A 144,179-nucleotide genomic window follows, 5' to 3' on the forward strand; every position below is an offset into this window, starting at 1 on the left:
TGCTCCCAAAAAAGTATGGGGTCTAAGATCCCCTGAGACCTTGGACGACCACACCCCTGTTAAGGACTAGATGCTCATCTAGCCAACGCTCATTTTCAAGAACTGGGAGTGTTCTTTTCAGATCTACAGATCGCTTCAGCTTACCCAGGTCTCCACTAGTTCCCAGAGTTGACAAGGAAAAGTACACAACTAGTGATGGCACCAAAGGTTGTAATTACCAGTCTCAGAATACAAACTTGGCCTTGTAGGATTCAGTTACATTGTGAAGCAAGCCTAATTTCTTTTCAAAAGTTCTTGTCTAGCTTTGATCTTAATCCAAGCAAGTGAGCCTCCTTCTTTCCCTAGTGCTTGACGACTGCTCTTGCAGGAACATAATTCTCCACAGCTCCTGAATCCATATACTACAAATGCAGGTTCTTGAAAAACTATATTTCCCAGGCTCCCTGGTGCCTGGGATGGTGCCGTGGCTGAGTTCTAAGCCCCAGAAGAGAGGGGAGGGGAGACCTCACACACAGTCCTGCCATCACCAGGTAAATTTGGGGGAAGATTGCAGAGACCAACAGCCCAGATTTTAACGGGCACACCTTGCAACTCAGAGCTTTCCTATACACACATGAGAAATATATATATTTTCAAGCCAAGGAGGGAAAGGAGTGGATGAAATGACTAGAGCTTTTAGCAGATGCCAGAGTACATCAATTGGTAATCCCACAGTATTTGTGAATAATAAACCAACTTCTAGCCCTTAGACTTCATTGGCCTTGTCTTAGAGCTAACAGCATGCTTTCAGTGGGTTTCCTGAAAGAGCAGTCATTCTGCTCTTTAACATAGAGACTGACACGTACCGGGGCAGTGGCTGAACCTGACCCAAAGGGTCTGGAACAAGCGTACTGGGGAACATTATACCTATCAACAGAAGGGGCAGACACCAAATAGCAAAGCTTTTCTTCCAGGCATAATAAGATGTTTCTAAATCAAGTTAGCAAGTCATATCTTTAAAGAGACTTCACAATAGCTGAAGAAGAGCTTTAAAAAGCAGCGCTGGGCCAGAATCTCTGCTGTGAACTTTCTCGAGGAACGTCAAGGTATCTTGGAGTGATGAAAGTGGGGGTCAAGACAGCAAGACATCTCTGCAATGGGATGAAAATCATGAACTTTTCAGAGGGAAAGTGGCTTTTCTTAACAAAACCTCTTTTGCCTTGGTGACTGACAACACAGCTCAGTGGTCACATCCTCTTCCCACACAGCATCTCCCTGAACAGCACTACAGTGTGTCTGTAGCATTGTTCCAGGTGCATTGCTGGTGCAAAAACATGGCAACCAAGAGGAATGTCATGTTTTCTCCCACAACAATGCATCCTGAATTATACTGCTCCACAATGTAACACCATTCAGGAGGCATTATGGTGAGGATGTCAAGTGGCTGTTAAGAAGAGTTTCAGCACTGCAGCAAATAAGTTTGGTTTAAAAGGGAAATGCCTCTGGTACTGGTGCCGTTTTTCTGGTAAGCTGACCACCCATCAGAACATTTTGTTATTTCCCCCCCTACCTACTCCTTATGAACATTTCAAGGAAACCTCCCCCTTCCTACTTTCATGGCCTGCAAACTGGCCTACAGAAGTGGGAGGACATTTTCGGCACAGCATGGGAGGGATATTGGTGAAAGCAACACGAAAAGGGGACCACTCACCAACATCAATCATGTGGAGGGGAAGGGGTGCAAGCAGGCATGGGAGACATCTGCCCCTAGGATGCCCCAACAGCTGTCTGAGTTTCCCATGTTCTGCTAGCAGGCCTACTGCCTGTTAGGGATGGAAAGTTCTGTCAGTTTCAGTTCTCAGAGTTTCTCATTTTTCTAATCTTAAATTCAGTTATCCACATTTCTGTAGCAATTTGCCATTTTTTTAAAAAAAAAATCCTTATGAAAATTCTCCCGCACTTTAGTGCAGATTTCTCCTAATGAATACATTTTTATAGGTAGTTTTGACTAACGTAAGCAATGTCTCATCATTTAATGAATTTTGGAATGTTATTTTCACTCATATATTCATTTTTATACACACCTTCCCCTAACATAAACATTTTTGTAAACATTGTTTGGTTGGCGAACTCTATTGCAAAATTCTAGTAAGTGAGAATTTTGAAGGATGGGTGATTGTCAGTTCTCATACTGTTTCAGAAAGTGTGAATTTGATAGATTCGGCTTCAAATGCAAACTGAATCTAATTTCTTGCCAACCCCTACTTGTTGCATTGCTTTCTGTCTTTAAAAAATCCATTGGCGTGAAAGTGTTAAATGGAGCTTTACTTAGAAATGTGGATTGCTTAGTGCCCAGTGAACAAGAGCTACTGAACTAGCACTGCTTTTTCAGAAGATGGCGTCATCTACCAAATGAGCGTAAACTCACCTTGGACAGGGAGTGAATTCATTCTTACCTTAGGCATTGCCAAGTTAGCAAAACAGACTTAGCAGCCAGGCTAGAGATGTTTGTATTGTATGTTGCTAAAGAGGACCAACAGCAGCAGGAGATATAACTCTCCAAGCATGAATCCTTTCCCATCAATAATGGAATCACAATATATCACCTTTCTCAGCGTGCTATATATAACTGGATAACTCACTGCCAGCTATATTATATGGAATCTTTGTAAATTTTGTAAATGAATTAGCTTAATTTGCCTAGAACTGTATATATGTGGGTTAATTATCACTCTCCTTATTTATTATTTGATTTATATCCCATCTTTCCTCCCAATGGGAGCCCAGGGCGGCACACACACCCTGGTAATACTGACACACGTGAGTTTATAATCGGGATGGGGGAGAAATTCGATTGTTTGCATTTAAAGTTGAATTTGTCAAATTTGGATTTTCTGAAAAGATATGAGAACCGAAATCCAGCCGTTCAAAATTCGGACTCATCCAACTTTTGCAATGCAGTTCTCCAACCAAACAATGTTGATAAAGATGCATATATTAGGGGAAACTGTGCTTAAAAATTAATATATTGGTGGAGATAACATACAAAATGCATTATATTAAGAGAAATTTCTTGCAAAAATGGGTACGTTAGTCACAACTGCATACAAAAATGTGTTTATTAGGAGAAAATTGCACTAAAAGTCTGGAGAATTTTCATGAGAAATTTTTAAAAAACACCAATTTCTGCAGAAATGTGAAGAACTGGATTTAAGACTGGAAAAATGAGACACGGCGAGAACAGAAACGGACAGATCCTTCTATCCCAAGTTGACGGTGCAGTTTATAAAGATGTATTAACAATATGACTATGGTGAAGCAACGTAGATATAGCCAAAGGACCAGCTCAAAGGTTGGTTGTGCTAATCCTCAAATCAATGTATTTCTTAGTCAAACCAACAGATTCTGCTCAAGAGCTCTTAGGGCAGCTTCCAAGCTTGCCCTTCCTTTCCCAACAAGCTGGGGCTGGATTCAGAGAGATGATGGAGTATGAGCTCCCCTCAGCAACGCTTCTAGAGGCATCCCACACTTGCTACAAACTGCTCCCTTACGTCAGAAGCACTGCAACTGCAAAAAAGGAAGGCTAACTGTGCTGTGCTCCTGTGAGGGGTAATATTCCAGCAATTAAGTTCAATAATTTGAGGAACGGCCATAGCTCAGTGGCAGAGCATCTGCTTTGCATGCAGAAGGTCCCAGATTCAATCCCCAGCATCTCCAGATAAGACTGGAAAATACTCCTGCCTGAAAGCTTGGGTAGCAGCTGTGAGTCTGTGTAAACAAAACTGAGCTAGATGGAGTAATGCTCAGACTTAGCATAACGCTCCTTCCTAGGTTCCTAAAAATAATCTGAAATAATCTTGTTCAGCACACATGTTTTGTTAAATGAAAATCAAATATCACTTTTTAACAACATATTCCAATGCTCTATGTTATTTTTATGAGCCTGTGCAATCTGTGGCTAAGATACATATTATTTTGTATGTTTGTGCTTGTGCACGTGTACTATGTTCAACATTTTCTAAAAATTAGGAAAGTAAGGTTGTTCAAACCTATCCTAGTGCTTTGAATGGTTTTGTGAACTGCATTCATATCTCATGTCATGTATGAGCCACCATGCATTATACCTTGCTCACACTGAAGCATTATTTTGATTGGCTGCACATCCATGTATATTTATTTAGTATATTTGTACGCCGCTTTTCATCAACAGGTGACCTCAAAGTGGCTTCCATAGCAAGAACAAAACACTACAATAAAAAACAATTCAGAACATAATAAAAAACTACAACAGTATCAATATATAACACCACAAAATTTAACAAAACAGGTTGAAATCTCAAATCAGTCTAGTCTGCAAGAGAGAGAGAGAGAGAGAGAGAACAAAGTAGGCAGATAAGCAACACCACACATGCCCCAATATTTGAAAATGATTGCTATGTATTAGTTGACATATGGTGTAACTTTGGTGCTTTGATGAAAAAGTGCACAATTCCTCTATAAGCCACTGTGCGTCGTACCATGCTTAATCAGCTGTGCCTGCTCACACCAGTATCACATTCCTCCACAGATGAACATCATAATTATATATCGGTTCACAAATGGTGTTAAGTCTGGTGCTTTTATTTAAAAACGCCTAATTGTGAAAATTTGAGCAGCAGCACTGCACTGAGGCTTGAAAGTTGAGGCTCAATCATTAACAGAAGTCAGTACAAGGAAAGCTGCCACATCCCATCCTTCTCTCTTCCCTGGGTCCACCAAAGAATGAATCTGCCAACAATGAATGCTTCTTGAAAGGGGAAGGGGGAACAAGTGATAGAGACCAATATTTGCAGCCCCTACCTGTGTTAGTCTCCTTTTTTATCTTCATCAAGCAGTTTCTCCCTTCTCCAAAAAAATTTCATTTTCAAAGCAGTCCAGTTATCTTTCCCCTCTTCCTTTATTTTGCCAAAGTCAACCCAAGTAAAAAGAGAAATAAGCAGAAGCCCAAATAAGTTGGACAGCTGTTTATTGTCATCAGGACAGCATGTCAAAAAGATGTAACATATGAAACCCTCATAGTAGATCAGCTGTCAATAAATCCTTCAGCCCAAACAAATTCTCAGCTCCCGTTAGGAATTAATCATAATGTCAACTCTCCTGTTAGCAACCTCCCCAGAAGGATTTAACCCTTTCCTGCAGAAGCCCCTGTTCTGTTTTTATTCCCAAGCTCCTGGAAAGCATATAGCATTCCCCCTCCCCCCAAAAAAGCCAGTTTGGGGAAAGGCTAAGGGCCTTTAAAAGAGTACGTAGACAGCTCTTCCACTCTCCTGCTGACAGGACGAAGGAGCCCTAATATGTTGCATGGCTTGCTGTCTCTTGGGCTAGCAGCCTTTGAATTGCTGCTGCTTTAAAAAAAAACAATCCTAACTAGCTAGCCTGCTGCAGTTGCAGTTCTACAATGCCAAACGTCACCGAGCAGCATAAATAGGAGGCATGAGTGAATGCAAGGACTGGGAGGGCACACATTTCAAACATACTTGGTTTGGTTAGGTTTCTCTCTCACACTCTCTTTCCTTCACATAACCATTCCAGATGCTCTGAGCCCTGGGCTTTGTGCTGTTTCTTTGTATCTATGAAGAGCCTTTCAAGACATTTTTATCAAGCCTTCCAATATTTATTTACTTTTTTACTCCCCTGCAAAGAAGAAACTTCATAAACAGGCATTTCACAGAAGTCAGGTTTGGATCTGACATTTCAATTTTTATCTGATATGTGTGTGTGTGTGTGTTGTGTGTGTGTGTAATTCCTTGAAATGTGTGCAATTTATCTAGTTGATCACCTGAGATGAAAGATGCAGCTGAAGTACAGAAGGGATAGTTTCTATTTCTAGTGCTTAAAAAGGCAATATTATATATTGTCAGCTGATATAAAAATGTAAAGCTAACTTGTATGTATGTGCTTGTGTGCACCTATGCCTCTTTTTACATGCTGATGCTCTTACACTGCAAACTATGTCTTGTTTTCTTGTTCTGCATAGCAGCTCAGGAGGATCTGTGCTCTCATTTTTAGGGTCTTTTTAGCATCTTTCCAACCTGAGCAAATACCAAGCAATCCTTCAGAAGCAGATTAGTCTTGGGACTACCTCTAGACTAGGGCTGCTATCCTATTGAACCCAGGCCAAATTCAATGTGATGTTAAATGTGTCTCTGCATTTAATGTGGAGGGTGATTGTTGTTTTAAAATGCAAAGAGCATCAGCTGGGGATAGGGGTGCTGACATTTAGCAGGTTCACAGCAGGCATGGATGGGGTGTTTGGTTCTGATGGGAGATTTCACCACCACCACCAAAGCAAATCCCAGCTTCAGAAGGATTTTGCTCAGGACCGTAGCAGGGGAGGAAACATTCCCCCTCCATGCTTGAGGTGATCCTGATAATTACCAGCACCACCTCCTCCCCAGCCGACCCTATTTGCATCTTTAAAAACCTGAAAGTGGAATGTAAAGACTGGGCCCTCAGTAGGACTACGTAAGAGATAAACTGCATAGGACTGGGCAGCGGTGAATTCCAGGAGAACTGTACCAGAGCAAGCAAGTGGACTGCACGGACTGCCTGGACCTTTTTGTATTGATCTAATTGCCCTGAAGTGCATCACAAACCTTTGGTGAAGACTGCAGTGACTGTTTTCAGGATAGGGGAACTTTCAAAATATAAATGTGTTGCCCCTGAGAGAGACAAACAAGACAGTTTTCTCTCTCTCTCTCACACACACACACACATACACACCCCAAATCCTGTAAGAAGCACGCATCAGTATAAAATGCAATCCTCTGCTGGGTCTAGCTAGACAAAGACCTCCCGCTGTGTTGTATTGCTTTGTATCCTAAGGAATTGTACTGGGCACTGGGCAATAGCTGGATGCTCAAGGGATGCTGATGACACTTGCTATACCCAGTGTTTCCAGCACAGAGATTTTGCCTTTGGCAAAAGCCTGGAGAGTTTGTTACAATTTGTTCCTCAGAAATATTAATGAAAGACTTGAAGGGCTCTGGTATGTGGTCTCAAGATCAGTAGTCAGAGGAGCAGATTAGTACTGGAGGACTGGCAGACCTTCATGCATGATTTTATACTTTTGTGAATTGCTTTCAGGTTTTTTCAGGAAAAGCTGCTAAGAACTATAAAAACAAACATTGGACAGTGCAGGCCAAAACTAACTACATCCCCACATTTAACTGGACCGAACTATGAACTTGGGTTGAAGTTTCCACTATTTTAAAATGCTTTATTTCTCCAAGCAACCCTGTCCTATTATGTACACTAGGGATGGGGAACTCTGTGGCCCTCCAGATGTTGTTGGACATACACCTCCCTTCAATCCCATCCAACATAACCAACGGTCAAGGATGATGAGACTCCAACAAACATCTGGAAGCCACAGGTTCCCATCCCTGATATACAAGATCATATAGAAAAACATTATTTGCACTGGTGGTACAGTCTCTCTGTGGCAAATTGATGCAATCACAGTGACTCCCAAAACACCCCTGCAGTTATAGAAACAGCTATAGAGGGAGTCTTAGTGTCATTAATAAACAATTATGTTTCTCTATAGAATTCTGTACATAGGCAGAGGATCAGACAAAGAAACAAGCTGCTTATTTTGACTCTCTGAACTGTCAGTTCCAGCAATCCACTACCTTCACTGGGTCAACAGGTGTAAGAAAAATGGGCTGTGACTAGGGAGGGAAGAATCTGTCAGTTTTGGTTCTCTCAGTTTCTCATTTTTCCAAACTTAAATTCAGTTCTCCAGGTTTGTACAGCAATTTGCGATATTTTTTTTAAACCTCATGAAAATTCTTCTGCATTTCAGTGCAAATTTCTCGTAATAAACACATTTTGATTTGCAGTTTTTGCTAATGCTAATGTACACATTTTGCAAGCAACTTCTAATATAATGCGTTTTGTATGTGATTTTCATTAATATATTCATTTTATACACATTTCCCTCTAATATATGCATTTTTTTGTAAACATTGGATGGACAACTGCATCGCAAAATTTGGATAAGTGCAACTTTTTGAGGGTGGCTGTGTTTCAGTTCTCATTGTTTCAGAAGGTGCAAATTTGATAAATTCAGCTTTAAATGGGAACTGAATTGAATTTCTCCATCATCCCTAGGTATGACTACTGCGCAATGATCTTGGGACTTTTCAGAGGCTAGGCAATAGTATTGAAGGCTGTATGTTATTGCCCATAGTACAAAACCTAACCATTTTCTATGTCCTGGGACAGACTCCCAATGAAAAGATATTGCAAGTCTTTTTTAACCGCATTACAGTCTACACTTCCCTAGTTATTATTAATGCCTACAACTTCATCAACAGTGTGCAGTATTTAGTTTGATAAAAGCAATGCTTTTCATAGTTGAATTTAAAATTTTAATTTTACAATGGATTACATTTTGCAGGGGTCACCAAGACGGTGCTTGCACAGGCACCACTGGTTGTATTTCCTATGGCGCCCGTGAAGGTCTCTTTAAATACTCCCTCCAAAATCCACAATGCACAAGAGACTGTTTGCTCTTCCTGCTCATTTCTTGTTTGCACTAACTTAGCTTCTCCATCATTGACCACACACCCTTAAACACACCCACATTTCATTGGATGTCAGCACTGGGTACCCTACCTTCCATTTGTTCTTTACAGAAGAGAGATGCAAAGAACTGATGTAGGTGCATCCCCCCATCAGTGGGGCAGCTGATGGGAGGCATTCCTCCATCATTTTGTGGTCCCATTTCTTATTCTGCTCTTTTTAGATGTGACAGACATTATGCCACGCCCCAACAGCAGCCATTTGATGTCATGCCATGCGCCCACAGCATCCATTTTGTTGTTATGCCATGCCTGACAGCATCCATTTTATAAGTGGGGACCATCACACTTGCTCAGAATTCTAAATCTATCCTCTAGTCCAAAACATTTGGCGACCCCTGTTGTAAGGGATGAACATGGGAATAGCTCTACTAGATGAGACCAATGGTCTATCTAGTCTAGTGTCCTGTGCTAAACCAGATGCCCACATGCAAGACACAACAGGAATAGCTGTCTCCCGTTGTTGCTTCTGGTAGACTTGTTGTCTGTCTGATCCTGGAGGTTCTATGTGGTCGTCACGAACAGTAGCCACTGGCAGGCTTTTCCTCCTTGCATTTGCTTAATCCCCTTTTAAAACCATCACCACATCTTGTGGCAGCAAATTCCACAAATGAACTTCAAACAGTATGTAACCAGTTTGTCAAATTCATTGCCACAAGATGTGGTGATGGACTCTTGCAGAGAAGAAGGCTTCAAGAGGGGAGTAAATAAAAAAAATAATCAAGGATTAGTTACAAGAACTGGCCAAGAAAACCTGAGTTCCACACCTCTGCCAGTGCACTCGGTAAACAGCCAGAGCATCAGAACCTCTTGATTAGGTCCCAACCAAAGCCCCCAATTAAAAAAAAAAAATCAATGTGCATACATTTTGTAAAGTGTCTGCCCAAAAGGAACTGTTCAGCCTGAGCATGCTATGCAATTAAGCACCACTGCGTAGTAGCATGCCCACATCACATCATACTCTATTAAGAAGCCTGGAAGTCAGCATGGGATCACTGAAAACTGAGGCTGAGTCATACAAACATGTCTAGCTGCACAGGAATATTGTTAATTTGTTACTGAATAATATTCATTGTTTATCAACAGCCATTGCGGGTTGTTTTAGTAGAATATATTCCTTGGCTATAAAACAGGGATGGCTAGCCTTTTTTTGGCCACAGAGCCACATTCATCCTTGGCCAACCCTCTGGGGGCTCTGTGCGAGCAATGGGTATGGCCACCTCACAGTCTTGCATGAGTACACACATACATATGAGACACAGGCCAGACACATATGCAGGCGCACGCCCTCCCCCTCGGCTGATAAGATTAATTGAGGAGGGAGTTATCACTCCTCTTCCCACTCATCAAATGATTGGCCTGATGACTAGGGAGGGGTGCTTTACATCCCCACCATGGTACTGGAGTAAAAAGGAAAAAAATTAAGTAGACATGACATTGGGCTGGGTGAAGTTCAAACCTCTCCGCACAGCCCAGAGCTCTGATGGCAATGCAAATTATCCTCTATCTCCTCATCAGACAAATCATTTGTAGAATGGGGAGGGGTCAATAGCCCCCCTCCTCTCAGCTGATGGAAATGCAAATGTCTCCTCCCTGCTGTTCAGGTGAGCAGTGCGCACCATGTCTACTAGGTTTTTTTTCCTCCTTTTGGCCACCACCGCCACCAAAATTGGTGGGGACTTGGGGGACTAGAAGCATTTGCTTGAAGGAGCCAGGTCAGGTCTCCCAGACAGAGTTTAGCCACCGCTGCTATAAGGCACCTCTAACACACTGGACAATGCTCATTCCTGCCATCTGCTAGTGGCAAAATATATTTGAAAATGATTGCTATGTATTAGTTGACATATGGTGTAACTTTGGTGCTTTGATGAAAAAGTGCACAATTCCTCTATAAGCCACTGTGCGTCGTACCATGCTTAATCAGCTGTGCCTGCTCACACCAGTATCACATTCCTCCACAGATGAACATCATAATTATATATCGGTTCACAAATGGTGTTAAGTCTGGTGCTTTTATTTAAAAACGCCTAATTGTGAAAATTTGAGCAGCAGCACTGCACTGAGGCTTGAAAGTTGAGGCTCAATCATTAACAGAAGTCAGTACAAGGAAAGCTGCCACATCCCATCCTTCTCTCTTCCCTGGGTCCACCAAAGAATGAATCTGCCAACAATGAATGCTTCTTGAAAGGGGAAGGGGGAACAAGTGATAGAGACCAATATTTGCAGCCCCTACCTGTGTTAGTCTCCTTTTTTATCTTCATCAAGCAGTTTCTCCCTTCTCCAAAAAAATTTCATTTTCAAAGCAGTCCAGTTATCTTTCCCCTCTTCCTTTATTTTGCCAAAGTCAACCCAAGTAAAAAGAGAAATTAGCAGAAGCTACCAAAATTGGTGGGGACTTGGGGGACTAGAAACATTTGCTTGAAAGAGCCGGGTCAGGTCTCCAAGACAAAGTTTAGCCACCTTTACTATAAGGCACCTCTGACACACTGGACAATGCTCATTCCTGCCATCTGCTAGTGGCACAATGTGATGGTATCTAATAAGCAACTCAGCAGCAAAGCTCCTGTCCTATGAATGGACAAAGCGCGACTAGCTGAACAGACTCAAAATTACTAAGGGTCAAATGTCCATCTGGCTAGCAGGCTGCCCACCAGTTCACCAACCTACCACTGATCCACACACATAATCTAGGCTGCAATCTAAACTAGCACCTTTGCTGCCCTCCCCTTCTGTGATTCTACCTAATCTTGTTTCTTATGTCCTTTCTCTAGAATGAACAGTGGGTGCAACCATCAGGGAGCCACTTCTGCTCCAGCACAAGCCATGACAGCTAAGAACTGAACCCGTCCCTTTCCTTCTCCTCACTGCAGTGCCTGGCATCCCCAGCCGGGATGAACTCACTTTGGTCTGCTCAAGGTATGTTGAGTTAGAGCATTTACAAGGATGGAGGACACTGTCTCCTCAACAGTGAGGGTGGCCACAGATAGGGGCAGCCTACTCAGAATCAGCCGCAACATTTCCTACAATACTACCTGGGATGGGGCCAGCACCACAGCCAGCTCTTTAGAGGACTTCATAGCCACCTGCACAATCGGGACCATCCTCTCTATTATGTGCATTGTTGGGGTGACAGGCAATGTCTATACCTTGGTTGTGATGTGCCACTATCTGAGATACTCAGCTTCTATGTACATCTACATCATCAACCTTGCCTTAGCAGACCTCCTCTACCTTCTCACCATCCCTTTCATTGTCGGGACATATTTCATCAGGGGGTGGTACTTTGGGGATGCTGGGTGCCGGATCCTCTTCAGCTTGGATTTCCTCACCATGCACACAAGTATTTTCACCTTGATGGTGATGAGCACAGAGAGATACTTTGCAGTGCTGAAGCCTTTGGATACTGTGAAAAGGTCGAAGAGCTACCGGAAAGCTATTGCCATCGTCATCTGGGTTGTGTCTCTGCTTCTCACCCTCCCGATGCTGATCATGATCCAGCTGGTACGAGAGGACAAGAACATCTGCCTTCCTACCTGGAGCAAATTGTCCTACAAGATCTACATCACCGTCCTCTTCTGTACCAGCATTGTGGGCCCTGGGGTTGTGATTGGGTACCTTTATATTAGGCTGGCAAAAACTTACTGGGTGTCCCAAACGACGTCTTTGAAAGAGACCAAAAGGCTCCCCAACCAAAAGGTGCTGTATTTAATCTTCACTATTGTGCTGGTCTTCTGGGCCTGCTTCTTGCCTTTCTGGATATGGCACCTCCTCTCCCAATATTACGATCCTTTCCCAGTGTCTCAGAAGGCTACCAGAAACATCAACTACCTGACCACATGCCTGACTTACAGCAACAGCTGCATCAACCCTTTCCTCTACACTCTGCTGACCAAAAACTACAAAGAGTACTTGAGGAACAGGCAGCGATCCTTTAACAGCAGCAGCAGCTACTTCCAGAGGAGAAGCAGGTTTCAGAGAATCTCTGGCAGATCGTTGTCCACAAGCAGTCAGCACTACACGGAGACCTTTGTGCTCCCTCCCATTCCTGGGGGAAACAGCAGCCCCTGAAGGAAAAAGCACGGCTGTCCTCAAGGCAGCTTTGACTGAGAGGCTGCTGTGTTTTGGGATGGCAAAAGCTGAGAAGCAAGAAGGCACAAAAGATCGAATGAGCGTCATAAAGTAGAGGCATCCTTAGGTAGAGTATCATCTCCTAGAGGCCCCTAGCCGCTGCTTTTTTGCCTTAGATGAACTTTGAGTGAGCTCTTTCCATCACACAAACAAGTAATACATCCCAACTATCCCGTGGCATGTCAACTTAAGTTATTGAACCTATGTTTGTCAACAGTGTTTTATTACTATGATTTTGAGCTATATCACCCATGCAGTTGCTTGGGAGAATAAGCTAAATCAATAAAGAACTGAGACTTGAGTGTGTGATAATTTGTGTGTTGTTGGATTTGAGAACAGATGAAGCTTTTGCAGAAACTGAGTTGGAGGGAAATGGTAGGATTTTTACTGCATTCACTGAGGGCAGTTTCAGGTTTGGGGACTGGTACTCTCATTTAACTTTGGCTAGCTGCCCTGCCACTATCTTACCCAGACACCCAAGCAGGTTCTACAACTGAGTAAGGTTCCAGGGCACATGAGGCTGCCATCTTGCTGGAGCTAAACAGGTCTGAGTCTGGTCAGTGCCTGGATGGGTGATTGCCTAGGAACCACATGCATGCCACTGTCACCTTGGATTCTACGATGGAAGAAAGGCAAGATATAAATGCAAGTCAATAAATGAAATAAAAATTAGCCAGGAGTTCAGCTGGCTGGCCCAATTTCATGCACACTTCCGTATTAAATCAATCAGTCTTTTTCAATGTACCACACCTCTCTCCTATCATATCAACTATAATATGGCATGATGGCATTATTAGCATGACTTCAAACAGCCCAAGGTCAAGCCAAGGCATGCTAGACAAAACTAGCTTTGTATTGGAGTGGGGGATAATGCAGGCTGATTAAAAATTAATATAGCATTCTGGTCTGCTTGATACAGATGTTAAATAGTTTAAATTGGTCACAACAACAGATTATTTAAAAGTTACACCAGAGCATTCTCTGTGTACCTCACGCTCAGCTGGACAGAAGCTATAAGCACTAAGTATTCATGCAAACATGATTAATCAGTCACATAAAGACTCATTCTTATGAAGATGAAAATCCTTGGAAACAGAGTCATGTTGAGTACGCAGGGGCATGCACAGAAAAACATTAACTTCTTTCAGATCGTGCTTTTGCACTTCATATATGTGGCTGATTTGCCTTACGCTGATTCAGGCAACACAGCTTCCGATGTCTTCCATTGACTAAAAATGAAGAAATATTTGTCAGAACAGGATAAAATATGCAGGCATCATCGTCCTCTCTGCCAGTTTTCAGACACACGTGCAGAGATTTTTCTGCCCGAGCCTTTATAGTTTGCCGTTTGCTCCTGTCCTCCATGTTTTTTGTGTGGACAACTTGTATGAATGTGTATCACTCCCAAGGTAAGTTACTTGCAAAATTTCAGAAGATGTGGCACAAGCATTAGAGTGTTATGTTAAATGAAAAACAGTTTGAGAGATGCACTGTTCTTTTTTCTGCTCAGTTGCTACCCAAAAAGTCCTTCATCAATGGAGTGGAAGAATGTCAATTTATTGAGAAAATATATGAAAGTGTAAGTGTTCTGCAAGGCATGCACTAAAGAATATAGTGCAAGGAAGCCTTTCAGGTTTGGGGTGCTTTTAAAAGGGATTCCCTTTGACCCAATCTGCGGTGTTCTTCATTGTACAATTGTGTTTTACACACATGCATGGTAAGAATATTGCTTAGTACAAACAATAAAATCTTACCGACTTGTAAAAGCTGTAAAAACAGCACCAAGAACCTAATTTTTCAGAGCACAGAGAAGGGAGGGGCTCTTTTTTTCTGTTTGTTTCAGACCTGAGAACTCTAGCTCATCACTGTGACTGTGTCTCAAGCACACTAACCAAACCTCCTTGGAATTCCCTGTTCTTTCAGGTGCCAGGTGCGTATGTGCTTGTTCTCTCCACTCTTCATTTCGAGCAAAGATGCCTCATCATTACATTCCTGACACACTGCATTAAGGTGACTTTACATTAAGGCAGGGAAAGCCAATATGATGTCCTCCAGATTTTGTGGACTACAGCTTCTATCATCCCCTGCCAGCATGGCCAATAGCCAGTGATTATGGGAGTTGCAGTTCAAACCATGTTGGATACCCCTGCATTACGGAGTGGGAGAAGAGGCAGCATGGGGATATCAGTTCTCCCCCCTCACCTACTCCCACCCAGCTATGCTATCTGAGTGCCTGTCCCAACCCTGCCCTTCCTGCAGCCAGGAAGAAAGTGGTGGGAGAACTTGGCTCAGGTTGTGGGAACTCAATGGAAGTCCACTTACCTGGTGATTGGGGAGTTGGAGTCAGCTGCCACAGGTGGCAGTGATAGTAAGGATACCCGGCAGGCATTTCCCAGTTAGATGTGCTTCTCATGATCTTCTTGGAAGCCCTGAGTGATGCTGCTGCTGCCACTGAAAAAACACTGGAACAGCTTCTGATAAGTTAAGCTTCTTCTACATCTCTCCAAAAATCATTGTGACTGGGGGGAGAGAGAGAGAGAGAGAGAGAGAGAGAGCTGGTAAAGCCATTTCAGGGCTGGAAGCTACAGCTGTCAGTCACAAAACTACGCTGCCTCTTCTCCCTCCCCCCCAATATCTGACATTTTTCTTTTAAGGGCTAGCTTTTGGCGTGTGTGTGTGTGTGTGTGTGTGTGTGTGTGTGTGTGTGAGAGAGAGAGAGAGAGAGAGAGAGAGAGAGAGAGTATATCTAAACTGTCTTTGTTCCTCCAAATATTTGAAGCTGGTCCAAAGTGTAGAAGCACCTTTCTTTTGCTTCAGACTGCTTCAGTGAAAGCCTACTTCAGACAAGGTCCTAATCTCTCCAATGTGGGCTGCTTCTGAATTCACCTGGAACAAATACACAGCTCTAGTTGCAATCCAACATAGGGGTAGGAGCTAATTGCAAAATCTTTGAATGAAGTTATTAATATGCAGAATCTACATAAAGGAGGCAGAAAGAGAGGTGAGTGTTGAGGAATAATTTTAAAACCATTAGCCAGTTTCACCACAGCTAGTAACCTACAGGGGTAGTGCTGGTTTTTGTGGAAAAGGAAGGCAAGTAATAACAAACACATGTATATATGCATTCAAGAGCAAGGGATAGCAGATGCTGGAAAAGTCATACTTGGATCCTGACCAGAATCTAAAGTCTAGCTAATATACACTATGGGGATATTCATATTTCTACTAGACACCCAAGTTTAACTGAATGACAGATCATTCTTCTTCCTTAGCACTATCCAGTGAACCAAACCTATATGTTGCATTTATCACCATGCAGATGTCTGGAGCGTCTTCTGTAATGGCTACTGATACATCACAAGTGTACCCGCAATAAAAACTCAGGTGTTGTTAGTAAATAGTTTAGCATCCAGTATATGTCAGTCCTCAAGGCCACAAACCAGAGCTTGGAAAAGTTACTTTTTTGAACTACAACTCCCATCAGCCCAATCCAGTGGCCATGCTGGTTGGGGCTGATGGGAGTTGTAGTTCAAAAAAATAACTTTTCCAAGCTCTGCCACAAACCCATAAGACCACACAACGTAAGCTGAGAGGTCAGAAGGTCACTGTGCAGCTCAGGGAAGGGAACCTGTGACCCTCCAGATGTTGTTAGACTCCAGCACCCATCACTCCTGACCATTAACCACGCTGGCTAGGGCTTCTGGGTGTTGGAGTCCAACAGCATCTCGAAGGCCAATCCCTAGTATAGACCGACAAAATTGATAGATATCTCTGACTACTCTGATCCACTGAGGCCTAGAACAGGGATGGGGAACCAGGGTATGGGGGCAACTTTGGCCCTCCAGACCTCTCTATCTGGCCCTTCTCAGGCAACACCCTCTCCCTACCAACACCCCCTCTCCCAGGCCATGTCCCTCACCAGCCCTACTTTGCATTCTCCTTTGGTTTTTTTCATGGCTGGAATGTATCCTTGAACTCTCATGCTACTTCTTCCTTGCTGGAATGGAGGATAAAAATGTTATGGACATATATATATATATATGCAGAGTGGTTCAGCAGCCTGAGACGTGTGTGTGCCAGTGTGTGTATTCCACCTACCCTGTGGGATTCCCTACCGTTAAATATTAGACAGGCGCCATCCGTGCTATCTTTTTGGCACATATTGAAGACCTTCCTCTTTCAACAAGCCTTTTAAGTTGAAACCTTATCCCAGTCTGCATCTGTGTTGGAATTGCTTTTTAATGTTTGTAAACCTTTTTTAAAAAAACAACAACAGTGTTTTTAACCTTTTTCTTTTTTAAGATGTCTTCAAAGCTTTTTTAAAAAACGTTTTTAAAGATGTTTTGTTTTAATGTATTTTAAAGTCTGTTTTTAAGATGTTTTAAAGTATTTTTAGTGCTTTTGTTTGCTGCCCTGGGCTCCTGCTGGGAGGAACGGAGGGAAATAAATCAAATAATAAATTAATAAAATAAATAATATTTACCTGAGTAGCAGGCTTTTACCCTGCATTTAGATTTAGAGACTTAAGACTTAATAAAGTAAGAAAAGCTACTTTATTTATAGAAATACATAGTAGAAAGGAAAGACATACCTAGTTCTAACTAACTAAGTTGGAGGCGCAATTGCCCAAACTTGGGTATTGCCCTCATGGCTCAGGAGAGAGAACAAAGACAACAATGTCTCCTCTCTCCTCGAACAGTCAAAGACGACAAAGGAAGGAGGGGCAGGTCAGCTTCCCTGAGCATATCAGTTTACAACGGAAAGAAGTTAGGTAGAGAACAGCACAGGTAAAGGTAGGCAAGCCTAGCCAACTGGAGGATCATAACACTATCTTCCCTTTGGAATGCAAACAAAAGAACCAAAACAGGAGTTGCTCTTGCCCCACTTCCAACAAAAAAGTGATCTATTTATGTCTGTAGAAAATAGCCTACTGTACAACGATAACATTCCCAGAGCTTGGAAGATTACTTTTAAAAAGTGAATGAAATCTTTATTGTTCAGAGCCATAGGCCGCCACAATTAAATACATTTAAAAGGAAAATACAAAAAACATTTTAAAATACAGATCATATTACAGTAAAACGCAGTTCAACAACATAGAGTAGAAGAATATAAATACATTTCAAATAAAATTCCTCTCCTGAGCAGTAGATACCCTGACCAACCTCAGGTCTTAGTGTATAGATGCTACGGTCAGGATAGCACTGGGGCACCCACCAGGTGATTTTGGTATCTAAGTCTTACTTTTCCTGCAGCTAGAGCAAATTTTGCCACCTGAGTGGTTATAAATATGTCATTGCCTGCTAGCAGAACGCATAGCTGCTCCAGGGGAGGTCTATTTGACAAGGGGCGAAGGATGCAGGAAAGAAATTTCAACCTTGGAGACTTATATAAGGGGCAGCTTAGTAAGTAATGTATAATATCCTCAACTTCACCAGTACTTTAAAAAAGTAATAAATTACAGTTACAATTACATGGCCCAAAAAGTGGTAATTACCTTTACAATTACAATTGCTCTTAAAGTAACTGATTACTTTACTTTTTCTCAAAAGTAATCACTACAATTACATTTCAGTTACTTTTTAAAAAAATGCCTACAAACTGCTGGCCTTGGGTGCTGCACATCTAAGTAGCCTAAAACAGCATTAAAAATAAACACACACATACAGAGGTAGTAGAATAATTCTTTTTATTCATAAGATAACAATGGTGGTCTCTCCGCTGGTAAGGGAGGTGGGGAGGGAGGCAGAGGCCACTACTCAGATCTTTGCATGTCAAACCAAGTGCAACCCCCCCCCCCATCCAGCAAGCATAATTTCTCTCACTTAACCACATCCTGGACCCTGCCCTGCCACCAACTAAGGGACACTCACCCAAGCAAACATTTTCCCCTGAGATGCAAAAAAGTTAAAATACTGCAAATGCAGCACAGTAGCCAGAGAGGGTGATGGAAGCCACTTTGTGTGCCAAGTGCAAACACAGTATTCACACACACACGTTGTCATCTTTCACCTCCACAGTTCTTTATCTCCATTCTGCTACTGCCTCCTGCTCCTCCTTCATGCCCTCCGACTCCTTTCTCCCTCCACTCCATTCTTCTCCACCACTGTCCATTTTTTCAAACAATTGTTTTCTCCACTTCACCCCCGTCTCACTCTCCACCTCCTCCCTCGTCGCCTCCTACCCACCCACAGAGCAAGAGGGAAGAGCAATGCTACACAGAAGCCCAGTTTGAGGCACACGATTTTCATCCACAAATCAGAGGAGCAGAAGACTTCCCCTGCTCCCCCCCAAGTAATGCCCAAAGGAAATGGTAGAAACATTACAATTACTTCACAAAAGCAATAAAATTACTCCTATTGCAATCAAAATGTAAAGGAATTACCCACACGCTCCTCAAAAAGTAATGAATTGCAAGTAATTCGTTAATTGTAACTAAATACTTCCAAGCTCTGACATTCACATTGCTGTCCCCTTATATGCAGCCCCGGAAGAGTGCCCAGAATTGGAATTTAGGTCTAGAACAGGGATGGGGAACCTGAGGCCTGGGGGCAAATTTCAGCCTTAGGCTGAAAATGGTTTTCTCACTATAAATCCCTTTAAATAATTGAAAAGACGAACTGCAGCCACAGTCTGTGAACTGTTCACTACAGTCTCTGGAGCCTGACAAAGGAACTGCCTGCTTAGCAGAGATGAATAGCTTTGATAAAGGCATCTGCAAAATAATTATTGTCCCTTATCAGTTGGTTCTTCCTAATGAATTTTATTTATTTTCACACAGCTAAGATTGTGCCCTTACTTTCTCATGGTTTTCTCCCAGAATACAAAAAGCAGGAATGTCAGCACATCACCATTGCTTTTCATTTCTTTGGGGAAAGAAGGCTCCTCTATTGTAGTCACACTGTGTGCACCCATCTGTGTGGGTGTATGTATGGGATTGCAATCCTATACACACTTCCTTAAAATCAATGGGGCTTCCTTCTTAGAATATGCTGCTGTATAGAATTTCACTATTACTCATCATTGTAACATCAGTGATGTTACTCATCATTTCCCTCTTGATGTCCTCTCTATGCACATTGATTCCATAAAGGAAGCCACAGACCTGAACTCACAGGATCTGAACAGGGAGGTTCACGACAGATGCTCTTGGAGGTTGCTGATTCATAGGGTCGCCAAAAGATGTAATCGACTTAAAGGCACATAACAACAACAGGTCATGCATTGATACCAGGGTGGTACCATTAGTAAAAAAAAGGAAGTCTGGAGGGAGGTGACATGACATCAGTGGTGGCCCTTTGGCTATGGAATGCTCTGTGATGCCTATCTTGCACGTTAACATCTCTTTGATGCCAGGTTAAGAAGACCTTCCTCTTTGGAGGACTATGATGGTAGTATGTAGTATACCATAGTCCATATACTAGAGATATTTTGCTGTGGCTGATGTGATTCTTGAGGCAGTTGTTTTGCTAGTGGGTTGATGATAGCTATAGATTACATGCAGCTAAATTTTACTCAGAGAAGACCCACTGAAATTAATGGACCCGAGTTAGTTATGCCCATTAATTTCATTGGGTCTACTTTGAGTATGACTAATGCTGGATACTACCCATCATTTTCAAGGCTGTCTTCTTATTCTGCTTATAAATTTGTAAGTCACCTTTGTCATCAGGTAACTAATAAATCAAATAAATAATAACAATACAAAAAAACAGATTAAATACAGAAGCAAACAGAGGCAACTAAAAACAGCTAAACAGAGGAGAAGGCTTTAAACAGTCACTCATAAAAAATGGAAAAGCCCAAGTAAACAGGTACATCTTCCAACTAGTGCCGAAATGAGAATGACGTAGGTGCCGGACGTTCCTGCAAAGCTTGACCAAAGCCAGAGAATAGCTTCATCTTTGCTCTTCACTTCATTCAGGGATTCTGCCGCCAAGCTTTCAAAGTGTTTTGCATTATCTGGGCAACCATAGAAGTTCCTCATGAATTCTCTCATTGCAGGAAGGACCTCCAATGGTGCTAATGGGAGAAAGAACAGAACAGAAGGGGCAGTGATGAAAGAATCATGGATGGGTGAGGAGGAAAAAAAATAATCTGCCCACAGCTACAAAACATCTTATGTCTGCTTTCTTCCTTCAAGCGCAGCTATGTCTGCAGCTATCACATAAGAAGAGCAACAGATTTATGCTGGTTCCTTTTGCACGTATGCTCTTAAACAGGGATAGCTGTAGTTTCAGCAATGAAGTACTTCAGTGCTGCATTGTCCACTCCACATCATCAAGCTCTGTTTGCAGCAGAGAATGGCACAAGGGAAAGGACAGCTTAACCCTGCCGCTCTGGACATCTTAAAGGGAAAAGAGGCTGAGGCAGTGGGATTATAGGGGAAAAGCAACAGGTGGGGCGGGGCAGCGCAACGGTTAAGCACCCATTTCTCACCATTATTGTCTCTCTGCTGCAATCTTGCCCTTTCCCCATTATTTTGGAAATGTTTCATCCTCTGTGAGAAGTAAACCAAGTCAGCTGGGTAGATGGTACTTAAGTGGAGTACTTTAATGCTGAAGTTACTGGTGGAATAAGCTACCACAGTTTGAGAACATAGGTGCACCCAGTATCTACACAAGCACCCCAAGTCATATTTATCTTTATTTCAATTTGTCCCTCCTTGAAAGCTTCTTGCTCCCATTTTGGTGAAAGGTCGCATGAAAATGGTGCAGATGTACCAACAGTGACAAATTCAAGAGAAGTCAACAATGACTAAGCTGAGATGCAAATCCAGGATTTCAAGCTCCAAGTCTTACCGTCCTTAGTACAGGTGTGGCTCACCTTTCTCAGTCTGAGGGACAGACTGAATCAACTTGTAGGCACATAACAACAACAAACTATGCACATGCGTACTGCAAAAGATATAAAAAATGAGTAAGATTACTGTGGATAATGAACGGGTGGCATATAGCACAGCATATTTCAAGGTCCCCAAATGCAGCAAGTTTTCAGTAAAAACACTACATCTGAGAAACATCACCTCCCCATCAAAGGAACTCCTTATAATATTGGTTTCAGTGTACACCTCTTTTCTCTGTGATCAGGCATTGATTTTCACATCCCTGCACATAGTTCTCGGGAAGAATTTCAGGGAACAGAAGTATAGATCCAGTTAAAAATATTAAGAATGAACGACCACTTCTTAGCAATTTTTTTAAGTAAATGAGAACAGAGATTTAAAAGTATTTTCAGTGAATATGTAAAGATGATGGTTGCTTGTTAACAGCATGACACAGGTTCCTCAGTACCTATTTAACAGTGCAAACTCATCCCAGCACCATTCCAACCTGCCAAAATATAATTTGCTATTCAGTATTGCACTAAAAAGCAAGAGGCATGGCAGTTCAAGGAAGTCATGCAGTCTTGTCTGTGTAAAAGTGAATCAAACATATAACAGTATTAAATCTTACCTTAACTTGGACCTTGAATCAAAATATTTGTCCATTGGAACCTACAACCCAATGAAGGGGAACTCTTGATTTAATAAAATCCCTATGAATAATAAACCATTATTTGAATTTCAACCACTAGCATGTGTTCAGAACTTTGTTTAAAATATCAGATAATTACAACAGACATAATCAGCCATTGGTCTTGAACACAAACTCTGTTAAGCTTCAGTTGAGGGAAGAAACCAATTGAGTGTAGAAACACACTCGCTGTTCTGCCTCTTCCAGTGCATCTCCACCTCTCTCTTCTGAAAATGGAGGCACATGACACTAGTTAAACCATACCTCTTTTTACTGTAAAACCTGGTAGGATCAGTTTGAGTCCATTTTTTAAAAAAAAAGAAATCAGCTTCAAAGAGATTTCACAATTGACCAGCAGATCAACCCATTCCCCTTCCAAGTGTGGCTAATGGAAAAACTTTGGGATAGGTGACTAGTATGTTCACAGCCTGAAAATATGTACACTGGGTATACATTGTCCGTCACTCTCCCTTCCACACTCCATCAACTCCAGGTGCATAAAATACAAATACACATAAGTCACATGTTCAAATTTTATCAATGGGAAATTGATGGTTGCTTAAATGTGCTGGATATTATGGGTGTAGGGCAATGGGGCCCCAAACATTTTTGAGCCCAGGGGCACATTTGGAAATGTAAGAAACTGCCATGGGCATAACAAAATACCAATTTCACAGACTGACAATGCTCAGAACCTCCTCCTCTAACAGGCCAAACAGCAATCCCCTTCAATTAATATTAAAAGACCAAAAAAGCAGATACCCACCCACCTCCCACAAACAAAAAAACAGACAACCTCCTAACCAAATAACCAAATGTAAAAGCCAAAAAACTTCAAATTAAAAATAAAGTTTAAAATTGAGAGGTGCAGGGGGCCTTGTCAGGACTATAGGGGGTGTCTGAGGGTACCATGGTATCCACAGACATCATGCTAGAGACCCCTGGTAAATTCAGTATGTGAACATTATAGCCCCACATAGATGACTGGTGGCCTCAGACACAGGACTGGTGTGCTGGACTGGTAGAGGCACTACCAATGTCTTCTGTGCATATTGGAGTGAGGGATCATCTGATCTGCCCCTATGTAATAAATGTGACCTGGAATTGTTCAGTTGCATCACTGGTTTCAGTTCAAAGAAAGTAACAATCCAGCCCCAATGAATGGATCATCTAGAATTTCTAGGCTAATTTCTAACCAAACAAGCTATCCATTTCCATCCTATCCAAGCTAGATTTTCATTTTTTTCTGAAGTGCAAACCTTAGCTTGGATTTACTAGGGCCGAACCCCACATTTTAGGGCTGGAATACTGCAATAATAAGGAACCCCCTCTTAACCTGAAGAGAACATCTTTCCCACAAGATTAAATAGCCACAATGAGAACCCACACACTTGGAATTAACAGAAGTAGCAGATATTCTAGGCACAGAATATGCCGTTCCAGGCAGTTTTGGGAGTTCATCCGTATCATTTAGAAATTGAGCACTGCACAGCACAATTTCATTCTATGCATAAAAATGACCAAAAGAGTAGAAGATATCTAGCTTGATCACATGGCTTCCAGAACTTTGCTAAAGCAGTCTCAGGCTCAACTAAGGATGGATGAATCTGTCAATTTCGGTTCTCTCTATTTTTCATTTTTCCAATCTTAAATTCAGTTTGCCTCACTTTTGCAGCAATTTGCCATCTCATGAAACTTCCTCTGCATATTTATTATCATCATCATAAAAAAATCCTATCCCACCCTTCCTCCCCAAAGGAGCCCAGTGCAAATATCTAATTAACTCATTTTTGTATGAGGATTTGGCTATTATTATACATTTTTCAAGCAATTTCCCCTAATATAATGCATTTTTGTATATTATTTTCAATAAAAAAGTAAATTAGAGGGTGGGGCCACAAGAAAACAGAAACAAAAACATCCCAGAGGAACGCCTACTTGTGTGAATGGAAAACAATGGATTTGAAGCTACCATTGAGCATGAAGTGTGTATGCTGCAAATCTATTACGATGGTAAAAGCAGTGTATTTGCTAGGCAGAAATGTGGTGCCAGCCTTGCAGGGTAGTCTGGTAGTGTCCCATCCCCCTCTCTCTCTTTCTCTGCTTGCCATTACCTGCGTATCTGTCACCTAGGGCTAGGAATGTGGGACTCAGTGGTCTGCTCAGGAATAGGGAAAGAGATGGATTCAAGTCTCCTGCTTGACAGCTTCAGCCTCTCCTCTTCTCCCAGGCGCTTGAACAACTAATAGTGTATCCTGAACGGTCTGAGCAACATGGGGCCCCCCACCAACCTTTGAGTATGTCCAGAAACTAGTACAGCCCAGCAATCCAAGTAAGCAGTTTATTCAAAATAGAGAAATTAAGCAGTATATAAAATAGGGAAAGGGAACAATTGGGTGCCTGTCAACTTCAGGAGTTCTTAATTCATCTTCCTTCCTTGTTGTTAGGAGTAAAGCACCAACACTTGTAACAAGTAACCTGAACCAGTGGGGGGCAATAGACAGAACAGAAACCTATTCTTCCATCTCTGATTCTTTCTTTAAAATATCCACTTGTTGATTTTTGTTGTTGTTATGTGCCTTCAAGTCAACTACGACTTAAGGCGACTCTATGAATCAGCGACCTCCAACAGCATCTGTCATGAACCACCCTGTTCAGATCTTGTAAGTTCAGGTCTGTGGCTTCCTTTATGGAATCAATCCATCTCTTGTTTGGTCTTCCTCTTTTTCTACCCTCTTCTGTTTTCCCCAGCATTATTGTATTTTCTAGTGAATCATGTTGTTTTTCTCAGGCTTTACTTCCTCCTCTTTCTTTCTAGGTAGTTAGTTATAAAAATGCATATATTAGGGGAAAGTGTGCATAAAAATGAATATATGAGTGAAAATAACATGCAAAAAGGCACGATGTGATGAGAAATGGCTTGCAAAAATGTGTACCTTTGTCAAAACTGCCTACAAAAATGTGTTTATTTGGAGAAATTTGCATTAAAATAGGGAGAATTTTCATGAGGATTTTTTTAAAAAAATTCACAGATCACTCTACAAGAAATGTAGAGAAACTGAATTTAACGTTAGAAAAGTAAGAAACTGAGAGAACTTAAATTCACAGATCTTTCCATCTCTAATGGCCACTTCATATATGTCTGTATTCAGAATGGCTTTATTTCCCAGTAGTAATAAACCTTAAGTTCCTTTATTCTTTCAGCCACCACTCATAGCAGACTATTAATATCTGCATTCTGCTGCTGTATATACCAAACTCCAATACTTCCTTCCTAGGATGACTGACTGTAAAATAATAGCAGGATCATTATTTCTAAAGGGTGGAGTTCACAGGCCCACAGACCAGCACAGAAACATAAACATTATACAACAGCAGCCATGTGTGTTTGCTTCAGGGGCAATGACCTTTTCTGTCCAGGCTCCACTACCATAGCTGTTTTCTAGAAGTTACTAGAAAAATTGGAGGGCACTATTTAAATACTATTCTAGTTCCAGTGAGAACTACCATTGCCACTAAATTGCTTATATGAATGGTGGTTGTGTGACTTTCACAGGAAAAAGTATTGAATAGTGACCATGTCATCTCTGTGGTATTATAAAAGTTGTGTTTGTGTGTGTGTGTGCGTGTGCATGTGACACTTCTTTTGGCATTTTAAAGAGTGGGTTTGCTTTAAATTTGTTAGTACCACTCAGATGAGTACTTCTGTGCTATGCTGCACAAGCACTCATGTAATCTTTTAAACAGGAGCAATCTCAGCTACCTCCACCTGTGCAGCAATGAACTAAGATAAGAGTTCAGACTCCCCCCCCCTTTTATGTGAAGCAGGATTTTTAACTAAGACAAACTAGCCTTTGTGGAGCAGAAGTCCACTCTCCCCACACTCAGCTCCAGATTTGAAGTGTTATCACACAATGAGTTGTATTCAACTAAGTCCTACTCAGACTAGACACATTGAAATTAATGAACATGTTAGTCATGTTCATTAACTTGAATAGGTTTACTCTGAGTAGGATTAGCACTGAATGCCACTACTGAAAGCCACTCATTGCTCCTAAAAATAACCATTTGCATTTGCACACAGCCAGAGAAATATGATGACATATTGGGAAATGATGCACAAGAAGCATCAATGGAATATGGGTAAAACTGCTGCTTTGTTCAGATCCTGTGGATTAGATAAGGACCTTGCTCATGAACATAAGTCTTGGCCGGCTGGCAAGGTTCAGGAACCATCACAAAGGTCACTATGGATTTGCTGAAGAATATTATATTTAGCAAATCCCTGTCCTCTTTCTGTCATCTCCATGGCATGCTAGAGATTGCCTCAAAGGCCTGAATAGTTTTGATTCTATTCTTTAACTCCATGAATTTGGAAGAGCCTCTTGTGTTGTGGCTTGTGACAATATGAGATGGATGGTGCGTGTGCTCCACTCCTTACATGCTAGAGGCAAAGGGGCCTGCAATTATCTTTGGCATCTCTCTCAGGTGCTGAAGTAATATTTATAAGCTCACTCTTTCAAGCTAAAGAAAAATACACATAGGGTCAGTTATATGACAATTACTTCCTTATGCTGAAGTGACGGAGAGAACGCAGAACAAGATTTCACTAGATATGCCCAGTTCTTGGCAAGTTCTTTCTCTCTGCAGTTATTTTTTTCTGCTTACATTTATCTAATGCATTGGGGTGGGGGTGCTATGCAGATCCTTTACAGTGCAGAAGACAACGGATTGCTGATGATTTAGGAATGCTGGAGAAGGATGCCTGTTGGAGCATAGCCAGATGCAAGGGTACAGACTGCCTTCACATGCTAACTTTTTTTGGCTAGAGTTTCTTATTACTGTTTCCAGACCTGGCAGCAATTCCAAATAACCTCAAAATTGCTGCAAATGGCAGTGACGTATCCTCACTGTCATGCATCTAAAATACGTAGTATTGATCATCATGTCATTTTTGTGCCTGGAGCTGAGGGATTCCACACCAGCATTGGCACCTTTAGAAGTGGAAGTGCTGGCATGGAAATTCTCCACACTTGGTGCCTGAGTGTCACCGCAAAGTACCGCCACAGCAAGGGTACATGGCCACATGGCAGCTGTTTCCAGCAGTTGCTGCGTGATGGAGTGATGTGCATTCTGGCTTGAATGTACCAGTGGCAATTAATTGCATGGAGCAAACTTATACTTCTCAATGGACTCTCTCCTGGTAGAGCAGGATTGGGGGACTTTTTTCAGCCCAAGGGCTGCATTCCCTTCTAGGTAACCTTCTGAGGACACATGCCAGTGGTGGGCAGAGAAAAAAAAAGGTAACTTTTAGCTTTGTACAGTAACCTTGTTTCAAAAGATCCTCGCACATCCATCTCTATCCTCCATCCAGGCAAGTGAAAAGCATCATTAGAGTTCAAGGTTACATTCTCGCCGGGGATACGGTCTAGCCAGGCAAAACACTCCAGGAAAGGGCAAAGCAGGGCTGGTGAGGAGCATGGCCTAGGGAGAAGGGGCACGGCTAGGGTGTGGCCTGAGAAGAGTCCCAAGAGTCAGACAGAAAGGCCCGGAGAGCCGCATTCAGCCCCTGGGCCTGAGATCCCCCATTCCTGCCGTAGAATAACTGCACCCCATTCAGCTGACAACTCTAGCACAGATGTCAAAATGTTCCTGTATAGGATAACGCAAAACAAGCAACAACCTTCAGTCCCCAAAGCTTAGGCTGCTTCCAGGTAGGGGGCCATGCACTGTGTCTCTTCTGCAGCTTTTGTGAGGAATCCCATTTAATGTCAAAACGGTGTTTGTCTGGCTAAAGAATAGAGAAGGCAGCACCTGCACAGAACAACCTAAAAGCAAGATCCATTTTGTGGAATGTAGTCTTTTCTTTGTTCAACAGCTGCAGTCATGCATGCTGCACCTTATTGATTAATTTTATTTGCAAAACTGTCTGTACCACCAACATTAAAACAAATGTCATGGTGGTGGGAACAGCATAAAATCAATTATAAAATTACATTGATAAAACAAGTACTCCCCCCCCCAGCTCTGTGTAGCCGAATGTGTTGGGATTACACATCCATAGCCCTAGCACTACACAAAAGCAAACAGTGAAAAATAAAGATAAAAAACAACAGAGTGAAGCTGACAAGTGGACTCTGAATTAATCTGCTCTTGAAATGCTGACTGAGCAAGAGCAAGTTTTGTCTCATGTGTATACTATCTATAATAGCCTGAATTTCTGATCTGGATCTGATCCAAAAGCTTCTCAAATCTACTTGCTCAAACCCATTTATCTCTGAATTTGGAAGGCATTTGAAAATTCTTTATTCACTGCACTTGTTGAGCTGGGCATTGCAACATTTCTGCAAGACTGCCTTTGAAACATAGTTTTTCTGTTTTTAAATTAGAAGGAAGCAGTGACCATAGAAATCCATTATAGATAGGTGGAGATTTTGGGAAGCTGAATTATGATGACCAAATGCTTTTTGCTCTTTTATAGACTCAGAACCTTTTTGCAAAGAAAGTTCTTCAGTTCTTTACTGCTTTTGAAATAGATGCCGTGAGGTCCTTATTAGATCGTTCTGAGACATTGCCATATTTGCCATTGGCTTATTGAGAGAGCTGAGCCTATATGAGATGGAAAGCAGGAGTAAGTAGTTAAACCCTAAAAGCAAATCCCAATATCATGGAGTCAGTTTCCCTTTATAGGAATATCAGTAGACTTATTCACATGTTACATAAACACAGGTACAACCTGTCGCTACATACGTTCAAGCGTTTTGTGAAAGGATATATACTTGTTGATGAGTACAGCTCAACTAATGTGTGAAGAGGTCCTTAAACTGTACACTCATTGAATGTTACATGTGAATATGTAGGAATGTATAGGTCAACTATTTGTGTACATAGATTATACACTCATTCAGTTTAATAGGGCTGTATAACTAGTTTATCTGAATCATCAATCACGGACCAAATCAGGCTGATTTATGCCAAAATTGGATCAGGTTGAGGCAGTTACAAATAACTACAGAGTGGACCACGTGGACTGGAATCAATTTGCAGCAATTTGTGCCAATCCAGACCTCAATACAGTCTCCGAAAAAGTGAGACAGTCTCCAAAGTGTTGCAATTATTAATTACAACACCATATAAGGAGAATGCCAGGGCAGGAGGGGAACTTGACTTTGCTCATTGAGAGCTTCCAATGCAGGGCTAGAATCTCACCTAACAATCATGGTGCTTGGTGGAGGGATAGTGAAATCTTAAAATGCAGCAAGAAAGAGTTTGGTGGCATTTGTTCAGCTTCTGTTTTGTTTCCTTCACAGTACTATAGCCATGTTTGTTTTCCATTATTTCCCATTCAATCCCAATTCCATTGTTATACAACAGCAAAAACAAAAATTGTCTGTTGCGTCTGTCTTAGTCTTAGCTACTGAGGCAGTGTCACTTTCCTCATCCCCCCCCTTCTGGTCCTAGTTTTTTAGGTTAGCTTTGCATTTTATATATAGCTGTGTTGTCTTCTGTGATTGTCTTTAGTAGTGCTTTGTCTTGTGTGTGTCTGTGTGACTCCGTATATCTTGTGAGTACATTGTACACAGTCCAGTACATTGTATACAGTTGGTACACAAACTGCACACATGCACATCAGTTCAGTGCAGCCTTTTTTTAAAAAAAAAAACTTTTTGAAATAAGCAAACTTCTAAAGGTGGCTAGCAAAAACAAAAACACAAAACAAAACAAAAACAAACCACCCTTGAGCTCCTGTCCAAAATTTGAGAATGTTAATTCCTTCTTGAGGGGCTACCATGTCTTCAAATTTCATGCACTTAAGTTTTTAAAAAAGTTATTGCTGTTTTACTTTTAAAACATTTACAATTTTAAAGGTGGCTAGCACCAACATCCCTGGAGCTACCTTTCTAAAAATTGGCAGGATTAATCCACTGTGTAAGGGCTGCCATGCCTCCCAATTTCATACAACTATGTGAAAAAATAAGAAAGTTATTGCCATTTTGATTTCTCAATGCACACCAATGGGATTTCCAAAGATCTGGTTTTTTCAGATCATGATCCAAACCCAGGGGTCAGGACAGGCCCAGATCATCCCAGTCAGGGCAGATACAAATTGCCTTCAAATTGGATTGGGTGTGTGTGCATAGCTCTGGAATGTAACATGTGAATTATGGGTTATATATTTCCAGAGGGATAGCTGTGTTGATCTGTTGCAGCAAAATCAAAAAGAGCCTTTGACTCCCAAAGACTAATAGGTTTTATTATGGCATATTTTTCATTATAAGCATATGAAGCTGCCCTGTAGCAAGTCAGACAATGGTCCTAGTGTTGCTTACTCTAGCCTACAGTCTCCAGGGTCTTTTGCATTACATGCTAAGTGATGGTGGGAAATGAATGTGGGACCTTCTGCATACAAGGCATCTGCTCTTCCCACTGAGCTATAGCACTTCCCCAAATGTTATATGACTCAGAGGTACCAAACTTGCTACTGCTTTTACAGGACGTTATTTGAAAGAGTTGAAATTTAGGGGTGCCCCTGAATGTCTTCATTACTGAGGCTGTGTACACATCATACATTTAAAGCACATTTAATGTGCATGGCTTGTCCCAAAGAATCCTAGGAACTGTAGTTTACGCATCACAGAGCAATAATCCCCAACACCCTTAATAAACTACATAATTCTTTGGGAGAAGTCATGTGCTTTAAATGTATAGTGTGTATGCACAGCCTCAGTTTCTCTACAGAAGCAGCCATTCCAACTTGCCTGCCTTGTCCCACATTCAGAAAGAAACCAAGGGCAACAACTTTCACTTTTTTCCCCAGCTGAGATTTTTCTGAGTTCTTGGGTGGATTCGATATCATAAGTTCGTCCTTTTTCCCCCCTGCATGTATTGTTATGGCTGACCATCAACCACCTCTTTGTTAGACAGACTGTGAATTAATAGCCTTGAATGGTCCACTGAAGGGAGCCAATGGAAAGGAGCCTTCTGCCCTATAAAATACCTACTGAAAATGTAGGCTTCTGTTGACCCAGCACAACAATCACTCACCAGTTAGCAGTTAGTTGTTACTCATCAGACTTCAAAACTTGCTCCAGCAGCTTTGCCAATATCTCTGCCACACACACTGACATGACTATAGTTGCCCTGGATGGTGTACATCAAAACAACAGTATGGAAGCTGGTGCCCACTGGGACTCATAGTGCAGAGAATAGGGCAGCCAATGATAGGTGCAGCCAGATCAAATGGTAGGTGGAGCCAACTAATTCTAGTTTTGTTCCCAACTTTCTCCGTTGCAATGATACCAAGAACTCTTAAGTACTACAGTACAAGTCTTTAACAGTGAATTTAAGAATCATCTCTTACCTTGTTTTAGTAGGTTTGAGTGCTGTCATATCTAATTAGCTGTTGGGAAAAACAAAACAAAAAACAAAAAACTCTGTGGCTCCACCACCCCTTCCAGACATCCCTGTCTTCCACTTAGGTCCCTATTCCTAGGCTTGTGTTCAGATCACACTGCTGCACATCCCATCCTAAATACTGTACAAAAAGACAGATGCCTCCAGAATCATGGGATTTGGACTGATAGAATCCCCTAAACTCTGCTTAGGGGGGACGGAGGCTCAGAGCCATAGCAGCCAGAAAGTAGCAAAGGATGGCATGGTGGTGCTGCGCTGCTCACCTGACCTCTGAGCAGCTGAGCTGCTGCAGCAAACTGGGACGGAGGGGGATTGCAACAGCAAGCACCATTGGCATGGTGCAAACTGTTAGAATAATCAACAGCCTTCAGTTATGACCCACTGTACCAAGAGAGAAAAACAACCACTAAAGGGTTAATATAAGTAGGCCCAGAAAGCTACATGGTATTCCTGAGTTGTGAGTTTAGTTTCTCTTTCACCTTTCCTCCTTGCTTTTGCTGTAAGCAGTAATGCCTGCTGTTGTTAAGCAAAAGATCCTATTTAAACTTTGCAAACGTGTTTTGTCTTCCTTGTTGTGTGACAAGGGCCATGTACACACTGGGTGTTAATGTGCATCCAGTGCAGAATGCAGGCACATTTTGGGGGGGGGGGTGCTATATACACGATGTCATCCCCATGTTGTCCCTGTCCCACAGTATTCATTGATCCAAATTGCTTTTGGCTGGAACTGCTATAATCTGTTTTACGCCAAGAATGCATTTCTCAAGCGCTTGCTGCTTGAATGTGTACACAGAGAGTGCTTCCTCAGGTGACCTCCTTCTGGGCTGGACCTTCTGACATTGCAGGACTGTGCCACTCCCCCTCATATCCGTGCCCATTCACTGGAGAGTTAAGTTTTCCCTTCCTTTTCTGGTAAAGCTGGGTGTTGCTGCTTTTGCAATGGAGGACAATGGTATGTGGGTAAATGGGAAGGGTAGAGGCATTTCATGGAAAACACAAGAAATCTTTTCTTTATATTTTCAGGGAGGAAAAGATTCAGGAACAGCTTAGAAGCAACCACTGCAACTATGGTATGTTTGAGCATATCGTTCGAGAGATGGAAAAGCAGGGGACCAACTGTATATCTGTTTGGGCACTACATTGTTTCTGGCAGTTTCAGGGGGTGAGAAAACACTACTTGAGGGGAGGGGAGTAGATAAGACCAATTTGCTCTAGTTGGTAAACCAGCACAGCATGGATAGCAGCTGACATGTTAACAAACATTATGGAGGGAAGGTGTGTACAATTGCAAAGCACTAGGGGAAAACCACCCATGTGCGTTTCAAAGGCTGTGTGTGTACATGCCCCAAATCTGCGTTGCAACACTGTGCCCCTCCCCGTCTCCATCCTGGACAGTGGTCAAGTGAGCTTCACAGTCCCCACCATGATGTCTGTTGTTGCTTGTGAGAGAGGGTGCTTCACAGAAACTGCATCAAGAGGGGAGGACAAATGGGCACACTTGATCAGGACTGGGCTGCTGTAAGCCCCTTACCATGAAGGGAAACATTAAATTACATTGTAGAAGATCGTTCTTGAAGCCATTTCTGCAAACTTGTTTTCCTGTATCTATAGGGTTTCCACATCTTTACTAAAGTCAAACTACACTCCTGATTCTTCCTTTGCAGCCACAGTTTCTCTGCCGTTCTTTTTGCAGTACAAGGAAGAATATTCCTTTGCAGCCAAGGCTTGGCCTCGAAAAAAGGAAAAAAGAAGAAAAGCCCCAGCTGCATATAAATAATATATTGGACAGTCATCGATACATATAAAAACAGTTATATTAGCAGCATACGACAGATGACAAAATCATGTAGATTTACCCGTCCCAAGGACCTCGTAGGCCTGTTGGAATAGCCATGTCTTCAGGGCCTTGCGGAATACGTCTAGGGAAGGGGCATGTCGGAGATCACATGGGAGGGAGTTCCAGAGAGTGGGGGCCACCACAGAAAAGGCTCTCTCCCTAGTACCCACCAACCTAACTGTTTTAGTAGTAGATAGGAAAGGCATACCTAGTTCTAACTAAGTTGGAGGCACAATGCCCAGACTTGGGTATTGCCCTCATGGCTCAGGAGAGAGAACAAAGACAGAGATGTCTCCTCTCTCCTCCGTCAGTTGAAGAAGACGACAAAGGAAGGAGGGGCAGGTCACCTTCCCTGAGCTTATCAATTTACAATGGAAGGAAGTTAGGTAGTGAATAGCACAGGCAGGCCCTCCCTTAGCATGTGTGGGCCCCAGGGCAAAAGCAAAGTTGGGGGCCCCCACATTTGCTCCGGGTCACGGTCTTGGCTGAGTCGCCGCCGTAGGTGCGCAGGCACCAGTCCCCGAACTGCCATCCCAGCTCGCTGTCCCCGGGGCGGCTACCGCTCGCTGACCACAGCAGGAGCACCGGTGGCAGCTTTGGCATGGTGGGCGGGTGGGCAGGCAAGCGAGCTCCCGTCCCAGGCAGAAAGAGAGCGAGTGAGTGCTGCGCTCTGCCTGGCGAAGGCGAGCAGGCAGGGAGGGAGGAGCCGGCTGGTGAGCAGATCACCAAGTGCGGGGGCCCCCCAAAGCTCAGGGCCTGGGGCAACTGCCCTGCTTCCCGATACCTAGGGGTGGCTCTAAAGGTAGGCAAGCCTAGCCAGCTGGAGGACCCTAACTCTATATTCCTTCTGGAATGCAAACAAAAGAACCCAAACAGGACTTGCTCCTGTCCCACTTCCAACAGGCACTGTGGTTTTACCTGTCCTGTGTCTGATGTCATATGACATCAGGTGATGATCAGGTGGGTGTAGTTTAGGCCAAACCAAATCATGGGCCACATGGGTAGGCCTGACAGGCCTAATTAGCCTAACAGTTCCCCATTGTTGGCCTAAGCTAAACCACAGCTAGCAGCAGCCAGCCCAGGCACCAGCAAGCTGCCTCATTAGCCAGTGTGAAGACACCCGTTCCCTTTCTGATGGGTTGACAATGGATTCCATAAGAATCCATTGATCAGGCCTTTCTTCCCCTAATGACTTTGCTCATCCACTGTTTCTGCATGCCCAAACAACACTACTGGCCACAAAGAGCTTCCTGTATCTTTGGTGAGGCATTGTGACTTTATAGGGGGGGACGCAGGCAAGCAAGCAGGGCCCACCTCTGTTCCAGTGCATGTGCTCACCTGGAGGGGTGGGGTATATAACTTTTCACCTCCAGTAACTCCCCAGACAATTGTGCTACAATGGTACTGAACACCCCCACCTAGGGTTGCCAGGTTGCTGACCTGAGACTGATCCTGTATCTTTAGGAGAAGAGAAAGTCAGTCAAGTGCATGTGTTCTTGCAACAATGTAATGAGAAAAACCACAAGGTGGAATTCTCCCTTCCCCCTGCACAACTTTTAAAGATACAGAAGACCTCTTGGTCACCAGACCCGGTCTCCAACAAGTCTTCTGTATCTTTAAAAGTTGTGCAGGGGGAAGGGAGAATTCCACCTTGTGGTTTTTCTCATTACAGTGTTGCAAGAACACCTGCACTTGGCTGACTTTCTCTTCTCCTAAAGATACAGGATCAGTCTCAGGCCAGCAACCTGGCAACCCTACCCCCACCTCATAACAAATAACCAACACCAACATTAACAGTGACCACAAAACAAACAGACATGGACAGATGTGGTAGTAAGCACAAAACAAACCTCAGCATCACCCCAGTGATGACCCTAAAAGTTACCAGTGACTTCACCACTCTCTTCCTCCACCTCAGTGCTGCAGATGTAGATGAGCTCAATCATCCACATCTCAATGCAAAGGGGGAACCATTTCCCATGGGCTCATTGCTCCAGCTGAGAGTCGCAGGATGACAGCCTGAATGCACTTTGGCTTGTTCCTCCAGCAAGAGTGGGGCAAAAATACCTGTGAGAGTGGGAGGAGACAGACACCCAAGCAGAAAGCCCATTGGAACAGAGTTCCCCAGCTGTCTAGCCCCCTCCCTCTGTGTGTCTAGCAAGAATCTTACATACTACATACACTATCGGTGAACTAGAATATTTTTATCTGAGATTTCTAAAACAATCCTAAATGCATTTACTTGGAATTAAGCCTAAATGATTTAAAAGGAATTTACTTCCACGTAAATTTGTAAAGTAAAGTTCAGTGTAGTAATCCCTTAATGTCAACTGGTTGCCATCCAAGTACTCAGGTATGAAGTGGTGTGTAGACTGCAGGGCAGCCCAAGTCCTCCCCTATGTTCTGTATGACACGGGGACTGCTCAAATGACATCCGCTAACTCAACTGTGAAATTAAGAGATGCCAGCACTAGCCAATGGAGAAACAAGTGAATAGGAAGTAGCACAGAGACAGTTTATTGCTAATACTCTCTGTTGCGCATTTCTGATGGGGGACAGGAGGGTTGTTTTTCAAAGCACATAAAATAGCACTGATGGAGGGTGGGAAAGTCTGTCTGCATGGGCAAGAAGCTCCCATTAATTAATTACCAGATAACAGGGTTGTATCTGGAGCTGCATAGAGATGCGTGGTAAAGCCAAGACAAGCTCATTAATCACATCTCTTTCACAGCTAGAAGCAGTTAGCCAAACTTTTTCTTAGAAATATATTTGTAAGAAAAATTCTTGGTGCAACTGTATATGGATGAATGATTAATTTGCATGGTTTAATAGCACATTCTCCCCCTTCCCCCTTTTGTTTTGGTAAAGAAGAAAAAGTTATGGCTGTGTCTGTGTAAGATGATGAATTGGGGCAGGGAGAAAATATATGGACAGCTTTCCATGACAAGGCTGATACCTGTCATCAGCCCTTCAAAAAATATGGGACTCATAATTTGCTTTTGGACTGTTATTATTATTAAAAAAAGAATTAAATTCAGGTGCATAATCCAAAACAACTATCTCAGGCCTCAAGCATCGGGGAACTTTGTTCACATTTGAAATTGAGATTTGACAGTTCTCTGCTACTATTATCCTATGACCTGCACCACAGATTAAGAAATGGTGTAGGCTACACATGGCCATCCTTCCAGAAGCAAGTTAAGAGCTTGAAATAATGCTGTTCTCTGCTGTTTGTTTACTTATGGGCCTTTGCTTTTATTGCATTTTTGTTTTGTTTTTTAATTGTTTTTTGAGTTGATAGTTGCAGTTTTATAGTTTTATTGTTTTGGAATTTATACTGAAAGGCATCTCATAAACAAACAAACAATAAACAAGCAAAAAAGAAAAGGCTTACACCTGACAGGGACTGGTACAGGTGGTAAAGCCTGCACAGCAGGCACAAGTTCATTATAAGTATGTCCTGGTATGAACCTCCCCAGACCCTTGGAGATCTGAGGCCCGTGGTCTAGTTCTACAAACTACATGTCTTCTTTCCCCAGAGAATCATGGGAATTGTAGTTTGTTAAGGGTGCTGGGAAGGTATAGCTCTGTAAGGGGGAAACTCCAGTTCCTAGGATTCTTGGGGAGAAATCATGTACTTTAAATGTGCATTGGATGTGATTTAAATGTATGGTGTGGATTTGCTTACAGATGCATCTTAAGATGCAGATGTGCTACTGGTTTAAATAATGAATATACTATAGCCAGCATGGATTTTTTGCATTCCGCAATGCTAAATTGAAAATACTCCCCCACACCAGACTTCAGTTTCACTTGAGACGGTCATGGCTTCCCCCAACGAATCCTGGGAAGTGTAGTTTGTGAAGGGTGCTGAGAGGGGACTCCTATTTCACTGACAGAGCTACAGTGGCCAGACTGGTTTAATAGTAAGCCACTCTGATTGAAGGTCTGTGAGGGGAACAGGACGTCTCCTAGCAACTCTCAGCATGCTTCACTAACTACACTTCTAGGATTCTTTGAGAGACGCCACGACTGTTGAAAGTGAAATAAAAGGCCTGGTGTGGATGTGGCCAGGGACAGCTTTGGTTTAAATTTAAGTGGGAGACTACATGTGTCTGCTGTAGAATAAAAAGGTGGGGGAAACGCTGAAAAGCAATGATACCGTTCATGTTTTCCTTTTGGAAAAGAAAGGGGCTTCCCCTCTGCCCAGTGCCCACCCAAACTCCTCTCTTTCCTGCTCCTCCCCCAGATCAGACCTGGGAGACCAGGGTTCGAATCCCCACTCAGCCATGCAGCTCACTGGATGACCTTGGGCCAGTCACTGCCTCTCAGCCTCAGAGGAAGGCAATGGTAAAACCACAGTGAAAAACCTATTCATAGAGTCGCCTTAAGTTGAGATTGTCATGAAGGCAGTCCATTTCCATTTTCAAACATGATTGCACAGAAATAAATCCCACTAAACTCAAAAAGTATGCAAATGATCAAACCCACCCTCCCTTCTCCTCCCTCCTATCTCCTCCCTCTTGCCCCTTCCCTCCCTGTTCTTTTGCCCCTCCCTCCCATGCCCATCCCCTTCGAATCTCCTCCTTCCCCTTGCCCCCCCTCCTCCTCCCCCTCCCCCTCCCCTTCCTCCTCCCTATGGTCAGTTTTACCTATCTTAAGCATGATTGCATGGGAGTAAATACCATTGAACTCTATAAGCATGCAAATCATCAAACCTGCCCTCCCCCCTTCCTTTGCCCCCCTCCAATCAGCTCTTTCCCCCTCCTCCTCCCCCATGGTCAGTTTTACCTATAATAACTATGATTGCATAGGAGTAAATCCCATTGAACTCAGTAAGCATGCAAATGATCAGACCTGCCTTTCCCCTCCTTTCCCTCTCCTCTCCCTTCCACCTCCCCTCCCCTCTTCCTTCTTCCTCCTCCCTCCCTCCCCCCCCGCCGGTCAGTTTTACTTATCCTAAGCATGACTGCACAGGAGTAGATCCCACTGAACTCAATAAACATGCAAATGATCAAACCTGTCCTTCTCCTCCTCTCTGCCCTTCCTCCTTTCCCTTCTCCTCCCCTCCCCATCCCGTCGTCAGTTTCACCTATCCTAAGCATGATTGCAGGGGAGTAAATCCCACTGAACTCAATAAGCATGCAAATGATCAATCCATTCTCAGCAAACTTGCACAGGATCCCATTTCTTACCTCCCGGACTAAAAAGCAGAGAAATTCACTAATAGGCAAAAACCCTTGCGGTTTAAGAACGTACCTATAGCCCACAGATATTTCTATCAAATTTTAAAAAGCAGGGAAATTGGGCAGCTATAGTGAATGTCAAAATGCAAACACAATTTGGGTTGGTCTTTCACAGTCCAATCCACTTCCTGTGTAGCTTGGAAGAATTTGGTAACATGCCTCTAAGCATATGGTGAGTGGTGGCAACACCTGCAATCAGCCCAAATAATAGAAAGAAGACGTGTGCTGTACTGATCTTGTTTTAGCAGGGAGGAAGCAACATTATTAAGTCAGTTGATATAGATAAAAAATCAGATAACTTTATTACGATCATAGATCAGCAAGCAAATATACATGTTTAAAAGAAACAAGTTGCATTAAAAAAATTCTGACAGACTCTATCTAGGACCAGGTCTAAGTTTTATATAGACTGTGGGGTTATCAATGTTCTTCTGCAGAGAATGGCGGCAGCACAAAAGCTGGTTACCTTCGCTGATACTTGGGGAGTTTTATCAGAAAGAAGGTATTCCACATAAAATGCCTCATCTCTGCCAGGAATATTTTGTAAAATTGGGGTAATTAAAACAGATCAGTGATCGCGATAAAATGAACAGTACTATAAAACATGGCCTACAGTCTCTACAGCCCCCTCCTCACAGGGGCACGTCCGCTCAGCGTAAGGAATTTTTTTAAACCTGTCATCCAACAGCGCCAAGGCAAGATGTTAAACTTGGCTAACATAAACGCTTTCCTAAATTTGGGGGTGGTCAGGGTGTCTAAGTAGTGAGTGGGAAGAAATGGCCTTGTGTTGGACCTAACGTCAGGATAGGCTGCTGCCAAAGCTAAATGGCTTTGAAATTCCATATCGAAGATTCGTTGCAGGATGCACATTTTTGCTTTGGGGTAACCTAGTGCAGGAATCATAGAAGGAGAAAACCCTAAGCTTAATATTTAGTGGTTAAGGACTTTTTCCACTTTGACTGAAAGGCGTCAGTTAATGTATAAGGAGCCAATCCTACGGGGGCAAACAACATTTTTAGCCAAAATTTAAATGTCCATATACGGGCTTCTATTGTAGTGAGCCCAACTTCTAGCCGTAAAATAGGGTTGGGGACACAGGATGGAGTGCCAAGGATAGCTCTCAAAAACTTGGTTTGAACAATTTCAACAAGGGCATAGTTATCATAAACACTTATTTGTGAGCCATATAGCATCTGGGCGATGGTTTTAGCAGTAGAGACCTGTATGGCTGCTGGGATGAACTGACCCCCTCTAGAGTAATAAAAGGAAAGGAGCGCCTTTGCACTCCTTTGGGCATTGGCGGTGACGTTTTTTGCATGGATTCACCAAGTTCCTGATGAATGCAGTGTCACACCTAAATATCGGAAAGATGTTACCTGCTCTATAGGTTGCCTACTTACTAGCCAACGGTGCTTTATCCTCTTCCGGGAAAAAATGATAACTTTCGATTTTAATTTTAATGTACATCGCCTAGAGTGGCTATCTGCCAGATAGGTGACACACAAATTAAATATTATTTATTTATTTATTTATTTATTTATCGTAGCTAATTACCAGGAATTCTTTTTTACAATAACTAGCAAGGGCACTCAGCAAACGTCTCAGCCCAATACATGTCAGTGACAAAAGAACTAAGTCATCAGCATATAGAAGAATTGACAAAGGCCTCTTTGACAATCTGGGCTGATGAAAACAGGTCAAAATCAGACTATTAACCAAAGAATTAATATAAAAGTTAAACAGTGTAGGGGCTAGAATGCACCCCTGTTTAACCCCCATACAGGTGGAAATAGGGTTAGATAAATGGCCGGCGCTATTACACCTTACATGTAAGTAGGTATTTTCATATAAACAGCGTATAAGTGTTAATAAGCATCTATCGATATTAGTGGCCTCAAATATCTCCCAGAGTCTGTCTCTTGGGATCAGGTCAAAAGCTGATTTAAAGTCAATGAAGGCAGAGTACAAGGCTCCCCCAGATTTGGCCATATATTTCTCCATGAGATGTTGAATAACAACTCCATGATCCATGGTGGAACGATCCGTTCTGAAACCCCCCTGCTCGTCAGTGAGAATATTTTCTTGTTCCAGCTAAGCTTGCGGTTTCTCGAGTAGATGGCTGGCATACATCTTACTAACAATATTTAGCAGACTGATGGGTCTATAGTTGGCAGGGTCAGACCTGGCACCTTTTTTGTAAATAGGAATAATTATTGTAAGACCCCAATCCTCAGAAATGCAAGCAGAGTGGTCTATGGTTGTAAAAAGAGCTGCTAATACTGGGGCCCACCATTCCACACTGAATTTGAAGACTTCAGAGGGAATATTGTCAGCCCCAGGAGCTTTGCCCAGTTTTAGTTTGGCAATTAGGCTAGAAGCTTCCTTGACGGTAACGGGTGGCCATTCATGTAAATCACTTATGTCAGACTTGGGGGGTTGAAGTCTTGTCTGTTCTCTAGCAAAGATTATACCAAAATACAATTCCCAGATATTCACTGAAATATGATAGTCCAAGGAGACTGCGGGTTTAGACCACCCTTTGCGACCAACTTCCAAAAAGTTGTTGCATCCTTTAGTCGAGAGGCTTTCAATAAGCATTGCCAATTTTCTTTTTGTGCTAGATTCTTTTTCCTTTTGATTAGATGTTTATAACATTTCTTCAGCTCCAACCACTCTAAGAGTAATGTCGGAGAATTTTTATCTCTATAGGCTGAGTATTTTACAATTAGTTGTTTTTTCAGGGCTACACATTCATGGTCAAACCAAGGTTTGGACTTGTATACCTGGGAAGAGATCTTAGACATAGGTTTAGGGTATAAGGTGCTTTGTAGGGCCAGGAGCAATTGCTGGAAAGACTCAAGAGTTGTTTTCACAGAGGTCGCTGTTGTAAGAGTCTCGCGAAGGCGAAAGCAGCTGTCTGAATGTAATATCCCTTTTAAATCCCTTTCTGTCTTGGCCGACCACCTAATGCGTGTTGGACGTATTTCAAATTCTTCATCCAGGGTTGGTTCCTGATCAGCGTAGATAGATTGGTTGCCACAATACAGAGAGAGGGCTAGAGGAAGGTGATCACTTTTGGAGCAATTGTCTATTACACAAGAGGACACTGCCTGAAACAAATCGTAGGAGACGATGAAAAAATCAATGGTAGATGTTCCACTGCTAGAAAGAAAAGTAAATTCGCCATTGAAATCTCCTTCCACCCGCCCATTTACCAGGACTAAATTCAGTTTATTCAGCATTTGCATAAGGCAGAGCCCGGAGTAGTTATATCCTCTGTCTTTTGATTGTCTATCCGGTACGTTGTAGACCCTGTCAATAGCCGGCTATGGCTCTTGGAAGCAGGAATAGAGAGCCTCATCACTTGAACCTATTCTAGCGTTGAAGTCTCCCACGACGATCACCAGGGCATCTGGATGCAGAGACGTCATCTTAACAATATAGTCTTCTAATCTGGACATAGCGGCCTTCGCTGGTTCTTTTTGGTGACATGGAGGAAAGTATACATTTATAAGCAATAGCCGAGCCCAATTGAACTTAACCACTAAGGAAGTAGCTAGCCCCACAAGGTGCTCTGGTTTGATGGTAAAAGCACGCACGTTTGTAGAAACAAGTATACTCAGACCTCCTTTGGGGCGCCCCCCCTTTGTGCTTGGGCTAGCTTCCAGGGAGTATGTTGTGAAACCGTTTAAGATCCCCTCTTAGCCAGGTCTCTTGTAGGAAAATAATATCATACTTTTTGAGGTCTGAGGTCTGAGGCTTTATTATTCCAGCCAGAAATATTCCACGAAAGGAATAATAAGTGTGAAGTAGGATGATTTACTATTTGTCAGGTTGAGGTAGGATGCATGGATGATAAATTCTGTCTCACCACTGCCATATGTGGTGGTCCAGGTTCCGTCTCAAGGGAAACAATTGCCTCAAGTGTTGAATCTAGTCTGCTGACATTTGATATAATTGGTTTCATAGGGTTAAGTGGGTGGTTAGAGGAGGCAGCTGTCTTCTGTGGGGACCCCTCTTCATCTTCATCAAGCCATCTCATGTCCATCCAGGACGGAGATGCATGAACAGCAGCTTTTGCAATGTGAGGGATAGATGCTGGACCACTTTTAATATAATGCCCTGTCGTATCCAAGGTTGTGCCTGGTGGGATCTGGACTAGAGAGGCAGTTCTTCTGTTTTCCAAGTGGGTTTTTAGAATGTGAAGCCTTGATAAAATTTCAGATTGGACTAATGGGGGTGGGATGGAAAAGGAGTCAAGTAACACCTTCTCTTCTTCAATGAATAGATCCGCCTTGCTGCTGTTCACCGGGAAATGCTCGTGCAAGCCAGTTCCGGTTTGTTCCTCAAGAGCCTGTAGACCCACAACTTTATGGAGCAAAGGGGGTTTCTCGATGTCAAGATCAATCAAATTTATTTCAGTCTCGATATCCAACTTTATCGGAGAGGTATTTTTGCGTACCACAGGATGAGAGACCAGCGGTTGGGGCAGAGCTAAGTTCTCAAATATTCTTGTAGTTAGTATACCTAGAGAATAGAGAGTATCTCTGTTGTCAAATATCAGTCTGGCTTTACCCAGATCACTGAAAGTCACCACAGTGCGAGCCGTGATATAATTATAATACAGATATTCTACTGAAATTATATCATTGGAGCTGAACGCACCAGGACTAATATCTTCAAAGATTCTTAAAAGATGGATTTTGCGCTCATTCTGGGTGAGAAGACCAGAAGGTTTAGGGTAATTGGATAGTGCCAATTTGCATCGATTTAGAACTAAGTGCCATTTCATATCTCTCGGTGGCTGCGAGGAAGGTTTAGATTCTAAGGGTACAAATGTCCATGTGTTTTGTTGAGCCACAACCTGGGTCTGTGGTATGCTGTTATTTAGAGGGAGGAGCGGAGAGGCAGCAACAAGGTCTTCATGAGGAGAGTTGCTGTTATCGCATTTGCTTTGTTCAGACTGAGTTGGTTTCTTAACCACCAACTTCGTTTTCCACTTCGGGGAAGCATCTAGAAACTTGAAGAGTTTTTCAAAATTCATTTTATTATAGCAGTGAGTCTTTGGATGTTTGATGTTCTTACTCTTCTTACTCAGCTTTGAAGTGGTGCTCCGACTCTACTGTACTTGAGCCTGGCCTTCCATGTCTTGTTACCTCTCAAGGGTGGATTTCTTGGTTGCGTGGTTTGCATAGGATCCATGGTGAGGGGTGTTCTTAGACTCCCATCCTCACAGTTAAAGCCAAATTTTATATACCCCTCTATCAATGTCGTTAGGAGTTGGTTGGATTTGGATAAAAACGCTTTAATATACTCAAGGTCTCTTGCTATCATAAAAAGCCCGATTTTGATAAGCCGGATGGATTCTTTGCTTGACACAACTGTCTCGTTGGATGGCTCAGTTCGACCACTAGGCCTTACTTCACTGGCAGTGCATTCCAATGATTCTGGGGATTGATTTAGGGGCCATTCAGTTTGCTCAGTTTGATAGCAGTTCTTTATCATTTTATCAACTTCTTGCAGTCATGTTTTCCGCCCTGGCTATCTCTTGCGCGAGATTTATAGAAGACGGGTCACAAACATCAGTTTGTAGGCCTCCAGTGATGTTCAGTGACCAGTCCATTGCTGGGTTTGCATGGTGAGCATTTTCTCCCTCCGGTTCCTTATCCTTCTCACTTTCAGCCTTTCTCTCCTTAGCGGGATAGAAATGGGTAATTTTCGATTGCTTAGATCGTCCATTATGGGAGGTAAGCTCGAGGGTGGGAACAATCCCCAAATTTCTATAATCTTTTCTGGTTTGCACTATGTTTCAGGGCTACCGCTTTAAAGATCTCTCAAAGAACCACTTTAGCAACAGCACAGTGATTAATGTGAGCTGGACGCTTGTTAGCACCTGCCGTGGGAGTAAAATAACAGAGATAAGGCCCGTAGTCTTTTATATATCAAGAGCCAAAAGATTAAAGGGTTTTTTGATGTTAGAAGTGCCGACTAATAGATAGAATTACTTATAGTTTATGAAAATAGCTTACTTGATGTAGCTCTGAGTCACTGTAGAAGGAAGTTTGGTGGTGAGACGTTGAAGTAAACAAGGCAATATTCCAGAATCAGCCAGCAAAGATTAGCAAGAATGCTCGATAGCAATTGATTTTAAAGTTGTTAAACGGCAATCCAGAGATATTAGGTATTGGGTGGAGAGGGCTGAATTAAGATTCTTAAGGAGTGAAAGATGGAGCTCCTGGCGCAGCATCCATCTAGTTCACAATTTTTGTGTCAGTTGATATAGTTCAGATGGTCACTTTAAATATGTCTGATTTACTTTGCAATTGTAGTGAAGTTTCCTATAGGAAATCATTTTCTTCTGTTTCTATTTTGGTGAATATGTGAAGTACAGCAACACTTTGCAAAATTTACATTAAAAAAACTCCAAAAATAATTGTGGAATAATGGCAGTGACGATTGTGCAGAATAGCATCCAGTGGATATCAGGAGTGTCTCAGTTTGCACAAGAGAAAACAGTGGGAGGTGAAATATATTCTAGCAAAATTCTAGGTGTGCTGTATGTTTTTAATTGACTGTGCCCACCTTGCCTTAAATGGTTTAAACATAGCAGGCTGAAAACATGCATCCACTTTTTTCCAACAGCTAGAGTCATTGCTGAAGTAGCAACATATTGTAATCAGTCTGATTTTACATCAAACTGCAGGTCCAAATTCCACTGTTAATGCACCCAAAATAGAAATAGGACATAACCTCCAATTTGAAACACAAAAGTCTGTGTTCACCATCATATGACACTGACCAATAAAAAGGCTTTGAAATTAATAAAAATAAATTTGACACAGATTTCTGGGATGAACAGTGAGGGAAATAAAATTTTCTAGTTCACATTCTCTGTAGAAACATTAATAACACAGAAAAGAAGCAAAGTAAGAAGAACACCAACAAACATACAAAAATATAATTATCTTTCGAGATGGCAGGTGTTGCCACCACTCACCATATGCTCAGAGGCACATGTTACCAAATTCTTCCAAGCTACACAGGAAGTGGATTGGACTGTGAAAGACCAACCCAAATTGTGTTTGCATTTTGACAAATTTGGAGGGCAGTCCAATATGTCAGAGAGGAGGTCATTTCTCCTGCTCCCCTAGTACACTCACTATAGCCCAATTTCCCTGCTTTTTAAAGTTCGATAGAAATATCTGTGGGCTATAGGTACGTTCTTAAACCACAAGGATCTTTGCCTATTAGTGAACTGATTTTATGACTGTATTCCAGAAAGAATTCTGAAATTTATCCATTTCTCTTTTTCTTCAATCTTTGCAGATGTTTCAGCATCCAGAAAAGTGAACAGTTGACAAATGCAACAGCTTCCAGTCCAAAAAAATGTTACTGAGAATAAAAATGCTCTCTGCATCTATGAGCTCCCTCATCACTCAGCATCACAAATTTTTAGAGCTCCTTCTAAGATTATGCACTGCCCAGGAAAACATTTGAAAACCATTTTCAGGGAGCAGGAGACATAATAGGCAACTGCGTTCAGTCGGACAGATGGGCGTCTGCTAAATAAAATTGTATTATTATTTTATTATTATTATTATATTTGGAAGCAAGTAGTTTATCAGAAGGAAAACAGAGCCTAGTGCAACCTGCTACTTATGTGGCTGGCTGATGATGGGGGAAGTGAGATGGGGATAGAAAGGACAGAAAAGTGAAACAGGAGGAATCAGTTGGAACATGAGAAGAAAGGACACCACAGACAAGACAAGCAACCATCACCCCTATACTCTCTAGCCCTGCCAGCAAATGTTGTGGTATATGCCCAGAATAAAAATGAAGGATCATTCCTCAAAAACTGGAGAAGGCTGAATTGTTAGGCATTTTGCATCTGGATTCATATCTGGCTTCAGGAGCTGCGGAGAGGTGGGGCATTAAAAGCAGTATGATACTTTTGTCAAAATTACTTTCAATTTCATCTGTTATACAATAATTCCTGGGATTTGTCAAAATGACCTAGGAGAAAGAGCTTTCAGAAAAAACTTTCATGTTGTCTTGACCTAGAAAAACTGCCCTGGAATTACAGAGAAACTCCTGAGCCTCTTCTTCTAAGAGATAACTGCAAAACTCTACTCACTCTTTCATAGCTCTTTATGTAAGGGTTGGGAATGTCTCAATAGTAAATTGTGGTTCTGATTTAGCATTCATGAAAATATGAATGAAACAAGTGTGCAATTTTCTGGAAGAGGACTTGGCATTTAAAGGAAATTGTTCTCGTGATCCATTTTATATTTTAACTTATAATGATAGTATAACTAGTAGAACTACAAAATGTTTGGAAGGAGCTGTTCCTGACTAGACAGAATTTTAGTAGAGGAAGGAAGAGGAACTGAAACCTCTGTGGAGAAACAAATATACTGTTATCAAAGAAAGCCGTTCTCTGCCCTTACAAACTCTTGGTATACTATGTGATCTTAGCAGTATCTTGATATCCAGGTTCTTCCGATACATCAGAAAAGTTAAATAATTGATTGCTCACTAAAAGAGTAAATTAAATCAGCTGTCTCATTTGAAACAAAGCGTTCATCCATACCTAACCGCAAATTCCAAGTTTACCATATTCAGTTGGTGGCCTCGAGATCCATACATACCCTGTTTGTGATTGGATTATTGTGAAAACCCGATTATCAAGTATCCATATGTGTGGGCTTTTTTTTGGTCTAAGTTGCTTTAGCACTGGCCACTCCCCTAAGTCCATCCATTTTCAGTGATTGGTCCTTAACGGTAGTTTGCTTTTTGTGCACTTTTTCAGAAGAGCACAGAAACATGTATCTTTTTAAAAAATTCCTACGCGTGGGCAAGTTTGTGAATGTGCTATTGGGTGGGAAGGAGACAGAGGGCTTGGCATATGACAGAGGAACACCCCTGGACTGTCTATTGCAGGAAAGTCTGTGGCATTGCGTACAAGTGCACAGACATTAATGCGATTGATTAGCGATACAAGAAAGCGTATCAGTTTTTCAGTGGTGTTTCTAATGTGGATTTGTGAATGCGGAAATCTGTACTAGCTTGCAATGTCATATGGACGATGGTGAATTAATAAGGAGACAAAGCAATAACATTGAAGATTATATAGTCATATGGACGGGCCCAAACTACTTCTAATGTTTTCTTGGCCAGATTCCTGGCTCCCGGTATTGGAAGACCCAATTAACTGTTCACTGCCACTTTCCAAGTCATGCAGTCACAATCTTAACTCTTCACAAAATTCAACAGATCTGCTCTATTTTACACCAGCTTGGTCTTCTTCAAGACTGTCCTGCAGAGAATTAATAGGAGACTAGCACCAAAATGTTTTAAAAGCTCATGTTCATATGTTGTCCCTCTATATAAGCCTATGAAGCACAGAATCACACTGACTATCCTGCCTCTGGAGGACATAATTGCTGAACACAGGGACAGTTGCCCTCAGGACTCATGTAAAACTTGCTCACTGCTTTCTTATTCACATAGGCTTTCCCTGCAGTGTGACCCAGCCATGTTGGCTATACTATTGAAGATGCTTTACTGTTTTTCTGTTTTTGGTTTTGTATATCCTTTTAAGTCTTAAAATGTATACCATTCTGGTATTTTACATATGTTGAGTGGTATAGAAATTCCTACAACTAAAATAAATAGTGCTAGTTCCATGGTTCAGCAGTGGCCTAAAAAAATAACTATGATAGCAGGATAATTGCGGCTGAGGGGTGAAATCAGACACAGACACAGCAGTTTGAGTTGAACAAAGGGCCACTTTATTAAACTAACAAAACCACTTTTAAAGTGACCTGCAGAGGGAAAAATCTAGGTGCGGGAACTGTCTATAAGCAAGCAGCTTGCCATACAGCTTTCGGGCGACCAGCCCCTGCTGGGACTAGGGCAAGCCCATCTGCTTACCCCTTACTCCGGCCACACCTGGTAGGTGAGCAGGGGGGCCTTCCCATGTCACCACCCCCTGGGGCCGTACAACTCTGGGTGGATGAGGTAAGTTGGCCCCAGAAGCAGCCCATATTCTGCCCTCGGGCCGTAAAGCCCTGACAGGCCTCTGGAACCACCAGTCACCACCTAAGGGGGGCACCTAGCTGTCCTTACCTACTTCCCTTCCCGTACCCTTACCACCACAAAAGGGGGACAAATCTCTATTTAGTCCCCCTTTACCCCACTGCCAAGAAGCACCTCTCGCAGACACCTCTGCAGGTCTCCCAAGAAGATATTGTTCCCCGTATCCATCAGGTGAACGCCATCAGCCCTATCAAGCTCAACCCTAGAATGCTGTATGTGGGGGTGAGGAATAGCCAACCCCTCATGCTCAAGAAGAGCCAACCGAATCTGCCGGTAGACCTTCCTTCATGCCCGGTCTATCCCCTTCAGGTCCCACACGCCATGCCAATCCGTGTGTGGAAGAATGTCTGACCAAAGCAGATGTACCGAAGGCCAATGTTACCTTATAAACTGCATGTCTGCAGATGCCTGTACACTAAGGGCCTTGCCCTTCAGTAAATGAAGGTCATTCCCCCCCAGGTGAATGACCATAACCTGCGGAACTGCCTGCACTAAACCTTGCTGGAACAATGTGGGTAGGAGCCCATCCCAGCGCATCCCTCACTGGCCAAGCCACTGCACTGTACCCACTGACTGAGGCCCAGCTGTGAGCCCACGAGTGACTTCGCGGCCCTCCAGCCAACACAGAAGACCATGCTGTGGCCGCATATTAGGATGCGCGTCTGCTCCATCCCCATCCAGCAACCTGTCAAGATAAATTACAACTCATTAGGCTTCCAGATTTCCAGGCCCACCAAAAGGGCAAATACAGCCCTTATATGCCCCAGAGGACCAGCGTCCAACAGCCTGCAACCTTGCCTGAGAAAACCTGAGACCTTCTGCCGTAGAAGCAGCTCCAGTCCTAAAAGATTGGGTCCCAAACCCCGAGGGGTCCTCTCCTAGCTCCTGCAAGGCCCGTTTTGTGAGCGCCCAAAACTGATACTTTGTGAGGGAAGCCCCCCCTTTGTGAATAAACAAATATCCTTTCCCTGATCCCTTAGCCCCCAGAAAAACTTGTAAAGCCCGCATAGAGCAGAGGTTCAGTACCGAGGAAGGGGATAAAATCATGGTCCAACCCCTGCACCTCTAATCAGTCTTGGACCTCCTCAGTTTAATGTAGGCACAACCCCCCTCCATGCTGACATCTGACAGCAGGAGGGTGTGCTGGGAAGGGTCTAGCTTGGACCCAGCCACCACCTCTCCTATCCTAAATTCCCAAAAAAACAACGTGAGGGCTACTGCCTGGAACAGCCTGACTTCATAGCTCGATGAGCATACCTTTGCCCACTGGCCCACCAGAACCATTAAAAGGTCCGGAGATAAAGGGTGGCAGGGATCAGGGGTAGCAGGGTGTTCTCTAGCCCACCCAGCCAACATACAGTGGACCCTAAAGTCCTCTGAATGGTCTTGAAAACCACCAGCTTTCACCAGAAAGGAAAGTCCCACCAGCTTACCTTGAAGCATTTGGACTGACAGACCCCTTCTCCTGCCATCCACCAGGAATTCCAGCAGGTGACTCACCAGAGTAGGCCACTCTGGCTCATAGCCCCTGCCAGCCCAGAACTCCTGAATCACCCTACCTGCTCTCTGATAGCTGGTGAGTGTGTTGGGCGCAATGGATAGGCTCATGGCCCACTCTGATTCCATTCTCCAATCTCTCAAATCGCAGGGGCACAGCTTCCGGATGAGCCCTGGCCAGCAGAGCTAGCTGATGAAAACGCTCCATCTGGTTCTGTGACAGAGCATCAGCAACACTATTGTCAATGCATGGAACATATCGTGCCCAGAAAAGAACACTAAAACGCAAGCATTGGAGAACAAAAGAAAGGACAAGGCCGATAACCCTGGTGTTCCTGGATGTAAGGGAATTGATAACATGGACTGTAGCCATGTTATCATACCAAAAATGGACCACAGAGTTCCGCAGCCTCTCGGCCCACAAATAGACTGCCACCACTATCGGGGAAAATTCCAGAAAGGTCAGATCCTTGGTCAGCCCTTCCTGAATCCAGGCCTGCAGCCACCGCCCATTACACCAGGAAGACCCCAAAACTACCCCAAATCCAAAAGCCCCTGAAACATCAGATTGGACTTGCAACTCCGCCTCCAGGAGCTGGTCCTGCCTCCAAAAGGATACTCCATTGAAATCCTGCAGGAAAGAGGACCACACTACCAGGTTGGCACACAATGCAGCCGTCACCCTGAACCTATGGTGGGGCCATAAAAGCCCAACCATAGCATCATAAACCCATCGCAAAAATGCCTGACATGATGCGACAACCCTGCACGCAAAGTTCCTGGAGGGTGGAAAGAAAAACGTTGGCCTCTGAAGCCTCCCTAATCTTAAGTTGGAGGAGGTCAAGCTTCTCCAAGGGCAGCCTACAACACTGGGCCACCGAATCGATCTCAATACCCAGGAACATCAGAACAGGGGCTGGACCCTCCGTCTTCTCAGTGGCTAAGGGAATGCCCAGTTCCCCTGCCAGGTCACCAAAATGTGACAGCAGGTGTTGGCATTCACCTGTGCCTGCCCTACCCGCAAACAGGAACTCATCCAAATAGTGCACCACTGCATTCAAACCTGCCCACCTCTTGACTGCCCACTCCAAAAAGGAGCTGAAGCGCTCAAACACTGCGCAAGAAATCGAGCAGCCCATTGGCAATGCTCTATCCATATAAAATTTGCCAGAGAAGGCAAAACCCAGCAGCTCAAAGTCTGCAGGGTGCACGGGCAGGAGGCGGAAAGCGGACTTGATGTCACACTTACCCATAAGTGCATCTCCACCACAAGCCCGCACCATGCTCACTGCAGCATCCATGGAGATGTAGTGGACTGTACATAAACTATCTGGAATAAAATCATTAACTGACTGCCCTCAAGGGTAGGACAAGTGGTGAATCAGTCTAAATTCCCCCACTGCCTTCTTCGGAACAATACCCAGATGGGACACGCTAAGGTTCGGGAGGGGGGTGATTGGAACGGGCCAAGCACCCGCCCTGCCTGCACTTCCTTGTCAATCTTCAATTGGACAAGTGCCTCCATACCTATGAGAGATTTAAGGTTGTGGGGCATGAAGGCAGCCCGTGGACCAGTAAAAGGAATCTGAAAGCCTAAAGAAAAACCCTGTAACAAAAATACATGCGTCCCTGACTGCTGGATAACCAGCAAACAGGTTCCGCAAAACCTCCAACTTAACTGAGGAGGGACCCTTTTCCCTGAGCAGCTCTGGGTGGGGGCTGCTTCCTGTTCTCTTGCTGATCCCTGACTCCTCCCTTAAACAGCCTGCCCCTTGGGCAGGTTGTGCATGAGTGTGCTGCTCCACAAATGGAACACTCGTGCCTGAAACGACACGGGTTGCAAGCGCAACCCCCCCGGGAACTAAGTTCCCAGCACAGCAGCCATTGTCGAACCCTTGCCCCGCATTAAAGCAGGGAAGGATAGCAGCCGACTGCCTGCTCAATAAGTGCCCACTGTCACACCTGTCCCCAGTCATGGCTCGGGCCGCTGCAATGAACTGCAGCCACAACTCCAGCTCTTTCTTGTCCCATGGCAGTGTCCTATCACACAAGGCCCACATATGAAAGGCCTCATCATAGGACAGCCAGGCCAGAAAACTCGACATAAGCTCTATATATTATGTCTAAGTATTTTACCAGAGGCAACCCCTTCTGTGGCTGCCTCTCCATCACCACCCCTGCATAGATTAGGTACGCTGGCAGCCAGCTGGCCCACGTCCAATCAACCTTCCTACGCCTGGGCCTCTCAGGCTCCCTATTGTCATCCTTTCCCCTATCTGTCTTGGGGTGCTCTCAGTAGAGTAGAGAAAACAAATCCATGTACTCCCCCTGCCAAATTTTTTCTTTGGTCGCCGGGAGCAGGTGGAAACTCTGGGTGACAGACGTGTCCCTAAAAGGAATGGCACCCACAGCAACTGACCCCAACAGATCCGTCACTGTTTCTTGAACTGCAGCTGCGGCCAACTGTTCATCGACCGGGGCTGCAGGCAGCTCTGTTTCCCTCCTGCCCTGTCACCCTTCCCCAACTGCCATGAAGGGAGTGGGCAGAAACCCAGGCTGAACAGACCCCACAGATGCGGCCCTCTCCTGGCTGCCGCTACTCCAAAGTGCCAACAAAATGGCACCGACCACGTGGCCAAAAAAAATGGCCACCGCTGCTCTCCGTCCCAAGCTACTCTGTTCAGCCTCCTCCACGTTGCATGCCAAGAGGAGAATAGAAGAGGCAGCGTGGGGTTAAATAAGCCCCTGGTGCTCTGCTCCTTCATGCCGCATGTTGCACATGCATATTGTTTGCGACGCACAACGCTGCCCATCACAAAGATGGCAGCCGCGACATTGCCCCCTAGCCACAACTACGCCCCGCCTGTCCAGGCTGTGCATGGATGAGCAGAGAGGGATTTATGTCTTAACTCTCAACCGTGGCACCTCCCATCTTAAGGAGTCGTGCAGGCTATAAGAAACCCATAAGAGAGGGACAGATGGGTCCCTTGATCCAGATGAGACTGTTGGGCCACCTCTTAACTGCTTTTTAATAAATTCTCCAGTTAGCAAATTGTTCTCACAGAACAAATGAAATTATTTAAATGATCAATCATGAGGACTTCCATCTAATTCTAATAGTTTCTTTTGCAAGAATTTATTATCAGGATTTTCATTTCAACAAAGGAAAAGTAGTTGCTCTGCTTCACAAGTTTTGAAATTGCAGGTATTTTACAGGAGGGAAAATAACCAGAGAGCATAATCTTCTGATAACTAGAAAAAAGCTTTTACTATTTTATTGTGAAACAACCAATCTTGAGGTAAATCTTTTAGGCATGTAAAGGTCATATAAACAGATACAAATATGGAAACAACCACCACCTTTTGCTGGTATTCAGTGTTAGTCCTACCTAGAGTAGACACGACGAACTTAAGGCTTACAGTTTGTGTCTAAGTAGCGCTAAAATGAATATAACCTCTTAAATCCAATAGCCTATAGCCAACAGATATTTCTATCAAACTTTAAAAAGCAAAGAAATTGAGCACCTATAGTGAATGCACCAGGGGAGCAGGAGACCTGACCTCTGTTTGGTATTTTAAAAATATGTGTGAAATAGGAATAGTTTTGTGGTCCTATTTCTTAGCAGAGATATAAATGCAAGCAGCAGGATGAGAATCAACCAGTCCACCCTTTTTCTCCTTCAGACACAAATAACAGACACCATCTTCTTAAGTAAAAGATAAAGAATGTTTACTCACGACCTCTCATATGTTCAGAAAACATAGGCTCTAGCGTAGATGGAAAAATAGAAGTCTCCATCCATGATAATGGACATCTTGGAAGAGAAGCATGTGCATGCTTCTCTCTCCTTAAGCTTAATGGAGAATAAACAAAAATCCCAGACAAAGGAGGAGGAAGAGAAAGCCAGGTAACCCCACGCTTTAAGAAGTTACATCACTGGTAAACAGGTACATGGGATATTTCCCAAATATCCCTTAAAGGGAACATGCAAGTTTGCATGGACAATGATTTCAGGAAAGAATCTGATGATGTTGGGGAGCGAATCCTTTGCAACAGCTGCTCAATGTTTGAGGACTAAAATTCTTGAAGTGGCAGTACTACATTTTGGGACAGATCATCTTTAGGCCTGTAAAGAACATTGGTGTTTTTTTTAACAATGTTAATATTTTGTTTTTTAAATTCCTGTGCACTGTATTCTTTCTTGATGTGTATTTTGTATTTGTGTTTATTTTTATTTTGGGGGGGGCCCGCCTTGTGGGCCTTTTGGTCAAAAGGCGGCATAGAAATAGAATTAATAAATAAAACCTCCTCTCTGAGATATTGTACTGCCCTACAAATTTGTCAAAATGCAAACACAATTCGGGTTGTTCTTTCACAGTTCAATTCACTTGCTGTGTAGCTTGGAAGCATTTGGTAACATGTGCCTCTGAGCATATGGTGAGTGGTGGCAACACCTGCCATCTAAAAAGATGGAGAATTATATTTTGGTATGTTTGTTGGTGTTCTTCTTTGCTTCTTTCCTGTGTTACTAATGTTTCTACAGAGAATCTAATTAGAAAATTTTATTTCCCTCATTATTCATCCTAGAAATCTGTGTCAAATTTATTTTTTATTAATTTCAAAGCATTCTTATTGGTCAATGTCATATGATGGTGAAGACAGCCTTTTTTGTTTCAAACTGGACGTTATGGTCTATTTCTATTTTGGGTGCATTAACAATTGGACCTGAAACTGCAGTTTAATGTAAAATCAGACTGATTACAATATGTTGCTACTTGAGCAATGACTCTAGCTGCTGGAAAAAAGAGGATGCATGTTTTCAGCCTGCTATGTTTAAACCATTTAATTTAAGGCAAGGTGGGCACAATCAATTAAAAACATAGAGCACATCTAGAATTTTGCTAGAATGTATTTCATCCCCCACCGTTTTATCTTGTGCAAATTGAGACACTCCTGATGTCCTCTGGAGACTATTCTACAGAATAGTCAGTGTCATTATTCCACAATTATGTTTGGAGGTTTTTTAGTGTAAATTTTGCAAAGTGTAGCTGTAGTTCACATATTCACCGAAATAGAAACAGAAGGAAATGATTTCCTATAGGAAACTTCACTAAAATTGCAGAGTAAATCAGACATATTTAAAGTGACCATCTGAACTATATCAACTGTCTTAATAATGTTGCTTCCTCCCTACTAAAACAAGATCAGCACAGCACATGTCTTCTTTCTATTATTTGGGCTGATTGCAGGTGTTGCCACCACTCACCATATGCTCAGAGGCACATGACAATCAAAGATGTTTATTATTTACACAACCTGTAAAGATATTTATAGTGCAATCCTACATTTGTTTACTCAGAAGCAAGTCCCAATGTATTCAGTGGGGCTTACTCAAACAGGGAAGCGTGTAGAGAACTACAACGTCAGGTGATAAGGAACTACATTCACCCAACCCAAAATTCAGAATCATGCCACTTTAGGCTATTTTGCAACTGTTTATACTTGTTTTTATGGTTATTGGATTTTAAAGGGATTTATTTCGTATTGTGAGCTGCCTTAGTTTCCAGTCTGCAACCCTACCTCACAGGGTTGTTGGAAAGATTCCATACACACACTGGAGATGTAAAAATACATACACCTCATATGAAAGTTTATTGTGAAAACCAGTTGGTCATTCCAGAACATTGAACAAAAATCAGTATTAGTTTCTAACATCATAAAAGCAGTGATACCTATGTAAGCCCTGCCTAATTGCTTTCAAAAATAGGATTAGAGAGGGAGAGAAAGATTTACAACACAACCACAATTCTTTGTTATACTCACTCAAAAGTCTCATCAATTTACAGCACAATCCTAACCATGTCTTCTCAAAAGTAAGTCCTATTGAATTCAATGTGGTTTACTCTGGGTATGTAGAATTGGCATTGTAGCTTTACTCCCAGAAAAGCAAGTACTGAATTAAAGCTTCATATTGGGAAGGTTTTCAAAACAGGACCCTCTTCAATAGCCCAGGAAAATGTAAACTTATTTGACTCCTGCACACAAGAGAGAAAAAGACTGAAAGCTATATACTTAATTGATGAGATTTTCAGAAAAGCAGGAAGAAACTCATTTTCTGATTTGCAAATGACTCTAGTTACTGCCTTGTGAATCACAACGCTGACTTCACTTATTGGCTACAAACCTGAAAAGGCAGGATTAGAGCAGCCAGCTACGAGCTCATTTAACTGAAGATGTGGGGGAGTGGCGGCTGACATTTTGGTGTATATCTCAGGATCCAACCCACCTAGAAACTTAGTTTTTTTTAAAAAATGAAAGCTGATGGACCAGAGATTAAGGTGACTCACCCAGACACCTGGAGAGCACCCCAAAAATCTGGAGTCTCAGGGCAAATACCAGACACCTGGCAACTAGCCACATCTATCATCTTTGTTTCTCAGAGTGCTCAGTGATGGATTGAACAGAGGGTTGTGCAGCAATGAAGCACAGAATGGGTGGCTGCCAGATGGCCAGCACCTACCTCCTTCTCCGGGTGCTCTTTAATCCATCCAAGAAACAAGCACCTGCACTTACTGTCATCATTGCCTCCATCTGTTGACCTTGTCACTGCTGTATTCTGGGTATGGTGGAGAATTAACATAATGATCACATAAAAAAGCTCACATATTCCAAGAAGGTAAAGAACTTCTGCTTACACAATGCAACTTCCCTCCCTCTCCTCCCTCTGTCTCCCCCCATGCCCCTCAAATCTGTTTCCCCAACTCTCAAGAGCAGATTTTGGGAGGAGAGGAGAGGATATGGAGAGGAAGTTCCATTGTGCAAGCAGAAACCCAAAGCAAACAGAACAGCTTCACTGGATGCAACTCCCCTCTGTTATATATGGAGTCACTGCTAGGCCAAACAAGTTCCAGGAGTGATACAACAGGCACGTATATTAGCCAAGCAGTGCAATTAACAGCAAACTTTTAAAAGAATTACATTTCCTCCAGAATTTTTCCTGACTCAAAGTATGCAATGGATTGTTTTGTACAGCTTATTTCCCCAAATCAACACCACCAAGAGCAGCAGCCTTTGAATTCTGAAGTGAGAAAGCAGGTGGCAGAAAGAAAGACAGAAAGAAAGAAAATATATAGCTGAGCTCCAAAAGGTTTATGTTATGGTTTGTGAGCATTGGAAAGAATGTGGTGTCTGTGTATCACTTACCCTGAGAAGTGGGCACCCAGCCAAATCTTCTGCTCCTCAGTTCTCTTTGTTCTCAGGAATTCTAGATTGTTCCAGACATCTGTCGCAATCCATCTCCTTTATATCTCTGCATTCTACATTTTTAAAACACTCAAACTTGTGACTCATTAGTTCATCCCAACTCAATGTTAAGATACAAAGTCAAGTCGAATTGCTACGATAATAATAAAAAAGAGAGTTCTGTTTGTTTGCTTAGTGAATGCCATGTGTTGATGATGTGGCACCATTTTAAGGGAGGGGATTCTAGGAGGAGGAGGTAAATGCCATCAGCTGCTGAGAAGAGCACTGCCCCTGTGGGTAATCCACTCCCCTCTTTCCCCACTTCAGCTGGACTCTTAACATTTGCTGCTTGTTAGGATGGTAAGAAGCACACTGGGGTTGCAGAGATAATGGGTGCAAGGTATCTCTCTGAGACACTTGCTGTTTCCCAAAATATCTGCTCACCAGTTTTAAGGTCAAGATAGCTGAGGTATCAAATATATATATTCTAAAAGGGGTTTCTCCATCACCCTCCAAATTTCCAGTGCTGTAGGAATGCACAGCACAATAGACTGAAAACAGACAACACACAAGACTGCAACTTTGTCCTGCAGTACTACTTATCTGCTGTGCATGCCCTGCAGCAACATTGGCCCTGGGCGGATATGAAGTCACACTGCTAGTGCTAGACTGAGGTTAGCAGGAAAGCAGAAAGGCATTTCATTTACAAATAAATGCTGGCAGTTTTCTTTGAGACTTTCCCCATTCTCTAGATGCAGATCTTGCACACTGTCACCATTAGGAATGGGACCACAGCAGACCCCAATACAATTAATGCTTGCTGTCAGCCCCTAAGTTAGTCTCTAGCCCCTGGAGATCACATATATTATTTCATCACTACATCGCTATATACGTCACTATAAGGCAAATGTAGCCTATACTCCCATTCCCATGCCTTTAGTCCAACTGCAGCATGTAGCATGAAAACACAGACTGGCATGAGGCAAAAGAACTAATCCTTGGGTTGTCAAAGCACACAGCCAAATTTGTTAGTCCAAATTAAAGCCTTATTAAGAACAGGAAGAAAGAGTAAATGTATGGGCAGAAATCAAACAAGTAGCATAAACAAAATAAATTTCAACATAACCTAGATTAGAAAGCATCTAAGAGGTATCCCAAGTTTAAGTGTGAGAAGAACAGGTCACACATGATGCTCAGAGAATGACCGTTTTTCATAGCCAAACATTGGGCTTGTGAACATTGTGGGGTTTAGGAAATGGGGTTGCCAGTGAATTGGATCCACCAATTGTTAGCAAGATGGCAGGAAAGGCCTCTGGTCTCCATCCAATGGAAGACATCTTCCAATGATCAGGTGGGCTGAGAGAACACAGAGTATGTGTTAATATTAGGGCTTGGCATGTCTGATACTTCCACAGGGTGACATCTGAGATATAGATAATCAGACAGCACCTTTCAATGATCAAGAAAGATCAATGATCAAGAAAGAAGCAAAATTTGAGAACTGGGTATATTTCCAAACTCCTAATAGAACGAGCAGTTAACGTGTGTCTGTGTTGAATGCTTGGTATGTGCAGGGTAAGTAGATATGAAATGGCACAGCTAAGCCATTCTGGAAGGTAGAATGAAGCTCTTAAAGTGATCCCATTCTGCGCCCGGTACTTACTGGGCAAAGGGGCGAGTTTGTGGCCGCAGCCGAAGCCTGAGCTGCCATCTTGGGTGTGCATGCGCACGTGGCGTGCTGGCGCGATGACGTGTCACGCAGCAAGGGGGTGGGGCAAAGCTATAGGCAGTGGGCAGGTGGTCCTCGGATGCGTACAAGGCTTATGTTAGACCACTCGCCGAGATGCATGAAGCCAGCGGCTAATTGTTTTTGTTATCGTTGGCAGGCTGCTGGGAAAGGTTGGAACAGGTGCACATCCTTCTCTGCAGCCACAGCATGATTTCCTGGGCAGGCCGCAGGGCGGCGAAGTCTCGCGTTGGTACGCAGCTGGGGCTCAGTCAATGGGCCTCAGTGTGGTGGCTGGGACGCTGGGGGATGCGTTGGGATGGTCTCCTGCCTACCTTGTTTCAGCCAACTGTGGACCGGGCGGTGCCCCAGGTGCTGGTCATCCACCTGGGAGGTAATGACTTGGGTCTGTTGAAGGGCAAGGCCCTAATCGAACAGGCGTGTAGCGACCTCCGGGCCATTGCACAGCGCTGGCCGGGGGTATGCTTGGTGTGGTCGGACATACTGCCACGCAGGAAATGGAATTGTGCCGGTGACCCACGGGGAATGGACAGGGCTCGGAAGAAAGTTAATAGGCAAATTCAGAAGGCCCTCAAGGAGTTGGGGGGTTCCGTCATCCACCACCCAGAGATCGGGCAAGATATGTCGGAACTGTTTCAGCCAGATGGCGTGCATATGACTGACAGGGGCAACGACATCTTTCTGATGGACCTGCAGAGGGGCTTACACTGGATTCTTATTGGGTGTGGGGTAAAGGGGGATTAAGCAGAGGCTTGTCCCCCTTTGGTGGCTAAGAAGTGCGGGGGAAAGGTTAAAGGGAAAGGGCAGCTAGGTGACACCTTTAGGCACCTTTGGGAGTGACAGGCGGTCCAGTAGCCTGCAGCTCAGGGTTACACGGCCCGGGGGCAGAATACGGGCCGCCTTTGGGGCCAACGTGCCTCATCTGCTTGGAGTTTCAGGGCTCCGGGGGGCGGTGATGCGGGTTGGACCCCCTACACATCTTCAGGGTGTGGCCACAGCTGGGGTCTGCCACAGGGCAGCCCCAGGCTCAGGCAGGGTTTGGCCGCCCCATAGCTGCAAGCAGGCTTTGCCTGGATCATTAGAAGGCTCCCGCACCCAATTTCCCCTTCTGCAGGTTCATTATTAGAATTGATGCTGTTTGATAAAGTGGCCCATGATTTATCACAATTAATGGCATCTGTGTGTTTATTTCGGCAATAGTCTCTTCGCCACATTTGCCCTCTACCAATGTTCACTAAGGAGAGCTACCCAGTGACTTGTTATGCTATGGAAAAGAAGTGTGGGGGGGTGATACATATTACACTATTCTAGCAATTTGGCATTGATTTTTACAAATGCAGGAGGCCTGCAACTCTTGTCCCCTTTCTCCAAGAGGATCAGGAACTGTTTGCAAAGATTAATATGTTTCTTTATAATCTCTTGGGCACATGGCAACATCTAAAGCTATTGATTCATCAACTTCCATCTTGTTAATCAATCAGGTTCCTCTTGCTCTTTCCCACTTCTGCCCCAAAAAGTGAAAACCCAAACAGCAAACTCTCATGTGAATACTCAAAGTTAATATGCAAGATACCAGCCTACAGCCCCTTTTTGTGTCAAAACTTTAAAAGGAATTAGCAGCATTTACTGTATATAGCAAAAATCACCTTAACCTTTGAATTATAATATGCCGCAATGCTAGCTGAATAATCATTAACTTCAGCAAAGCAAGTGGCTAAGTATTTCAGTAGTTATCACCAGCTTCCATGGTTGAAAGTCTTCCAATTAGCAGTACAAACCTCAAAAGGGAAAGACAGCAAGCAGTTCCTTAAGCTTACAACGCTACACATTGGCCAATTGTCTCTGTGATGCTCAGTAGCATCTCTCTTCCGGCTGCTACTGGCTTTGTTTCTGCTACTGGCAGTTTTGTTTGTTTCAAGGTCTGGAAATCATAGATTAGAGCTGTAAAATATCAGCATATTCCAGAAAAAGGCCCTGATTAACCAAACTAATTTACATGGCACTTAACATACAGTCTTGTGAATGTGTTGATGTATCACACAGTCATGGGACAGGGAATTTCCACAGTGCCCTCCCATGGCTTTGAAACTCCTATCCTCCCTGTGGAAATACAGTTGCCCCCCTCCAGTGGGTAGTTTTAAGAAACAAGTCTTTTATTTTATTTCATCAGGCAATTGATTGAAGAATATTTACTTCTCTGTTTCATTGATCTGCTACTCTGTTGTTTGGTCTTACGGAATGTTATTGGCAATTTTATATTATGTATTTTTGCTTTTTGTAAACTACCTTGGTCTCCATGTTGAAACAAAAGGTGGGATACAAATCTAACTAATAAAATAATACAAATCACAATTTGATATATTCTGGAAAGCTTTGAAATGTGGGTTGATCCAGAAGATGTTGAATCATGTTTTAACACAAATCACATATTAAAAAGATATTGTGGCTTCTCTACATGAAAACAGTTACATGAATTAGTCTGGTATGTATGCCCACAAAATGTACTAGCATAAACATTTGTACTAGGCTGGCTGCACACAATGCAACAACCTTGCTGAAACTGAGCCTATCCACATGGGAGCATTTTTTCATAGCAAATACACTGCTTTTACTGACGTAATAGATTTGCAACGCCCACACTTCATGCTCAATGGTAGCTTCAGATCTGTTGTTTTCCATTCACACGAACAGGCATTCCTCTGGGAAGGGATTAGGATTGCTGTTTCCTTGTGGCCTCATCCTCTAATATTACATTTTTACTTCCTCTGGTTGCTCAGTTACTGGGCATGTGCAAATATTTTTGACCTGTGCAGTATTTCCACTCCATCCTGCCCCCACCGCTTCCTGAAGTTTGGTGGTTGAAAAGAAGTGGGGTCATCTTCCACCCCTTTCTCCGCTTGCTTTTTCAGAGTTAATTTTTCCCAGCTAGAAAATCAAATAAATATATTATCAATATTTTAAATAACATATCAATATTTTCTCAAGATATTGATATTAATATCAATATTTTGAGGTGACTTTTTTTAAAAAATCCACATTAGATTTTTTTAGAAAATAAAATCAGAAACCAGGTGCAGAAAGATGTTACTTCAAAATTCTTTCTGCAAAGATAGAAAATATGAGAAAGAATGATAAAATCCAATGGCAATTCCCATTGCTAGTTACAAGGAGTGAAAGAAGTTTGCTTGGGGGGAAAGGGAGAAAAGAAGAGAGGAGTGCAGCAAACTGTGAAGGGGGAGGACAGAGCAGTCAGAAGTTGCTACATAAACCACCAGAAACAAAATGGAATTAATGGGAGAGTTAGTGGGCAGAGAAAGGGGAACAGCTGAAAATGATGATCACCTGCCCACTAAAAACCATAGAAGCAAACCGTCTTCAAACAGGGGCGTCACCACCGGGGTGCGGGAGGTGCGGACCGCACCCGGGTGACACCACGGAGGGGGTGACACCAGAGCCGCCTGCCCCCCCGCCCCCGCCCTGAGGCTGCAGCACGGACACACCCCATCCAGGAAGAAGCGGGGCAGGCGGCAGACGCCGCAGATGGCGGCCGCGGAGGGCTCAGGGCTGAGCTGCCCGGCCTGCACAGCACGGTGCGACATGGTGCACACACTGACACTTCATCAGAGGTGCCGCATGTGAAGGAAGGGCCTGGATGATCTCCCTTGGGGCGGGGCCTTACTAGAGTCAGGGCCAGGAGGGGGTGATACCAGAGCCACCCGCTCCTGCCCCGAGGCTGCGGCATGCACCATCCAGCCAGGTCCAGGAAGAAGCGGAGCAGGCAGGCAGACGCCACAGATGGCAGAGGGCTCAGGGCTGAGCTGCCTGGCCTGCGCAGTGCGGTGCAGCATGTTGTGCGTGCTAACGCGTCATCAGAGGTGCCGCGTGAGGGAAGGGCCTGGATGATCTCCCTCGGGGTAGGGCCTTAGAGTCAGGGTCCAGAATTCACAGTCTGTGACTGGGAGTCTGGGACACAGACTGGCGTTTGGTCCCACCCTTTGGCAGCCGAGAGAACGCCTGTGCCTCTTCTGATTGGCTTAGCCTTCCCTTTCGTGGTTTCCTTAGGTCATCTCGCCATTGGCCCGGGGCGGCGTGGAGTTTGTTTGCAAAAGATTTGCAAGTCGCACGTGGGAGAGAGAGCACCGGTGGCCACAACAATATTGGCGAGAAGAGCCCGAGGCACGGCAGCAGTGGCGTTGCAGCCTGTACCAGCCCAGGCTAGGCTAGAGGCTGCTGCCATTCCATTTTACGGGGTAAATGGGTGATTATTCTTGACCTGACCTATACTGTATTTCGGGCCAACTCACTGGCTCTACACAGTGATTACTGTAACAAACAGTTAATTGACTCTGTGGCCTCTGAATTAATGCTAAAAGCACAAAGGGTGTGTGAAACTGTTTCATGGTTCTATAGTTATTATGAGATATAAAGAGAGATAATTGCAAAAAGAGCTCTTAAAATATGTTGCTTTTTTGCCATTTGACCTTGAATACTTCGAAGGGTAGGTGTTTAAAGCTTGTTAATACACCCCCCCAATCTTAAAAAATGCTGCTCCCTTTGGGGTGGGGAAAGTATCACTTCCAGCCTTTTAGTTAGAAGGGATATAAAGCTCTTCACCAGAGCTTGGAAGTAACTCGTTATTTTTAACGAGTTACTTGTAATTAGTTACAATTTTAAATAACGAGTGGGTAATTCCATTACATTTGGCAAGTAACGGAACGACTAGTAATTTCCCTACTTTTCAGCTGCAACTTTAACGTTTCCACGTTAGGTTGGACGTTACTTGGGGGTGGGAACAAGGGGAAGTCAGCTCCTGGCTGTGATTGGTTAACACAAGACATGTGCCTCACACTGATTGGACCTCTGCACAGACTGTCTCTTCCCTCGTGATCTGTGTTAGGAGGCACGAGGGAAGAGGTGAATAGGCAGGGCCTGCTAGCGTCTGAGAGGAAAAAATGGATGCTGGAGGAAAAAGCCAGGGCAAGGACAATGGAGGAGAAGGCAGCAGCAGAATGGCGAAGAGCTGTGGAGGTGAGTGACAATGATTTGTGTGTGTGTGTGTGTGTGTGCCCCCCCGCGGCCCCTTCGGCCCCCGTGACATTTTTGCCCCCCTGCGGCCCGTTCTGTCCCCCCACTGCCTCTCCTTGCCTAGGTATGCATGGGAACAAGGGGGAGAGTTCAAAAAGGGGGGGAAGGAAGAGAAGTAGGCCAGAGCTTGGAAAGTTACTTTTTTGAACTACAACTCCCATCAACCCTAGGCAACATGGCCACTGGATTAGGCTGATGGGAGCTGTAGTTCAAAAAAGTAACTTTTCCAAGCTCTGGCCTACTTCTCTTCCTTCCCCCCCTTTTTGAACTCTTCCCCTTGTTCCCATGCATACCTGTGTGCTGTATTTATCCAGACAGAGCACTCCTGCCTTTTAAAATGCCGGCTAGCTTTTTATTGTATATTTATTTGAACTCCATCTTTCTTTTTATTTGTATTTTTGTCCTGTTTAATCACAAGACTGAATTGTATGTGGGACAAAAACTGTCTCAGTAATAATAATAATAATAATAATAATAATAATAATAAATCATTAGGCGTATAATAAATGGCTTAAGGCTGATTTTTTTGTTCTTGGCAGAGATGAGGTGAGAAATAGGGTCCTTGCAGCTCCTCCTCTCAGTCCCCCAGCTCTCAAACTCATGTTCTGTGAGAAAGAGAGAGATTCCCAGTCCCAGAGAGAAATAGACTGTTGACAATCTCTGCTAATATCTATACAAATGTACATAACATGCATCACCTGAACTCACATGATCTAGAGTTAACTTAGATCTTGCAAGATTTGCAAATGAGAAGCAATAGGGTTTTATATTCGTTCTGATTGTATATTGGGCTATCATAGGTTATATGTTTTTTCATTTTCTATGGCAAAAACTCCAACTTCAGTGGAATTTATGTGATGTGTTCTAATCATTTGAATTTGGCAAATGAATGCTTTATTCTTTCATCAGAACTTTAGCAGTAGTACTAAAATGTTAATAAAAAAGAAAAGGGAAAGAAAAAATACTTTACATACATCATTCAGCTGTATTGCTAATTATAGATATAGATATAAAAGATAAATGGCATTTTGTCAAAAGTATTTTTGTCTACATTTTATACCTCATCCTTGGTTTTCCAAGCTTGGCATGAAATGCTTCTCATACAGAATTAATTTGAAATGCTGCATATTTATTATCATAATCATCATATTCAAAATAAAAAATATATGTACCGCCTTCAAGTTGATTCCAACTTATGGTGACCCTATGAATAGGGTTTTCATGAGGCTGAGAGGCAGTGACTGGCCCAAGGTCACCCAGTGAGCTTCATGGCTATGTGGGGATTTGAACCTTAGTCTCATTTTGTTCTCACAACAACCCTGTGAAATAGTAGGTTAGACTGGCCCAGGCAAGGTTATTCAGTGAGCAAAAATGATGCAAATAGGATCTCTTTTAATTGTGCTATCAACCTGCTTACTTCCACTCTGACTGGGGGATCTTGCAGCATGGGGAAGAGATGGGGGCACATCACAGCTGAAGTTCACCCATATAGGAGCATTATCTCTTGTTTATTACAGAGATGCCTGTTGCAGGTTTTGCTGCTGAGAGCAGCAGTCAGTTAGTGCGGCCACTTGAGTCACAGCTTGTTGATCCTGAGGAGGCAAAACTAGAAAGTGAGGTTCAGAAAGGAGGCCCTGTGCATGAGGAGGAGGAGGGCATGAAGCAGTGCCAGTTGCCCACAGCCACATCTGCAGAACAGCAAGTACCATGGTTTGGCTTTGAGAAAGCTTGTACATTTGTGAGCCAGAGTGGGAAAAATGTTGTTGTACGATGCAATTACTGCCTTCCAAGGATCAAAAATCTGAGATCAGCTGTTTCCTCCTCATCCAATGTGAAGAAACATTTTGAGGTAAGCCTTTGTCATGCTGGTCCTCAAAGAGTGTCCATTGTCTATTTATGTTTAAATTGTGAAGTTCCTCTTCCATTTTTTCTTGGATTCATGCTTTGTTCTTCTTCCTCAGAGGGCACGCCCTGAGAAGCTGAGAGCAATTGAAGAAGCAATAAAGGCAAGGAGACATGGCCTTCCTGAACCAATGCATGACACCCCTCCTCCCAAAATGCTGAAGCAGCAGCAGACAACCCTTGAGAGGTGGGGATCTGGCAGGGAGCCTGTCACCCAGAGCAATCTCGACAGGAGAATCATTGATTTCATTGTAGAGGAGACATTACCACTTCAGACTGTGGACAAACCATCATTCATTAATCTGGTTCGCATTGGACTCCCCAAAGATCTCACCATCATATGTGCCAAGACTCTGAGAGATAGAATTGAGAAGAGAGCATGCCACATGAGATAAACTCTTGCAAACCGAATGGGTGCTGTGGCATATATAGCAACCACTGCAGATTGTTGGACCAATGGCAAGAAGAGTTACTTTGGGGTAACAGCCCACTGGATCAACCCAACTACCCTGAAACGTGAGGTCGGGGCCTTGGCTTGTAAGCGGCTGAAGGGGCGCCATACATACGATGTCCTTTCAAAAGCACTGCATGATGTACATGTGCAGTACAGGATCCACAACAAAGTTATGTGCACTACTACAGACAATGGCTCCAACTTTGTGAAAGCGTTCAGAGTTTTCATGGCCAAAGAACCAGTGGAAGCTGCAGGCACCAGTGACGATGATGGTGATAACCAGGAGGAGGAGGAGGCTGAGGTGGAGTTTGTGCCTATCTGTGAGATCCTGGACACAGGACCTGGGGCAGAGGAAGAAGCTGCAGACTCAGGAGAGGATTTTGTTTTACCACCACACCAGAGATGTGCTAGCCACACCCTCAACCTTGTGGCAACACAAGACATAGAGGCCATGCTTTCTGACTCCTCCAAAAGTAGTCTTCTTGGTCCTTTCAAGAAACAGTTTCATTCCTTGATGGGAAAGTGCAGCAAGTTGTGGTCCAAGCAGAACCACTCAGCCCAGATTGCTGAGTATATCCATGCACAATGTGGTGTGTATCTGAAGGTACCGAATAAGACCAGGTGGAATTCCACCTTTGATGCGTTGAAGCAACTACATGAGCTCCTGTCAACTGTGCCACTAAAAATGCATGCCATAATGGACCGCTGCTCCTTGTCCAGGATCACAGCTGCTGAGATTGAAGTGGTACAGGAATACACAGAGATTATGGAGCCACTAGCCCAGTCCCTAGATATCCTGCAACGGGAGAACGGCATGTTCATGGGGTATTTGCTACCAACGCTCTGCAATCTGGACCGCAAGTTAGAAGGACTGGAAAACAAACCTGAGAGGTACACATACTGTTTTCAGCTGCTGAGAGGTGTGCGCGAAGCCCTAAGAAAGCGGTTTGCAGCTATCTGGGAGGACAAGAGGCTTCTTCTGGCAGCCTGCCTACACCCTCGCTTCAAACTAGATTGGCTGGAATTGTGTCAGGCCACCACCCATACCAACAAGTAAGAACATTAGGGAAGCCCTTTGGGTGGATTACTCCAAGGGAAATGTTGTCTCAAGGGAGGCATCAGAGGGCTTAAGGTGGTAGGCAGGGGCTGGTCCTTTTCTTCCTGGGGCTCCTCATCACAACCTTGGGTTGCTGCAGGTAATCCTTAAGGGTCTGCTGTGCTGCCCCATGAGTGTGGTGACTTGGTCACCTTTCTACCTTCCATGTCATCATCCACAGGCTCAGGCTGGACCCTGAACCAGGGGACATGACAAGCATCAGGAAATGAAGAGCAGATGATGGTTTCCTAACATATATGTGTTAACATATCCTCTCTCTTTCTTAGATACACAATGGAAGCCTTGTTGAAAGCTGAAATAAAGATGGGTGTACTTAATGAGGACAGTGATCAGTCTTCAGATAAAGACCAGGAAGGAGATGACTTAGCAGATGACTTCTTTAACTTTCTGCCCCAGGGCAAGAAGTCAGCAGTGGACACTGCTGAGGAGGAACTGGTGAGGTACCTGAGGTCTCCCAGCAGGGAAGTGTCATCACTCCATGGCTTTCCACGTGTGCTGCAGTGTTTTTTGCAGCACAACACAGGCATGCCTTCAAGCACCGCAATAGAACGCCTGTTCAGTACTGGTGGCAACGTAATGACTGTAAAAAGACATTCCTTGTCTGACATGCTCTTTGAGCATCTTGTTCTTTTGAGACATAACAGAAACATATTATAAAAGCATTTCAAGTGTAAAATTTGATTTCAAGAGTTGGGGTATCATCATTGCTTGGGGGGATGTGAGATTCTGTTATGTCATTATGTTAATCTTACAGATAAAATTTTTTATTCTACTACCCCCTATGTGTGTGTGTTTATTTTTAATATTGTTTTAGGCTTCTTAGATGTGCAGCAGCCAAGGCCAGCACCTTGTAGGAGTTTTTTTAAAATTAACTGAAATGTAATTGTAGTGATTACTTTTGAGAAAAAGCAAAGTAATCAGTTACTTTCAGAGCAATTGTAATTGTAACGGTAATTACTACTTTTTTGGGCCAAGTAATTGTAACTGTAATTTATTACTTTTTAAAAGTAATCTTCCAAGCTCTGCTCTTCACTCTAGGGTGATTTTTAAGCTGTGGGGAAATTGCTTTTTGCTGACACCAAATCACAATTGTTGGGAAAAGGTAACCAGTGTAGATATCACTAGGTATGTAACATAGTTTTTCACCTGGCTTAGTTTAGGCAATATTGAATAACGCACATGATGCTACTTATTGTGGGATACACAACACTATCCTGTTCACAGCATTCATATTGGGCACATTTGAGCAGGCCTGCTTGTGTATGGGTGTGTGTGAATGTTGGCAGAAGATAATGTTTACAAGTGAGATACTTGTGAACCTAGGACATCCTTTAATCCCATTCAGTTCCATTAACTATTCCCTATAATGTGTCAAATGCAAGATGGCTTACCACTCTACATTTCTGTTTCTTTTATGCGTAGTTTTGGTCAATTTTCTTATATAAAAATAGCAGAATACATAATATAAAAGAACCATTTTCCCAGCGTCAATCCTGTAATCCTTGATTTGGAGATACTCTGAAGCCAAAACAAAACTGTGCAGACTTGGGAAGGGGACCTATTGAATCAGGATTTCTGTACCCCCTGCCTTGTTTCACTTGTGGCTGCTCATTAGAATGGGGGGGGGAGGATAGCTCAGGCCCAGGGACCAAATGTGGCCCTCCAAGCCTCTCTAACTGGCCCTCAGAATTATCCCCAGGCCACTCTTTTTACTGGCCCTACTTCACACCTTGAGCATCCTGGCTGGGACATGTCTGTGAACTCTAATGCCTCTTGGTTGCCTGAACAGAGAGGGGTACATACAGAAACTACCCCCCTATACCAGTAGTTTCCCACCTTTATTTCTGCATGGACCTCTTAAAAATTGCTGTTGGTCCCACCCGTACCTTAGATGATGACTTTAGCAGTCAGATAGGTTTGGCTGGCAGCAGCTGAAGGCCATGAATACACTAGTTGCCAGAGCAGAGTGTTTCCATTGGTCACAAGGGCAAAAGGGTTGATCAGCCAATCAGTTGTGAAATCTCTTTGAAGCTGAGTTTTTTTAAAAAAATAACTGATAAAGCTGCTCCCACCAGGTTTTACAATAAAAAGGGGTGGGAGTAGCATTGTGTGTTGCAAATTCATGGAGGACAGGGCTATCAATGGCTACTAGCCATGATGGCTGTGCTCTGCCACCCTAGTCAGAGGCAGCATGCTTCTGAAAACCAGTTGCCGGAAGCCTCAGGAGTGGAGAGTGTTCTTGCACTCGGGTCCTGCTTGCAGGCTTCCCTCGGGCACCTGGTTGGCTACTGTGAGAAAAGGTTGCTGGACTAGATGAGCCACTGGCCTGATCCAGCAGGCTCTTCTTATGTTCTTATGTTCTTATTTGCAGAAGAAAGTGGTGGAAAAGCACTAGAACCAGCAGAACAGTGAGTGCTTTTCTACCCTATATCTCAGTGGTAGGCTGAGCATGTGCTTTGCATGCAGAAGGTCCTGGGTTCAATCTTTTGCATGTCCTTGTGAAAGGGAAAAAATATTCTAGGTTGTTTGTGTGACAATCCCACAGCTGGCTCTGTGTGTGTGTGTGTGTGTGTGTGTGTAGTCTTTCCAACAACCCTTTTTATTGTGCAGGGATATTCAATCATGCCACATGGAGTGCATAAATCAACAAGGCCAAGTGGATACCAGCAAAGGAAAGCAAAAGAGGCAAGAAAAAAATCACTCAAGACACTAGCTGGATCCATGCTTCCGTATGTCAAAAGACCGGATGATGGCCAGGGTACATCAAAAGTCACTGCTTGTCAATCTCCAATTTAAAAAGCTGATTCTTCTGATGATAGCATGCATTCTGCAGAAGAGCAAGGAGTGGAAATGGCAGAATTTGAAGCAGAAGAACAAGGAGTGGAAATGGAAGAATTGGAAGCAGAAGAGAGTGCTGAAAGTGACTCTAGCCATGATACTGTAAATGAGATGAGTGACGTTAAGGAAATTTTATGTGATGTTGCTTCCTGGGAGATACCAGTTCCAGATCATTTTCGGGTGGAAATCATCAAAAGGGGAAGTGCTTCTTTCCAGAACAAAGATGGGCCTTTCAGTGTTGCAGCAAGGCAAGATGCAAAAGCTAAGGGAGATGTGCGCCAGCTTTCAAAAGAGTGGTTTTACAAGATGATGCCAAATGGCGAGAAAATTCTGCGGTCATGGATGGTTTACTCACTCGTCAGTGAGAATTTATACTATTTTTGCTGTCGACTGTTTGCCGTTAGTGCTACAGATGCAACATCCAAATTTGTGACTGGGTTTCAGAAGTGGTGGAAACTGAGCCAGAAAGTACATAACCATGAGACATCCGAAGAGCACCTACATTGCCTTGAAAAGTGGAAAACATTGGCAGCAGGACATAGGCTGCACAAAACCATTGACGCTGAAACGATTGCTTTTATGGAAATGGAGAAGAAAAAGTGGAGGGATGTCTTGCACAGATTGCTTGATATCACATTGTTTCTTGCCAAGCAGAATCTGGCATTCCGTGGCCACAAGGAAGATGAATCTTCATTGAATAAAGGGAACTTTCTTGAGTTGGTTGAGATGCTTTCAAAATATGATCCAGTGCTGAAAGAGCACCTAATGAGATTAAAGCAGAGCACATGTAAACTTAAAGTATCTGTCTCTTATCTTCCACCAAAAACTCAGAATGAGTTTATAAGTGCCCTGGCAAATCATGTGAAGGAGATGCTTGTCATGGACATAAAGTCTGCAAAGTACTTTGGGATCATGTTCGACAGCACACCTGACATATCACATACTGACCAGATGTCCGAAGTGATAAGATATGTAAAAATCAGCAATAGGAAAGTTGAAGTAAAAGAAGTATTTCTAGGATTTTTCCCTTTAAAGGGGAAAAAAGCTGCTGACCTCAGTTCTGACATTCTTAAAAGTCTGGAAAGTGATGGACTGGACATAATGATGTGCCGCACTCAAGGTTATGATAATGCTGCCACTATGGCTGGAATCCATGGAGGTGTACAAGCCATTCTTAAGGGAAAGAACAAGAAAGCTATTTTTAATGGATGTGTGGACCATTCGCTTAACTTGTGCAGTCAGCACTCTTTTGCTGAAAATGCATCGTGTGTGACATTTTTTGGAACTCTTGAGACAATGTTTTCTTTCTTTGCTGCTTCCACCCATCGATGGGATGTATAAATTGACCATACTGGAGTGTCAGTGAAAAGGCTATCAACAACACACTGGAGTGCTCATCATGCTGCAGTTAAGCCAGTTAAAGAAAAGTTTGATAAGTTTGTGGCGGCGATTGAAGCTCTTTGTGATCCACATGAAAATTTGGACACAAGAGGTGCAGCACAAGGTCTTTTGCCTGCTGTCTGTGATTTCACTTTTCTGTGCTACCTGTACTTCTGGTGTGATGTACTTCAGGAAGTTAATCTTGCACAGCAGTACCTGCAGACTAAGGGCTTAACTCTCGACAAGGTGGTGACAAAGCTAGAGGCGCTAAGACTTTTTCTGCACGAGGAGCGCAGTCACCTAGTGGAGCATGCAATTGAACAGGCACTTTTAAAATCAGACGAATATGGAATTGCAGTAGAAAGAAGAGCCAGGTTCAAGAAGAAGATGGCAGGGGAGCAAGCAAGCGATGCTGGACTGCAAGAAGAAAATAAGAGGGCGATGCTTGAGTGCATTGATTGCTTTCATTCTGAACTCCAGATCAGATCAAGAGCCATCAAGGAACTAGCAGCCATGTTTGAGGGTGTTCAAGTGAAGAGTCTCATATCTGCCACTGCAGAAGAGTTAAAGGTGTCCATTCCAAAATTGACCACTTTCTATGATGAGGTACCCGAGAATGAGCTTTTAATAGAAATACCAAGGCTGAGAAGGCACCTGAAAGCAGCAGAGATTGTTCTGGAAGAAGTCAAATATTAGACGTTTTGACATTCATAGCTGAATGGGACTTCATAGAATCTCTCCCAGCCCTTTCACTAAGCCTAAAATTATTTCTGACCATTTGTGTGTCTGTGGCTTCATGTGAGAGGAGCTTTTCAAAGCTGAAACTTATAAAGAACTATTTGCGATCTACCGTGGGACAGTCAAGGCTTTCCGATCTTGCTATATTATCCATTGAAAGTGAGTTGGCGAAAGGCATTGATTTCGATGAAGTGATTCACAAGTTCGCAGCTTTGAAGGCCAGGAAAGGAAAGTTCTGATTTAGTCGAGATGTTCACTAAGTGCTGAAATGTTTGTGTATTTGTTCCCGTTTATTTGTTTGGTATTATTTCATTTGTGAGTATATTTCCATATGCATTTGTCTACAACTTCTACATTATTTGGGCCGTTATTGATTATGCAAACCTAATCCATTAATATATCTCATGTAACAGTAAAGTTTAATGTTAACATGAACATAATTTTGATGTAGTTCTTAAACGTTTTTACTTCGAATTCTATTGTTTTCTTACCAAATTTTCACTTTAACCACATGAGACTATGTATAAATGTAAATACATTTAGGCTGTGCGTATGATATTGTAATTTAAAGGTGTAATTTTAATTTTGCTAGTTGTTTATGTCACTACTATTCAGTGATATACAGGAATTACGATTTACGAGTAACATTAGTACAAAAAACATTACTAAAGATTCTGTATGGTCTGGTACGGGAGGAGGTCCATGGGGGTGACACCATGAGTTTCCGCACCGGGTGCCACAAACCCTAGTGACGCCACTGTCTTCAAAGAAGCGTGGAGCAGAGTGAAGCCGTATTGTTCTAAACTTTTTGTATTATCAGCAGATTGGGTTAGTACAGATTTACAGGGCAGGGGACTGCGTGATAGCTTCTGTTTGCCAGTAACGTCATGTGAACTATGCAAATTAAAAGATGTGAGTAGCACTAAACACAAACTAAACCACCATGTAGATGAGCTCTAAGCAAACTGGGGACTGGGTCAGTACCTGGCTTGGAAACTATCTAGGAACTCAATGTATACTGTCTTCAATTCCATCATACAAAAAATGTAATAAATGAAATCTGTGATCTAAAAGAAAACAAGAACTAGGTTTTTGTAAAGTTCCTTGTTTCCCCCAGCCCCACCCTTGAAGGTAATCCTTACTCAATTATCCAGATGGTTTAGCTTTTATCTCGTTAAAGAAAGTATCCTTAATTTGGGTCAAAGACAGGTGGGCTTCACAGTGATAATATTATGACAATTACAAGTGGGATCAGCAAAAGAATACTGCAGTAGCTGTGCTCTTGTTCAGGATTACAGTCAACAGCTATGCCCTCTTCCAGGATACTCCATTCCATACACATATGATTTTATGTGTCCTCCAGCTGGCCAGATTTTCATGGTCATTGAGCATGTTCACTCTTCACTGGGTTGCTTTTTGACACCTCCTGTTTCCTAATGTTTTTGTAGTGCTGCAAACTGTGAGATTCCCTTGAGCCTGCTGATACCTCCCTCTTTTGCTTGCCATTTTGGCTACGTAAGAATAAAAAATACACTTAAGCAAAGTGTATGGACAAAATAGACTTAATTTTTTTTGCTCTTACTTTTTCTAAAGTGACATTACCAACTTGCTAATAGCCACCCAATGAATAATATTCAAGACCCCATGGAAAGCCAGCAAAGATTATACACCAATAATGCATATTGAAACTACCCTAGAGAATGCAACTAATAGCTTTGCCATCAAATGAGATACACCAACTAAATTATTTTTCCAGATGGTGAGACAGTGTTAGCGACTCATTTATTCTACAGTTTTCCCATCAGGGATTTAATAACATTTGTTTTCTAGACATCTCTGGCCTCTACATAGATTTGTGGGGGGGGGTTGTATCCCTGCAATTGTCAGAAATCTGCCTAGTTAAGAGCAGAATGTAAAAAGTTAGAGAAAGATTGTACAAGCCGACTGACTGGTCAGTTAAAAGGAAAATTAAATTCAATATTACCTACCTATATATATTGGAAAGTTTTTTGTGTGTTCACTATGCATTTGGACACCTCTTAAGATATCGTAACCAAATTTTGCATGATGTTTCCTGAGATCAAGGAGCAGATTTTTGTCTATGTTTGGATACAATTGGACATCATTTTTAATCAAGATGATGGACTGAACCTTTCAAAACTGCATTAATTTTAATCACTGATTTAAAAACTACACTGATTTTTTGGTTTCTTGGGATTCCTGAGCAATGGCAGATATGAGGCTGCTAGTATAAAATAATTCAGGAAAGGGGTAAATTAATCTAAGCTTCCTAACTATACATAAAAAATATTAAGGTCTACATAGCTAGGAATTACCAGAAAATATCTCTCTAGTTATAGACAGAGCCTGATATCTGGGCTACTTCAATTGCCAGGGGCGATTATGCATTACTTCGCATATTTGAGTTGTCCTTTGTGTTTCCTCCACTCTCCATCACTCATGTCTCATTTGTTCTTAGGCAGTGGTGTTGGGAATCACAAGTGGAGAGAATATTGTTGCACTCAAGTCTTGCTTGCAGGCTTCCCATAAGCATCAAGTTGGCTGCTGTGACAACAGGACACTGGGCAGGCTCAATGAGCTTTTGGCCTGATCCACCAGGGCTTTTTTTTATGTTCTTATGGTGAGTGAGTGTTTAGCCAGGACCAGTGCTGCCTCCATGTTTTGGAGGGCCTTTGAGGAACGTGTGCTCAATGGACCCTCTTTGAGCTGACCTTTCTCCTCATCACAACTGTTGCCAGCCATTTGCTGGCCTTCTGCCTCTGGGTCTAATCCTTATGGACACCCAGAGGGAGAGGGAAAGTCAAGGGTTGGGTGCTACTACTCCTTGCTCCCATTACCGCTCACTCACTCAGAGAAGTAAAGGGTAAAGAAGTAACCACAGCAAGAAGGAGCAACAGCAAGGGCAGGGGGCTCTGTGGGATGGTAGTGCAGACCAAGCCCTCCACCTCCGCTGAGGTATGGGCCTCAGCAGGAGACTGGCAATGCCAACCCGTGATACTGGCACTAAGAGGAACCATTTATTTATCTATTTATCAAAACACTTTTATCCCACTTTCCCATCAGACCCTCTAAGCCAGCTAACAGCATTGTTTAATACAAATAGTAGAGTGGGGGAAGAAATCTACAGGGTATCTGATGTTACAGAGCTTCATAGACAGGTTCATTTGGAAGGGGGTGTTTAGGGCTATGGTTAAGTCTAGCACTTTGAATTATGCCTGGAAACAAACTGGCAAAGAGTGAAGATGAAATGGCACTAGCATAAAACGAGCATTTTGCATGAGACAAAAGTATTTTTCCAGACCAAGCGAAGTTTTCAAACACTTTTCAAAGGCAGCTCCATCCAAAGTGCATTCCAATAATCTAATTTGGATTGTCTTTTTAAATGATGTTTTAAATAGTGAGTTTCAGCAATACACAAAATAACCAGCATCCCACTCCAGCAAGAACTTAGAAGGGGGGGCAATGAACTGAGTGCTACATTAACATTACATCACAACAATATGACATTATGGTGCTGCAGGGCCAGTTCCAGGATCATGGAGCTCCACCTTCCCAGCCTCAGCCTATAGATCTAGGCAGGATCCTCTCAGGAGTGATCCACGACCAGTGTCAGGTTACAGGATATAATTTGCAATCACAAATCATGCTTGGTGACCTAACACCATCATGGATCGTGGTGCTCCACCCTCCTAGCCCCAGTCTGTATATCAAGGCAGGGGCCCCTTGTGAGCAGCCAGGGCCTTCAAGAGTAGCCAGGGCCCTTAGCCCGGCCCCTCCTAGCCACCCACTGGTGCCTGGCCTATACTGCTCTGTTGTTGCAGAGCTGCTACACACTGATGCATGAGTTTGATATTCAATATCCAGTTGCCAGAACCACTAGAAAGAGTTCACAAAATAAGTGAATGATTCAGGATCTTGCAGGCTGTTTCACTACTTTAAAGAATTGTTAATTATTGTGTACACAGAGATGACATCACAAATAAAAGGGGTGGATTAGTAACGCTGGAAATACAGTAGGGTCTTGATTTGCGGCGCTCCGCTTTACAGCGTTCCACTGATACAGCTGTTGTCAACTGCAGAAAGGCCCCGCTCCTACGGTGCTTGTTCCGGTTTTACAGTGTTTTTTGGGCATCAGGCACCGTTTTTGTCAATGTTAGACAATGAATTCCGCTTTACAGCAGATTTCGCTTTACAGTGGTGCTCCAAAACGGAACCCGCTCACCTTCCTGCTCATCAGCTCCCACTGGTGGTACATGCCCTGGTCACCTCTCGGTTGGATTACTGTAATACGCTCTACGTGGGGTTACCCTTGAAAACGGTCCGGAAATTACAACTTATACAGAATGCTGCGGCTCGACTGCTTACAAACTGTCGCCGCCGGGAACACATCACCCCAGTGTTGTTCGACCTACACTGGCTTCCAGTTATTTTCCGGGCCCAATTCAAGGTGTTGGTATTAACCTTTAAATTCCTATACGGTCTCGGCCCAGTTTATCTGATGGAGTGCCTCCAGTGCCACCAACCATGCCGCCCAACAAGATCAGCCACACAGGACCTTCTCTCAATCCCGCCAACTAAAACAGCTAGGTTGGCGAGGACAAGAGAGAGGGCATTTTCAGTGGTGGCCCCCACTCTCTGGAACTCCCTCCCGTATGACCTTCGACATGCCCCTTTCCTGAATGTATTCCGCCAAGCTTTGAAGACCTGGCTCTTCAGACAGGCCTTTGGGACTTACGGGGAGGGTTAAATTTTTACGACGAATAGCCTACTACTCTGTACTGGAACTGTTTTATTGTTTTATTGTTATATTGTATTTTATGATGTATTTTATTATGATGTAATGTATTGTTGTTAAATTGTACGTCGCCTAGAGTGGCCATTGGGCAGATAGGCGACCCACAAATTAAATTATTATTATTATTATTATTATTATTATTATTATTATTATTATTATTATTATTATTATGAGCGGGGCCCTACTGTAAGTGTGTCTTAGCTATCCAGACCTTCTGTAATGTGTAGCATTTGTTTTGCTGCATTACTGTCCTTCCTTTTGTATGTATGTGATGTAGGGTTGCCAGGTCCTGTATCTTTAGGAGAAGAGAAAGTCAGCCAAGTGCAGGTGTTCTTGCAACCCTGTAATGGGAAAAACCACAAGGTGGCATTCTCCCTCCCCCCTGCACAACTTTTAAACATACAAAAGACCTCTTGGAGGCTGGGCCTGGCAATCAGTCTCAGGCCAAGAACCTGGCAACCCTGTGATGATATAATACTATCTCTGTGCAACACAGCCAAACAAATGGTTTTATATCGAACTGGAGGCTAATAGCCACAGATCTCATGCATCCATGAAGATACACAGTCATGGCCTTATTCATGCACACTGAGTATGTGCACAAGCTCACACACTATCGCATTACAAAGCATATGGCATAGTGTGTAACATTTCCAATCACCTGTTAATGTTTTATTGCCTCCATTTGTCATAATCATTCTGAGAGTGAGTGGGTGCTGCAGCATCTTCCAAATCTGCTCTCTGATTAAATACTGCATTCAAAAACATACATTTTCTGTGCCTTCTATTTTCTATTTTCCACCTTTCAGATTCATTGAAAAGCTTATTTTGCATCCAGAAGAGATGGGTCACATCCATAACATACATTTAAGAAACTTATACCCCACATTTCAAAGTAAAAAAGCCTTCACGAAGTGACTTATAATGTTAAACTAGTCATAAATGCAATAAAAATTCAGTATCACAAACAATATAATAATAACATTTAAAGCACTCTTATACCACTTCAGTAAGGGCTGGTTTCTCCCAAAGAATCCCAGGAACTGTAGTTTTAAGGGTGATGGAAATAGTAGCTCTGCTTTAACAAACTACAGTTCCTAGCATTCTTTAGGGGAAGCTATGATTGTTAAAATGGTATAAGATAACTTTAAATGTATGCTTAGATGTGACCATGATGTGTTCTTGTTACTTCATAATACAGTGAATGCTACAAGATGTGTTAATAGCTGCTGTCTTAGGCGCCATCTGCACTATACAGTAGTATAATACTGCAAAGAATCCTGGGAGCTATAGTTTGTTAAGGGTGCTGAGGGTTGTTAGGAGACCTGTATTCCACTTACAGAGCTACAATTTACCAATTGGCTGAACAAACAATCCCACTTCCCAGGGAACTCTTATAACTATGATGGGAACAGGGGTCTCCTAACAACTCTCAGCACCCTTAACAAACTACAGCTCCTCATATTCTTTGGAGGAAGCCATGACTGTTTAAAATGGTATGATACTGTTTTAAATATATAACACAGATGGGCCATTAGACTACTTTAAAAAGGCATTAGACAAATTTGTGGAGGATCAATGACTGTTAACTATGACAGCCAATCAGAATCTCTGAATGCCACTTTCTGGTGGGTAACAGCAGATGAATGCACCTGTCTTCATGTCCTGCTTGCGGGCTTCCTGAAGATACCTAGCTGGCCACTGTATGGGCCAGAATAGAATAGAATAGAATAGAAAGGGAGAATGATCTTACCTACTAAATTGTTTTTTTAAAAACTGTCACCTTATGGTGCAAATGGGAGTAAAGAAAACAGGTGGCACTTAACAACATGGCTTAGGTAGCTCTACTGAACTTTCTGCAAGCATCTCATTATGTCTTCAGTACTGCTATGGAATACCCATATGCATAGTCACAGATTACATTATGTGTGGTATAAATATCTCTTGCTGATGGCATCTGCATTCCTTTTTAAAGCATTAATTGGAGGAGGCTTCTGCCTTTGTGCTAGATCTATATAAACATAGATTTGAGTGTGTCACTTCCACGAAAACAGTATCATTTCTTCTTATTGCATCTTTGTTCACATTTGCCTTTTCCAGAGAACTTAATGAGGGTGCTAAGCTATTGATTTGGACATTGGAATGAATGGCTCCTAATAGGACTATTAAAGCTGTCACATCGTGTGCCCTTCCTCCCCTCCCCCCACTGCTCATTGTCCTTATTCTCCTGATTTGTTCTTCTCTAAATAAATTCATCAAAATTAGTCCAAAACAGACACTGATATAATCATTTAAATTGCCAAAACAAGCAGCTCTTGCCTTTTAATCCTCATTCCTGAGTTAATAAAGAATAGCATGAGTCGGGATAGAAGCAAGGCAAATATAGAACGGGCTTGATGGTTACTGCTGCCAAATGGAAATTTCAGCACCTCCATAGCTCATTAAGGCTAGATTAGAAGAGGCAAATTCTGTCAGTGTGTAGATTTTTTTTATTTACTATGTTAATGGAGTAGAAAGATGGAAAGGAAGAGGGGAAACACTGTCTACAGTTGCTACAAAAGCCATAACTATATATGGGTTTTCAGTCAATAGGGTATCAGCATTGTATTGGTGCCACATATTTATTTATTTATTTATTATTTGATTTATATCCCACCCTTCCTCCCAGCAGGAGCCCAGGCTCAGTGTGTTGGAAATCTATGTTCTGAGCTGGTTTTCAAAACCTTCTGTTTCTAGGATTTTAAAAAAACAAGCAGGAAAATGTGCCTAAGGTGACTGGCATACGTATTTCCCTTTGTTGTCAAAATTATTCCTCAACGTCCTGCTGCAGTACACAGAGTAACAGGGACAGATTGTTTATCTACCCTCATCTCAGACTTGGGTCATTGCACTAAATGAGCTTTGGTGTTTTAAGAGTTTTCCCCTTTTATTGTTTCTTATGTTTGAGTCCATGTCAACATTGTGTGATTTATCCTGATTACTGACTAATGGACCAGCCCCTCATTAAACTACAGAAGTGTGTGTTGAAATTTGTGAACCCTGCATTTTTGCACAAATTAGAACACACTGTTTGTATAGATTGTGCTTCTTTGGTTCATGACATTGTAATCATCATGTTAATCATATTATTAGTCTTTGGTGACATCTTTTCAGTGTCAGGACCATGTGAATTTGGTTCTGAGCCTGTTCAGGATCTCTCACCAGGAAGTAAACAGAGGATGGTTCCAAGCATTTGGGATAAAGGGACAAGAATTTTCAAGTAGGTTTGAGCTCTAGCACTTTCTCATTGCAAAAATTACCCACATTTGGCAAGCTAAAATACAGTCACATCCAATTCATATTGGTCCATGGTTAGGTAACTGTATGTAAAATATATCTCTGTGTGCCTAGTACAGGCACAGAGTATTAAATTCAGTTTGCTTGAGGTACACATAGTTATGTTCCTGGCTGCCACCTGAAATATCCCCCTGTGTCCCTCCTTCCCACTTCAAGCCACTTCAAATGTAGGAAGGGGAAAACAGAATCCCACAGCTCAACATTCTGCCATCTGTCATTTAGCTTGCTCTGCAGTGTTGGCTGCCGTTATGAGGCAGGCCTCACTTGAAGTAGAGAGACAGAAATGCCCTGTTTTCAGACTTCCCTAATGATCTGAGGCATGTTAGATTGTATGTTCTAAATTTCAGATATCCACATCTTGAATATGATCATGCAAAGGTAAAGGGGGGAAATGTTTCACATTAACTGTGGTTGGAGGTTGGCTACAACACAAAACTTTATTCCTGTTACTGAGAACACATTGTCCATGTGTGATGGCACAAACCAGCACAAAAATGGCTGGCTTAGAATTTAGACAGTGTAGTCTGGCCTTGCAACCCTGGGCTTACTTCGTAGACTCATTGCCAAGGGGTGTGTCTATTCTGGAAACTAAAAAGAGACTGAGATGCAAAACAAAACACAAAAGAAAAGAAAAAAAATCCTGCACACATTACTGCTGGCAGCGTTCACATTATTGAGCAAACGTGGTCATGTTGCCTGTCATGGGAGGTCATCAAGCCCACCCCTCCATATCCTATCCACAAAGCCTTGCATTTACTTCACAGATTAAGAAAGCATACACTGTATTTCACCACATCTGGTTCTCGTCATACCAGCTGGCTGGCTTGCCAATACTAAAGTGTAAAGAAGAATTCTGGGCTGGATGCATTCATTCCAGAAGCTATTGACTAGATCAACTGCAGTTTATTAACTTACCATGTGCAAAAACTTTACTGGACTTCTCCAAAACAGCTACCACTCTGGGCAGAGATCTCACATACAGATAACAGCAGAATTGAAGTAAATAGGAAGAGTGATCAATATACAATTGTCAGTTTCAGTGACAGCAACAACAACAAAAAAAGGAGGGTGCACCAAAACCTAGTGAAAAAAAGAATCCGAGGGCATGGTCAAAAGGTACAGGATAGATTCAGAAATCTTGCTGAAACTTACCAGGTGTGAATCTGGGCAGTGCTTGAATGGGAGGCCATCTAAGAACCTGATGTGTGCTGCTTTGAGTTCCATGATGGAAAAAAGGCAGGATACAAATGTACTAATAAAGAAATGGAGCAGACAAACCCAATAAACTTGGGAGGGGGGCAGCTCGCCTCAGCAATGCACACCTTTTGTTGTTAAAAAGTAGACCCCACACACTCCCTAGTTTAGACACGAATAACGGGTAGAATAATTTGGGTAGAAACACACTTGCTTTTCTACTGGTTCCAATGCATCTCCACCTCTCTCTTCTGAAAATGGGGGTACAAACACTAGTCAAACCCTGCCCCTTTTTACTGTAAAACCTGATGGGAGTGTGTTTTTTTTTAAATTCAGCTTCACTGAGATTTCGCAACTGATCGGCAGATCAACCCATTACCCCTCCAGGTGTGGCTAATGGAAATGCTTTGATCTGGCAATCTAGTGTGTTTACGGCCTTGGGCTCCCATTTAGTTTGGCCCTAATGAGCAATCGAGGGGGTCAGGGGGGGAGCATCTTCTTATGCCCTGGTGGCTAACTGGCTAGCTGCAGCCAGGCCGACCTTTGTCTTCCCCTCACCTCTGTTTTCCTTTTTCAAAAATTTCCCTCCTTTTGACACCAAATGGGGGAATGGTTTTGACCCTTTTTCTCGGTGTCAGGAGAGGAAGAGGGCTTTGGAATCTGTGGATCCTAGTCTCCCTGACATTCTTCCCATCCCCCAAATGCCCTGTTCCTGGGTCCACTGGCAGTGCCATAGCAACAGTGGCTGGGCTTTCTGAAGCCTTCAGTGGTGGACCTCCTTTTCCACCAGCAAAGACAGAGGCCCAAAGCACCTGAAATACAGCTTGATAGGTATAACTGAAACTTGGTGGGATGACTCTCAGGACTGGAATACAGCAACTGAAGGATATAACTTGTTCAAAAAGAACAGAAGGAATAGGAGGGGAGGCAGAGTCATGAATATATATCGCTGCACAGAAATACAGGAGGATGAGCTTAGTAGCTCCATCAAGAGTATCTGGATTAAAATAAATGGGGCAAGGAATAAAAAGAATATGGTAGTTAGAGTCTACTACTGACCACCCAATCAAGGAGAAGGCAAGGATGAAACTTTTGCAAAGCAAATTGCCAATGTTTCGAGGAGGCATGATGTAGTAGCAATAGGGGATTTCAATTATTCCAATATCTGTTGGAAGACAAATTCTGACAAGCACAGCCCCTCCAAGAAATTCCTGACTTTTGTTGGAGATAACTTTCTCTTACAGAAAGTGGAGGAAGCAACTAGAAGATCAGCTATCCTTGACTTGATTCTAACCAATAGAGATGACATGGTGGATGAATGGCAGTTATGGGAACTTTGGGGGGAAATGACCAGGCTATACTTCAGTTCTTGATTTTAAAGGAAGCAAAAGCTGAAAGTAGCCATACGCGTAACCTGGACTTCAGGAAACCCAATTTTAATAAACTCAGAAAAATTGTAAGTAAGGTTCTTTGGCAAGTGACCCTAATGAGAAAAGGAGTCCAAGATAGGTGGGAGTTTCTAAAAGAGGAAATTCTAAAGGCACAATAGCAAACAATTCTGTGAAGACAAAAAGGGAGAAGATAGCAGAAGAAGCCAGTGTAGCTTTGCAGTAAGCTTAGAGATGACCTGAAAACAAAAAAGGACACATACAGGAAGTGGAAGGAAGGCCAGATCACAAAGGAAGAGAAGAGACAGGTAGCACAAAATTGCAGGGATGGCATCAGGAAGGCTAAAATTGAGAATGAACTGACATTAGCGAGAGATGGAAAAAGCAACAAAAAAGCTTTCTTCGGGTACATCCATAGTAAAAGACAGAGAAAAGAAATGGTGGTACAGTTACTCCATGAGGATGGCAAAATGATAACAGATTACAAAGAAATGGCAGAAGTGCTCAATTCCTACTTTGGCTCAGTCTTCTCCCAAAAGAGGGTCTATGACCCTCCTGAGAAACATGAAGGGGCAGGATTGCAGTTTGAGATTGATAGACAAATGGTCAAGGAATACCTAATCACATTGAACAAATTCAAATTTCCAGGGCCTGATGAATTGCATCCTAGAGTACTGAAGGAACTGGCTGAAGAATTCTCATAACTACTCTCTATTATCTTTGCAAAATCATGGAGGATGGGTGAAGTGTCATATGACTGGAGGAGGGCTAATGTTGCCCCTATCTTCAAAAAGGGCAAAAAGGAGGAACCTGAGAACTACAGACAAATCGTCCTGACATAGTTCCCTGGGAAAATTCTGAAGCAGATTATAAAGCGTTCAGTCTGTAAACACCTTGAAAACAATGCAGTGATTACTAGAAGCTAACATGGATTTAACAAGAACAAATCCTGCCAGACTAATTGTCTCATTTTTTTGATTGGGTAACCTCCCTGGTAGACTGTGGGAATGCTGTGGAGATAATATATCTCGACTTCAGCAAAGCTTTTGACAAAGTGCCCTATGATATTCTGATTAGCAAGCTAGCTAAATGTGGGCTGGATGGAACAACTATCAGGTGGATCCACAGTTGTCTACAGAGTCGTACTCAAAGAGTGCTTATGAGTGGTTGCTTCTCAAACTGTGGGGAGGTAACGAGTGGGGTACTATAGGGTTTGATCCTGGGCCCGGTGCTCTTTAACAGTTTTATTAATTACTTGGTTGAGGAGGTGCAGGGAATGGTTATCAAATTTGCAGATGATACAAAATTGGGAAGGATAGCTAATACCTGGGAAGACAGAAACAAAATTCAAAGTGATCCTTGATAGCATTGGCCTGAAAACAACAGAATGAAATTTAACAAGGATAAGTGCAAAGTTCTACAATGCACAATAATAAGATGGGGGATACTTGGTTCAGCAATACTACATGCGAGAATAATCTTGGAATTGTTCTCAGTCTGAATATGAGCCAACAGTGCAACGTGGTGTAAAAAAGGCAAATGCAATTTTAGGCTTTATTAACAGAAGAATTGTTTCCAAATCACCTGAAGTACTAGTTCCCCTCTATTCAGCACTGGTTAGGCCTCATCTTGAGTGCTGCATCCAGTTTTGGACAACACACTTTAAGAAGGACGCAGACAAACTGGAACAGGTTCAGAGGAGAGCAGCAAGGACGATCAGGGGACTGGAAACAAGGCCCTATGAGGAGAGACTGAAAGAACTGGGCATGTTTAGCCTTGAGAAGAGAAGACTGAGGGGAGATATGATAGCACTCTTCAAATACTTGAAAGGCAGTCACTAGAGATTGGGTTCGCTGCCTAGTTCCGATTTGTAATCCAATAGTTCATCGTTCAATCCCGATCCACCTTTTTTTGTTCCTGCTTGCTTTTGTAATTGCCAATTCGATCTGCTGCTGTTGTTGTTTTGGTGGCAAAAAAAATTACATATTTTTTAACAAAAATGCTTATGTAAATCCATGGAAGTTAATGGATAATAGTGATTGTAATTACAAAGATAATTACATAAAATCAGGGAGGGGGAAATTTGGAAAAAAATAAGCTGTGTCGATTACAGCTGGGGTTCGCCGCAAGAAATCAGTACCAGTCCAAAAAGACAGTGGACTGTCAGATGCAGTCAAAATCAGGTACTAAATCTGATTTAGCAGATCTTCTCTCCCATCCCTAGTTGCCACATAGAGGAGGGCCAGGATCTCTTCTCTATCATCCAGAGTGCAGGACATGGAATAATGGGCTCAAATTACAGGAAGCCAGATTTCAACTGAACATCAGGAAGAAATTCCTAACTGTTAGGGTGGTACAACAATGGAACCAATTACCTAGGGAGGTGGTGGGCTCTCCAACATTGGAGGCCTTCAAGAGGAAGCTGGATAGCCACCTATCGGATATGCTTTAATTTGGATTCCTGCATTGAGCAGGGAGTTGGACTCAATGGCCTTATAGGCCCCTTCTAACTCTATGATTCTATGATTACCCGTCAGTTCACCTCCCAGGGAACAGACAATTGCTCCCTAAGTTCCTTATAAAGGTACTACACTGCATCTGCAATGGATTGTCATAAGTAGGGGGTTGCATAGACGGTAATTCCATAGTGACCAACATAACATTTGTAAACTTTTTTACATAATAATTTATGTTTCAGCTAATATTATTTGAACTCCATTTAACATTAAACTATTTGTTTATTAACTGGATTGATGTTCCCTACAAAAATAATCAACACGTATGCCACAGGTAGTTTAAGTGCTTTCTTTTTATTGTGTTTTTAAAAAGATGTGGCCAACATAACAGTTTTGCAACCTGAAGAACTTATCTGTAACTTGGATAATGGTATTCTCTAAAAGTATGAATAATAAAACAATCAACTTACAGCAATATACGTTAATAGCTAATATTTCATGGCAGCTGTCACATTTACGGTAATGTTTATTAGAAACTGTGGAAAAAGATTTTCTGGCAAATGACCTGTGAAAAACATAACGTGACCAGCATAGCATGTGACAATTCATTGTCAGACACCCACAAATAATTGCCTCCAAAGCAAGACTTTGTGCATCTGACACTTTACTATGCATTCACAAATTGCAAGTCAGCATGAAATCCATGTGGGTTGTAATGTCCATGGGAATTTACACTTGGCTATGGCAAAACACTAATTATTTGTTTCTTTTCAACCCAACATTTATCATCACTTGTAGGGAAGCCAAATGTCACAAACCCCCTTTGAAAGAAAATCATAGAACAAATTTTCACAACAAAATGTTTCACAAGTTTCTTCCAACTAATTTTCTAATCAATTTCCCTGTCTCAAACTCAACAATAACAAAGTTGCCAACAGACACCAGTAGTCCAGTACATGTTTCTGTGGTTTCTTTCAGGGTAATCACATTTCCCATATGGGCATTATTCTCTGTATTTGTGGTGTTTATTTTAAATTATGTGAAAAATTAATTTGTGTTCAAGACATGTTTTTTTTCTTCTGGTCATTGACTGTAATAAACCATTGTTTGTTGTGTGATCATGTCAGCATAAAATACTTCTGCTCAGAAATCTGCACTGGTTGCCAATTTGTACCAGGCCAAGTTCAAGGTATTACTACAGGACTAGTATATAAAGCCCTTAACAGCTTGGGACCAGTTTATTTTTCAGACCGCCTTACCCCATATGTGCCTATTTGAGCACTTTGTTCTGCAGAACAGGCACTATTACAGGTGCCACATAATACTTGTTCCACACTCATAAGAAATTGTTCTTTTACTGTGGCACCACCTGCTCTTTGGAACTCCCTGCCTATTGACATCAGGCATGCACCTTCGCTGTATGCTTTTCAGCACCTGCATTCTCCGCACATTCAGAGAAATATCTTCAAACTATCCTAAATGTCTTTGCAGAAGCATATGGAAAGCTTGGGCTCTCAATATTAAAAAAACCGAAGTGCTTCATCAACAGGTGCAAACTAGTTCCTCTGTCCAGCTTAATGGTGTGACGCTGGAGAATGTTGATCACTTCTCCTATCTTGGCAGCCATCTCTGTAAAAGCTGACATCGATGCTGAAATTCAACATAGTTTGAGCTCTGCGAGTGCCACATTCTCTCGAATGAAGCGTAGAGTGTTCGAGGATCAAGATATTCACAGGGAGACCAAAATGCTTATTTACAAAGCCATTGTACTACCCACCTTACTGTATGCCTGTGAGACATGGACCATTTATAAACGCCACTCCCAACTTCTTGAAAGATTCCACCAACGCTGCCTCCAGAAAATTCTGCAAATTACTTGGGAAGACAGACAGACTAATGTTAGTGTTTTGGAAGAAGCAAAGACTACCAGTGTTGAAACAATGATCCTTCAACATCAACTTCACTGGACCGGCCATGTTGTTCAAATGCCTAATCACCGTCTTCCAAAGCAGCTACTTTACTCCCAACTTAAGGATGGAAAACAGAATATCAGTGGACAGCAAAAGAGATTTAAAGATATTCTTAAAGCAAATCTAAAAAAATGTAACATGAACATCGACAACTGGGAAGTCTTGGCCCATGAATGTCCCAAATGGAGGTTGGCTATTATCAAAGGTGCTGTGGACTTCAAAGAAGCACAAATACAGGGCAAACAGGGCAAATGAGCTAAGCAGAAGGTACATCAAACAAATCTTCATTGCGACCAACTTTCATCTGGAAACCTGTGTCCTCACTGTGGGAGACTGTGTGGATCCAGAATTGGCCTCCACAGTCACTTATGGACCCACTGTTAAAGACCTTACCTTGGAAGACAATCTTACTCAGCCATGAGTGATCGCCAGTGAATGATGAATGAATGAAAACTTTTCTGTTTAGGCAACCCTTTCCAGATACATAGATGTTGATCTGCTTTAATTTTTTTTTATTTAGTAGCTGCTTTAATTGTTTTTAAAATGTTTTTCATTACTTTTAAAAAACTGTTTTAAATAAATCCATATAATTTCAAAAGCAAACATACAGGCAGCATATAGCTATCTGTTATGCCCTCACCCTCCTACGGAGCAAATAGCAGCTTTCAGGGTGATTTAGATCAGGAAAATGGCTGCTTTGAACAACAATTTCAAAATACTGCAGATCTGATCATGGATTTAATTTGTCCCTCATATGTTCAAAGTGCAAGGAAACTCATCGCAGGGACCACCGCACTATCTGTGGTGCTCCACTCCCAAGTCCCTCAGTGTGCCTGAGGAGAATTAGAAAAGGAGCATTGCATATGTAAAGAATGGTGCATCCCAAAATGTGAGCAACTCACCTCAGTTCCTCATTCCTAAGCAATCTCCTCTTCAAGCCTGATTTTAAAGAATCAAAGGGGTTGATTGAAAGGTAAAAGGACATAAAAGAAATAAAAGTGCATTCAGGCTCCTGCTAGGGGTACAAAATCACTTATAGATGTACTAACTGTTAGGCTGCCAATATTCTCAACAGCATGTGGCACTTGCCGCCGCTTCCTTCTCCTCAGCTTCCAGACAAAGAGACTGCCAATTTCCTGCCATTTATTTAGGCATCGTGGTTCTCCACACACCCCTTCCATCTCAAGTTGTTCATAAGAATCTGTTAGGTTGTCCTAACAGGAGATACAAGAGAGTTTCACCTTCTTTTTTGTCCATGTCAAATGAGGTTGTTTGAGGCAGAAAGAATGAATTGGGTATGGAGAAAGACTAGTTTAAAGCAGTCGTGTAGAACGGAAGATAGATTCTGCGGGAATATATTAGAAGCCTTGGGGACCCCTTCAAGTACCACAGACACATACATTGCAATATGTGTGCATCTAACAAGAATACTTTGTTGGAGTTGCCAAGATTTGACTGGTCCCTGCTCCTGTGTTTTAAAGCAGCTTCCACAGACTGGCAGCAACCCTAGATCTTGCTATTCTTAGGTGAAATATCTTTGCCCACCACCACTGAAACCTGAAGTGGCACTGCTGGCGCCAACATTTATGTTATTGAGCAAATATGGCAAAGTTCCTTGTGATTATTTTTATGACCATTTTGAAGGAAGCTTCATCACAGATAATTATGTATCAGGACCAAAATGAAATAAATGGAAATTTTCCTATCAGAAAGACACCAGACCACTAGCACAACATGTGTGCATATGCACATGCATGCTGAAAGGATATGTGTGTGTGACGAGGTAGTTATTAACCTGAAGCGTAGCAGTTAAGAAGCAATTTATATACTGCCTCTTCAGTGACAAGTGTAATTATGGTCCACTCAAGTTACATATAGGATAATAATTGCTTTCAGCTGAGCTGCACTTGTGTAATTCACTGAAGGGTGTTCTAATGGATAAAACAGAGCTGGATATTTCTACCTTGAAGGTTTGTAACTGACTCAGTGGATTATGAAGACAGCAGTTGATAAGAGCTTTGTGAATGAAGACACCTCATCTGATTATCATTGCAACAGAGAGGTTTCATGACCACTCCTCAAGTCTAAAGCCATCTTCAAACTCCATTGAAAGAGAGACAGATCACTCTTTTGTATGAGGTCCCAGGCTAAGGTCAGTAAAACACTGACCAATGGCTGACAGGTGCCGTTGGATTTGGCTTGCTCCTCATTTTAAAAATATAAAGGTCGGCATGAACATTTGTTCATCTATGTGAGGGCTTTGGAAGTTAATGGATGAGTTTTTAGGGCACATCCTGCTGTGAAGTCCACTCATAATTGGTTCCTTATCAATGCCCAAACAGAATAGGCACTGGTGATTGTGGGCCTAGCCTAGGCTTTGCACTAGGATATGTATATCGGGAGTTGTACTATATATTCACACACCAAAAGCTGCCTGTTTCTCCCCAAAGTTAGTTTTTTGTGTGTTGCTTCCTGCATTTCTGGTTTAGCAAAGAACAAAAAATCCAGAACACATCTGATTGCAACCTTAGACATTGTACAGGCATTTCCTTTCAAGGGGCAACGAGCAATGGTGCTGGCTCCTGTCTTGTGACAGTTATAGAACTGCAATGGGGGCATGGAAGAATTGTTGAGGTGGAGACGCACAGCATGGAGAAGTGTTCACTGCAGATTTTTAAGGAGATAATAATACTGAACAGTTATATACTATTCAATGTGTTTCACGAATACTATTTTCTTGTTGTAATCCTTACAACAACCTTGTAAGATATGTCACTATTATTATACCCATATTGCAGACTTAAAGAGAGGGGGAGGTGAAGAAACAATGACTTGCTTAACGCCACTAAATGAATTTGTGGCAAAACTGAAATTCAAAGAAGGGATTGCTTTATTGCCGAATCTCTTAGTTGTCAGCCTTCACAAAGATATACACTCTAGTGCACAGATGGGGAGCCTGAAGCCCTCCAGATGTTGTTGGCTACAACTCCTATAATCCCTGAACATTGGCTATGCTTGCTGGGGCTGTTATTGGAACCCAATAAGAGGTTCCCCACCTCTGCTTTAGAGCATGACTGGAGGAGCTCTGTCCCTCAAAGAAAACAATGGGTCATATTTAAGTAACTCATTGCACAAGTGGAAGCCAGCACAAAGATTCCCACTAGTGCAACAGGACTTTCCCCCCACTCCTTCTTACACTCACACCCACACAACCACTCACCACCACCACCCCAATCTGCTCTGGAGGGTCGGGAGAATCCCCAGAACAGCATGGAGGTGGAGGAGAGGGGAAATTATTTTGTTGGGCAACAATTTCCTTAGTGCTATGTTGAATACAACCCAATGTCAAAAATGGTTCTCAAAAGGGGAAACATTACTGTGGGCAGGGAGAATAGAGCACTGTCTCGCACTAGTGCGAAAGAGGGAAGTTTAATACCTGCAACTGTTCTCTTCCCTTATGATAAGCTGCATCTATTTGCTTTCTGAAAGGCTGCATGAGCTTTCATGAAGTAAACTTGATAAGTATTCAATGCTTGCTAAACTGTATGGTTTTATACTTTCAGCCATTCCTGAGGGGTTGGGGAGAGGATTGCATTTCTCCGTCAGTGATATCATGGGCACCATCTAATACAGGGCTTAGAAACTTATAGCTCCCCAGATGTTGCTGCTCTGCAGTTCATATTATCTGTGACCATTGGGAACACTGGCTGGTTGCAGTCCAACAGCATCCGGAAGGCTGTAGGTTCTCCATTCCTGATATAAAAGATGTCAATGTTGGAAGCACAAAGTATATTTTGTCATAGTAATGCTAGTAACATTTCTGGTTACATTTCTAGGCAGTGAAGCTTAGAATTTCATCAGGAATATCCTGACACACGGAAATGTTTGAGGAAAAAACATTTTGCCCATGACAGAACTTCAACAGAAAATAAACATGTACATCATGCACAACAGGAACAGGACAAGAGCACTTCCATTTCTCTGAAAATGTTGTCATCTGTACAAGCACTCAGACAGCAAAGAACAAGAAGTAATGCTGCATTGCATTGCAAATCTTTTGAGGTTTCTCCCTGGAGATACAATATACATGAATACTTCCTTCTTTTTTCTCTATTCCATTAGAAACCATTTGTGCAGTTCCAAGGCCAACCCCTGGTGCAAACAGCCAGGAACTCATGGTCACTTTCATTCAATCAGATCTTAAACTAAGTACATTACAGATCAGAATTCCAGCAAATTGAAGATCCAGTGTAGCATATTGTTTGAGAGCACCACCACATGGAAAGTGTGCTGGTCCCAGTGCTAAACTCTTCTTGAGTTTCCAGCCATCCAGAAAATAATGGTGTGCATGCAGTATGAAAATAGCCAAGCAATTGTTGTGTCTGTAATTGTGGGAAAATGAAAATATTACTAAGTTGCTTGGTATGAGACATATAATTACTTTGCTCTCTGTACCCTAGCAAATGTCAAGTATTAGAGCAGGAAGAGAAAATAACTGTGTTGCATTTCAGCATGACTTCCATTTTATGCCTATTGACTTTAGGCAGAAGATCATGCCTGATTTACAGATAGGCAAAGTGTGGCACTCTAAATTATGGTTTAACATGGGGTCACAGCGACTTTTAACATAGACCTGTCAGAGCTGTGACTGCCCACAGAGTTCTATGTTACTAAAATATTGTGTTACATCCCCTTCCTCTCCTCACTGCTGATCAAAGCTAATCCAAACAAATTAGGAGGGTTAGAAGGTCACAGCTGCAAGTCCCTGAGAAAATCACCTCTTCTTTTTGAAGAATATTTGGATCAGCTTCTGCATTAGTGCTTTGGTGGCTAGAAAAGCTGCCCTTTGCTGAATTAGACAGGTCACTCTTGGAATAAGAGCATTTTTATGAAGTATAATGCCTCTCCCTGTGTGTCACTGTTCAGTAATGATCTCCTACAGAAATAATACAGGAGAAAAGACTGTAAGTTATATTCATTATGAGTGCATTGCTAGCCTAAATATGGGCACCAATTTATTGTAATTCTAGAGCTGATGTTTCTTTCGTGGTCTCTTTTTCACCCCAGCTGAAGAACAGCCAGGTAGAAGTTTTGCATCAAGAGGCAAATGCATTTATAACCCCAGTTGGTGAATCCTGCCCTCACTGAATAGTAAGTTCATGGCATGCTTTTCTTTCTATAAATTGGCATAGCTTATTTGTTAAATTAATATCATGCCTGTAAGCAGCTGAACACAAAAATAACTTTGATCAACTGTTCAACAATCTTTGTCATGTTTCCTTGAACCCTGAATTATTCATGCCAATGATAGTACCAGGTAGGCTCATAAGATAACAGTCACAACTTCTCCCTAGACAAGTGTCAAGCCATCAGATCTCTGGCATTTTTCATCTTGAAACATCATCCTTCAAACATCATAAAAGTGCTTTCTAAAGTTAAGAAGTTGGAAACATCAAAGGATCCTATCTTTCTTCCTACAAGTACTTGGCTGGACAAAAGTTTTTCAAGAGATGGAACTGCTAATCAGAAAAGCTTCACCCAGGCCCCCTTACTCCAGATCTTAGTCATGACTTGAATTACTCTCCTGGGTTGTGCTTCAGGAAGCCATCAGAAGCCCCCCCCTCTTAATATTCTATAAGGGAGCACCTGTCCATAGGGGTTTCTCAGGGGAGAGTGTGTCTGTTGGCAATGTCCTCCACACCCCAGTCTCTGGGCCTCCCAATCTTCCCCATACTCACTTCTCTTAAATAAGTAAATGTACCGAAGAGTTAGACACATAAGTGGTTTTTGAGCTTGCAGGAAAACTTGCAGTTCAGAGCTTTTAAAACATGAAAGGTATTGTTGTATTGATATACAAGAGAGGCATGAAAGGCATGAAAGAACACAGACAATTGTAGAAAAGAAATCAAAAGGTAAATGAAAGCTAGCTTCTATACTCAGACTTGCATAGATATTAGTCCCAAGCCAGCTCAACAATTCTTGTCTAAAATATTGTATCTTTAAACCAGGGATGGCTAACCTTTTTTTTTTTTTTTTTTTGGCCTGAGCAGCACATTGGACAACTCTGCATCCCCATCAGGGTGCTGGGCTGGGCACAGAGGTTTAAATCTCTCCACCTACCCCAACACAGTGACCACTTAATTTTGTTTCTTGATTGGGCTGATGGGAGTTGTAGTTCAAAAAAGTAACTTTTCCAAGCTCTGTTTTTGCCTCTGCCATCAAAATTGGAGGGGTCTTGAGAAGCCAGAAAAATGTGCGGGGTTTTTTTTGTTTGTTTTTTGGAGGGAAGGTCAGATCAGGGCTCTTGACTGGCAGTTAATCTCCCCTGATTTAGATATAGAGAAACATTCCTGGATGGAACAAATCTGATTGCTTTCCATCAGAAAAAATAGACATCAAGAGGGTATCTAGGGAAGGAAGAGTTTTGCTGTGGGAGTTCTGGTCCAGTCATCACTCAGAAGGATTGAGCTTTAAGTTGCATATATTTTACTTTTAAAAACAAATAAGCATGAGGATGATCTGCAGCTCTGGGAAGCTATCATACTTGAATTTAGATGGATTCCCTTATATTGAAAAGAGGACAGTAAATCTGGTTTAAATCAAGGGTTGTAAATTGTGTCTAGTGGGGTGTCTTATTTTCCAAGAACCACTGAAATCTTAGAGAAAAGCTCAAGCCAACAGAAGGCAGTTGGAGAAAAGACTGACCCACAAAGGTTGTAAATCAGTGTGTGCTAGCCACTTTCTCTTCTTCATTGCTGCTAACTAAAAATGCATGGAAGTAAAGAATCCTCATAGTCCTTTGACTAAAATATATGCTTCTTAGCATCACAGTCAGAATAATCTGGAACATACTGCTTACTTCTAGTAGACCAAAACAGACAGAAGTGGAGAAACAGGCAGCCTCAAATTATGAGATAATTTATGGAGCCTTTGATCAAAAGAATTCTATTAATTCATCTCTTCTGAGAAAGGAGGGCTAGCAAGGACCACATTCTAACCTGGTGTAAAATCGCTGGAGAGAAAGGAGTGGAAATTTTCTATGATGTCTTTACCCAACTGTGACTCCACAAGAAGATTTGTACTCACTGCTGAGTAGTTCACAGTACATTGTGGAGGCAGCTCTCATTCTTGATCCCAGCCAGATGCACTTTGTATTTGTTCACTGAACATCAGTGAGCATCTCATTCCACAGCTCATGGTTCCCATGGAGACCATTGAGATATTTTATATGAATGGATCACCATGCAAGGTCTGGGGGGAAAGTGCTTGGTTGTGCGTCACTGAGTGCAGGTTCAATGAACAAATGAAAGCAACTCACACAACTCCATGAAAAGAACGTGACACTAGGGCAAGAAATGCTGCAAACAATCTTTCTATACCTTTTGGTTATTATTCACACTCTGTTAAAAAAAAAGGAGCATGTGCTCTGCATCCTGGGTAACTGAAAGTTGGGACAAAGAAATAAAAAAGACCAACTAGTCCAGTTGTCTGCTGTGTCAGATGCTCAGCTGAAAGGTTACATCAATAGCTGGGCAGATATTGAACAAGGCACAGACACAATGAAAGAACCTGGCAGCTTCTCTCAGTGTCAATTTGCTCAGCAGCAGATCTAGGAGCTATTAAGATACTGACAGTGGATTGATCTTCTGTGTCACCTGACTGCATGGAACAGGAATATTTGGGGTGGTTGTGAGAGTGCTCACCTGGAACTGCCTGCATTCTTTCCAGCTAGGAGCCCCGGAACAGAGATCAAAGGCTCTCAAATTCAAGCCCCACAGCACTTGACAGTCCATCAGCTTGGGAGGGGGGAATAGTGTTCATTAGGACTCTGCAATTGTCATTTAAGATAAGGGTTAAATCTGTCCTCCCCAATTATCACAATGGTGTGGTTCTGATTTCAGTTAGCATCTTCCCATCTGCTACTTACTTGCTTTAAATATATTGCATATAACATGGCCCCAGTCTCTCCCAACAGGTTGTTCGGTTTGCCTTTTTAAACTAGTTACTGTTGTTGACCAGAGGGTAATATAACAAAAAAATGAAATGAACTGCCTTCAAGTGGATTCCTACTTATGGCAACCCTATGAATAGAGTTTTCATGGTAAGTGATATTCTGAGGTGGTTTATCATTGCCCTCCCCTGAGGCTGAGAGGCAGTGAATGGCCCAAAGTCACCCAGTGAGCTTCATGGCTATGTGGAGATTCAAACCCTGGTCTCCCAGGTCCTAGTCCAACACTCTAACCACTACGCTGCACTGGCTCTTGTAATAGAAGTGCCATTTTAAATTTGAGTGGTCGATGTTGTCCCTAGAAATGCAGTTTTCCCAACATGAAACTTCATGGAGGAAATATGTTCCTGATCAACTGAAAATATGCAGTCTTAAAGAGGTATATCTTGGTCACCTACTGCCACAGAACATCCAACTTTCCTACTAGAGGGTAGATTCTCCCATACTAGAAAACAGGATGACACAATTAAAAACACAAAAACGCAACTATTTTGCTATGCATTGACTGAGTGATATCATTATAGGGATATGAGGAATTCTACAAAGCAATATTAATTTTTCCTGCAAATGTACTCACTTGCTAATTATGAACATAGAATAGAGGTATTTTGAGAGTGCATTCATTAAAAAAAATCAATTGAAATTGTTCAGTGGACTTTCTCTACATCTCCAGAATGATGTCTTACAAACCCAATCATGTATTTTTAAATGTGAATTTGTCCTTTTAAGTCTTGCTCAGCACTTTAACCATCTCAGATTGTATTGAATAACTACCCCAAAAAACACAGAATGGTGGGGGGAGGAGCCACATAATTCCATGACACTTTGCTTGCTATAGATAGCCATTTTTGTATAAGCAATACAAAATACTGCTTTCCCTGCCATTCATACACTATTGATTTGAACTTCAACTTTTGTATAAACTTAAACTAGAGAATGAGATGTTGGCCCATCATCACCATTCTTTATTTTTTATGGAAAAAATGATTTATTTCCCAGGAGCTTACATTCATTTTGGACGTCTTTTCTGGTGCTGCTTGTTACAACTTTCTTTCTTTCTTTCTTTCTTTCTTTCTTTCTTTCTTTCTTTCTTTCTTTCTTTCTTTCTTTCTTTCTTTCTTTCTTTCTTTCTTTCTTTCTTTCTTTCTTTCTATTATTTGACATTAAGTGAATTCTGGAGTTGGAATGGAGCTGGGGGGAGTTGTCTTGTGGTGTTCTAAAATTTTATTACCAGTTAAAAATAATCCCAACCCTAAATTAAAATTTGGATGAAATACCTGAATGGCTACAGTTCTTATCCATGTGCCCTACAAAGTCAGGACAGAAACCCAACTGCACCAAAATGGATGGACAATAAATTGTTTATAGCTGTGAGATTGTTCCAAAAGAAATAACATTTGAAGGTTAGATTATTTCCAATATTTACAGTGCTCTCACTGTCCCACACCCTCTGAGAGCTCTGATGTACCCAGTCCATTTTCCAGGTCCTGATGGTGGCTGCAATTTGCTATATTGCATCTTAATTCACGAAGCACTGACAAATCCACAGAATGCCAGGGCACCTGAAATTGAAATTGTAACTAGGGGTTGTAATGCATTACTAGTTAACATTTTAATAGCTAATAAATAAGCTTCTGGTAATGGTTTTGATCTGTTCCTCTTTAAATGTCTACTGAATAAAATGTTAACATTCAAAGCAATTGCATTCCCGTCCCCCATTTACACACTAAAATGCCTGGAATTTAAGTTCTGCTGCTAGAAGAGATGATAATTTATTTTGGCTCCAACTTTTACTGGAGTTCCAGATTATAAAGGCTGCTGTAGATATTTTTAAAAATGATGGAAATAGATTAAATAGCAACAGGATTAAATAGCAAAGTCAATAATGATCTTTAAAGGTGGAAGTCTTGCCCCAAATGAAGAAAAATAGACAATAAACCAGGCAGAAATTCAAGGTGCAGGTTCCTAGATATTAAAGCTAATAATTATTTATTTAAATATAGGAGAAGAAAGAAAACCAACCAGCCACTAAAAGTCTTAGAAGATAATGATGCAAAATGAGTGCTGAAAGATTACAGGGAAATTTGCGGGAAAGCTAAATGAATCCTTTGCACCAATCTTCAGTGAAGATATTGGAGATACTGTGATGGGAAGACAAGACACTGATATGGTGGTGCTAATGTGCTTTTGTTAGATACAAGGAATGTTTTCAGAAATAACACCTTCTGTTGCCGTCAGGGCCACCTGTCTTCGTGTATGAAATGTTGAGATTATTGTGAAAATTATTGTGAAAATGCCATTTCCTAAAGGCTAATTCACTGGTTAAGTTCTCTCCTGAATAATCGGTTATCTTATATTCACCCTGAAGCATTCTATAGAACTGTCCTGTTCCTGCTAGATTTCAAGGTATAAAATGGATTTCATGTTTTGCTGAGATAATTAGAGGGGAAGTCCCTAAGAGGCCTACTTTGTACATGAGATAGGAGACCTGTTCTATGTGTCCTTATTTGAAACAGTATTCCCCTAGGCTGCCTGGAGGTAGGTCCATTGAACTCAATCGGACTTGCTTTATCGGCATACCAAGGTTGCTATGATTCATATGGTTTCCATTGGCCTACTGCAGGGTGAGGTCCTTCTTTTCCCATTTCCAATTCTGAAGCTTCTTTCCTATTAAAAGACAGTTATCTGAAAGTTATCCCTTATTTGTATGGAGTATGGGCAGAAGAACAAAACTATGTCGTCTTCTGTCTCCATCTCCTCCTAGAACATATATATGAAATCTGGAGAATCTTTGCCTCTAGGAGTATAAGAAGTTCCCTTAGATACTGAGTCAGACCATAGGTCTATCTAGTTCAGTACTGTCTATACTGACCAAGAGTAGCTCTCCAGTATGTCTCCAGCCATATCTTAGGCTTGGACCAATGTGGCTACAGCAACAGTAAAAATAGCGATAAATATTTTCTTTCCAGCATAACCAGAGAAGGCAAGAGAAAGAAGAAACTTGAGATTTACATTTTAGACACACTAGATTTGAGATAACAAGTCATCCTGTATCAGAAATAGGATGAAAATCTATTTGCATTTCATACATAAAAGATGATAGGTCCAGAAGACTGAAACAGAGGAGAGAAAAGCGGTGAATGGGTAGGTCCCTAGTTCCTCCCCAGGTACAGTTGATGTAAACAGCTCTGGAAAACAATTAAGAACCATGAAAAACATCTAAAAGCATTTTTTAAATGTCATGCCCAGTAATGTGTCCATTTCCCTCCTTCCTTCCGGGCCAGTAGCAAAGGGGATCTTCTTTGTAGGGGCAGGGTGGAAGGGAGGCACAAACAAAGCACAGAAGAATGGACTGCAGAATCAGAGCTGTCTGTAGCATTTCCACATACTGCTCAATAGTTGTGAATGTGAAAGGTCCCAGGGAGAATCTGAGAACTATAGGAGTGGGATACAGAAGAGATGGCCAACATGAGCACCATAAAAAGTGCTTTAAAGTAGTTACTGAGATGGTTTCACTATTTGTTTCATTACTGGCAAGTAAAAGAAGAAAAACAGAACACAGCTGGCTAGTTAGTTGCTTACAGTTTTCTTTTGCTAGAATTAAGCTAACAGAATATATGCTACATTAATTGCAATACCTACTGCTCACCCTTCATTTGATCATTTCTACCCTATCATGGCTCCTTAGGTGACAAGCAAGCTGGTTTTGTTGGGCACAGTGGTCACATTCAGATAAACATGTGGTGGTTCATTAAACTGAGATGTATGTGAGCCTTTTGCTCAGGCATGCAGCCCCTTTGTTCCTCCCTTCACCACAATTAAACCAGGAAATATTTCATTAGTCATGGTTTCCTGCTTCACTGAAACCAAAAAATTGTAGTAACTAGCTTTGGAACAAGTCAGGATAATAAATTATCTCCAAATTATGGTTTAATATCCCGGCTTGTTCCAAAGCTGGTAGCCATAGTTTCCAAATTTGAATGAAATAGGAAACTATGGTTGTTAATCAGACTTCCTAGTTTGATCACACTTTATGCAAAGGAAGGAACACGTATATCTTGTCTTAATCACCCAAGATATGACCATCCAAACTGGGCCAGTGACTTCTTGGAGCATTTAAAAAAAATATTTTTATCTTTCTATCTTTAAAAAACATATATGCCAGCTCAAGACAACATTTTCTAATTATGAACATTCTTGGGTATCATTCAGTCATTGAAAAGGGGAGATAACGATTGTGGATATAAACCTGAGCCCAAAGATGGAAAGAAGTGGAGTACAGTGTACAAAATACCATCTCTTGACAAGGAATTTGGACACTGTATCACCAAGGTTGCACATAGTATGAGTAACATCCAACTGCAATGAAATGCTAAAATAGGAGTCAGAACTGTCTTATGGCCTCCTGATTAGTATAAGCTTATCTGACCAACAGTGAGATCCCACAAAAAAGAATGTGAGCTTCTCATTGAATTAAGAGGTAACAAACACCTTTGTTAACTCTTTAAACTCTCAGCTCTAAATTACTCCTTAGAAAAAGGTAAAAATTATCCTTTTTCAGGGTTCACTACATTGAACCTCACCAGCCATTCTCAATTGTGTTTAGAGCTCTGTTCTGTGTAGAAAACAAGTCTGATCAGTAATGAGAAATCAAGCATGTAAAAGAAAGCCAAAGTACAATCTGTCACTATTATTTGCTCCATAAACTTTAGAGGTTTAGACTACCAAAGTTCTCAACCTAACACAGGAAGGACATTTATTTTCCAGATCTTTTTGTGCAATATTCCTACTTAGGGCTTGTTAGGTTTCATGCAATACAAATCAAACATGCACAAGCCAAGGGCACAGAGGGCTTTTGGTGCATGTGCGTGTGTAATTACTACCACCTTAGTGGACCCCAATACAGCAGGGATCATCAATCTTTTGGGCCCACAGACTCATCTGCAAATTGGAAAAACTGTTGTGGGCACCACACATGCATGCGAATCAAAGACATATCACAACTTATTCTATTGGCTACAGCAGAATGCTTCTTTGAAGCCTAATTCCAGTGGTGGGGGTAGAGAGGACCCTGTGGGCACCAGAGAAGCCCTCTGCAGGTACATACTATGTGCCAAGGGTGCCACACTGGTGACTTCTGACCCAGTGTCAACCCTGCAAAAGCCTTGCATGTGTTCTGCACATGTTAAAGTTTTTTTGGGGGTTGGCACCTGGGCCTTCATAGCTTTTTCTTTCCCTTTATATATTTGCAACTGGCAGCAAACAAGTGAACATAGCATGAAAATCCCTCATCACTGCTACGGTCTTGATTCTGGGATCCTATATCTTACTTACAAGACAAAATTTTGGCAAGGTACCCCAGATTACACAACAACATAATGATCACCCAAAATATATATTATATATATATATTAATTATATAGGGATTCAGAGCAAGCTTGGGTGAAGTTCTGTTTTTGCTTTTTTTAAAAATAAATGCATGAATTTATATTCACAATTGCCCTGGAACTATTCCAGGTTAACTAAAAGGCTGCAAAGCCTGCTTAACTCAAGTTCTAGCCATTTCCACGTGTCCAAAGTTCAAATCTCCACTCAGCCATGAAGCTCATTGTGTGATCTTTGGCCAGTCATAGTCTGTTTGTTTAACCTACCTCATAGGGTTGTTGTGAGGATAAAAGGGATCACCATGTATGCTGGGAGGAAAGATAGTGTAAAAATGTAAGAAATAAAGTCTGCTTGTAACAAGCACATTAAACCAAGCTGTGCTAAGAGGCTTTCGAACGGTGAGGAAGTATTTTAATTCGGGGCAGGCTGAAGACATTTTTCAGTCTGAGGTGAAGGACAAGATGGTGTCTCCTCCCTTCCATGTACAGAAGTGAACCAGGCTGACAGCTGAATCTTGTAAGATTGGAAGTTAGACAGGAGACAGCCAAAAGAACTGCTGAAGACTTCCTTTAAAGTCAGTGGCAAAGCTGTCAGGCACATCTTCTGTTAGGGTAATTACAGGTAAAATGCCCTGCTTCCATTGCACAACAATACAGAGGGCGGGACTGTGTTGCAAACAGAGAAACCCCTCCCCAACTAGAGCAACATAAAGGTCAGAGGTCACTTGCATGCACACCTCCCCTTCCTCCCTACTGCTCTGCCTACCTTGCGATGATTCATCTCAACTATGGTGCCTTGGAGGGTGGGATTGTATTGTAAATACACAATTGATTCCCACCTACTGTTGTGTTTAGGTTCCTCATTACAACTCAATCTTCAGCAGGCACCATGCCCCAAACTTAAGTGTACCAACTGTGGTATGCTAGAAGCGCTTCTGATTGTATCAGACAGTTATACATTGCTTCATGTGAGGTTGTTGGCATACCACTGTATATTTGTTTTCCAGACTGCTGTATGAAAGAGATGGGAAACCTGTTAGCTCTCCAGATGTTGCTGGACTACACCTCCCATCATTCCCTGACCATTGGCCATGCTGGCTGGGGGCAATGGGACCTAGAGTCCAACAACATCTGGAGGGCACCTTGCTGGCTGTTCCTGCTATATGATAATATTCAGTGATGATACAGCATGTTGATACAGTGATACCTAGGACATAAGGAATCCTTTGTAGCAGAGGATAAAAACTACTACAGGGACCCTGAGCCCCCAATCAAAAGCACCTGCTATTATGTCAGGCCACATTAGACAGAAACTGGAAACCTAATGTATTTAAACAATTGAAACTATTGTTTACTCTGCACAAAATTACTACATCACAAATAAAAGTTATTAATTCAACCCCTAGTAGTGGAAGAGGGTATCACCATACTTCAGCCTTCTTGTGGCATATTATGAAGCAATTAAGACAGAGGCAAAGTTGTGTATACAGTAGGGCCCCACTCATATGGCGGGTTACGTTCCAGACCCCCGCCGAAAAACGGAACTCCGTCAATAAAATGGTGCCGGATGCCCGAAAAACACCATAAAGCAGGGCCCTACTGTATTATATTACATTAATCGAAGAGAGACTGTAGGAGATTGATAGAATGAACTGATACAAACTTCATGCAAAAAATATGATCCAGTATCTAACATATCACTAGGTTCATCCAGCTGAGTCAACAGCTCAGAAAGATTTTGAAAGCTACCTCTTGAGTTTAGTCTCAAAAAGTCACAGACAGTAGACTCAACTGCATCACCCTCCTCAAAATCAATTTGGACCCTCCCCCTTGAATAGATTGTATGCAGACGAGATGCTCCCACAGAGCAAACTCACAACACATTACCTTACACATGGATGAGTTGAACTAGCAGCTGCAGGCTTCTATTGTTCAAAAATAACTGACCTTGATAGTGGTACGTTTGTTCCAACCAACAATAGAGAAATAGGCCACATTCCCCAGCAATTGGACTATCTCAGTATATAGATATTATACAGCCACAAGAATGGCTGCATACTATAGCCAGTGTGGATTTTTCACATTCCACAATGTTAAATTGAAAATACCCCCCAGCCATTCTGATGCTTCCCATAAGCTCATTTCAAAACAAAACCTTACAAAACTTACATTTATTTATTTATTTATTATTTGATTTATATCCCGCCCTTCCCCAGCAGGAGCCCAGGGCAGCACACAAAAGCGCTAAAAACACATCAAAACATCATAAAAACAGACCCTAAAATACACCAAAACAAACCAACTTTAAAAACATTTTTTAAAAAAGCTTTAAAAACATCTTTAAAAAAGGGTTAAAAAACATTTTTAATATATATATATATATATATTAAAAAGCCATTCCAACACAGATGCAGACTGGGATAGGTCTGAACTTAAAAGGCTTGTTGAAAGAGGAAAGTCTTCAAAAGATGCTGAAAAGATAACAGAGATGACACCTGCCTAATATTTAAGGGGAGGGAATTCCACAGGGTAGGTGCCGCCACACTAAAGGTCCGTTTCCTATGTTGTGCAGAACGGACCTCCCGATAAGATGGTATCTGCAGGAGGCCCTCACCTGCAGAGCACAGTGATCGACTAGGTATATAAGGGGTAAGACTGTATTTCAGGTATCCTGGTCCTGAGCTGTATAGGGCTTTGTACACCAAAACTAGAACCTTGAACTTGGCTAGGTAGCAAATGGGCAGCCAGTGCAATTCTTTCAGCAGCAGGGTGACATGTTGGCAATACCCTGCCCCAGTGAACAGACTCACCACATTTTGCACCAGCTGCAGCTTCCGCACCAACCTCAAGGGCAGCCTCACATAAAGCGCATTACAGTAATCCAGCCTGAAGGTTACCAGTGGTTGGACAACAGTGGTCTGGCTATCCCGGTCCAGAAACTGCCACAGCTGTCTTACCAGCCAAAGCTGGTAAAAGGCACTCCTGGCCACTGAGGTCACCTGGGCTTCTAGCGACAAAGATGGATCCAGGAGCATCACCAGATTACAGAACTGCTCTTTCAGAGGCAGTACAACCCCATCCAAAGCAGGCAACTGATCAATTATCTGAACTCAGGAACCACCAACCCACGGCGCCTCCATCTTGCTAGGATTCAGACTCAGTTTATTGGCCCTCATCCAGCCCACCACTGAGTCCAAGCACCGGTCCAGGGTTTGCACAGCCTCTCCCCATTCAGATGTTATGGAGAAATAGAGCCGGGTATCGTCAGCATACTGCTCACACCTCACCCCAAATCTCCTGATGACCGCTCCCAAGAGCTTCATATAGATGTTAAACAGCGTGGGGGACAATAAGGTACCCTGCAGCACCCCACAGCACAACTGCCAGGGGGCCGAAAGACAGTCACCCAATGCTATTCTCTGAGAGCAACCCTGGAGATAGGATCAGAAACACTGTAAAACAGTTCCTCCAATACCCACCTCACCAAGTCGACCCAGAAGGATACCATGGTCAATGATATCAAAAGCTGCTGAGAGATCAGGTAAGAATAACAAGGTCGCATTCCCCCTGTCCTTCTACCGATAAAGGTCATCCATCAGGGTGACCAAGGCCAATTCAGTCCCATAACCAGGCCTGAACCCAGACTGGGTGGGTCAAGATAATCTGTTTCATCCAAGAGTACTTGTAACTGCTGCTCCACAACGCTCTCAATCACCTTCCCTAAAAGGGAGATATTTGCAACCGGTCGGTAGTTGTCACAAACCAATGGGTCCAAGGTGGGTTTTTTCAGGAGTGGTCGGATCACCGCCTCTTTCAAGGGGGCTGGAGCCACTCCCTCCCGCAAAGATGCGTTGACCGCACCCTGGATCCACTCGGTCGGACCCCCTTGGCAAGCTTTAATAAGCCAAGAAGGGCAAGATAGCACATGTTGCTGGCCACATCATCGCAAGCACCTTGTCATCAGGCTGCATCAACTGAAACCATTCCCAAGAAGTTGCAGCAGACGTTGCACTGGACACCTTATTGGGGACTACAGTAGATGTGGATGGGCATCAAGACTGCTACAGAGGCAAACAACTTTACCCTCAAAGTGCCTTGCAAACAATTTACAGTGGGCCTCCGAAGGGTCTAAAACTCCATTGCCTGGAGTTAATATCAACAGACCCCTAACAATACGAAAAAGCGCCACTGGATGCCTACTTGACTATTGGCTATGCTGACTGAGGCTGATGGGAGTTGAGGTACAACAATATCTGGTGGGCCAAATCTGTGATATAAAGGCTGGATTTAACTTTGGGCCATTTTATACCCTAGGCAATAAGGTTTGTGTTTTCTGTTTCATGTATATACACAAACAATACTTTCTCAGCAAACATATTAGGCACATAGTTAGGCCCACAAGTCTAGTGAAGTCAGTTCAGACCAGGTGTGCCGCATGTCTTAAGTGTCACAGACCAATTGCTTGCCAAGTGTTCCAAACTGGTATGTTCATTAGAAGAACAAACCAAGCTATGCACAGAAAATGGAATTCCTCGGCTTGCATCTTCTATTTCTCCAGTAGGAAAGCAGCTACGTCCTAGGAGGGATGAAGGTTTTCAGTAACAGTTGGCTCTGTTGGGAGTAAAGCACCAATGCTGGTAACAAGTAACCTTGAAGCCAATAGACAGAAAGGCAACCTATTATTCTCTTACTGGTTCCTTCTTTAGAAACCACTTTTTGTTTATGTTTATCAGGCTTTACTTCCTCTTTCTAGCTAGTTAGTGTGTGTGAGTGCTAGTCTCATGACTCTATCATGGGCACATATATTTCTGTACTCGGAATGGCTTTATTTCCCAGTAGTAACAAACCTTAAGTTTCTTTATTCTTTCAACCGCCACTCGTACCAGCCTATTCATTTCTGCACTCCAATTCTATATATATCAAACTCCAACAGAGTCCTCCTGCTCTTTATCTGTGCTTTCCTCCAGAGCACATGCACACATATATACACATACATACAGTCACACACACACAATTCTAAGGTTTTGTGGCAATTTCTTCCTCTGAGTTAGGAACAGAAACCTCTATAAAAATGAAATATATATGATTTTCATTTACAATGAAAATATGTTACAATGAAACATGTAGCAGATTTTCATTTGCAACAAACACATTACCTCTAATCATTTCAAGGAGGTAAATGTGCCACTACCTAATGATAAACTGATCCATTATCTTTCCATGTGATAACCTCAGAATGGAATGGTGCATTTGTAACAAACTTGCAGCAGTACTAACCACCCTTTCTGTTGTATGTCTGCAAGCATTTTAGCATCCCCTTTACATAGGGGTGGGTAAGCTCCAACCCAGGGACCAGATCAGGTCCCTAAAGCATTTTTTCTGCCCCCCCATCCCATCAATTTTGGCAACAGTGGCAACAACCATTAAAAAATAAGGTAGACACTACGGATGGGATCCGTCTATAGGTGCTACTTCAAAAGCATTCTGTCGACCTAAAAGCCATTATAGATTTGAGTTTATTTTTGTCTGCTATCTGTTGCTTTTACCATCTGATTTTTTTCTCCCAAAAATATCAGTATTAATATCAATATTTTGAAAGGAAATATTGATAAATGAAGGGAAATATTGATATTTTGAAAGGAAAGCACCTTCACCACCTCCTCCTACTCCCTTATTATAGGCTATTACAGGCTTGGCTCTCTTCTTCCCCGCTTGGAGCTTGGATTATGCAAGTGGAGGGTGGATGGCACAGAGAGAGAGAGAGAGAGAGAGAGAGAGTGCTGCTGCTGTGCTATGCTGTGAGTAAAATCAATAAAAGAACAATATATTGAGGAAATATTCAAGGGAGGGATCTGGCATCAGGGGAAAGCCACTGAAGTTCGGAACAAACAAAATCATTCTGCAAAGATGGAGAAAATGCAGACCATTGAAAAATCCAGTGCTAAATCCAATTTCAGCCAATTTCTCACCCATCCCTAGTAGATAGCACTGGGTCTCTGCCCAACTCAACACCCTTATGGAGATGCAAATGGCATGCTACCCAGTCATCAGATTGACCATTTGATGAGTGAGGAGGAGTGATAAGCATCCTCTTCAGCTGATCTGCATGTATCAGCTGAGATGGGGGCTGCTGTGTGTTGTGTGTGTGTGTGTGCATGCAAAAGTGTTGGGTGACCACATTCCCTATTGGCATAGGGCTCCTGGAGGGCTGGCCAAGGTGAATATGGCCTTCAGACCAAACAAAAAGGTTAACCACCCCTGCCTTACAAGCTTCAATTAATTCTCATCCAAGCTTTTGATATACTTTTACTTCTAGTGCTGGCTCCAAATCTTTTTGGTAAACAAAGCACAACACACTGATGATGCATTGAGCAAAAAAACCTACTGAGCAATCTATTCACAAGTAAATCAGAATCAATGGAACTTATTCCCTAATGGAGATTTGTCTGATTGCAATATCCACCTAACTTAAGCTGCTTCTAAATAACAAGTTATTTACTTCCTTTTGAGTCCAGCAAGAGTCTCCTCTATAGCTGGCAGTTATTTATTTTCCAGAGAAAAAAGAAGAGATTTTCATTTCTAAATCTTGAAATTCACTTAAAGTGATTCTGCCAACTTAGCAAGTAAACATAGGCCCAAGACTTAAAGCAAAAGCATTGGGTGGTATCTCATAGTAGACCATTGGAAATCAATGGCCAAGTTAGTGAAGTTGATTGATTTCAATGGGTCTCCTCCAAGTCTGATTTTATTGGATACTCCCCATTGTCCAAGAGCCAGACATCTTTATATTTAAGGTTCCTTATTCAGTTTATCAAGAAAAGTAAAAATCCTTTTTCACACTAATGCAAACATGTAAATGAAAATTAACCATGACTGAACCTAGCAACCAGGGAACCAGCACTAATTAGGATGGCCTAATTTAATTTGTTTTAATTCTAAAACATTTACAGGCTGCCTTTCTGAGTAAAATCAAAATGACCTAGGCTGTAATCCTAACCTCCCCTGGTAGTGATTGGGACCCCATGCCATCAAGTGTCAGCAGTGAAACCAGCTCTAGAGCCACCAGATGCTGATCTGGCTAAGTCCCACCCAGTGTAAGGGGCTCGTAGAATGCTCTGCCCCATAATAATAATTTAAAATTATATAGCTTCAAAAATGATAGAACAGAAATACAATATAATTTCTACACAGCACCCACAACATTAATAAACCAGCAATACTTAAAATGCCTCAGAATATAAAACACAGTTTTGTATGCACGCTTGCCAAGCAACGGGCCTTACCATCTGACAATCACCTGAAGAACTCCCAGTATGACGACCATGGCTCATTTCATCTCCTTGTTGAATTGTTTTAACACTCCTTGAATCACATCAGGGTAAATGGTGATACCTTATCAAACCAACAGGGAAGCAGCAGCCAGACTCTTCAGTTTCATGGCATTTTATGTCGGTAACACATAATGAGGAGACAGACTTCACGCAGAAGGCAGAAACCTTCTGAAACATGCCTGTGCATATGTAGAGCCAAGAGTTTAACCTAACAGCATGAGGAAGAAATCCCCCTATTCACCCTGGCCCCCCAAAATAATCTGGGGCATAAATGAAAGAAAAATGGATTTCTTTCCCTTATTCATATACACAGGCATTGAGACAGGGCTGTGTGTAGAGAAAAACAGGAAAAACAGTCAAGCTCACCTCTCTGCTAAATTCCAGAGCATCATTCCACGCCAAGAAAATTTCTAAAGCATGACCAAAGATCATTAATTTTGTATTGCTTTAAGGATACCTTTTACTATTAGATCTTGGAAAATGAAGCTTCTGATTTCTTCTTAGAGCAATTGGCTGCAGTTAAGGGGGAAGGTTTATAACAGAATCTAGGTGAAAATGTGATGGAATGTTTAGCTTAAATATTGATTTTATAATGGCATGATGTGTAATGGCTGAAGCTGAACCCCGACAAGACCGAGGTGTTACTGGTGGGGGATAAGGGAAGGTTGGGAAACTTTGACCTGGTGTTTAATGGGGTGAGATTGCCCCTAAAGGACCAGGTCCGAAGCCTGGGGGTCATTTTGGACTCTCAATTGTCCATGGAGCCCCAGGTATCTGCACTAAGTCGGGCAGCCTGGTACCAACTTCATCTGGTACAGAGGCTGCGACCCTACCTTCCTATACATCTGCTTCCACGAGTGATACATGCCCTGGTCTCCTCTCGATTAGACTACTGTAATGCGCTCTACGTGGGGTTACTCTTGAAGACGGTCCGGAAATTGCAGCTGGTACAGAATGCGGCGGCATGCTTAATAAAGCAAAGGCGTCGCCGGGATCATGTCACCCCAGTGTTGATGGAGCTACACTGGTTGCCAGTTGTATACCGGGCCCAATTCAAGGTGTTGGTATTAACCTTTAAAACCCTAAACGGTTTTGGCCCAGTTTATCTGAAGGAACGCCTCCAGTATCACCAAATATGCCGCCAAACAAGATCGGCCTCACAAGACCTTCTCTCGGTCCCACCAGTGAAAACAGCTAGGCTGGTGTGGACCAGAGAGAGGGCCTTCTCGGTCGTGGCCCCCACCCTCTGGAACTTGCTTCCTTTTGACCTTCGACATGCCTCCTCCCTGATGGCTTTTCGTCGAGCCTTAAAGACCTTGTTATTCAGGCAGGCCTACGGGATTTCTGGGGTGGGTTAGGCTATTATGTTGTATTATTAACGGGTGGTTTAGATGTATTGTTGTTTAATATGGTGACTGTTGTATGAATATGTTTTAAATTGTATTTTATATTGTGTAAGTCGCCCAGAGTGTCTGTTAAGTCAGACAGATGGGCGACTAACAAATAAAATTTTATTATTTATTATTATTATTATTCAGTGTGGGGTATCCTGGGATGGGTTGCCTTTCTTAATTTCTCTGTGTTTGATGAAGAAGTGGCTGGCTCAGATTTACTCTTTTTCCTTTTCTGTGTTCCCTAATCATTCTTTATATTATATTAATGTTATGTGGCTTTTGGTTATAACATGGTGATTTAAATTATTTTCTCTTTATAGTAAGGTAGTAAGAGGAATTTTCACATGGAACTCCCAGTCACTCTAGGGAGAGCCAGATTTGGCTTGTAGTCATGACTTCACCCAAGGAACATGCTGCTATGTCCTAGGGATGTTCTTGGACCAGCTTGAATGATCAGGAGCCATGATAGAAAGGAATGTAATGGTACACTTAGGTTTCAGAATGGTACAAGTTCATCAGTAATATATGACAGTTGAATGATGGTATTATCAGCAAAGGGGACAGGTTGACATCAATGAACACAATGGGATGGGAGGTATCTATTGGATTATGAATATACATGTATTCATTTTAATAAAGTTATCTGGTTGGTTTGGAATGATTGTACAGCAGAGGAACTGTAAGTTGGGTGGGCAAAGACATAAGATTGGTGAAACATTGTCACATGCTGTAATTTGAGGGTATAAAAGAGCTTGCACCCTGTACCTCATTACAGTCCCTCTTAGATTTCTAGGGGGACTGTCCTTGCATATGATTGTTTTATTTATTTTTTTAATAAAGGCCTACCTTTTTGCTTCAAGCCTGTGTCAGATATTATTATTTAAGGGTCCCCCAGCAAAGATCCCAAAGAGAAGAAGAATTCTCCTACAAGCACACATCCCCCCTATTTATAAATCACTATATGTTATTAGGGGCTTGAACAGATCAATTCCCTCTCTTTCCCACTGCTAATTCCCCTTTTTCTTCTCAACAAATCTTAAACTTTTAACTGCTGCTGGTCTCAGACATAGTCTTACCAACTGAGTCTAACTTCCGCATCTTTTTTTTTTCATCCAGAGGGGAGGAAGTGAGAGTTGCATAAAGAAAAAATGGAGAAAGCTATAAGTTCCATATCCAGACAATGGGGTATTACTTTAGAATTTCCATAAGTTCAATGGCTATCAACATGCTGTAAATCTTGGAAGCTCCCAGGTAGGGATGGGTGAATCTATCAATTTTGGTTTCTCTCAGTTTTTCGTTTTTCCAACCTTAAGTTCAGCTTTCCACATTTCAACATCAGTTTATGGATTTGTTTTTTTAAAAAAGTTCTTATGAAAATTCATCAGCATTTTAGTGTAAATTTCTCCTAATATACATGTTTGTATACAATTTTGCCTAATATACACAATTTTTCAAAAAAAAATTCCTTAAAATAACCCATATTTATATGTTATTTTTCTAATATATGCATTTTTTTATTTATTTATTTATTTATTATTGGATTTATATCCCCCCTTCCTCCCAGCAGGAGCCCAGGGCGGCATTTTTATTCACACTGCACCCTAGTATATGCATTTTTGTACACATTAATTTGGGGGAAGAATTGGTCTGCAAAACTCAGAGAAGTGCAGATTTTGAAGGAATTTAATTTCTTCCCCATTCCTCACAAGTCTTTGTCAGGCTATTTTGTTATTCTTTCCTAATTTACTTTTTCTTTCAATTTATAAACTTACATACTTCTGCATCCTTAACCAATTGGTTAGGCACTTGACCACCTGAGTTTACCATTAAAAGGAATTATAATAATGATGATATGCAGATTTCTTTGTGTGCTACTGTATGAGGGGGCAGCTGCCTTCAGGTTGCATCATAGATAGTTTGTGAATATTATTTTATTAGGGGGAAAACATGAATAAGATATTTTGGAAGTGTCAGGAGTCACAATGAAGAAGAGGAGTACCTAAGCAGCAGCTTGGAAACAGTTTAAAGAAATGAATTCTACAGTTTGTGAAATGGTTCTTTCCTAACCCAGTCTACCATCATGCGGAAACATTATGTCTCTGCTTTCCAAAACAAGCTTGCCATCTCACAGGGGAGGGAGGCAAATCCGGACAAATCCAGCAGTAAACACTGTGACAGCCCACTCTTACCTTTCCAAAGGTGTTAAGCTCCTTTCCCTGAAGGCTCATCCAGACTACGGTTGCCAGGTCAGAAACATCCCAAACCCTGAGATTTTGGGGGTGGGCCCTAGTGATGCCATAGCTGCATGCCAGAGTGATGTCATGGGGCATGCCAGAGTGATGTCACAGTGGCAGGCCCAAGTGATGTCACAGGGGTGAGCCTGAGTGATGTTATTAAGCATGATACATTAAGCATCAACCACAGTTGATTGGCACATACAATTCAAACAAAAAAATTTCTCTGATTGGAAATTAAGATAGAAATCTTAGCTAAAAGATGAAGCCTGGGTAGGGAACATTTAATCTAGCCAAGTTGATTCTGGCAAAAAGGGTTTAAGTGCCCTCAGGGCAGGCCAGTCACCAGAAGGCCATTGTAGGAAGAAAGGAGCCTAGTGTTGTGGAGATGCTGTATGGGAGTAAGGAGTAAAGATGGATGCGCCTGAAGGCTGCAATTCTGAACACACTTACTAAGGGACTAACCCCCATAGAACTCAATAGAACTTACTTCTCAGCTGATATGGTTTGGATTGGATTGTTGGTAAAACTTGACCAGGGAACCTATACAAAGATATCCATATCCAAGTAGGGTTGGCAACCCCCTGCCTGGAATGCCCTGCCTCTACCTTCTAACATGGCTGCTCCAAACCTCTTTACAGGTTTGACCCCTCACTTCAGAGAGAGGTTTGAGAAATGAGTAAGAATAAGGAGATTCTCTTCCCTTTTCTGTCTACCCTGTGAGCTGCTATAAATTCACTTTGACAGCCAACCCAATTCCAGTGAATAATAATTGACAGAGAGAAAACACACAATGTGCCTAAAGGAGGCAGTTGTAAGGCCTTTGCTGAAAAAGCCCTCCCTGGACCCCTCTATTATGGATAATTATCGGCCAGTGTCTAATGTCCCATTTTGGGGCAAGGTAATAGAGCATGTGGTGGCCTCCCAGCTACAGGGATTCCTGGACGAAACAGATTATCTAGATCCATTTCAGTCTGGTTTCAGACCTGGTTATGGGACGGAGACGGCTCTGGTCGTCTTGGTAGATGACCTACGCAGAGAACTGGACAGGGGGAGTGTGTCCCTGTTGGTTGTGTTGGACCTCTTAGCGGCTTTCGATACCATCGACCATGGTATCCTTCTGGGTCGCCTTGCTGGGATGGGACTTGGGGGCACCATTTTACGGTGGCTCCGTTCCTTCCTGGAGGGGCGAACCCAGAAGGTGGTGCTGGGGGATTCCTGTTCAACTCCCTGGCCGTTGGCCTGTGGGGTCCCTCAGGGCTCAGTTTTGTCCCCCATGCTATTTAATATCTACATGAAACCGCTGGGAGAGGTTGTCCGGAGGTTTGGGGTTCGGTGCCATCAGTATGCAGATGACACCCAACTCTACTTCTCCTTTCCATCTAATTCCAATGAAACTGTCTCGGTTCTAAACCAGTGTCTGTCAGCTGTGGTGGACTGGATGAGGGTGAACAAGCTGAAGCTTAATCCAGACAAGACTCCTGGTCAGTCGAAAGGCGGATCAGGGAATAGGGGTTCAGCCTGTGCTGGATGGGGTTACACTCCCCCTGAAAACGCAGGTTCGTAGTTTGGGTGTGCTCCTGGACTCAGCCTTAAACCTGGAAGCCCAGGTTTCTGCGGTAGCCAAGAATGCTTTTGCACAATTAAGATTAGTGTGCCAACTGCGCCCGTTCCTGGAGTCGTCTGATCTGGCCATGGTGACACATGCCTTAGTTACATCCCACTTAGACTACTGTAATGTGCTCTACATGGGGCTGCCTCTGAAGACTGTTCGGAAACTTCAGTTGGTGCAACGAGCTGCAGCCAGAATGTTAACTGGGGCTGGTTACAGGGATCATACAACTCCCCTACTGCAACAGCTCCACTGGCTGCCAGTGTGTTTCCAGACACAATTCAAAGTGCTGGTTAAAGCCCTATATGGCTTAGGTCCAAGCTATTTGTCAGACCGTATCTCCCTATATAAACCTGCCCAGGCCCTGAGATCTTTAGGAGAGTCCCTTCTCACGATCCCAATACCTTCACAAGTGCGACTGGTGGGGACATGAGACAGGGCCTTTTTGGTGGCTGCTCCTAGGTTCTGGAACTCCCTCCCTAGGGAGGCAAGAATGGCCTCCTCTGTGCAGTCCTTCCGCCGACAGCTAAAGACTTTTCTTCCGGCAGGCCTTTGGAACTGAAAGCTTTAAGGGTAGTGATTGAAGAGGGTGCTGTATATTATTGTTTTAATTGTATGCTCCTAAATTGGGTTGCAGTATTTTAATTGTATATCTATTTGGTTTTAACATCATAATAGTTTAATCCTGTTTTAATGCTGATTTTATATGTTCATGTGTTTTATATGTTTATGTTCTTAATAATATGTAGTTATTTTTATCTGGAAGCCGCCTTGAGTTCCAGTTTGGAAAAAGGGCGGGGTATAAATAATAATAATAATAATAATAATAATACTTTCACTGGCAGCAGCTTGGGAACAACAACACTTGCAGCCACACTTCCCAGTATGTGAATTCTCTTTCACCACTATTAGGCAAGAAAAAAACCATCATGCAACCAACAAGGTGCATCATCAGTGGGTTTAAGGGGATTGAGCTGAGTGCATGGAACCACTGTTGTTGCTTCTATGGATGTAAGGAAGTGAGGTTAAAGGTAAATGAAATGCAAACAGAAAAAGAAAAACAAAAGACAGTGATGATTTCCTAAATGTAATACCATACCAACCACAATGAAATTCCTGTGTAAGACAGAAAACTCAGCATCCCACAACCAGTCAGGATTCCTAACAAAAAATGAAAGCTAAAAGAATCCTGGTAGCCAGTCAGCCAAGGTCACAGAAATCCTCACGTAGCACAACCTGACCCAGGGGCTGCAGTTAGTGCAGAATGCTGTGGCACGATTGCTGACATGAGTGAGACCCTAGCAGTACATAATACCTCCACTGTAAAATCTGCATTGGTTGCTGATTTGCTACCAGGACAAGTTCAAAGTGTGCTTTCCATGTTATGGGTGCCACATTGTACTTGTTCTACTCTTGTAAGAAATCAGTCCTGTAAAGTGGCAGCGCCTACGCTTTGGAACTCCCTGTTTATTGACATTAGGTGGATGGCTTCATTGTACCCTTTTCAGCACCTGCTAAAAACATTTTTGTTTAGGCAAGCCTACCCAGGCACGTAGAAACTATTGTGTTTTTATCTGTTTTTAACTCTTCGTTGCTTTTATTATTTTGAATGTTTTTAAATGATTTTAAATGTCTTTTTTGGCAATAATTTTATTGTTTTAATTCCTGCTGTAAACCGCTTTGAGATTTTACAATAAAGATTTTTACAATAAAGTGGTATATAAGTGTTGTAAATAAAATACATAAATAGATTTTGGAGCCACTGTGACCTTTGGGTCTCTTTCCACATTTAGGAACCGGTGGCGTCACTAGCAAGAGTACGGGGGGGTGTGGACCTCTGGTGCGCGCCCTCCCAGAGGCATGGACGAGGTGGCTGGGCTTGCGTGTGCGCGCCTGCGCGTGCGCACTTGAGGCCAGCCACCCTGTCTATGCCCCTGGGAGGATGTGCGCTGGAGGGGCACCCAGCCGCAGAAGGCCTGGGAACGCCGGCGCGCCTCCCTCACCCCGCCGACGCTGCTCCCGCTCTCGTCCACCCGCCCGCCTGCCCGCCTCTGAGGAGGAGTCGGTGCAGCCTTGCCGGGCAACGGCGTGGGGCGGGGTGGCTCTGGGTGTCACCCCCCTCATGGTGACACCCGTGTGCGGGCCGCACCCTCCGCACCCCAGTAGGGATGCCCCTGTTAGGAACAAAGCAATCAGGCCATTTGATACCATCTAGCTCAGTGCTGATGACATGGACTAGCATTGGCTGTCCAGGATTCCAGGCAATAGTCTTTTCCAGAAATTGAATTTTGGACCTTTGCATGCAAAGCATATGCCCTACTACTGAGCTACAGCCCTTCCCCATTTTAAAAAAGTATCTTTTGAAATTGTTCTTTTCAGTTAATTAATGACTGCACATCATACCTAGGGCAGATCCACAGCATTCATTTAATGCACATTCAACACACATTTGATGCACATGAATCACACCACAATATCATGGGAACTGGCATTTGTTAAGGGTGGTGGGAACTTTAACTGTGAGGGGGCAACTCTACTTCCCAGGATTCTTTAGGGGAAGTCATGTGCTTTAAATGGAAGATAGGTGTACTTTAAATGTACGTGGATATACTTAATAAATTTGCCTGCATGTAAATCATTTTAATTTTTTAAAATGTAAATGAGCTATAAAGTTTACTGGGTGACCATGGTCTACTCACCACCTCCCAGAGTAATCTACCCCTCAGGATGAAAACAACAGAGGGGAACCATGAATACCCCAAGAAAGAAGGAAGAAGGAGGACACACTGAAAATGTAGAGGAAGTAATACTGTACAAACATAAAGTGAAATCAGATACTTATGGGGACATAGTATGAAGAAATATTTATATAAGCAAGACTATCACAGATGTTTATTATTTACACAACCTGTAAAGATATTTACAGTGCACTCCTACATTACTCAGAAGCAAGTCTCAATGTATTCAGTGGGGCTTACTCAAACAGGGAGTGGAACCTCAAGTGATAAGGTACTTCATTCACCCAACCCCAAATTCAGAATCATGCCACTTTAAGCTGTTTTGCAACTGTTTATACTTGTTTTAATGGTTACTGGATTCTAAAGGGATTTATTATTGTGAGCTGCCTTAATTTCCAGTCTGCAACCCTACCTCACAGGGTTGTTGGAAAGGCTCCATATACACACACATACTGAAGATGTAAAAATACATACACCCCATATAATAGTTTGTTGTCAAAAACAGTTGGTCATCGCAGAACATTTTTTTAAAATCAGTATTAGTTTCCTACATAATAACAGCAGTGATAGCTATGTAAGCCCTGCCTAATTGCTTTAAAAAATAGGACTGGAGGGAGACAGAAAGATTTACAACACAAACACAATTCTTTCCTATGTTCACTCAAAAGTCCCATCAATTTACAGCACAATCCTAACCATGTCTACTCAAAAATAAATCCTATTGAATTCAATGGGGTTTACTCTGGGTATGTGGGATTAGCATTGCAGCTTTACTCCCAGAAAAGCAAGCACTGGATTAAAGCTTCATATTGGGAAGGTTTTCAAATGAGGGCACTCTTCAACAGCCCAGAAAAATGTAAACTTGTTTGACTCCTGCACACAAGAGAGAAAAAGTCTGAAAGCTATGTACTTACTCAATTGATGAGATTTTCAGAAAAGCAGGAAGAAACACATTTTCTGATTTGCAAAGGGCTCTAGTTACTGCCTTGTGAATCACAACGCTGACTTCACTTATCGGCTATAAACCTGAAAAAGCAAGATTAGAGCAGCCAGCTATGAACTCATTTAACTGAAGTTGCAGTGAGAGGGCTGACGTTTTGGTATATATCTTGGGAACCAGACCACCTAGAAACTTAATGTTTTTTAAAATGAAAGCTGAGAGTCCAGAGATTAAGGTGACTCACCCAGAGACCACCCAAAAAAATCCAAAGTCTCAGGGTGAAAACCGGACTCCTGGCAACCCTAATCCAGACCATATTAAAAATCCACATTTTCCTTATTGGAGTTGTGCACTCATAGTCCAAATCTATTCTTTTTGCACTTTCGTTGTACTCGAATCAAACTTTTCCCTCATCCATACAAACTTCCCCTCCCTCCTTCTTATCTAGTTGTGTTGCTGATTGGCTCAGATCAGAAGGGAGAGGGATGAGGGAGCCAATGGGAACTGAACAGAAGCAGGAGGCATGGAGGGAAGTGAAAATGTGAGACAATGCAACCAGCATCTCTCCACAACAACTCTTTGTAGTTGCTGTTTCTCTCCTTTTTGCTGTACAGTTGATATGAGAAACTGTGGATTAAGGAACTGTGGGAAGGCAGTGATTAGAGGCCAATGATATGGAAGAGGGAGAAATAATGGATACACAATGGGGTTACCGTGCAGATTAAATGGAAGTATAGATGAGCTCTAAAGTAGGTGGTCTGTCACGCAAAGCCCCCTCGGCATAAAGACCATAAATATTTCTATATGGTGCCTGTATTCTGTTTCCCGCCCATGTTGCAACAGATGCCAGAAACTACCAACACAGAGGTGACCTGAGAGTATGTTTTGCTATGTTAGTATGCTTAGTGTAGGATCAATTAGAACAATATCCTGGTTTAGGATGATATTCAATGCTAGTCCTATTCTGAGTAGATCTGTTGAAGTTAATGAACATTACCAATTTAGGTTCATTCATTTCAATAAGTCTACTCTGAGTAGGACTTAGCTAAATACAACCCATAGTGTTTTATTTTCATTTTGATCACACAATCTCTTATTTCTTCCCATTGCCTCTTTTCTATGCCCCTTTTGAATAAACTGCTTAATTGGATTTCTGAGCTATCCTGGTTTCTGGACACACCCAAGGACAAGTTGACTCCCCACATTGCTTGCACTACTGGTTGTTAAAAGCAGAGCCTGGAAAAGTTACTTTTTTGAACTACAACTCCCATCAGCCCAATCCAGTGGCCATGCTGGCTTGGGCTCATGGGAGTTGTAGTTCAAAAAAGTAACTTTTCCAAGCTCTGGAAAGTGCTTGAGAGAGAAGGAGGAGAGACGGACTGAAGCTGCCAGGCAGGAGACTTAGAACTCAGCTGTCTGCTTCCCTGCTACTGAGTGGACCACCACAATCTTGCATCTCTTGACCTAGGTGACAGATATGCAGGCAGTAGCAAGCAGAGAAAGAGGGGGGATGGGGCAACTGATGCTAGGTTGTTTTAAATTGTTTTTAATGCTGTATTTTAACATTGCAGTAACCTCCCCTGGGACTTTTGGGTGAAGGGCAGATAATAATAATAATAATAATAATAATAACAACAACAACACACCACCACACATTTCTTCTAAGAAACAGTACAAGAAGCACCACTCTGAAATAATCACCACTCTGAGATAAGATATTTGCCCCTACGGAAAGGTATTTATGCCTGAAATACATTGGGTTCAGTACAACAATCTTCTTCCTATCACCAACTGTTGCTTCCAACTCTGCCCCCCACCCCCACCCCCTAACACCATGTTTTGGTATCAGCCTCCATTTTTCCTTCAAGAGTCATGATTTTTATTTACTGCTGAAAATGCACTGATAAAAACTATTTTAAAAGAATCATGAAGATGAATTTGTTTTTTAAAAAATAACTAGACATTTTCCCAAGCACAGGAAATGTGCATTTGAACATTTCTACCACCTTCTTATACAAAGCTTTAAACTTTTCTCACATTCTTTTCTTTTGCATTTTTGTTTTACTGCATACCAAATCACTGCACAAGGAACAGCTGGTAGTATTGTGGAAGGTGCTGTATGGTACAACAGTTACAGCCACAAAGGACGGTAAAATACAATTTGATGATGATGCATGAAGGAAACTTGGCCAATGAAAGGCTCAGTGCCAGACACCAAGAGAGTGAACCGAATGTCTTGCATACATATCAATGTCAGATTCTGTAATGAAAAATGATCCTGACTGAAAAATTTAGCACGCAAAATCTGATGCCCCTGTTATGCTATGTTTGTAAGTTATGGTAAGCTGTTGCAAGTGGAAACAGGAAACCTCTGAGCCTGTCACTGGTTTGGCTGAAAAAAAGTATGTGACCCAAGGTGACCCAGTGAGCATGATGGCTCAGTGGGGATGAACCCTGATCTCTCAGGTCCTAGTCTGACTATACCACACTAGCTCCATTTCTGCTTCCTTCCAGTGCAGCTTTTGTCTTTTTTCTTACCAAAGTGGCAGAAAGTCCTGATTCTTCTTGAGGATGGAAGAGAAAGCTGCCTTATGCTTAATCAGACCAACAGTCCAATCGGGCTCATTCACAAGTCATCTTAAACCATAGTTAAACTAAACTATGGTTTAAAGGTGAAGATGCAGTGTGCTGGTACATGCTACTGAAATCATTGGTGCTTCACTCCTCCCCTGTGTTGTTGCTGCTGCCATGCTGCAGGAAGCTAACCCATGTCCACGCCTGGGCTGGTGGATTGTTTTTGCCAAATAAACCATGAGTGGTAAGCCAAGAACAAACCTTAGTTATGGCTTATGGTTTGACTGGAGAGAGAGAAACACAAGCACAGGTTCCCATATAACACTAAGTGAAAGAATGGCTTAGCTTCCGGCAGCAAGGCAGCAGCACGAGTAGGGAGTGAAGCAATTGTGATTTCAGTGCACCAGCAAACTGCATGTTCAGTTTTAGACCATCATTTAGCTTAACTATGGTTTAAAGTGATGTGCAAACCAGGCCATTGTCTACACTGACTAGCAATGGCTCTCTAGTAGGAATGTGCTAGAATTCCATCCATTCTGGACAAATTTTATATTAATTCACTTATTCGCTATTGTTGAGGATCAGATTTTTATATAGTGATTTTCCATGGCTATTTTCAGAAATAGTTTTTTTTTAAATCTGCATATAAAATATTGATATTAATGTCAATATTTTATCAATACCTTTTTCAGTTTATCGGATCAGTAAAAGCAGCAGCTTTCAGACAAACAATGAACTCAAATCGATACCAGCCTCTTAGGCTGACAAAATGCTTTTGAACCAGCACCAGCCAATAGATCCCATCCCTACTCTGTAGGTTTTCAGACAGAGTGTCTTTCTGAGCCCTACCTAGATACATTAGGGATTGAACCTGGAACCTTCTGCATGCAAAGCAGATGCTCTATCACAGGGCAATGATCCTTCCCCAATTTCTACAGGTGTGGAGGCCCTTGGTGCTACTCTTCAATCTTTTTTGCATTTTGGTTTGGTTTCAATGTCTAGTTTTAACATGAGCCAGGACATACCAGGCAGGTGAACATACCACATTCATTATCATGACGTTTGTAGTGGGCACCATTTTATAACCCTGTTAATTTTTTTAAAAATATATTTTAATTAGTGCTAAAACTTATGCATTAACTCTGAACCTAACTATATCTGCCCAATGTCACTGTTGTTGCAGCTGCAGTCTACATATGAATATCCTCCTACCCCAGCCTGGGCAAGTAACATCAGAAACAAGCTGAGAGGCATGTAGTGGCAATGATCAATGATTTGACTTTTCACTAAGTTGGGGATGGGAAACCTGTGGCCCTCCAGATGTTGTTGGATACAAGTTCCCATCAGTCCCAGCCAACATGGCCAAATGGTCAGGGAACATGGGACTTGTAGTTCAACAACATTGGGAAGGGGATAGGCTTCCCACCCCTGCAAAAAGTGATGTATTTCAGGAGATTGAATGTGCATATTCTTACCTATAGACTTTTCTTGTCAGGTTCAGGCTCCAGCATAATATTCTACAGGAGACCTTTCACTCCAACCACCATGTGCTATGATCTTTCCCCTCCCCAGTAAACCATGGTGCCTCTACAGTTCCTACAATTAGGTTGTTCTGTGTATCAATTATAACAAGATGAAGAAGTAGTACTAAGTACATTAACACAATCTTGTTATAATTGATGTTTTTGATGAAGATTTTGACGTACATGTAAAGCATTAGTATGTTTGGTTGATGTGCACTAAAAATTGTTCAAAAGGGAACAGGCTGTTGCAGCTCATAATGTTTATCCAGGTTCCATAATCCTTTGTAAAAAGGACATCAGAGGGAATTGAAATGCAGAAAAGTACAGACAGTGATAACTGCATTCTTAACAGTGACTGTTCACAAAATAAAGAGTGACTATTACAGTCACCACCACCACCATGTATTTATACCAGCTGCAAGCAAATAGTGGTGACGAGAGATGGAGTTCTGGCTTAATAGACAAAATAAAAACTGATGAATCACCGGGTCTGGGTGGCATCTGCCCGAGAGATCTCAAAGAACTCAAACATGAAATTGCTTATCCTCTAACAAAAATATGTAACTTGTCCCTCAGATCCGCCTCAGATCCGTCTCAGATCCACCTTCATATCTGAGGAATAGAAAGTGGCCAATGTAAAAAGGGATCCAAGGGGATCCTGGAAATTACAGACTGGTTAGCTTAACATCTGTCCCTGAAAAACTGATAGAAAGTATTGTTAAAGATAAAATAACCATGCATATAGAAGAGCGAGCCTTGCTGAAACAGAACCAGCATGGCTTCTGCAAGAGTAAGTCCTGTCTCACCAACCTGTTAGAGTTCTTTGAGAGTGTCAACAAACATATTGATAGAGGTTATCCAGTGTACTTGGACTTGGACATAGTGTACTTGGACTTTCAAAAAGCTTTTCACAAGATACCTCAACAAAGACTGCTGAGGAAGCTTAGCAGTCACGGAATAAGAGGAGAGATCCTCCTATGGATCAGGAATTGGTTAAGTAGCAGGAAGCAGAGAATAGCAATAAATTGACAGTTCTCCCAATAGAGGACTGTAGAAAGTGGAGTCTCCCAAAGATAAGTATTGGGACCACTGTTGTTTAACTTGTTCATAAATGATCTAGAGTTAGGGGTAAACAGTGAGGTGGCCAAGTTTGCTGATGATATTAAATTGTCCAGGGTTGTTAAAACAAAAAGGGATTGCACTCCAAAAGGACCTCTCTAAGCTGTGTGAATGGGTAGTAAATGGCAAATGCAATTCAATGTAAACAAGTGAAAGTTATGCATACTGGAGCCAAAAATCTTAATTTCACATATACACTCATGGGGTCTGAACTGGCAGTGACTGACCAGGAATGAGACTATGGGGATGTAATGAATAGTTCAATGCAAATGTTGACCCAGTGTGCTGTGGCTGTGAAAAAGGCAAATTCCATGCTAGGGATTATTAGGAAAGGTATTGAAAATAAAACTGCCAAGTATCATAATGCCTTTATATGGTGTGGTTGCATTTGAAATACTGTGTCCAGTTCTGGTTGCCTCATCTCAAATAGGATATTGTAGAGCTGGAAAATTTTCAGAAGAAGGGCATCCAAAATGATCAAGGGGATGGAGCGACTCCCCTATGAGGAAAGGTAGCAGCATTTGGGACTGAGAAAAGGTGAGTAAGAGGTGACATGATAGAAGTGTATAAAATGATGCATGGGATGGAGAAAGTGTAGAGAAAAGCTTTTCTCCCTCTCATAACACTAGAATTCATGGATATCCAACGAAGCTGAATGTTGGAAGATTTAGGACAAAAAAAATACTTCTTCACACAGTGCATAGTTAAACTATGGAATTCACTCCCACAAGAGGCAGTGATGGCCACCAACTTGGATGGCTTTAAAAGAAGATTAGACAAATTTATGGAGGAAAAGGCTATCAGTGGCTACTAGCCATGATGGCTATGCTCTGCCTCCATAGTTGGAGGTGGTATGCTTCCCAATACCAGTGCTGAAAACCGCAGGTGGGGAGACTGCTCTTGCACTCAGGTCATGCTTGTGGGCTTCCCATGGGCAACTGGTTGGCCGCTGTGAGAACACTAGAAGAGCCATTGGCCTGATCCAGCAGGCGCTTCTCATGTTATGTCCTTATGTTAACTCAGGATAACACTTCACACATCTGATCAGGTGAGCTATGGTCAAGCTTAGGCCATAATATAATTTGTTAGTCTTTAAGGCCCTCCTCCGAGTACCATCCCATCGAGAAGCTCGGAGGGTGGTGACTAGAGCTAGGGCCTTTTCAGTGGTGGCCCCCGAACTGTGGAACAGTCTCCCCGATGAGGTGTGCCTGGCGCCGATGCTACTATCTTTTCGGCGCCAGGTGAAAACCTTTTTATACTCCCAGGCATTTTAAAGTGTATTTTAACAGCATTTCTGTATTTTGGACGTTGTTTGGTTCTTTTGTTGTTTGTTTGTTTTGTTTCTTGATTTATTGTATTTATTGTATTTATATATTGTGCTTGTTTTTATCTTTTTGTACACCGCCCAGAGAGCCTTCGGGCTTAGGGCGGTATATAAATTAAATTAAATAAATAAATAAATAAATTAAGGTGCCACAAAGTTCTTTGTAGTTTAAAGGTAAATGATGGCAAGCTTCTGAATCATGCAGTATCACTCCCAGTTTTCTGATCATGTCCTTTTTTCAGGATCAGTCTCCCCGGATGACGTGGAAACTAATTCCCTCTAAAAGACAGAGGAAGAACCTGGGTTATGGAAAGTAAAGAAAAGTATGCAAAGAGAGAAAAGGGGAAGAAAATACATGAAGATTCAGAGGGAATGTAGAATTCATAATTTGTTTATATTCCCCCATTTGTTTAGCCTCCACTAAGATCCTTCAGGATTTAACCTGGAGTTGCTGGCTGGGAGTGGCAGTGTTATAAACCTGGGATCCTAGCACTGTTGTTGTTGCCATGTATTTGGATGCTGCAGAGGCAGCTCAGGGCAGCAGGGAGTTTGGGGCAGTGCAGACACACCAGCAGGAGCATTGAACTGGCTCTGTCAATGCACTCATACACCCCAACCTTGCTGTTGCCAAGAGGCCAGGTCCGTGGTGCCGCCCACACTCCTGGATTTAACAACTTTTGTTTCTATTTAATACAGTTATGACCATCATCTATTCTCCATTTGAATCAGTTCTTCACATGTAGCCAAAATCACCATGCATAATCAGCAGACCTAAGATAAACCCAACGTTTGCAAAGCTGCAAAAAAAAAAATCCTTAGGAAAAACACTTAAAGTAGAAATCCCCTAAAAACAGCACAGCGAGGACTCAGTGGGTCTTGAAATACTGACTGGCTGTGAGGGAAAAACTGTAAACCAGCTGACATGGGGAATAGAATGGAGAAACTAAAAAAGGAGGACAAACAGAGACATGCATAGACACAAAAGGGAACAGAAAACCATCTCATTGTCTGAATAAGTAACTTCCTAACTCACACTGAGGAACTATTTTAAAAATTAATGTGAATGCTACTCACAGAGATCAATGGAGAAATCCAAGATTTTAATTAGGGATGGGGTTCGCTGCCTAGTTCCGATCTGCTTGTATTCTGATAGTCTGTCGTTTGATCCCAATTCACCCTTTTTTTTGTTCCTGCTTGCTTTGGCACTTGCCGATTCAATCTGCTGTTTGGTTTTTTGTGTGTGTGATGAAAAAAATTATGTAATTTTTAACGTAAATGCCTAAATGCCACGGTGTTCCACATGGTTTATTTTTTCCTATTTATCACACCTACACACTGTTACAAATGCATCACGTTAGAGGAAATTATGGATATTATTACGTAAAATCAGGGGAATTGTTTTTAAAAAATCCATGCCCATTATAGCAACAGCCCACCACAAGAAATCAGTGCCAGTTTGAAAATATAGCAGAGTGTTGAATTCAGTTGGAATCTGGTACTAAGTCTGTTTTAGCAGATATTCTCCCCCATCCCTAACTTTAATATAGCTGGCTGGTATTGGACACAAGTGTGTCCATCAAACCTCTACATACGCACAAAAACCAGATAGAGGGGGAAAGGTGCAAAACAACCATATGAGGGCACAGAGTGTTAACTAACTATTTGGGGGGAAAGTGGGGTGGGCAGATGAGAGGACTGGAATGGGGTGGCAGAAACCCTGAACAGAAGCAGTCCACACTGCAATATTTTGCTCAGTGGCCACAGAATGCTGGCTGACTGTTTTGGGTGAGGGAGGGGAATTGAATGGCTAGAAATCTGAATGGGAGCACTGAACACTGCAACATTTTGTTGCAGATCCCACTGGACTTTACATCTATTTCAAAACTAACTGGAGTCATAACATCCTGATCCTAGCTGTGTTTACTCAAAAGTAAGTCCACTGATTTCATATATTTATTCCCCTCGCCCCAATGAGCACCTTATATTGGAGACACCACCTGTGTAAACTAGACCCTACCCCCAGGCGCAACAAACATTGTGACTCCAGCAGCACTTTTCTTGAAACGCTACCATCATGGGGATAGGGGTGCTCATGTTGCTTAGAGAAACAAAACAGAGGCTTTGATTTACATAAGCAGCCCCTCCACACGAGACTGGCCAAAAGCCACAGGGCAGCCCTGTGTGCTCCCAACGCTCTCATATAGAGACAGCAGCATAACTGAACCAGCCCTTAGAGTCAGTGGCCATTAAATATAGCTTTGCACAGACAAGGGTTTTGATTTGAAATGAATCATTTGGCATTTACCTCAGGATAATAACATTCATGCTCTTTGGTGTGCACTACTTTCTAGTTACTGATGTGACCGCTCAACTACAGGGAGAACCGCTAGTTTAGAAAGTCATTCAGCTACTAAAACAAGGGAGGGAAAATTTGCTCACAAGAAATTCTGAGAGTCAAGTAGTGTGGAATATACTGCCATAGAGCAACATTTATCACAGATTTGACCAGACTACCCCAGTCCACTAAAATATCTGGTGAAGGAGGCACTCCTTGTACTCTACAATTGTCCTCTATAGGGGAGAAGGGGAGAATCAGGAACCTAAGCAAAATCAGATGAGAACTTCCCAAACACAGTTGAAAATCCAGGAAAATTGCAAAGTGTCCACTTGCAGGGCCACTAGATCCATGCAAGTATTATGTAAATAGCAGCTATGAACAAACAAAAACTGCTAACAAAAATTGGCTGCTGCCCTCTGCTCATGATGACACATTTTCAGCTTGGCCTCCCATAGCAGGAAAACAATTCATTGGCCTCTAATGAATATTCAGCAACAGTGACATATCAGTTTGTCTGGTGATTACTAGCAGTACCAAACTAATGGCCTTAGTTGAGATAAAGCAAGACTGAATAGTGTTCAGAACTACTAATATACAGCTGCCAGTGCCTCTTCATTGTGCCAAAGAAAGGTAAGAGCCCCCTTCTTGGTTGGACTCATTGGCCTTATAGGCCCCTTCCAACTCTACTGCCCTATGATCCTTAAGTTATGCACTGTACCACTGCAGTGCAGTTCATTTCCACAAGTACTGCATAGTGTGGAAGGAGCTTATGAGAGGGCTCCTCCTCCATGCCAGCATTACCTTGCTTGGAACTGGGTCAATACTGCCATAGGGAGGAGCCTCAACTTGAGCTCCTCCCACTTGGTCCAAAGCTGCTCATGTTAAACCAGGAGGTGAGAAGGAGTCACATCATAGTGCTTTTCATGCCACTTGCGCAGGAGGCCTTGCCTTCCAGATGATGCTGGAAGCCTGGAGTAATTGATTTAGGTTCTCTAGTTCAGCACCCCAGAGAAACCAATGTAATCTTCTAGTCAGCCAATGCCCTCTTAGAGCCTATTTCAACGCATTGATAGAGGCAGGAGTTAAAAGGAGTATAAGAGAGAGGCGAGTAACTTCCCAGTGGCTACATTGGACTCAGGCCACATTCACATCATACATTTATTTCCACTATTATTCCACTTTAAACAGCCAAGGCTTCCCTAAAGAATCCTGGGAAGGGTAGTTTATGAAGGGTGCTGACTGCTGAGAGGGTTAGGAGACTCCTATTTTCCTTACAGGGCTACAACTGTCAGATTGGTTTAACAGTTAGTCCCTCTTCCCAGAGAACTCTTGGAATTGTAGTTTTCTGAGGGGAATAGGGGTCTCCTAACAACTCTAAGCATCCTTCACATACTACACTTCCCGTGGGAATGTAGTCTCAGGGTGTTCTAGGCCCAACGTTCATAGGAAGACCCAGCACGTAGGGTTGCCAGGTCAGAAGCATCCCAAACCCTGAGATTTCAAGGGCAGGCCCTGGTGATGTCATTAAGCATTATACATTAAGCATCAACCACAGTTGCTTGGACTATACAATTCAAACAAAAACATTTCTCTGATTGGAAATTAAGATAGAAATCTTAGCTAAAAATGGAGCCTGGGTAGGGAACATTTAATCTAGCCAAGTTGATTCTGGCAAAAAGGGTTTAAGTGCCCTCAGGCCAGGCCAATCACCAGAAGGCCATTGTAGGAAGAAAAGAGCCTAGTGTTGTGGAGATGTTAGATGGGAGCACTCAGGAGTAAAGATGGATGCCCTTGAAGGCTGCAGTTCTAAGCACACACTAAGGGACTAAGCCCCATAGAACTCAATAGAAGTTACTTCTGAGTAGATAAGGTTTAGATTGTGTTGTTGGTAAAGCTTGACTAGGGATCCTCTGCAAAGATATCCATATCAAAGCAGGGTTGGCAACCCCCTGCCTGGAATGCCCTGTCCCTACCTTTCAACATGGCTGCGCCAAACGTCTTTATAGATTTGACCCTTCACTCACTTTGACAGCCAACCCAATTCCAGTTAATAATTGACAGAGAGAAAAAATACATGGTTTGGTCTACCTTCACAGGTAGCAACTTGGGGCCAACAATTGCAGCCACACTTCCAAATATATGAATTCTCTTTTACCGCTATTGGGCAAGAAACAAACCATCATGCAACCAACAAGGTGCATCATCAGTGGGTTTAAAGGGATTGAGCTGAGTGCATGGAACCACTGTTGTTGCTTCTATGGATGTAAGAGAATGAGGTTAAAGGTAAATGAAATGCAAACAGAAAACCAAAACCAAAAGACAGTTGATGATTTCCTAAATGCATTCATTCATTGGCGATCACTCATGGCCAAGTAAGATTGTCTTCCAGGTTTGGTTTGGTTGGAAGACATCTGTGCGTGAGTTTGTTTTACGTGGGTATATCGGTGCACCATGATCAACACACAATCTTGACAGAAAAAGGCTTTGATCCAATGGCATGGATACCACGACAATTGGAAGTCTTTTATCTGCTGCAGCCTTCATCCGCCTTCACAGCCGTTATAACATACACATTGTTATCCTCCACCTGTTCTGCTGTTGAGGACTTTCTTGGATCGTTCTTTGTCTGGTTCCTCTCCCTTGACCTTACCGCCATGGGTGACCCTGCTGGGAGTACAGGACTCCTGACAGCATCACTCACAGGTTTCATTGGAACACGCAAGCCCACTCACCACTGCAAGGTGATGATCCAGCGAGGATCCTAAATGCAGTACCATACCAACCACAATAAAATTTCGATGAGTAAGATAGAAAACTCAGCATCCCACAACCAGTCAGGATTCCTAACAAAAAACCAATACTAAAGAAATCCTGGTAGCCAGTCAGCCAAGGTCACAGAAATCCTCATGTAGCACAACCTGACCCAGGGGCTGCAGTTAATGCAGAATGCTGTGGCACGATTGCTGACATGAGTGAGACCCTAGCAGCACATAATTCCTCTGCTCTGAAATCTGCACTGGTTGCTGATTTGCTACCAGGACAAGTTCAAGGGGTGCTTTCCATGTTATGGGTGCCACATAGTACTTGTTCTGCTCTTGTAAGAAATCAGTCCTTTAGTGTGGCAGCAACTACGCTTTGGAACTCCTTGTCTATTGACACTAGGTGGATGGCTTCATTGTACCCTTTTCAGCACCTGCTAAAAACATTTTTGTTTAGGCAAGCCTACCCAGGCATGTAGAAAATATTGTGTTTTTATCTGTTTTTAACTCATTGTTACTTTTATTATTTTGAATGTTTTAAAATGATTTTAAATGTCTTTTTTGGCAATAATTTTATTGTTTTAATTCCTGCTGTAAACCGCTTTGAGATTTTGCAATAAAGACTTTTACAATATAAGTGTTGTAAATAAAATACATAAATTGATTTTGGAGTCACTGTGACCTTTGGGTCTCTTGCCACAATTAGGAACAAAGCAATCAGGCCATTTGATACCATCTAGCTCAGTACTGATGACATGGGCTAGCATTGGCTGTCCAGGATTCCAGGCAATAGCCTTTTCCAGAAATTGAGCTTTGGGCCTTTGCATGCAAAGCATATGCCTTACCACTGAGCTACAGCCCTTCCCCTGTTTTAAAAAAATATCTTTTAAATTAGGGTTGCCAGGCTCAGGGCCTGAGACTGATCCTGTATCTTTAGGAGAAGAGAAAGTCAGCCAAGTGCAGATGTTCTTGCAACACTGTAATAGGAAAAACCACAGGGTGGAATTCTTCCTTCTCCCTGCACAACTTTTAAAGATACAGAAGATCTCTTGGTTGCCAGGCCCAGCCTCCAACCGGAAGGGAGAATTCCACCTTGTGGTTTTTCCCATTACAGTGTTGCAAGATTTGAAAATGAGAAGTGATAAGATTTTATATTAGTTCTGATTGTCTATTGTGCTATATCATAGGGCATTTTTTGCCTCTCTATGGCAAAAACTCCAGCGTCAGTGGAGTTTATGTGATGTGTTCTAATGATTTGAATTTGGCTTTTTTGTTACGTGTCTGCAAGTTGATTATGACTTATGGTAACCCTATGAATCAGTGACCTCCAAGAGCATCCGTCATGAATCACCCTGTTCAGATCTTGTAAGTTCAGGTCTGTGGCTTCGTTTATGGAATCAAGCCATCTCTTATTTGACCTTCCTCTTTTTCTATTCCTTCTGTTTTTCCCAGCATTATTGTCTTTTCTAGTGAATCAGGTCTTCTCATTATGTGTCCAAAGTATGATAACCTCAGTTTCATCATTTTAGCTTCTAGTGATAGTTCTGGTTTAATTTGTTGTAACACCCAATTATTTGCCTATTTCGCAGTCCATGTGCAAAGCTCTCCTCCAACACCACATTTCAAATGAGTTTTCTCTTATCTGCTTTTTTCACTGTCCAACTTTCACATCCATATGTAGAGATTGGGAATACCATGGTCTGAATGCTCCTGACTTTAGTGTTCAGTGATACATCTTTGCATTTGAGGACCTTTTCTAGTTCTCTCATAGCTGTCCTCCCCAGTCCTAGCCTTCTTCTGATTTCTTAACTATTGTCTCCATTTTGGTTAATGATCGTGCCAAGGTATTGATAAGCCTTGACAAGTTCAATGTTCTCATTGTCAACTTTAGTTACATAAGTCTTCTGTTGTCATTACTTTAGTGTTCTTTACATTCAGCTGTAGTCCTGCTTTTGTGCTTTCCTCTTTAGCTTTCATCAGCATTCGTTTCTTTTTTTTTTTTTCAATAATTTTTATTCAGATTTTCATAAAACATACAAGACAAAATCATAAAACATTCAAAGACAAAAAACAAAATCAAAAATAGTTAAACAAAAAGAAAAAAAAAATAAAAAATAAAGAGTAAAATATTGACTTCCCATTTGTCAAAGATCAAATCAGTTATAAGTCTATAATATATAACAATCCTGTCTCTTAAGTCATATTATAAAATCACTTTCCTCCAGTAGTTATCTTACTTAATCATCAAATCTCATAAACATTACTTTATTCTTTCCACAAAAAGTCAAAGAGAGGTTTCAATTCTTTAAGAAATATATCTATCAATTTTTTTTTCCAGATAAGCATATCGATTAATCCATCTCATTACTAATTATGATAATCTTATTGTCATAACCATAGTCAAAATAAACATTTCAATTAATCCATCACATCAGAATCTGTTAGGTTCAGTAATTTCAGTAGCCATTGTTCTATTATCTCTAGTAATTCCATTTTCCATCTTCCATCTTCAGTAGTCTTGTTAAGTCCAGTAATTTCAATATCCAATCTTCCATTATCAGTATTCCATAATAATCTTGCTGTCAAAGCCATAGTCATATAGTAAGAGTCTGATGGGAATTACCTCTATCCCAAATATTTTCTTGCCATCCATTCTGAATAGGTTGCTGAAATACTGCTGTAAAATCATATCTCTGTTCTTTTTTTCAAAATACACTGGGTCATCTCTTAAAAGTTTTTCCATTGTCACATGGCTGCAGTTAAGTCCATAGATTTTCTCTATATTGGGCTCCATCACATCATTCCAGTCCAGAAGATAGTCCATGCCATTGATAACTTTATCTCTAGAATCTTCATTAATTTCTTCAGAGATAACATTGAGTTCCAAACAATAGATTTTATTTCTAAAGTCCATAGACTCCAAATCTTGTTCCTGTTCCACGTTTGTTCCAATCTCCGGGATCTCCTCTCTCACAGGGACCCCTATTCCAGTCTCCAGGGTCTCCTCTCTCACAGGGACCCCTGTTCCAATCTCCGGGGTCTCCTCTCTCACAGGGACCCCTTCCAGGGTCACCTCTCTCACAGGGACCCTTATATCTTTAATCTCCTGCTTCATTTTACTCAATTCAATTTTCATTATCTCAATCTCATCCATTATTTTCTGAAACATAGTTATTTCCAGATTCTCAGCCACTTTCTTAATTGCCATTTTAAAAGAAAAATATAGGAAAACCACTTCTTATTTCAGCAACAATTGGGTTAATACTCCAAACTTGGTGACATCACAGTATAAACAGAGCAGACAGCCTTATCTCTCCAATAGTTAAGTAAACAAAATGCAGTTCCCAGGATCGAAACAATTAATGGCAATCGTCAAGAAACAGATTCGTCAAAATAAAATAGACCAAAAAGAGAGTAGTCTCAAAACAGTATAATATTTTTCAAAATAAAAATCTGGAATAGAAATCCCTCTTCTGTGTATATCTTTAGAATGCAAATCCAGGACAGCTTTTTGCAACAAAAACAGAGATAAGCTATTAATTAGTGCGTAGCAGAGAGAAGTTACGGCTCCCCAGTGAGATGTCAAAAACCGATCAATCTGGCAAATCTCTTTTAAACAGCAACAATTTAAGTCAAGTAAAAGAAAAATATAGAAAGAAGGGTGCTTGCCTGTTAGTGCGTTCTCTCTTAGAAGATAAGATGAACGTTCGCTTTAACAGATAGAGCTTGCTGTTGAAAATCCGTCCCACCTTCGTCGGCTGGACCTCGTCCCATAAATTAATGAGATCTGGTCGTCCCAACAAAAATAGGCTTTGAGGTTAATCTCTTCGTTTCTCCCTACCCGGGAGAAGTTTAATCAGTCAAAAAAAAAAGAAAAAACTGACTGATATATCTGAATAAGCTTCTTTTGAGGCAGGAGCCCGTCTCAAAAGCAGGCACAGGCTAAGTCACCCTTCCCGGAAGTCCCATCAGCATCAGCATTCGTTTCAAATCATTAGTGTTTCTGCTAGTAGTATGGTATCGTCTGCATATCTTAAATTATTGATATTTCTTCCTCCAATTTTCACACCTCCTTCATCTTGGTCCAATCCCGCTTTCCGTATGATATGTTCTGCGTATAGATTAAACAAATAGGCTGATAAAATACACTCCTGTCTCACCCCTTTCCGATGGGGAACCAATCGGTTTCTTCATATTCTGTCCTTACAGTAACCTCTTGTCCAGAGTATAGGTTGTGCATCAGGACAATCAGATGCTGTGGCACCCCCATTTCTTTTAAAGCATTCCATAGTTTTTCATTATCTACACAGTGAATTTGGCTAATGAACGCTTTATTCCTTCATCAGTACTTTAGCAGTAGTACTAAAATAATAATAAAAAAGGAAAGGAAAGGAAAAAGCTTTACATACATAATTCAGCTTTATTACTTATTATAGATATAGATATCGATATAAAGGATAAATGACATTTTGTCAAAATTTGCCTACATTTTATAGCTCCTCCTTGGTTTTCCAAGCTTGGCATGGAATGCTTCTCATACAGAATTAATTTGAAATGCTGCATATTTATTATCATAATCATAATCTTCACATCCTATATCAATTAATTGTGCATGGCTCTTTGAGCATCTTGTTCTTTTGAGACATAACAGAAATTTATTGTAAAAGCAGCATTTCAAGTGTAAAATTTGATTTTAAGTGTTAGGGTATCATCATTGCTGGGGGGATGTGAGATTCTGTTATGCCATTCTGTTCATCTTATGGATAAAAAAATTATTCTACTATCTTGTGTGTGTGTGTGTTTATTTTTAATGTTGTTTTAGGCTACTTAGATGTGCAGTAGCCAAGGCCAGTACCTTGCAGGGTTTTTTTTAAAAAAAGTAACTGAAATGTAACCAGTTACTTTCAGAGCAATTGTAACGGTAATTACTACTTTTTTGGCCCATGTAACTGTAACTGTAATTTATTACTTTTTAACAGTTATCTTCAAAGCTCTGATTTAAACTTGTTTGACTCCTGCACACAAGAGAACAAGAGTTTTGCTGCTGCTGAAAGCTATATACTTACTCAATTTATGAGATTTTCAGATAAGCAGGAAAAAGCAAGTTTTCTGGCCTTGCAATGGGGTCTAGCTATTGACTGGAGGTCAACAAATCCCTTGTCAATCACAACCCTAACTTCACTTATTGGCTACAAACCTGAAAGGGTGGTGTTAGAACAGCCAGGCACAAGCTTATTTAACAGAAGTTGCGGGGGCAGGGCGGCTGAAGTGTTGGTGTATATCTCATGAACCACGTCACCTAGAAATTTAATTTTTTTAAAAATGAAAGCTGAGAATCCAGAGATTAAGGTGACTCACTTGGGGACTTGGAGAGGACCCCCAAAATCCAGAGTCTCTGGGCAAAAACTGGAGACATGGCAACCCTACCCAGCAGTGATGTACAATACACAAAGTCATTAGCCTGTCTTTCCTTCTCCTGAAATACATAGGACTTAGAGTGCTCTAAGCCCAGCACACTAAGAAAGAGAGAGTCACCAGGAAGGTGAGGGGGATAGAGCACTGAGAAAGGATGGGCAATCAAGATCAGTCCAGAAAAACTCTCCAGCCAGCTTTTCAGTTCTGCCAACTTTCTATCCAGCATGACATAATGAGACAGAAATGAAAAGCTGGCTTTTAAATAGCATTGCATGGATTCAGCGTCCTTTTTAGCACATTGTTTTAAAAGAGAGAAAACAGACCAAGACACATCAAATAACATTATTTTTTTTTAAATGTTCCAGACATATCCTATTCATGCCATTGGCTCATTTAGAAGCTGGATGAGGCAATACAGGAAATATCTTGAAAAGCTGGGTCCTCCAAGTCCCAGTGTGCTTCCAGTCTGAAGCATAAGTATTATTTCAGAACTTATGTCTAGGTTTTGTTTTATTTTACTGCACCTTGGCCCATACCAAATCAGAGTTCAGGTTTCCACAAGTAAAACTATGGACCATTGACAAATAATCTTGTGAAGTTGTCTGTAGGTGCAAAGATAGGGTCCAAGCATGAGAGAGAGAGAGAGAGAAGGTCAAAGGGCATGTGCAAGCCCATTCCCATGAGGAACAAATTGAGACTATCTGAATTTTGTATTTATTAAATAAATGACTTATTGGCAGTTTTTCCTCTTTTTTAAACTTCATAATCAAAGGGCAGGAAAAGGGGGTTAGGGTTCTGCCATATATCACAATATGTTCCAGAAGGGAGAAGAGCGTTGAAAACCACTGGACCAGATTGTGCTACAGAAAGTTTATGGAAACTTATCTCCCTCTGCCTCTATCTCTGCTGACCAAATCTTGGACAATATTAGGAGATTTGCTGGAGCCAAGGAGATGACGTGTTAGAACAGAATAAGCAACATCTTGAACAAGGATATGCTGGCCCAGCTCCTCTTTGAGACAGAGGCCTAGATCACATGAGACTTAACAAGACTGGGACCACACAAACATGTGGGCTCCCAGATCGGAACCTGCAGCTGCTTTGCTCCTCCCCAGTCCTTTTCATTTCTGTGCCATGCTGAGCTAAGCCAAGGTTTGGCTTAGTATGTCATCCAAACCTGGGCCCATTGTTGAACTCTCTCCTCATTAACAATGAGCTGTCTGTAGCCAAGGTTTGTTCTCCAGAAGCCCACATGCTCATGCAGTAGCAGTAAGCCATTGTTTGGCAAATGGGACCATCAAACTAGGTCAGAGATTCTGGAGCAGAGGGAGCTAGGAGAAGAAGTGAACCATTGCTGCTGCTGTTTTCTGCATTAATCTCAGCAACGGACTGTCTATATTTCCAGATGTTTCAGTGGACTAGGCAGCTAAATCTAAAGTTGAATCCTAGTGCTTTACATACAGTCACAGGCCTCACCTTCTTACTAGGGTTGTGGTCTCCAAATCAGACAACATCTGCTTGAGAGTTTTAAGGCAATCAGATGTCATTTGGATCTGTGCCAGTCCACTTGCTATATCAGTCTAGCCAACAACTCCCTTCCTTCTCTAGTAGCATCCAACAATACATATCCTGCTTTTTAGCTGCTGTAGCTAATGCCACATTTTCTGAACATTTCCTTTCCCTTGCATTCAAGAAAATGCCCAGGACAATTATGTTTTAATTCAATTAAATGTGTGGAATTTGTAATTAGCTAATGGCACACCACATACTCAACAGAAGCGGTAATAGACTGAATGACTGATGTGTTTGTTGTAGTCTAGGGATTTTCTACATCAGATAGTGTCAACTTCATTTTCATTTTCATCGTGATGAGCAGTCAAACTGATTTAAAACACATTGAACAATTTTATAGAAGATGTGAAGAAAACCTCACATATTCATCAAAGGGCTGCCTACATACAAATGTTGTTTGTAAACTGAAAAGGCTACTTATTTCAGCCATGTTCAAAAATTTTGAATTTATTCTGTACCCTATGATGATGTACATGAAGGGTACTGCAAACAAACCAAGTTGCCGGTTCTGTATCCTGGGAGCTTGTACATCAGTCTAAACTGGCACAGGTGCTCCAATCGAAAGCTCAACAGAGTTTTACATGTGGAGTCTTGCACAAGCAAGAACTGAAATGTTCACATCAGTGATGAATGAAAACTACCAGAATTTTCTTCAACAGTGACATAAACAGGAAGGTTCCTAATAATGCACAGTTCCATATGTGAACTGGCATCCCAACATGTACACCAAAGCCATAGGATCTGGGCTATATACTCATGGCTCTGCGTCCAATATTTATTCCCACCAACTCACATAAATGAACAAGAAATCCATTCAATCTACACTGGGTGGAAAAAATGGACAATATTAATGTTAATTCTTATTATACTATCTTCCTAATCGTAGGGAAGGGAACAGCACAGAACCCACCACCATAATTCTTCTGGAACAGATTACAGCAGTACAGGCTGGTCCATTAGGGCAAATGGAGCAGTGCTCCACCAACTTCAGTCTGCCCTCAGTCAGCCCCCACCTGCCTGCCTTCTTACTCACATCTAGTCCAGGGGGTAGTCCTGTCTGTCAATTTCCTTCTCCTTCATCTCAGTGTTACCCCTTGTAGAACTCAGCAAGGATGTGGCCAAAACTAGAATTAGTTGATTTCACCTGCCACTGGCTCTGGCTCCACCTACTCTTTGGGCTCCCTGCATTCCATCCCACCAGTTCCAATGAGCACCAGCTACCACTGGCTTAAAGAGAGGGCAGGGCAGGATTGTTCAGCTTGCAAAGTCTGAGCACACTGTACATTACACAGAGAGAGAGAGATCTAAAAAAGGGGTGCAACATATATTTATATAAGAGGGCACTTGGGCAGTGAGGAAATATGCTCTTGATGTTTCTACTGATTGAGTATATGCTTGATGTATGTTTGCTGGTAGTTTTGCACGTGTATTCCAAGGTCATGTAACTTCAGTCAGTGAATTGTTTTAAGCTGACTCACACTTGTGGAGAGACAGGACATAAATGTTTTTAATAAATAAGGTGTCCTCTGCACCAGGATGAATTCAGTGGAGCACAGGCTGTTGTTTTTAAATCAACCTGTCAAATTTCACATTATAAGTAATAATTCAGCTTAACTGCTGATTGATTTTGCTTACTTGCATGTTTGAAATTCTTTGCTAACCTGGGCTCCTTTGGAAGGAAGGGCCAGATAGAAATTTAATAATAATAATAACAACAATAACAATAACAATAACAATAACAATAACAATAACAACAACAATAACAACAACAACAACAATAATAATAATAATAATAAATGTCATCAACACTGGCATACACCCAACTGCTTTATTTGAAATATGAAAAGCAAGTCAGACATAATCCTCCACAGTGAGTACTTTCCTATGCTCACTCAAAAATGGAGAACCTTTTTTTAAAGTTGCAAACATCAGCAAAGGAATCTATTTTACTATTCCCTCTAAATCAGGAGAGATGATTGCTAGATCAGTGCTTGGAGGTGGTAATGGTTTGGTAGTAATAGTAATGGCCAATAAATTTAAGCTCAATCCTGAAAAGACAGAGGTGTTATGTGTTCTGAGTTCTCAAATCCAGAAGGTAAGTTGTCACTGGAAGCTTAAGTGGCCTTGGAGTCTAGGAATGCCTGTTTCCAGGTCCGCTGGTTCACCAGCAACAACCCCTTTTGGACAAAGATGACTTAGCCCCTGTACTCAGTGTTCTGGAAACTTCCAGACTGGATTATTGCAATGTGCTCTACATGGGGCTGTCCTTGAAAACAACTTGGAAACTTCAACGGGTCCAAAACACTGCAACCTGATTACTGGCTGGGGGTCCATTTAGAACTCACAAAACCCCTGTTTTGAGACAGCTGCATTGGTTGCCAGATCATTTCGAGACCCAATTCAAAGAGCCCACATCTGTATTTAATGTCCTAAACAACTTATACCCCAAAGATTACTTCATTCCCTACTTAGGCCCCCTCAGCTGTTAAGATTAAGAAAAGGGACCCTCTTGGTAGTTCCATCACCCTCAGAAGTTCAAGGGGCAGCAACTCCTATGCTGTGGAATTCCCTCCCCAGAGAGGTGCATTTGCCACCTTCATTATGTAGCTTCTATCATATGCTGGGGGGTAAAGAAAGGCCGGGGAAGGAACTGGCAATCCCACCCCAATATATACGGTCTGCCTAGTAAACGTCGCAAGACGTCACCCTAAGAGTCAGAAACGACTTGCGCTACAAGTGCGGGGACACCTTTACCTTTACTTTATCATATGCTGAAGCTGCACCTCTTTCACCTGGCCTTTGATGCATGAGATATATATTTTAGGATCCACCTTATTCTCTTGATTATATTCTGTTTTAACTGGTTTTAATATTGCATTTTAAATTATTGTAGCCTGCCCTGGGATCTCATGGCGGGTAAGAAATCTAATTAAAAAGAATTGTTGTTGTTGTTATGTGCCTTCAAGTCAATTACGACTTATGGCGACCCTGTGAATCAGCGACCTCCAAGAGCATCTGTCATGAACCACCCTGTTCAGATCTTGTAAGTTCAGGTCTGTGGCTTCCTTTATGGAATCAATCCATCTCTTGTTTGGCCTTCCTCTTTTCCCACTCCCTACTGTTTTCCCCAATATTATTGTCTTTTCTACTGAATCATGTCTTCTCATGATGTGTCCAAAGTATGATAACCTCAGTTTCATCATTTTAGCTTCTAATGATAGTTGAGGTTTAATTTGTTCTAACACCCAATTATTTGTCTCTTTCGCAGTCCATGGTATGCGCAAAGCTCTCCTCCAGCACCACATTTCAAATGAATTTATTTTTCTCTTATCCGCCTTTTTCACTGTCCAACTTTCACATCCATACATAGAGATCAGGAATACCATGGTCTGAATGATTCTGACTTTGGTGTTTAGTGATACACCTTTGCATTTGAGAACCTTTTTTAGTTCTCTCATAGCTGCCCTCGCCAGTCCTAGCCTTCTTCTGATTTCTTGACTATTGTCTCCATTTTGGTTAATGACTGTGCCGAGGTATTGATAATCCTTGACAAGTTCAATGCCCTCATTGTCAACGTTAAAGTTACATAAATCTCCTATTGTCATTACTTTAGCCTTTTTGATGTTCAGCTGTAGTCCTCCTTTTGTGTTTCCTCTTTAACTTTCATCAGCATTCGTTTTAAATCATTACTGGTTTCTGCTAGTAGTATGGTGTTGTCTGCATATCTTAAATTATTGATATTTCTTCCTCCAGTTTTCACACCTCCTTCATCTTGGTCCAGTCCCACTTTCCGTATGATATGTTCTGCGTATAGATTACATAAATAGGGTGATAAAATACACCCCTGTCTCACACCCTTTCCAATGGGGAACCAATCGGTTTCTCCATATTCTGTCTTTACAGTAGCCTCTTGTCCGGAGTATAGGTTGTGCATCAGGACAATCAGATGCTGTGGCACCCCCATTTCTTTTAAAGCATTCCATAGTTTTTCATGATCTACACAGTCAAAGGCTTTGCTGTAGTCTATAAAGCACAGGGTGATTTTCTTCTGAAACTCCTTGGTCCATTCCATTATCCAACGTATGTTTGCCATATGATCTCTGGTGCCTCTTCCCTTTCTGAATCCAGCTTGGACATCTGACATTTGGTCTAGCCTCTTGGTCTAGACTCCTGATGGCATTGCTCTCAGCTTCTTCAACACTCTCAAACCCCCTCACGACGTTAAGGTATGCACCCTAGAGGGGGGCTTTTTTCCAGATGACCTGTTTATTGAGCATTCATCCCAATTTGTTTGCAGGGAGATTAGATGACATTGGCTATTTACTGAGCATTTGTTCTGATTTGTTTGTGGGGAGGTTAGATGACATTGGGCCAAGTGTGGATCCTTTATCACAAAAGTCCTATCTTTGGGGGGATTGGATTTGTTATAGAAGACTCCCAATCAACTATAATTGTACAACCTGAATTTACCCATACGTGATTGAATCCAGACCAAAAACAGTGATAGGGAAGCGCCTTTGGTATGTTTCACCCTCCCCCCTTATGTTAGGATTTAGGGTTAAACAAGAGCTCCATGCAATTCACAAGACATTTATGCTGACATACTTACATTTAAATACTTAATCCCTCAGAATGTACAGCAGTTCTTAGGGTAGATAGAAGTCATGAAATATATGCCTAGAATCAGTTTGCATGCTTAACTACTTGCTACAAAATTATGGGCCTGTGTGATCTTTTAAAGGATCTTTGCTCCACTAAAAATTATATGTGCCTACGCTGCATGGGGGGACGGGACTTCTCTCTTTCATTTCTGTGAGACATTTGCCTGTGATTATTCTTCAAAATAGATAGGAAGAAAACAGATCTGAAATTTTACACTCCCCACTCTGGATTTTCTCAGGAAGTTTGTGAGTGCAGTTTCTTTTCAGAGTTTGTGATAATCAGCGTGATTTGCATTGCCACTGTTCACCCCCCCCGAGCCCTGGCTCCTGCTCTCTCATCACAGCATTCCCCCTCTTCTCACCACCATACAAGATGGGTAATTGCTGCTCAAAACAGCAATGCCTGCCCTGCAATTATCATTAGAGATAATGAGAGCCTCAGTGCAGCAGGCAGCTTGTAGATTCCTGTTTAAAGCACATGGCAGGCAATTGAGAGCGAGACATCCATTTCACAGAACAAATTTCTTTTTGTGCAACGTTGGGTCTCTAATTCTTCAAGTTAAGACAGTCAGAAACTGGTTCACACTCTGCTGGAGAACATACCTTTTTGCATGTGAGCACTCAGGACAACCTCTTCAACCACTTCCCACATGTTCCTCACTCACTAGTCCTTCTTGGGAATTCTGCTAGTCACACAGAGGAGGAGGGCAGGGATGTTCCCACTTACTGTGACCCCACCCCACCCCACTGTATCCCTACTGTCCATGCATTGGGGGGAAAGTCTGTAAAAGGGATGACTTCTCTACACAAGTAGGCTCGCTCCCAATGATTAGGAACCCTGATTAGGTAGGGTTCCCAAACACAGGAAGAGCCTGTGCACATACCGTGAGCTCCCCTTTACAACCCCCCCGCAACACATGGACAACAAGGGGGGCTAGCAGGGAACATGATGGCAGAGTTAGGGCCGTTGGATGCATCCCTTCCCTCTCCTCCATGCATGGAGGGGAACACCTGAAAAGGACTACTGTATTCAAAGGAGGTAGTTAGCAAGGCAGGTGCCAAGCGTAACTAGGCCCTTGGACGCTAGCCTGCCCCGGGTCCTCTGCTCCCAGCCCAACCCCTGACCGTGCAGGACAGCTCCACCTACCTCTTATCTCTTACTGTGAATACCCTTCAAACTGGGCGCGCAGGTCGTTCCCATCAGCCAAGATGGCGGCAGAGGCTTCTCTAAGGGGCTGATATCCCCCCCACCATCTTTGTTGATGGCATGCATGTGTGCACATGCCTGCCATCAATCAAGATGGAGGTAGGGGCATCAGCCCCTTAGAGAAGCCTCTGCTGCCATCTTGGTTGACGGCAGCTGCACACTCAGCGCATAGGACATTCACAGAAAGGGAGAGGTAGGTGAAGCGGATGGGCGCTGCAAGCCCACACCGTCTGGGGGGGCTGGGAGCTCCATCTTTGCGATCTGCGGCAGAGTTGGGAGTTGACCCTGCAAAGGATCACAGAAGGAGAGCACTACTGTTGTGCCCCAGGTGCAAGGGGAGCAAGATCTGGTAGAGGAGTCAGATGGGGACGAGGTCACTGGGGATGTCATAGGAGGGGGGGCTCTGTCAGTCTGCAGACTTTCTTGCCCTTCCCTCCTGCCGAGTCAGATCCAGCCCCGTCTGCGAGTTCCCCATCTGAGCCATTGGGGAGCAACCTTCCGCGTGCGCCAATCCCACACGCACTGGAATTCCCACCTGGCACTTCAAATGCTTCCTTGCCAACCAGTTTCCCGCTGCCTGAGGTTGTGCCGTCACATATGAAACCCCACTGTCGGATGGGGCAATGGAGGCTCGCCCCCCCCTCACCCCGCATGAGAAGCATGACTCTCAGAGGATGGAACTGCGGAGGAGCCATCAAAGACCTTCTCTACTTAAGCAGGTGCCCACCCAGACTCCGGTGCTGAGTCAACTCTCCCCACATGCTGCAGAGACTGTTTAGGTAGCTTAGCTAGGAAACGTAGTGAGCTAGAGTAGCCAGGTTTATGAAGCACACTGCTTTGGATGTAACCATCACCCTAATAAAGCAAGAATTAAACCAAGCCTTGCCTCTGCCTCGTGCATCAGTCTCTGGGCAGGATAGCTTGACTCAGCCTTCACCTCCCTTCACCGACTCTCCCATGACCAACACGATGGAGGGCTAGCGGCACCATGGAAGGGGGAATTCAAGGAACCATCGAAGCCTTGTATGCCAAAGTCTGGAATCTCCAGGCAGTAACCCAGAATCTCCAGCTCGAGAATCAAAACCTTCAAGCCCTGATTGCCCTAGGAGGCGCGGCAGCGGCGGCCACACCACCTGTCCGAGTCAAGGTGCCAGTGGGACTACCTTCTCGCTATGGCAGCCAGAGTGACCAGTTCACCACGTTCCTTGCCCAGTGTGAACTATACATACATGTGCATCAAGCCGAGTTTCCAAATGATGATGTGAAGGTGGTATTTATCATCAGCCTCCTGGAAGGGGAAGCAGCCAAGTGGGCTACCTCGTACCTTGTGAGAAATGACCCTGTCTTGGGTGAATACACTACCTTCATCTCAGCCATGACCGAGATGTTTCGTGACCCTCAGTGTAAAGAGACGGTCACCCGCCAGCTAGGAACTTTGAAACAGGAGAAGGGCTCTGTGGGGACCTATACTAACTCATTTCATGTCCTAGCCCAGGAGATAGAATACAGTGACCCGGCTTTGATGTACTTCTACCGGAATGGGCTTAGCCCAGAGGTGCAGGACGAATTGGCGCACACCCCTCTGCCCGGCAGCCTGGCGGAGCTGATCCAGTTATGTTTGCAAATAGACAGTCAGATTAAAGGTCGCCGCTTGGAGCGCCAGGCGGAATTCCCATGTTCTCAGGCTCCCACACCTCTCCCCTGCATCTGTTTCCCACCTAGCATGGGAACCTCAACTTCGTTGGGGGTGAAACCCATGCAAATTGGAGGTGTTAGACCACACCTGTTGGAGGAGGAGAAGGAGAAGCGCAGGAGGGAGGGTTTATGCCAGTATTGCGGGAAAGAGGGGCACCTGGCCCGAGGATGCCCCTCCAAAGGAGAATGAGCTCCGGTGCAGGAAAACTCCAAATCCCAGCTCTTGTAAAGGCCAAAGAGTTGGGAGCAAAGCAGACACCGTGGCCTCACCAGCAACCCCTCCTGTTGCAGCCTGCCCTTCACCTGCCAGTTCGACTGACTCTTCCTTCGGGGCAAAGCATCCAGG

General features: G+C 42.4%; 2 protein-coding genes and 2 long non-coding RNA genes across 5 annotated transcripts; all 4 read left to right on the forward strand.

Moving 5' to 3' along the window:
- Positions 1–5,483: 5,483 nt before the first annotated feature.
- On the forward strand, positions 5,484–13,035 carry UTS2R (urotensin 2 receptor). The gene is made up of 2 exons (XM_061621831.1): positions 5,484–5,696; positions 11,378–13,035. Exon 2 carries the CDS (start codon positions 11,550–11,552, stop codon positions 12,672–12,674), a length of 1,125 nt encoding a protein of 374 aa, XP_061477815.1. The 5' UTR covers positions 5,484–5,696; positions 11,378–11,549; the 3' UTR covers positions 12,675–13,035.
- A 19,538-nt stretch (positions 13,036–32,573) lies between these two features.
- On the forward strand, positions 32,574–42,234 carry LOC133382164 (uncharacterized). 2 transcript variants are annotated; one of them, XR_009761824.1, is made up of 3 exons: positions 32,574–32,615; positions 32,687–32,733; positions 42,056–42,234. It is a non-coding gene; the product is annotated as an uncharacterized LOC133382164 (long non-coding RNA). The 2 variants fall into 2 exon arrangements; XR_009761825.1 differs by lacking the exon at positions 42,056–42,234 and adding an exon at positions 37,750–37,795.
- Positions 42,235–43,038: 804 nt separating this feature from the next.
- Positions 43,039–46,986, forward strand: LOC133382163 (uncharacterized). The gene is made up of 3 exons (XR_009761823.1): positions 43,039–43,194; positions 44,270–44,384; positions 46,073–46,986. It is a non-coding gene; the product is annotated as an uncharacterized LOC133382163 (long non-coding RNA).
- Positions 46,987–70,709: 23,723 nt separating this feature from the next.
- On the forward strand, positions 70,710–72,803 carry LOC133378757 (zinc finger MYM-type protein 1-like). The gene is made up of 3 exons (XM_061613383.1): positions 70,710–72,062; positions 72,300–72,464; positions 72,588–72,803. The coding sequence occupies exons 1-3, from the start codon at positions 70,710–70,712 to the stop codon at positions 72,801–72,803; spliced, it is 1,734 nt and encodes a 577-aa protein (XP_061469367.1).
- Positions 72,804–144,179: the final 71,376 nt, after the last annotated feature.

This window comes from Rhineura floridana, chromosome 3 (genome assembly GCF_030035675.1).
Source record: "Rhineura floridana isolate rRhiFlo1 chromosome 3, rRhiFlo1.hap2, whole genome shotgun sequence".
NCBI classification, from domain to species: domain Eukaryota; kingdom Metazoa; phylum Chordata; class Lepidosauria; order Squamata; family Rhineuridae; genus Rhineura; species Rhineura floridana.

Bases quoted from the DNA above. Each gene is read 5' to 3' on its own strand.
- LOC133378757 (XM_061613383.1), top strand. From the start codon at position 70,710: ATGCATTCTGCAGAAGAGCAAGGAGTGGAAATGGCAGAATTTGAAGCA. The intron at 72,063-72,299 runs GTATAAATTGAC...GATGTACTTCAG, and splicing joins CTTCCACCCATCGATGGGAT to GAAGTTAATCTTGCACAGCA. The intron at 72,465-72,587 runs GTAGAAAGAAGA...TCTGAACTCCAG, and splicing joins CAGACGAATATGGAATTGCA to ATCAGATCAAGAGCCATCAA.
- UTS2R (XM_061621831.1), top strand. From the start codon at position 11,550: ATGGAGGACACTGTCTCCTCAACAGTGAGGGTGGCCACAGATAGGGGC.